The sequence below is a fragment of the Halichoerus grypus genome, chromosome 1 (genome assembly GCF_964656455.1).
Source record: "Halichoerus grypus chromosome 1, mHalGry1.hap1.1, whole genome shotgun sequence".
In the NCBI taxonomy this organism is placed as follows: Eukaryota; Metazoa; Chordata; class Mammalia; order Carnivora; family Phocidae; genus Halichoerus; species Halichoerus grypus.
In genome coordinates, this window is record NC_135712.1 from 82354560 (window position 1) to 82498738 (window position 144179).

The 144179-nt window shown below is 35.4% G+C and overlaps 1 protein-coding gene and 1 long non-coding RNA gene across 11 annotated transcripts in view; both read right to left on the bottom strand.

Moving 5' to 3' along the window:
• Positions 1-906: 906 nt before the first annotated feature.
• On the bottom strand, positions 907-120858 carry ATP11B (ATPase phospholipid transporting 11B (putative)). Of its 10 annotated transcripts, none has more exons than XM_078068619.1 (31): positions 120547-120857; positions 95868-95984; positions 90171-90260; positions 88448-88528; positions 83025-83132; positions 82705-82833; positions 81771-81874; positions 78335-78382; positions 76254-76318; positions 73341-73422; positions 65838-65988; positions 64517-64714; positions 58126-58368; positions 57362-57537; positions 56849-56917; positions 55472-55545; positions 55295-55398; positions 52802-52983; positions 51441-51644; positions 42579-42732; positions 41145-41247; positions 37566-37711; positions 36323-36382; positions 34663-34790; positions 33469-33607; positions 20693-20758; positions 20048-20151; positions 19685-19850; positions 17095-17180; positions 6155-6288; positions 907-1938 (listed from the first exon to the last, which is right to left on the bottom strand). In XM_078068619.1, the coding sequence occupies exons 1-30, from the start codon at positions 120571-120573 to the stop codon at positions 6186-6188; spliced, it is 3507 nt and encodes a 1168-aa protein (XP_077924745.1). In that variant the 5' UTR covers positions 120574-120857; the 3' UTR covers positions 907-1938; positions 6155-6185. The 10 variants fall into 10 exon arrangements, 7 of the variants coding, with proteins under 7 accessions (XP_077924745.1, XP_035951193.2, XP_077924763.1 ...); XM_078068630.1 differs by lacking the exon at positions 907-1938 and adding an exon at positions 14101-14226 and having other exon boundaries at positions 120547-120858; XM_036095300.2 differs by lacking the exon at positions 17095-17180.
• A 20450-nt stretch (positions 120859-141308) lies between these two features.
• Positions 141309-144179, bottom strand: part of LOC118537660 (uncharacterized) — an 8139-nt gene continuing 5268 nt past the window's right edge. The window contains exons 2-3 of the long non-coding RNA XR_013443373.1: positions 141821-141906; positions 141309-141412 (exon numbers count right to left, since the gene is read on the bottom strand). This is a non-coding gene — a long non-coding RNA (uncharacterized LOC118537660). The remainder of the gene's footprint in view (positions 141413-141820; positions 141907-144179) is intronic.

Sequence of the window (144179 nt, forward strand, 5' to 3'; positions counted from 1 at the left end):
TAAGTGAATATATTGTACACTGTATTATCCCTTTAATGTACTTCCAGAATCACAGTATATTCTTAAACTCAATTTTGGAATATCTAAGTTAAAGAAGGGCTATTAATGAAAATTAATATTTAAGCTGAAATTCATAATCTAATATCCTTGCATTACTGAAACAGAAAAATGTTATATTAGCAAGAAAATAAAAACTTAAATAGTTTACCAGCAAACAAGGTAAAGTCTTAATTCTTGACTCTATCATTCTTTCCCTACTAGCCCAATTCCAGAAGTCTTATATTCATGAGATGGGAAGAGGTGGAAGGTTGAAGAATATATCTACAGAAAGGAATTATATTCTCAAGAGAAAATTTTGGAAAACCTTATTTAACCATTTCCATACAATTTTAAATGTATATGTACACAATCACATACTTAGAGCTCGGTAAGTTCTTTAACCAATAATCATTTCCAAATTTTAAAATGACGTTACTTTTTATCAAAACAAATGACAACACTGATCATATGATAAACTCAGGATGGAAATTAAGTACTGAAGTACAGTGAGTCAATTACAGCAATATGTACCTGATTAATCATTCTTAGCATTTTAATTTATGCTGCCATTACCACTTAAGATTTAGCATTTTAAACTTTGTTTCACTTACATCCTATAGCCATGCCTGAAAATATACCTAGTAATGGGACACTGAACAGATTTCACTTCACTGTGGTAGTCTACTATAACTTAGATAACATATACTAACCTAAAAATAATAGGATTCTTATGTGAAATCCTTTATTCTGCACTCTAGCTTACTGAAAGGCAAGAGCAATTCTAAATTAGCCATAGAAAGAGCTCTTATCTTTTTAATTACCCTAATATTTTGATTTATATGATTAAAAATATTTGCAATATTAAAATACTGTCCAAACTTGTTTTTTATTGATATAGTTGAACTTTACAACAGTGTCATAAAATACTATAAACAGAGGCTTCAGATAGAGGAAAAAAAAAAGGCAAATTTAAATATATTAACCAGATTAAAGCATGCAAAAGATCCAATGATAAACACATTAAATAATAATATGCTAATGGTATATAATTTACCCACTATAGGTTCTTTGTATTCTGTCACAAAAATATTAAACATCAACTTGAAATTTGGTGAATGGACTTGATTCCTGATTTATATATATAATATACCCTTTGCATGTATATGCTTAACTTTACTGGTTGTGTTACAGTATTTAGAGAAGTTTGGTATTGGTATATATTTACTATCCACAATGCAGTAAATAATGGTGGGAATGCAGCAAATTCTCCTAATTTGCTCTGTGAACTTAGAAAGCACTAAAGAATTAACAACATGGGTCACTGAGGGACCAAAATTCCTTTCTATTCACATTAACTTTTCGCATGAAAATCTTTAAATATAACTCTAATAAAAAAATAGAGTTTTCAGGCCAAACTTTTCAGCATAATTTACAGAAGCAGATTTGAATAGAAGACTCAATAACCAAGTTAATACTAAAAAATACAATTAATTAGGAATTACTTCCCTTTTCTACCTGGATATTAAAATATAGTGGCCTTAGCAAGAGGATGAAATGCCATTTGGAGTCCCATAAGCACAAGGGACAACCCAAAGAGATGGAAAATGTCTCTTTCACAAATTCTAACATGTTCAGATTTAAATTAAAGGGGTTGAAAGGGGTTTATGTCAATGCTTTTTATTTGTTTGCCATTGGTATGAAATACTCGAGAAATTTCAAAAAGTAATTCTGCAGAACTAGTGTGGCCATTACCAGGATGATCACACTGAATTTTAGGAAAGGAGTTGAAATGGTTCCCACAAAGTACTACTGCCCCTTTAACAAGTAGATGAGTCCATTGTGGAGAGAGTCAAGATGCTCCTGTCGTTGGTATAGAAAGGATCCGATGCACTCCAAGATCTAAAGTAACAATAAGAGAAAAGTTTGGCTCACCAGGACCTATGTTTTAAGTGAGACAAAAATTTACTCTAAAACTTAGGATCAAAATGAAATTTGAATATTAAAATAATCACTTATTGATTCATTTTTAAATGCTAAGAGAAGTTCTTCATACTAGCCTTGAATGACCAGTCTATTTATATAATACAAGAACTTGGAAAAAAAATAATGCTCTAGTCATTATATAAAATATTAGCCAAAATTCAGACATTCATTAGCATTAAAACAATTTCTGTAAGTAGTAAAGCATGAGATGCTCTTAAAATTTTAACAATACAATAAGAAATAAGTATGTTACTAAGAGTTATGCACAATCAGTTTTACTGAAAAGCAACTAGGCTATATTTTGACATTACAGAAGCAAACAAACATCCCACTTACCAAAAGCTTTGGAATGAAATAGTAATATGTTCATATTATATTATACTATTTCTTTTCAGCTATAAATTCTATTCTAAAGATTTTAGCATAATTAGCTTGAATGCAGTAAATGGTTTATTCAATAGGTATCAAAGACAGCTGTGACTCATTAGGGTTTTCACTTAACTGAGAACAAATAAACCTTTAATGGTCTGGAAAATTTACTGTCTGAATAATAAGGCCTATAAGCAATTAATTACATAATGCTTTATTTGTAGCTCTATTAATTTAAGCTAAAATAACCCAAGACCAGAAATAGCCTTCCATGCTTAAAACAGCCTAACCCATTTCAAGGACAGTATCAGGATTACCAAGTCAAAGGTGGCTTTTCTTAGAGAAGACTAAAAGTACTAAACAATAAATACATTTTATGTAACTTTTTCCAGGGTTCCTACTTTTCTAAACAAAGATGTTGGAGGAAGAGACTAGCATTTAAAATGGCTTTTAAATTCACTCATCAAATACCCACTGTTTCCTTGAGATTCTGTACGTAGTTTAAGTTTAAATCAATTAAGCAAGCACAGTGATAATGAAGTTTGGAACCTAGAAATTTTACAAAGTTGGCAAAGAGGAACACAAATAAGCTACAACCATACTGGTAGTTTACAAATTCTCTAATTTTAAACACCTTAGTTTAAGGAAGGGCCTGTTCACTACTGTCTCTCTCTAGTACCTAGAACTGCACCTGATACATAGCAGGCAGTATTTGTAAAATAAATAAATGAATGAAGTGAGTCTATGAACATTTCTTAAAAGTATTTATCCAAGAAGAAGTATGCTTAGATACATATGACAAAACATAGCTCCCAACACCCTAATTATCGGGAGTCACTCAGTTTCTATTCCCAAATTGCCAATATTTTATATTAGTTTTTCCTCTTTTCCAACCATTGCTTACATAGAAGAATTTTATTAGGTAAGGTTTCTTTTGTTTTTGATCTTTCCAAAGCACACATGTGCATTCATATGTTAAATATCATATTTGACAGAACATTAAATACTGGAACTACATATTAACTATTAAGTCCTTTCTATTTAGAAAATAGGTTTGATTAGGATAAAGTAACTGTTGGTAAAATGCAAAAAGAAAATCATTTATTGCTGAAGTACAGCCTTTAGTGTACAACATGGCATATTCTTCATATAGCACCATGATGCTACATTTGAAACTGAGCCTGCAATATGGCATATTCCTTTGAAAACATCAATTAATAAAATGTAAGAATTTTTGTGCCTGGACGGTAAAAGTTTTTAATCAGTAGAATGTGCATATGAAAGCACTAGTTGTATTTCTCAAGTGATGCTCATTACCTCTTATGCTTAATAGGTTAATAGAACAAATATCCAAGGGCTTCTACATCTTGTAACAGAAGTAGTAGTCTTGTTTCACCGTTTAAGTTAGACATGAAATAGAAATGTAGAATAAAGGCTGTTTCACAACACAGAGTACTAACCACTATACGATCACGGCAATAAAGGCTGTTTCAATATCAAAACAGAAATGCCAAACGTCTTTCTCTAATACAATTATATGGAAAAAAACAAAAACAAAACTCTACATATCAAAATGACTTTCAAAGTTTAAATATAATAATGGATATATGGCAATTTCCATATAGCCCTTTGAAAAGCGCCAAGTGGTTTTTCATATTGTATGATTTTTATCCACTAGAAAAAAACTGAATAGATCTTAAAGGACTTTTTAGATTATTCATTTGAAAAAAAAAAGGGAGGATACAGTACTAACCAATAACATAACCTGAGATGTTGGACAAAAATGGTAAGATATTTATAGTCTGTCAAACAAGATATTACCATTAAACATTTTATTAGGAAAATAAAAAAAATCTTACAAAAGAAAATATTATGATACAATTTTAAGTGAAAAAAAGTACAGATGATAAGAGCCACCTTCAGGATGTGCTGAAATAAATCCCCAATTTCCAGGGGCAGGTTCAAAGGGATAATAATACAGTGTAAAAATGGCTATGTAAAGAAAAATGGGGGTCTATTACCTGAGTAATGGATATCAAACAATGAGAATATATATATAAACCAAAAAATATTTTTGGCTTATTTAAAATTAATTACAGTTTTTTTAATAGTGAAGATGTATACTGTCATTAAAATTAAATTAAAATTAAAATCCCTGTTGAAGCAGAAATTTAAAAAATTCTGTGGAAGTTCTATAGTAGTCTCTTAGTCTAACTCCACCTTAGTTCTATACAGTAAAGCTGTTTTAATAAGTAAAATAATACTATAAAGTAGGTCCTTCTGGAACTTCTTTTGGAAAACTTGGTGGCCTGGGTACATGACAGAGCTCCTTTCTAATAATGCATTTTATAATACATTTGTGTAAGTCAAAATACATAAGTCCCAATAAATTTAACTGTTCATAGTAATTCTTTTATGTAGAATAAAATTACTACAAAATGATACCACAGCATTATGGAAATATTTTTGATCACAAGTTATAATCAATAAATGGAGACTGAAAACACAGATGTTTTAAGAATGCTATTTATAAATGCAACTGTACCACAAAGACATGGCCATAACTAAAGGCAAAGTGGGAACTAATAAGTTCGCCAGTAAATGTTACCTGAATTTTATGATACATATGAATGATAATTACTCATCATTTTTAAAACAAAAAGCTAAACAAATATTAAAAATTATTTTATCAGCAGATAATAGTGCCTCCTCCACCCCCTCTATTCCCTGCCCCTGGGGTATATTCCAAACTTTTCTAGGCCATGGCACACTTAGAAAGTGATTATTCATGTGGTACACGGTGGGCAATGGAAATCACCATCTATCTATCCCTGCCCATCTATAACTCTTCCTGCACACCAGTGCACTGCTGCTCTCATTCTAGGAATATGATATAATTCACCTTAAGGACACCAAAGCATGAAAAAAGTTATTTCCACTTCCTAATGTCCCCTGAATAATATGTCCCTTGGGGAAATAATGAAGAAATGAATCCATTTCACTTTTAAATAAATTTAAGTGGCATTTACCAAAACACGGCATTTTTTGTTATGATCCACAAAAGCAAGCACTGATATATCTAATTCAAGAAATAGATTTGGGAGGGGACAGAAATGCTAAGATTCTTCTAAACCATAATTTAATGTGCCTATTCTAACTTAAAAACTTTTAATTAGACCATGAATACCAAGTAAAAAATATCACAACTCATTTTAAAAACCTCATTACAGAGATAAAATGGTGTAGGAGAGCAGAAATACAGCCTTTTGTGTTTATAAATACCTCAAAGTCTCAAATGACTGAACAGAAAATATACATGAAGAGTAAGAGAAGCGAAATCCTTTGATTTTACTATTATGTGTAGACTATTTTGTAATACAAAAAGCAAACAAACAAAAAATAAATACAGGAAATAAAACAGTAATATAAGGTATAATCAAAAAAAGAAAGCTATAAAAACCAAATAAGTATCATATACACACTCCTATTCACCATATTTTAGAAAGACTGTAAAGAAAATTTTTTGTTCATTAGATGAAGTCTCTTCAAAGGTGCTTTCTCTTCCTTTGTTAGTGAAAGAGCCCCCTACCCCAAAGCCACAAAATGAAATCTACCATCAAAGAGTGCTAATAAATAGCACACCTCCCGCTTCAGTTGGTAAAACCAGCTGCTGATTTATTAGGTATCTAGAGATGCAGGTTCATCCTGTTCCAGTTTATAGGACACTCATCTGCAGCAAAGGCTACTTAGAGAAATTTCACACCTGCTGACATGGGTTGGACTACATCTTCCTACTACTCGTTCCAGCATTCTTCCAACAGATGCGCACGCTGTTTCTCCTTCTGGGAAACAGCACATGGAGTCCAAGCACTTGATACCTGAATTTGTTTCAGTAAGCTGGAGGAGTTGAAACAGAAAAAAATTAGTTATTTATAGATCTGGATTTCTAAAAAGCATTAAAAAAAAAAAACTACAACAAGCACTTTAAAATCAAAAGTAATGTATATAAATATACATGTTTTCTATAATATGAAAATGTATGGAAGGCTTTAAGCCTAATATACAAAAATATTTAAAAGGCACTGTGTCCTAAATTAGAAAATGGATAAAATAATTATATAAAAATAAGTAGCTGGTTATTATTTAAATCTGCAAAGATTCTGGATTTTAATGTCTCACTTTAACAATTTATTATAGCCAAAATGATTTACATCAACCACTCAAATTGAATTCTAATTCTTCTTTGAGTTTTTGTTTAGGTGAAATGCTCCTGCAATTTCAAGAAAAATGTCTAGCAATTGAGAAAAACAGAGTGTGAACCATTCTGAAGACTGGGAAATAATAACCAGGCAGGACCTAACCCCAATCTTCAACAACGACAACAACAACAACAACAACAACAACAGTAGCAAATACTTTATGTAATGTTTTCTATGTGCCGGGTTCTAAGCACTCTACATATATCCACTGAAACAATCCTTGAAAATTTATTATAATTTTATAATTCTCCTCGAAAAAAAGCATCATTTACCTTAAATTTGCTAAGCAACTATTAAGTGCCAATTATGGCCATAATCAGCTTATCTTGCTTTTAAAAAAATTACTGATTAATTTAAGCTACTGTATTAAAATCCACTAAACAAATGGCTTACTACTATTTTTATTAATTTCTGAAGGTATGCAAGATTTGTACTGATTCAGGCATAAATAATCCAGCAAAATAACTTAAAGCCATTACTACTAATAATTTTAATCCTGTTAAAATGAGGGGAAGAAATGGTATGATCACATAGCCCAATGAATCCCAACCCTGGTTTTGACATGATCAAGTGTACTCCTTAATTTCTCAGGGGGTATCATTTTAAACAAACTGTTTTTCGTTCACTTTCCTTTACATATATAACATACTGTATTAACAAATCTTTGGAAAGTATAGAGGAAGGAGAACAAAAATAGATTCATTAGAGGGTTGCAATTCACAAAGGTTGGGAGTCACAAAGGCATGGCAACAGGGGACATTTGTGGAGACGCACACAACGGACATAAGATGGATATGATGGAACATAAATAACCTGGTGCTCGGAATATAAGGAACGGGTGAGGTCCTGCAAAACCCCTGCTCAGAGTAATCCTGCCAAATACCAAGCAGTGCAAGACAACATGGTTCCTGTCTGGCAATTACCTAATTGCACCAATGTCCTAGGGTCTGCTAAGAACTGAGAAATAGCCAAATTTTACTAGTTCTTTCATTACAATACCCTTGGTTTAGGACTGTTTATGGTACTGTTTCTTAAACTGTTTTTTGAGAGATGTTTACAGATGTCTTGTGAAAAAATGTTCTGCGGCCAATTAATTAAGTTTGGGAAACACTAATTCAATGATGGTCTAAACAGACTTTTTGAGTAAAGGACTGTCAATAAGTCAGGATGCATGGTCAGTCTCCAGGGGGAGAGCTGGACATAGTGCATTCTCAAACTGCTTTTTTTTTTCCCCCAGTAAAATCTTCCATCCCACCCCCGCTGCCCCTGGGAATCAATCAACACTAGGAAGAACATTAATATCCAGAGGAACAGTTTAAAAAATGCTGGTTTAAGAATTAAACCAGGTTTAAGGATTTTATCATCTCCCAGTTTCCTCCTTGGGTCCTTAGGCTCCAATTTCCTCCAACTCAAAATAACCCTCCACAGGAAGCAGGACTTGAAAGCTCCCACATACTCAAAGGTGAAAGTACAATACTGCAAGGAGGCCTTAAGGCCCTTTATAACCTGACCTCAGGCTGCCTTTCTTGCTCAGCTTCCCAATGCTCCTGTACAGTCTTCACACAGCCAACCAGTGCAGTGTTCCTTGCCTTCGGGCAGATGTCAGGGCCTGTCACCAATTATGGTCAGAATGCTGACCCCTACACCTAGTTCAGTTTAAATACCATCATCTCCATGAAACTTCCCTCACCTCTCCAACTACCAGTAATCTCTCTCTGGATTCTATTGTACTGCTTGTTTGCATAACTTAAATGGTACGAGCACTTAAATTCAACTTGTATTTATTGAGCAAGGCACTGTGCTGATTCCCAGAGGGGATGGCAATCTAGTAAGTTAATAAGGGTAAAGAAAGGATGGGAGATAAGTCAGAACAAATAATGGTAGTTATATTAATGGAATGCTTACTATGTATGTGCCAGTTCCTATGTAAGATGCTTCTCATGGATTATTCTCATTTAAAACTTAAACTTTTGGGGTAAGTACCATATTCAGAAACATTTTACAGATGAGGAAAGAGAGAAGTTGAGAATTTGTTCAAGATCACCCTGCTGAGGCTTGAGTCTTGGTTTCTTTAATTCCAGAGCTCAAACCTCTTTATCATGCCATTATACTGCCTTCTTATAATTATGGTAATGAGGCTGACTACAAATATTAACAAAGAGGAGGGAAAGCTCAAACCCAGCTGTTGTTGTTGGTATTGGTGGGAGGGCATGAAAGAGTTGATGAAAAAGATAGCATCTGAAACACATTTTAAAGACTGGGTGGGATTTCAGTAGTTGGAGATGGGAGAGAAAGAGCATTCTAGGCTAAGCAAAGAGAATGAGTAATTATATGTGGGTAGAAAAGTATGATGTGTATTCAGCACATGTTTAGCCTACGTATAAGAAAGTAGTTGTTACACCTGCCCCCTTGCAAAAAGACTAGTGCGACTTAAAGTGTGATCCATGCATCAGTGTTGGTCCAAAAACATTTGTTACTGGTCTATGAGGAGATTAAGTGTTTCTGGTCTGTACGAATAAGAGGTTAGAAAATTTTATGGCAATTTGACAGAATACTTTTATAACTATTAAATCTAATAGTAATTTAAAAATCAGAGCTTATTTTATATGTCTTTTAAATTTCATTTCCTAGTACACATTTTGACCCTTAAACAAGATGGGTTTGGACTGCACAGGTCCACTTATAAATTTTTTTCAATAAATACACATACAGTACTATAAATATATTCTCTTTTGATTTTTTCTCTAGCTTACTTTATTGTGAGAACAGAGCATATAATACCTATAAGATACAAAATACGTGTTAATTGGCACTTTTATGTTATCGATAAGTGTTCCGGTCAACAGTAGGCAATTAGTTAGGTTTTTGAGGAGTCAAAAGTTATACCTGGATTTTTTTACTGCATGACGTGTCAGCGCCCCTAACCCCCACATTGTTCAAGGGTAACTGTAACTCATTTTTATTGTATTTTACCAAAGTATTGGTCCGTGATGGACTGGAAATTAAAAACAACAAAACAAAACAAGAGAACAAACTGGTCTTTCACATTTGGCTGGAGAACACTAAACTAGACCAGAAACTATAGAGAGCAAGGAGTTTGCCTGGTACTTCTTAATTTAACAACTTGTGCTTTGCTTATATAGCTGGTGCTCAACTTTCAAGGATTCACTGAAGATGAAGTCCATAAGGTCAGCAGCATTTGAGTGACCACGTATGAGCACAACACCGCTTAGGTCTGGATCTGACTTTAGGTAATTATGTTGCTTTGCACTTATTACCTCTCACTTTAAAATCTAAGGACAGGTATTACTACATGGATAACCCCAAAGAGAGTAAACATCTCGAAATATCAAAAATATTATAAAGAAATGACTTCCTTAAGATCACCTTTTGAATTAGCAAAAATATATTTCCTTTTTTTCTCTAAAGAGAAAAAAAAAAACCCAGCTGTTTTAAAAATGCTGAATGCTGGTTAACTGTGCTTCTGTAAAGCTGCTATTTATATAAAAAACTACACTGTTCTCCAGCAAACGTCCAAGCTCTACCACTTTCCCATATACATATCTTTGATCTCATATTCAGGAACTGGGAGACCAGCCAGATACATGTAGCCACAGCTGCCAATTAAGTGGGAGTAGGAAAAGGGTAGAACATTTAAATCTCATTTCATTCAAAGTAAGGAGAGGGAATTATTCCTTTTGTGTGTGTTTCTTTTTTTTTTTTTTTGAACTGCTTATAAATACTAGACAAGGAAAAAAAAAAGCAAAGTAATGGGAGTGAGACCCTCCTTGGTGGCACTTTAATTTACCAGAAATTTTGAATCATTGGTAAGACCCTCTGCCACATCTGCTTCCCAGGAATGACCATATACCTTAGAGCTGAAAGGGCTGCCAAGCAAAACAACTACGGAGATTCAACATAATTATGTATGGCTAATAAAAATTTTCATCTTTATAAAAGAACTTGCCTTCTGAAATAAATTCTGACTCACTGCTCTTGTTTCTATTATTTTCATATCAATGAGAGTAAACATTTAAAAGTTTCTCCTAGTGCTTCTACTTCTATCTTCTATTTTTCTTGAATCTTCTAGATGTTAGAACATCGTCATACATCTTTAAATTATTTAGTCTTTCTTATGACATCTTACCTATCAAATCAAGTAAGTCTTTTTAAGTTTAGATAAGAATTATTGAACTATTAACCATATTGGTTCTTTAGTCTTTAAAACAGTTTTATAACAAATATATAATCAAAGTGAGAATCTTGTATAGCCTTAAAGGAGATATTTGGAAACTGTAATTATGAAAAACAACAACAACAACAAAAACAACGCTGTGTTTAAGGAAATGTTTTTCTTTTTAATGTGAAATCAAAAGCCATCAAATAGTACTGATTTCCAAATTTGGTTAAGAATAATAAAACCCTTAAAACAAGTAATGGCTTCAATTCATTATTCAGAATTGCAAGAGGTAGCTTTTTAGCAATGGCATTTAGAAGACTGCTGTCTCTTACTCAAGGCCCATTTCTTCAAAACATGCCTCAAAAGCTCACATTCACTCCTCTACATTCTCTTTCCTCTTTCCTTTTCCTCAAGGAAAATAAACAACTTTGGAAGATAGTTATAAATATAAATACCTCCATACTGTCTTTTAGGGATCTCCAGAGAGGAGATTTCTGTACGTGTTGCCTAAATTTAACTATGAAAATAAGCATACAATAAGAATTACATTTATCAGGTATGGTTATTTTAATAATTTGGTTTATTCTAGTTTAAGAACTGAGACCCCTTTATTTTAATGATGTAGTTACATAAATAACAATATCTGACCAGGAATCTGAAGTTTAGGTTAAGAAGAGTATCAAGTATCTGTAAAAAATGATAAAATCACCTATTTTAATGGAGAGGGTAAATCAGAATAGCACTAATTAATGAACTAAACCATGGTATAGCTGATGTTAAGAATTTTTCCTTAAAAAAAAAAAAAGAATTCAGTTTTTTAAGTATGAATCGTTCAAAGAATGTCAGAGGGTAATTGTTTCATAGAAATAATGTCAACACTAATATTTTTCTTCATTTTGACCTCCAGATGGAAAAGCTGCTCAAATAACTCAGCACAGATTTGAAAATAACATTCGTTTTGTAGTGTTGTATTTATCAGGTAAACATGCAGGTCTTGCTACTCACGGCAGCCTTATTATTAGTTTTTTTAAACGTTCACTTCTTTTTGCTCACAGAATTTTACTCAGGAAAGTATAGCTTTTACTGGCAAACAACTGAATCCAGGCCATTAAAGTTTTCTGTTCCTTTTGTAGTTCACCGCTTTGTTAAATGAGACAGTAGATGTAAGTATCTTTGTCACAGAAGAGGAAGGTGACTTGTAGGTGGTTGAAACTATTCAAAATGTTTTGTTTTGTTGTAGGTGGTGGCAAGTTTCAGGTCTGGGGCTTAGCATCCAGGTCCACCATGAGAAAGGTCAACAGCCCTAACATCCTGTTGATACCCCTATAGTTGCTAGGTATAGCTGAAAAGAGAGCATCCAGAGCAGGCCAGGAATCTAGGGACAGAGAAATGACAAAACAATGGAGGCCAAAGAGGCAGGTCACAGTGGAGGGAGATGACTAGAAGGCCCTAGCCCACGACAACATTTAGGGCTCAGCATCATCCCCTGCCTGATTTGGCAAGGCTCACCGCATTTCGATTAGAGAAAAACAACTGCCATGTCAAGACAGAAAAAATAGAAGAGGGATATTATATAACACTTTTTGAACTGATTTTTATTTCAAAATATATGCCAAAGGCAGGAATATATAAGAAAAGTATTCAAGGTATACTTCACTCAACCAATGAAAATTCAGTGATAATCAGCAGAAAAAATTGCAGGTCAGGGCAATAACCCCAGCAATTTTACTAAAATCATATTCATGGTTTCAGGGTTCTTCTAGCTTCTTGTTTATAGGAAGAAAGACCAACTATCGCAGGATGATGAGATATTTTCACTCATCACCCTTTTGTAAAAGTAACCATAACAAGGCCCCTGTTACTAGGAGCGTTCTAAGAAGCCATCTCTCAACAATACATTTTAATGGACATATTAAAGCAAAGCAGTACCAGATCCATGTCTTATGAAATATCCACTTGAACTTGAACCTTTAGGGAACTTTTATCACAGAGGACATAGTTTTACAGCTTTAGTCTAGTCAGGTCCCAAGTGGATTGATTATCTGCTTTGTGGATTATCCAGGGCATAATACAAATCCAGGCCAGCTCCCCCCCTTTACCCAGTGAGCTCTTCAGCTGAGTTTTCTTCACAGCTCAATCAGGGCATATTTTTAAAAACTAACAATTTTTCTATATTTATCAAAGCAAAATATAGTAAAAATAATCATACGGAGCATCCCAAAAGTTCTGAATTCTTTTGAATTTCTTTTCAATTAATAATAATACTAAGAGTTGATCTTCAACATTTTTCAACATAATCTTCAACATTTTTCATTTAGAGCAATTCACTAAAGGAATCTAATTTTAAAAATATGTCTTCCAGAATAATTCAGATTTTTCAAATTACTGTACCTGTTCTATGGTCTGATTCCACGGTAGAGTTAAGATTTATAATTTTTAAGTAGTTTTGTTTGAAAGTTTCACCACTTACGATGTTTTATCTCAAATGAGGCAATAGCACCTTACTGACCAGTAATTATAATATACAAATGACAAATAATCCAAGTAAAAATATAATTATTAGTAGTAAGAATTTTTATCCTCCATAATTACTACCAATCAAAATATTTTGCATATTCCAATAAGGTCTAGAAGTGGTTGTTAGGGTTTACTCCTCAAGAGGTGAGTGAATCAAGTCCTCATCAATTCATACTTTTTTTTAATTACAAAGATATAACTATGAAAGTTTATGAAAAGTAAGAAGTGAGAGTCTGATGAATCTGATGAATATCAGTCAACAGAAAATTATTCAGTACCACGCCTAAGCACTCATTCATTGGATCATTCAACTCAAGAGCTAAACTTGGATAAGTAATTTGGTGTCTAACTACATTAAGATGTATAAAATGATACACAACTACCTCTTCAAATGGGAAAACTGACTTCAGAAATAACAGAAGTAGCATGACATATTTTCAAAAGAAGGGAAAAGGAGTAATTTCTTGAATATAAAATAGGTTGTGAGAATACCTTACTAGGTTAGAATTTGAGGTGAAGTATGATTTAACACTGTAACTCTAAAGGAAGACTAAAAAAATATTCAGGGATGGACATATAAAAAATGTAAAGATCACAAAAAAAGGAAGACAAGTAAACAAAAACAGTAAACATATGAGGAACAGTGAAGGATTAGGAAAGTAAAAACTGAAGGTCAGGCCAGTTCTCCCATAGCATGCCCCAAGCATGAGAACTTAGCGGATATGTCCCCAGGAAGGTCCAGCGCAGTACTACCTAGTGCACGCAAGAACTGTCCTGCTGGCTGCAAGCCTCAGCTAGCAGGTGCCTACTGTCCTCCCCTCTGTGCTTGCTTTCAGCAAATTCATATGCTGAGCTGACTGAACCCTTATCTTCTTCCATCTGGAAGGACAGAAAAGCAGTAAGTCTCACATTAAAGAACAATACTATCACTGTAAAATAGGTTTAGAATCAAAACAGCAAGTTGGGGTCCACAATCTGCGAGGGAAAATGAATGTTCATACAACACCACATTCATTTACTGTCACGAAAGAGAGCTAACAGCAGCTTCTTAAGGGGAATACAACAAAGCACACAAAATTAAGCCATGATTTTCCAGTGCACAAAGTTAGATTAAAACCAGATTGCCTTCAAAAAAATTCAATTTCTTCTATTATATTCCTTGCCACCGAGATTTAGGGTTCTTATTGCAAAGGTATGTATGCCCTTTTTCACAACTCTTATGCTCCCTTCTCAAAAGACTTCTCTACTCGAAGTGAACTTTAGCAGAGTAGAAGGGTCACTCACATGGCCTTTCAAATGCTAGACATGTGGGTAAGGGGGGGGGGGCTTGACTTATTTAACAAAATTAATTTAATCCTTAATTTGAAATGTATCTTTTTAGTGAGTGCTAATTTACATAAATTTTTATTCTTTGCTTTTTTTTTCTTCTAGGGAGTATGTTCCCATAGCCATGTTAATTTGAACCTTTTTTAAATTGTAAGAAAATGTCCTCAATGAATAAAAAACCAATTTTTCCTCATTTTGTGTTTTCTCAGTCTTAGGACTGACCAACAATTATTTCTATCAAAAAAAATGCTATGGTGAATGTCTTACATGTATAAAAAATAAAGTAGAAGTCCTTGGTTTCAAGAGTACAATAAGCTTATGTGAAGATAGATTATTATTATTATTATTATTATAGCTTTGCCTATAATACAGGGGATGGGAAAATACCCAAAATGAGTTTTCTTTCATTAAAAAAGTTAATACTTTTGTATTAATGGTTCTTAAGAAGTACTAACCTGATTAAAGATTTGAAAACTCTTAAAGATATTTTATATCCGCATAATTTTCCTCTTTGTCACAACAGTAAACAATTAAGCTACCATGGATCACACCCAGGAATACTGTTTAATGCAATTAAAAAGAAAGATGTATTCAAAATTCACAGGATGCATAGTAGACAGATGTATGTGAGCACTTGTTCTTCATGCAGCTATAAGCAAATGCCCACCCAGTGGTCACTCACTGCTTATTTAAACAACTGGTATTTCTGCCTGGCCTTTGGTTGAGCATAGTATTTTTTCTTTTTGTTCTCTGATGCTGACAGTAAGTAAATAGACCACAGTATGTAAAATGATTACCTGATAGGTGAAGAACCTGGAGGCTCAGAGAGGTGAACTGATTTGGTTAGGACACACAAGCTGTAGTACCAAGGGTATCACTAACACCCAGGCCTGCTGTCTCCCCAACAGGGCTCTTCTCCCTTTGCTATACTACCTGATTGGAGAGTGGCTTGCAGCAAAGGCCACCTGACCGGTATATCCTGTTCTCATTGTGTTTTTTCACAGATGAATGTTAAACTTACCACCTTATCACATTGTTACAGAAACTGGGATCTCTCTAATTTATGATAACTGTACCTCATTTTTTTTAGTCTATTATTGCTCAAAAAAACCCCCCCAAAAAGCCAATATGGTATGTGAAAATATGATTTCATAAAAACAGGAAGACTATTCACAATGCAAAAATTATCTTCACTTGACCAAAGAGTTTGCCAGGTGTTCTTTTAAATAACAAGCTCTCCTACTGTCTTAGAGTTAAATAATTAGATGTTCAAAGGCACATATGGATAAAATGTGTTATACCTATTTGACTCAAACAAAGGTGAAGGAAAATCCTCAAGTTTGTTTTCATTTTAGTTCTTGTTTTAAACATAAAATTTAGTTGACTACCACTTAAACATCCATTTTTATATTCATGTACAATTATTATACCTTTGTAATTCAAAGTAGAATATTTCAAAAATCTGGAAGATAGTAAGAATAAAATCGAAAGGTTTGATAAAACTTTAGAACAGCTCAAAATTGTGAACTCACAGAGTTCCATAGGACATTATTTAAGCAATGTTTCGTCAAGGCCATTTGCTTGATCAAATGAACACAGAAACTTGGAGAATAAAAAAAAATTTTAAAAATATAATTAAGAATACACAGGATACTGAGAGGGTGAAAAACTGAAGAGTGTCAAAAGTTAAAAAAATTTTTTTTAGTTATATTACTTTTCCTCTTCAAATAAGACTGGAGTTAAAGTTAATAAATAGCTCTGGTATCTTAATATGAAATGTTTCAGGATTTAAGCTTTCATTCTCTTCCATCAAAAGACATCTCTATACTATTATTTTTGTGGAAACGGACAGAATGGATCTGTCTATGGAGATAAAGATATATATTTAAGAGGTACAAAATATATTGTGCAATTTATAAATGCACTAAACAGTAGCAAGGATATGAAATGCTTCAGCAGCCATTACAGTGTACAAAGACAAATATACACATGTATTTACAGCACAGATTAAGGCAAGATAAAAAATGGGCAACTCTCACTTCTAAGTAACTGAAACTTAAAGCTTTAAACTTTATGATGAATTTCTGTAGCTTAAGTTACTCAACATGCAGGAGCATCCTTAGTTATGAAAATAATATGACAAGCAGAAGCATTAGAATTGTACTATAAAAGGTAGTAAAGGTGTAAAATATATAATAAGATACAGATCTCTGTCCTGTTATGCTGAATTTTCATCTCAAAGAAGAAATGGATATATTTTTAAGTTTTAATATACATATTAATAAAGGTCAAATTAGAGACAGAGCTGTGCTGACAAAAATGCCCCACTCTTAATTCATGCCTCTGCCCATCTTTTGAATATTGTTTCATTGACCTTTAGCATGCAGAAGAGTTAACAAGGTTCTACTCCTCCTACTCTACCTAAGTTTGCTCAGCTGATTCCTTGCCCTCGACAATGGCTGCAGTGCGATGAACTCGTCACTTAAAGCAACTGTGTTGGAGTACATCTATAAGTGGACAGAAAAGGGATGGTACATACAACAAGTCAGTGAGCTGTATTCATCACCTAAGAGACAGACACAGGACAAACTTTGTAAAGACATCTGTTCCTCCAAGAATAGGAAATATCATACATAGTACACATACATGACTGACATTTGTAGGGCTGTTGGCTTTGCTATCAAAATAATTTATTCTTCACTCTTAATACCACATGGTTATTCTGGAGAAAAACAAAGCTCAAAATAAATGCTGACAACTCTTTTTTTGATGTTTTTTCTTGCTACTTTTGGTAAACAATGAAGTACCTGATAACTTTCTAACCACTTCTTCATCATTTGCAATCAGTGGTAATAGTATAAATCTGAAATAATAAAGATTACTGCATGTAGCAAAGGAATAATGTCACATGTAGGATGTGAATAGACCATATACTGTTTTAGCAAAAAAGAAAAAACCCCAAAAAACCCTTCTAGCAGGCTAGAAGATCTCTGAGTGGAAGTAGAGATTTCCTCCTTGGATTAGACCACAACAGAACATCTGGGTCAAGTTATTTAAAAGTGAGTTTAGTGGGACAAAAGGGAGATTAGCTTTCACACCCAGATAAAATGATTAGTTTACCACACGTTTCATTTTTAATCAGTTTTAACCTATGGTAAAAGAACCAAAATATATATAAAGTACTTTCAACTTTTTCTTGTCTAAGGGTCCACTCTAAGGTAACAAATATTTCCTATGTAATCCTTTAAGATTAAGTAATCCTATATAACCCTTTATAGAAAAGGTAGCAAGAACTAATATCACTTTTTCTTATCATTAAGAAAGCTCTATAAATACACATAAGTTTGCAAATGCTCTAATGTAGATTTCTAAAGATAAATGTAAATAAATCTGATTATTTACTTTTATAAAGAATTAAGTTTTAAACGTGATGTTGTTAATGTATTTTGGTGAAATATAACTTTATATAGGCCAAGAGGAGGAGAAAAGTGTGTTATCCCTAAAGATCTAGAAAAAGTATAAGAGACAATGTATTAAAAATAGTATTCTCTTACTGTAAATATTTATGTCTAAAGATTAGAAAAAAGGCAAAACTTTCTGATATATATTTAAGCAATATATTGCAAAGTAGAAAAGTTAGTAGCATACTGATATAAATATATGCATAGGCAGACAGAGTAATCAATTATGCAAATTTATCCAGCCCCATTTGGAGATCAGTATCATAGAGCAACATCCTCATTGTCCTTATAGTTATGATGCTTCTGCTGAGAACTCACTACATACAGGCCCAGGGTTGGGTGCTTTATATTCATTATCTCAACGATCATGTATGGTAGTAATTACTATTCTGATTTTACAGAAAAGGAAACTGAGGCCGAGGGATGTGACCTGATTAGGGACATACATTTTACAAATTGTTGAAATAGTACTTGAATTAAGATTTTCAGGCTTCAGGAGACCTACGCTGCTTTGGTGGTGTTAAAATGTATATTGGCTAGTATTGAGTTACCAAGACAAATAAATGCTAAAGACGTGTTGACATGATCAATTGAAATTAAAGCTAATACATCGTTTAGGAAGCCTAACTCAGGTCATTAAGTACTTAGGGAACAGTTATTCTATTTTTGAATATGCAACTAAATTTTCAAAATTTAAAGAAAATTTGCTTGGCCTGTAGCAAACATGCAGAAAAAAATCTCAATCTAGTACAAGTCAAAAAATCTGAACCACGTACAAGTCATATACACAAAATGGCACATTCGACTAAATAGTTACCATTTCTTGAGCATCTACTTTGTTACTGAACATTTCATTTAATCCTCATTACAAAGGTAATAAAACAGATATTTCTATCATAATTTTACTACTCATGAGGAAATTGAGACTTAAAGTTACAGAGCTACCAAGTGTTAGAACTGGGTTTTGAACTGAGAATTATCAGGCCCTAAAGCCTGTATTCTTACACACTATGTAACATACTGTTAATATTTGCTGTAGCTTAATATTTATTGATAAATGTTTAGTAAGAAAATATATTTTACAAAAATCCATTCTGTAAAAATTATTTAGGTTAAAGAACTTATTTCATACTCTTGTTGAAAACAATGTAACCTGAAAAAGTATTACTAGAATTCTAATGTTTCTAAAGACATGTATATATATCTCAATTATATACCTCTGATAGAATGCTGTGATAATGTTACTTAAAACATATTTACCATTATTATCTGGACATAACTTGGTAGTCTTTTTTTTTCCTTTTACTTGATAGTCTTATATTTAAAAGTCTGAAGTTCCATTAATAACAATATAATTAAATTTTTTTTTGTCAGGAGTCAAAATAGAATTAACTTAAAAATATCATATTTAACAATATTTGTTTTACAAAATACTTGATACAAGAATGGATAATTTCCTATTCTGTGATATAAGCAAATTATAATGACAGCTGTTCATTGTTACAGAACAATTCTAATTTAAAAAGGTATTGTATATAAAGAGTGCTTACCTGTGCCTTTTCAGTATTTGTAGGATGGAGCTGTCGGTCAAATACTTTCTTCACAATATCAAGAAATAGACACATAACAACCATGAGTATTATGGCAAACCAAGCAGAACCACTTGATAGGAGCTGAATAAATACAAAGTACATATTCTGGGAGCCCAAAAATGGCCTGCAAAGAAAGAAGGTAGAACATAGTAGATATTCAGTAATTGTTAATTTTTCTTCTCCATATCAGTAAGATCAACTGAAAGAAGTAAATTTATTATAGATAGGGTCTCAAAATTATTGAGGGGAATTTGTTCATAATATAATCTATCACAATAAACAGCTGAATCAATATAATTAAAATCTAATATAGTCACTCACCAGAGAATCCCTCCATAAAACAAAGAAAATATAAAATAGAATATAATAGATCCCCAGGTAACAAGATGGTTGATCCAGGTCCAAAAATGAGTTTCCAAAGCCATCTAAAAAAAATTTTTTAAAAATCCTTAATACAAGGTAATATTTACTTAAATTAAACCTCTCAGATAAAATTCAAGAATAAAATGTAGTAATTGTAAGTGCCTAACGTTCCTATGGCAAAGTCCCTCAGAACATAAATATTAATGAAACAGTCCAGTATGGAATTGAATAATTTCAAGTTTATAATGTTTTTCTTCTATGGGGAAGCAGCATTGAAATTTTCAGGAGTACTTTATTTTCTACTACATCAGCCTAAAACAACCCATGTTGTCTAGCATTATATACAGAGAAGTAAAATTTCAGAGATGAATATTGTGGGCTTAATCTTTATTTGGCCATAAAAATCAGCTGAAGCTTTCCAAAATAATTAACTTAAAGTTGTGTTTTTTTATAAAAATTAAAATTAATTAAAATATTAATCAGTGAAATTATTCATGAAAAAAGGGAAAAATATCTACCTACAGTTAAAGAAACAAAGAAAGTTAACTATGCATTACACAGATGCAAAATGTGTCGTCCATGTTTCTAATTTCTGCACCATACCTTTACTGTGACTGTAATAACCATGACTGTGAAAACCAAGGTGCCAAATGTCCAGTTTCCAAACATCTAAACAGAAAAAAAAACCAAACAAACCAAATCCATCACTGTATTATGTGTTAACATGATGCTAAATCAGATGTAAGGCAAAAAGTACTAAAAATCACTTGCATTATTTAAGCCAGTTATATTTGAAATCTGTGACATTAGTAAAGTTAAAGCAGTATGAAAAAAAATCATAAAGCATATTATTATGCTTATTTTATCATGTAAAATGATCCTTTGGATAACATTATCAGATTGGAAGCCCAAAAAGAAGGCTTTGAGACTGCGTGACACAGAATGTTTTTAGTTTTTAGTTAGAATGTTAGTGACTGCTTTATTCCTGTCATACAATAAAAATAACTCTTCATTCACAATTATTTTCTGAAACCATTCCAACCAGAAGTTACGACAGATCACTTGACACTGTATTTCTGGACACAGTGTAGGCAGAGCAGGAGAAAAGAAATTTACACACAAAACCAATACCTGAAAGGAAAGATAATGGCCAATGGAATTTTTCCTCAAAGGATTCTATGTAAAAATGAAGTTAATGCCAGTCAAAGTATTTTTCTGGGATTTATAGCCAAAACTTAATAAGGTTTATTAAAAATGCTGAATCCCCAAAGACTGTCAGGATTTAATTTCCACTTATAAATAAGAACAGAACCAGAAGTTTATGTTAAGTTTACCAAGTAGTCAGTTTTTACCACTGGTTTAAAAAAGTATTTAAAAGGCTCTGTTTCTTTTTATTACTGGTGTTTAACAATTAGCATTTACTTGAAAAATTACTTAACCTCTCTGTATCTGACTTGTTTCACTTGTAAAATGGGGGAAGAAATTTACAGGTTTCCTTAAGAATTGGGAGATGTAAAAATGACAGGGTGCCTGGTATATAATAAGCAATCAATAAATAGTAGTTACTATCATCAACAATGAAACATCAATGAATAATCCTTCATTTGAGGGTATATTGGGAGTTGATTTTCAAAAGTAAAGGAATGGAAAAGTCATACTAAACTCATTTTCCTCTTTTATCATCTCTAGAAATGACCTGGAAATACTAAAAATCCATCAGTGTCACTCAACTCTGCTCTTTTTTTTTTTTTTTTTAAAGATTTTATTTATTTGAGAGAGAGAGAATGAGAGAGAGAGAACACCTGAGAGGGGATAGGGTCAGAGGACGAAGCAGACTCCCTGCCGAGCAGGAAGCCCGATGCGGGACCCGATCCAGGGACTCCAGGATCATGACCTGAGCCGAAGGCAGTCGCTTAACCAACTGAGCCACCCAGGCGCCCTCAACTCTGCTCTTGGAGGAATGCCTGCCACCTCTTTCAGGGCTTTGGAGAGATTTGATACAGCCAAGGAGCCTGTGCCTGGAAGTGGTAACAACCATATGTGTCTATCCCTCAGTATTCTGGTTTGACTGGGCCTAGATTTAGGGCTAATGGTATCTTCCTTAGAAACAGGATTTAGGGCTCCCTCTTGCATTCAAGGCCCCAGAGAGGGCTGTAGAAACACATTCACGTGGTCTTTTTTGTTGTTTTATAAAATTAGCGAAACTAATATATTTCAAACCAATCAGTTAAGACTCCTGTCTCTTTCCATTCTGACTTCCACTTGAGCCAGTTGATGATAAAGTGAACGGCAGAGGGCATTTTGAGATCAGGCTACAGAGAAGTCGAGCTGGGCACATTACATTGGCTTTGGTTAAGTGGGATGGAACCATTTATGTCACTCAGTTACATTCATGTACACTTATGTTTGTATTTATAGTTCTATTTTTTCCCCTTAAAGAGGGCCTGCCAAAATGTGTAATGTTTAGACTTTCCTAAACCTGGGTCTACCCCTGTTCAGAAGAGAAAGATGCTCAAAACCCTTTCTATCACAATCTGCTTTTCTTCTAGATCACTTCTTCAGCTGAATTTGTTACCTAATTATTTAATAAAGCCAAATTTATATTCCAATTTAAAAAGGATCATTCATTATTTATTTGTATACTCAACAAACAGTAATTGAGCATCTTTTAAAAAATTTTTTATTGTTATGTTAATCACCATACATTACATTAGTTTTTTTTTTTTTTAAAGATTTTATTTATTTATTTGACAGAGAGAGACACAGCGAGAGGGAACATAAGCAGGGGGAGTGGGAGAGGGAGAAGCAGGCTTCCCGCGGAGCAGGGAGCCCGATGTGGGGCTCGATCCCAGGACCCTGGGATCATGACCTGAGCCGAAGGCAGAGGCTTAACCGAATGAGCCACCCAGGCGCCCCACATCATTAGTTTTTGATGTAGTGTTCCATGATTCATTGTTTGTGTATAACACCCAGTGCTCCATGCAGTACGTGCCCTCTTTAATATCCATCACCAGGCTCACCCATCCCCCCACCCCCTCCCCTCTAGAACCCTCAGTTTGTTTCTCAGAGTCCATAGTCTCTCATGGTTCGTCTCCCCCTCCGATTTCCCCCCTTTCAATTTTTCCCTTCCTAATTGAACATCTTTTATAAGCCAAATACCATTCCAGGCCTTGGGAATAAAGCAGTGTTAAGAAAAAGTTCCTGACCTCATGAAGCTTACATAGTGGAGGAGACATATTAATAAACAAATGTAAAAATATACTTTTAGGTAGAGATTAATGCTATGAAGAAAAGTAAATGTAGGGGAGGTGGGTGTCAAGAAGTGATGGAAGGTGAGGGAGGTAACATTTTACTGGAGTGGGCAGAGAGGCCTACTCAACCCAGTAATGTTTCAGCAGACCTAAATGAGTAAGGGAGTCAGTCACATGCCCACAGGTGAGAAAAGCATCCAGGCAGAAAAACAGCAGGTGAAGAGGTCCTAAGTCAGGAACAAATTGATCTAGTCAAGGAACAACACAACTAGTACAGCTAGAGTAGAGTGAACAAAAAGAACAGTGGTAGGAAATACAGTCCAATAGGCAGATGGAGTCAGGATGGATGAGATTTTTTTTTATACTGTAATTAGTCACTGGATGATTTTGTGCAGGTCATTAGATATTCGATCAAATTTTCATTCTCAAGAGACCACCTGGGCTGCTGTGTGGAGAGGAGACAGGAGAAAAGGGAGTAATAAAAGCAGGAGCAGGAAGAGGCGGTACTACAGTGCGGGAAAGAGATGGTGAGATCTGGACTGTGTGGAGAGAAGTGGAAACAGTCAAGATATATGTGACACTAGAACCAATACGCCTGCATATCAGCTGTAAGAGAAGGGAAATAAAAAATGATCCCTGGACTTGCCTGAGCAGTTGGGTAAAAAGTGGTTCTATTTGTTAATATAGGGAAAACTGGAAGGGAAATGGGTTTGCAGAAGCTATAAAATTCTATTTAGCTGCGTAAAGTCTGAGATTCCTATGTGATTTGTTAAGTGGAGAAGGTAGTTATTTGAATCTGAGGAGAGACTGGCAGAGATATAAATTTAGGAGTTCTCAGCATATAAGCAGTATTTAAATGATGGGAAAAATGAGTTTACCCGATGTATGGATAAAGAAGAAAAAATGTCGTAGCACTGAGCCCTGGGCCGCTGCTCCATCTAGAACAGTGGTTCTCCAGTGGGGGTGATTTCTCCTCCCAAGGGACATTCGGCTGGGTCTGGAGACATTTTTGATTGTCATACCTGGGGAGGGCATGCGTGTACGATACTGGTATCTAGTGGGCAGAGGCTAAGCATGCTGCTTAACATCCTACAATTCATAGGATGAACCCCAACAATAAAAAATTATTTGGCTCAAAATACCATTAGTGCAGAGGGTGGGAAACTCTGATTCTGGGGGCAGGAAGAGAAGACTGAAAAGGAATAGTCAGAAAGCCAAAGTAACAGAAGCTGAGAGAAGATAATGTGGCAGGTAGGAAGGCTTTGTAAATTGTGCCAGGTGGTTGAGTTCATAAGGGTTGAGACATGCTCTTGGATTTAACAATGTGGGGTTGGCTGGTGACCATAAAAAACATGGTTTTGATGGAGTACTGGCAGTGAAAGCCCCATAGGAGTATGTTCAAGGGAGAAGAGAAGGCAGAAAGTAGAAATAGCAAAAAACGGTAACTTCTTCAAATTTTGCTCTAAAGATACACAAAAAAATACAGCAGAAGCTGTGCAGCAAAGCGGGAGGTCAAGCAACTATGGTTTTTATTAGAAGATAGGAGATACTGGAACAGTATGTGACTGGTTGGATCTAATAGAGGACAACAGATTAATGATGAAGAAAAGAGAAAAGATAATTGCAGAAGTAAAGTCCTAGGTTAGGCAAGAAGGAGTTTAAGAATAAACAAAAGATGAAAACTTTTTCTGTATTAAGTTCAACTGAACTATACAGTGATCTATAAGTGAATTACCTTCAATCAGTTGTTCAGTTCTCCAGTACAAACATTCTTTATTACAGATTTTAAAAATTTGACCAATTGCTGGGTGATACCATAAGAAGCAAGGTATATTTTTCTGTTCTCCTCTAATGTATACTACATTTCATTTTCTATCAGTTGCTGGGAATATTACTAGTTCTTTAAATATCTGTCTCATGAATAAATGAACATACAGGGAAACTCTATAATGAACTAGATAATCAAAGCTATATTAATCATATAACCTTTTATTCAAAGAAATCTGTATTTACTTACAGGAATTAAATTGCATATGTGTTCTTGAATGACCTGGCTGGTAATAACAGTGGTTAAATCATTTACACTGAAATAAAAGATACTGTATTCTCTGGAGAATACAGATACAAAATGGTATATTTCCAGTCTTAACACAGAGCTCTTACCATTTGATGGTTAGGTTTCAACAGCTGATGACATGTATAGCACAAAAAAGAAATTAATTAAGGACACGAAATAAGGGGAAAATCATTATAATTTCAAGAAAAAAATAGTATAAAAGATTTATTTTTCTCTTTCTCTCAAAATTACAACCTGAAATTTCATCTGCTCATTCTACCTTGTATTGCTAATTAATCTGGCAAATGGTCCACACCTAGAAGGGCTGATGAAGGGGTGAATTATTTTTTCTTCCTTAATCCTTTCTATCTCATTAAATATTTAATGTGGTGGAATAGTATACAATATATATTTTAGAAGGGTACTAAGGCTCTAACAATTCCAACATCTCCACTGGAGAAGTCTAATTGGAATTAGAATACTCTAATAGCTTTTCTCCCAATCCTGTATTTTTGGAATGTCAATTATTTTAGTTTTTGGGTATAATTGGGTATAATTTCATAAAGAGCAAAAATCATTTATGGTAGACATTTTCCTTTGAGTTCCTGTACACTTCAGTAGAACAAAAACGAAATGAACAAGCAAATTAAAAAAACCCTTATTTGGGCCAGATATCATTTTAAATAGTAGTTACCTAAGTTTGTAATTTTCACATCAGACCACTGAGAATGAGTGGAGTAGATATTAGCATTTGAGCTCCTGAGGTAACAGGAACTGTTTTTCTTTAATCCTTCTCCTTGTGAAGCCTGGGCTGAAACCACCAGAGCAGCAGAATGTCATGTAGGGTTGGGATGGGAACTCAGCTACCTCTGAAACTCTTCTGATATTTTCCTCCCTATATCATAGTTTTCTACTTTCACCATGCCTACAATTCCCTCCTTTCTGTTTCCTTCATTATAGTGTTTTAGTTTTCTAATATACTCTTAAGCAAGCCAGCATGCTTTGCCTTTGCATCCTGTAGAAGTCTGCTTTAACTGGAGGTGAACTCTTTGAATCTGAATTGTTCCTCCACCTTCTTTCCTATCTTAATCTTAAGTAGCATCTTCCCCATCTGTAATTTTAAATAGCTTTTTCCCTGAGAGTTACCTTGCTGAGATCACAGAAAGACAATAGAAGCTATTTCCAAAAACACTCTGAACAGCAACATTGTCAGAGGAAGTGTGTCCCAAGATGAGATGACTTACTCTGCACAGATCAACAGAGGAAGAGATAAATTCTTCTTTAAAAAAAAAACAAAAACCACAGTCATTTGTTTTAGTACCTCTTAATTTACTTAAATAAACATTCTTCATTGGTGTTTACCTCCCAATTATTTAGCTTTTTTATAAAAGTGATTTCATAGATAGTCAAATTCATAGAAACAGAAAGTAGAATGGTGATTTCCAGGGGCTGGGAAGAGGGGGAAATGGGTGGTTGTTTATAGAGTTTCAGTTTTTCAAGATGAAAAAGTTCTGAAGATCTGTTGCACAACAATATGAATATAGTTAATACTACTGAACTGTATTCTTAAAAATGTTTAGTTAAAAAAAGTATCAGATTCTTCTACAAAGCAGGAAAGAATATACAATAGGAAAAAGACTATCTCTTCAACAAATGGTGTTGGGAAAACTTGGACAGCAACATGCAACATAAACAAACTGGACCACTTTCTTATATCACAAACATAAATTCAAAATGGATGAAAGACCTAAATATGAGACCTGAAACCATAAAAATCCTAGAAGAGAACATAGGCAGTAACTTCTTTGACATTAGCCTTAGCAGCTTTTTTCTACATGTCTCCTGAGGCAAGGGAAACAAAAGCAAAAATAAATTATGGGGACTTCGTCAAAATAAAAAGCTTCTACACAGCGAAGGAAACAATCAGCAAAACGAAAAGGCAACCTATGGAATGGGAGAAAATATTCGCAAATGACAAAGCCAATAAAGGGTTAGCATCCAAAATATATAAAGAACTTATAAGACTCAACACCCAAAAAACAAATAACCCAGTTAAAAATGGGCAGAAGATATGGACAGGTATTTCTTCAAAGAAGACATCCGAAGGGCCAAGAAGACACATGGAAAAAAAAAAAAAGACACATGAAAAGATGCTCATCATCACTTACCATCAGGGAAGTACAAATCAAAACTACAATGAGGTATCACCTCACACCTATCAGAATGGCTAAAATCAACAACATAAGAAACAACAGGTGTTGGTGAGGATGTGGAGAAAAAGGAATCCTTGTGCACTGTTGGTGGGAATGCAAACTGGAGCAGCCACTTTGGGAAACAGTATGGAGGTTCCTCAAAAAGTTGAAAATAGAACTATCCTATGATCCAGCAATTTGCACTACTGGGTATTTACAAAGAATACAAAAAAACTAATTCAAAGAGATACATGCACCCCTATGTTTAAAGCAGCATTATTTACAATAGCCAAATTATGGAAGCAGTCTTAAGTGTCCACTGATTGATGAATGGATAAAGAGGAGGTACATATATACAATGATTATTCAGCCATAAAAAAGAATGAAATCTTGCCATTTGCAATAACATGGATGGAACTAGAGAGTATAATGCTAAGTGAAATAAGTTAGAGAAAGACAAATACCGTGTGATTTCACTCATGTGGAATTTAAGAAAACAAAACAAACAAGGGAAAAAAAGACAAAACAAGAAACACACTCTTAATCATAGAGAACAAACTGATGGTTACCAGAGAGGAGATGAGTGGGGGTGAGGGGGGTGGGGTGAAACAGGTGATGGGGATTAAGGAGTGCACTTGTTGTGATGAGCACTGAGTTTCATATGGAATTGCTGAATCACTGTATTATACACCTGAAACTAATATAACACTGTATGTTAACTGGAATTAAAAACCTTTTAAGTATCAAATTATATATATATATATTTATTTATTTAGAGAGCACATGTGTGCACATTCGAATGCGTGAGTGGGGGTAAGAGGGGCTGGGGGAGGGGGGAGAGGGAGAGAGAATCTTAGCAGGCTCCACACCCAGCATGGACCTGGACGCCGGAATCAATCTCATGACGCTGACATCATGACCTGAGCTGAAATCAAGAGCTGGATGCTTAACCAACTGAGCCACCCAGGTGTCCCTCAAATTATATATTTTTAAATATGTGCAGTTTACTATATATCAAATACAACTCAATCAAGCTGTTTTTGTTTATTTTTAAAAAAGATTTTACATATTTATTTGTCAGAGAGAGAGAGAGGGAGCACAAGCAGGGGGGTGGCAGGCAGAGGGAGAAGCAGGCTCCCCGCTGAGCAAGGAGCCCAATGCGGGACTCAATCTCAGGAACCCGCGATTATGACCTGAGCCGAAGGCAGATGCTTAACCAATTGAGCCACCCAGGTGTTCCTCAATCAAGCTGTTTTAAAAAAAATGCTTTCATGGAAGTCAGTTTTTCTATTATTTTTGAAGAACTTAAAATTAAAAAAAAAAAATATATATTTTTTAATATTTTTAAGTAATCTCTACGCCCAATGTGGGGCTTGAATTTATGACCCTGAGATTGAGAGTCACATGCTCTACCGACTGGACCAGCCATGGGCCCCTGGAGGACTTAAAAATTTTTTAAGTTATATCAAGATCTGACTGACTCATTTCACTTAGCATTATGATTTCACTCATTTGTGCAATTTAAGAAACAAAACAAACAAGCAAAGAGGAAAAAAGAGAGAGAGGGAGACAAAACAAGAAACAGACTCTTAATTATAGAGAACAAACTGATGGTTACCAGAAGGGAGAGGGGTGGGAGAATGGGTTAAGAGGTGATGGGGATTAAGGAGTGCACTTGTTGTGATGAGCCCTGGGTGAAACATGGAAGTGTTGAATCACTATATTGTACACTAGAAACTAAGATAATACTGTATGTTAACTAACTGGAATCAAAATAAAAACTTAAAAAAATAAAACTAAAGTTTTTGTCAAAAACAAAGTAACATCAAGATCTCTAACAAATATTTTATTAGTGTTACCTTTTGTCAAAATTCTTTAAATGTGATCCTGTTGGATTACAGAGATAATTTAAAGTTTTATGTTAAGCTCATTTTTAGCTTTGAAAATAAGAAGATTACAATAATACTCCCCAAATTACTAATCTGTGACTTTTGCTCAAATACTTGATATTTGTGATAAAATGACACTACTGCATTTTAAGAGAAGCCCCAGGTTTTAACTCATATTCCAAACACTATGAGTATCTTAAGCCTGCATAAGGCTAGGCAAATTCTACATGAATTTAATTCTTTTACTATTTTGAAGAAAAACAATTAAAAATTAGTCACTATGTCTTTTTTAAATGGTGCTCTGAAGGTAAAGATCTGCCCATAGGAAAGCATCTTTTTAGACACACACAAATACTCAGCCATGTCATATACATTCTTCCAGTCTTTCCAAATCTCAGAGAAAAATTTTCAGGATTCTTGTATTTTACTAAGGGAAAGGAAGACCTGCTCAAAAAGATCTGAGAATATATGAAGAATGAGTAGTTCTTTCCTAAGTTAAAGACAAATTAAGAATGAGAGAATACCTCAAAAATACTTGTTGAAAATTCACACCTATAATATTTATGATACTGCTAGACCCTCATACAAAAAAAATGGGAGTAGAACCTTAACTTCCCCTGAACTGTCCTACCCTACCTGGACTCCAAACTATTTCAACTCTTTCCTGCTCCTCTCTCAGGATCACTTATTTGCATCAACTTCATCTTTACCTTGAGCCACTACTCTCCCAGCACTTCCCCCTAATAATGTTTTCTACTTCAGGCTTTCAACTGTTTGTAAATTTCTTGGGCATACAAGAATAATTACTGGAAAACAGAAAGCATTCAACACATCCAGTGCTGAACAATGGGACATGGGCTAGATGTCTAAAAAGATTTTCAGACCAGGAAGACCTAAGAGGTAGCAAAAGGACAGAGCTCTATGGTCTCAACCCTGAAGAACTGATGGTCTTAAGAGAGACTTTGGGAAAAAGAGGTAAGACACTCTAGAGGAAATGTAACAATGGCTTGGAACTAGAAACGAGTGCAGCACATTCGGAGAGAGCCAGCAAGGACAGTTTACACATTTAAAGAGGAGAGATTCTGGAAGAAGTAGATCAGAAGGGATTGGGAAGGACGGGGTCTTCAAAATAATGACTGGATGGTAAAAATAACAACTAACAGTGCCAAGACTTACTGAGTACTTCTATATGCTAGCCACTATGCCTAATGCCCTACATATATCATTTCATCCTCATAGCAAACCTATAAGGTAAGGATTATGCTCTTATAATTTTGTGGGTGAGGAAATGGAATCTTAGAGAGGTTAACTAACTCATCTCAAATCACTCTAATAATTTCAGGTGTCAGGATGTGGATCCAATGCACCTGATTCCAATGTGGGCTTCTTTTCCACTGTACCTAGTATTGGTGGCAGGGAGTAGTAGATTAATTTCTAGTGGTATATATCAGAGTGGTAGAACTGGTAGGCTAAAAGGGAAATGAAGTTAATGATTTACAATTCGAGTTAAAAAAAAAAGGAAACCAATAATTAATACAGGTGCTAAAGAGAACTTTTGTACCAGAGGCCAAACAGTTTACCTTCATAAAGATTTTATCTTTGGGGGCACCTGGGTGGCTCAGTCGGTTAAACATCTGACTCTTGATTTTGGCTCAGGTCATGATCTCAGGGTCTTGAGATCAAGCTCAGCAATGGGCTCTGCACTGGGCATGGAGCCTGCTTGAGATTCTCTCTCTCTCTCTCTCCCCCTCAGCTCTGCCCGCCCCTCCCCCCGGCCCCCAGCTCTCTAAAATTAAAAAAAAAAATTATCTTTTGTATACAGTATGCTCAAGATTTAATTTCAGAAGAGTCACTAAACACAAGAAAAAAATTTAAGTTCTCAAATTAAGGGAATACTTAAATTATGTAATAGAATATTATGCAGCCATGAAAAAATATTTTTGAAACATTTTTAATAACTTGGAAAATCACTTAGGCTATAATAGGGGGTAATTATAAGGCTATCATTGAGAAATAGGGGGATATAAATTATGAGGTTAATGGAAAATAGCAAAAAATAAAAAAGGATGGATGAAACATGTTAAAATCATAGAGGTAATTATACTTAGGAGGACAACAAGTGATTTAATTTTCTTTATATTTTTTCCCATATATTTCAAATTTACTATAATGGACACATACTATTTTTAGAATCAGGAAAAAAGTAGTAACTAGCAACAACAAATTTAATTTCCTTTCATGGATGACATGTTCCTTCTTCCTCATTTTCCTTCTGTTCAGTTTTCAACCCAGTATTTCAGGTAGAAATGGGCATACTTACTCATATTTCTATAAGTTTGATGATCCTTGCATAGGTGGCACTATTATGCAGAAAAGCACTGGGCTAATAACTTGTTTCTCAAAGGAACTTAGGATCATGGCTAAGCACACAGGCTTTGAAGTCACACAGAACCGAGTTGGAATTCCTTTCTTGTAATTTACTTATTGTGTGACCTGAGGCAAGTTTCTTAACCTCTCTCAGGTTAATTTTCTAATATGCAAAAAGTATTTATGATATTTTCCTTACAGAGGGTTGTTATTATAATTTAATAAGCTAACACATACACATGACACAAAGAACTCAATAAAAGGTAGTTAGTATTTGAGAAGTGCCGTATTCTCTATGCTACACAAACTAGGATCATATTTTTGTCCAAAACAGGCTAAAAATATCCTCAAAAGTGAAGTGGCAGTACTATGTATGTTCCTGCACTACATCCTAAAGGGATCTGCATGGTTAAAATCTCTCTACAATTGAAATCCATTTCCTTCATTGTGCTTGCTATATTTTGTTATTATTTCATTTGCTTATTTTTTGTATCTCACACAAAACTAAGCTCCATGACTAAGTGTGTTAGTTAATCTCATATATCCAGAGCCTAGTATAATACACAGGTATGGCTGGTCCTCAATAAACATTTGTCAAACAGATAAAACTTCATATTCTCCCAATGGCAAATCCTGTACCTCTGTGTCTCAAAATATATTTTGCAATACTTAAGTACTGGAAAAAGTAAACTAAAGGTGAAAAGCATTTCCAATCTACCACAGTACCACTCTGCTACCACTTCCTTTCCTCCTTACTCATGCAGCTAAGCCTAGAAAGAGAGGCCTAATTCCATCAGGAGTCAACATGAGCTCTCCAATCAGGACACAGTAACAATGTACTGTGTGGCACTCTTTCTCAATTTCACACTTCAGAAAAGTGGCCATTCTAAATAGTAACTTATAACATTCTCAGAATTGCTAGTATGTACTGAAGAGTAAGGTACCACTTCCTAAGGATACAAAAAAAAAAAAAAATTCACATAATTAAAAGCAAAACTAAACACTAAGTCCTCATTTCTCATATGAAAAATATGGGTCATAATCTCTCTCCAACAGGATTATCGTGAGGATTAAGGGAGATGGAGCATGTAAAGCACTTAACAAAATACTAACCACTAAATAGACAGTGATTATTATTAAAACACAATCCTGAAGTGAACCTCATTCAGAGGTATATCCTCTTGTGTGAATTTTTTTTTTTTAAGATTTATTTGAGAGAGAGAGAGAGAGAGAGAGAAAGCGTGAGCGTAGGGAGAGGGGCAGAGGGAGGGAGTCTTTAAGAAGACTCCTGACTGAGCACAGAGCCTGAGGTGGGGCATGATCTCATGACCCTGAGATCATGACCTGAGCTGAAACCAAGAGTCGGATGCTTAACTGACTGAGCCACCCAGGCGTCCCTGAATTAATTTTTGAATATCAAAATTGCTTAGTAACTTGAGTCTCATATTAAGATTTCATTGTATTGCCTTCATTTTAACTTTTATTTGAAATCTTTTTATAATTGCATTTTAATATCTACAATTTTATAATTTGAATTGAATTTTCCTTTTTTTAATTAAAGTTATGAAAAATCAAACTAAATCAGGTTATTAACAAATATTCTTTAAAAAATGATATATTTTACCTGGCCATTTCCAAGCAGAGATATATCTTTTCCTATTAGAAAATAGGATCCAAAAAAGAAAATAAAGGCATGACTGAAACCCAGGATGGTCCAATAAAGAAATGTTTTAATGCTTAGTTGACGGTTTTTACTAATGTCTCTGTATATTTAAAAAAAAAAGAAGAGAAAAAAGAGCATATTAGGATTCATATTTATTACCTACTATTACAATTTGATAGTTAAAAAACAAGATGGATATTTTATTTAAAATTGCTTGAAAATATTAGCAGAAAGAATAAACCTGAATTTATAAGTCACTGTTTATAATAATATACATCTGTGGAACAGCTTACAGTTCACTTAATGTATTTAAATACCTTTTCTCATTTAAGAAAGGAACATAATATAGGCATAATAATTCAGTTTAGGTGTGAAAAGTTGATCTATTTGTATTATATTCTGTTGTAAACATTCAGTCACTCTGCTAAGACTGTCTCTTTTTAGTAGAGTCATTTGAGTTCAGCACTGAGGCTCCTAATCAATTTCATATCCATCAACAGCTATTATGGGAAGAACAGCCTGTGCTAATCTTAGGTCAAGCCCAGTCCTAGGTATCCTGGGAAATCAAGGTGAGTTATTGCCATTTCTGGATGACTGAATACCTTTATAAGAGTGGACATCTGGTTAATGAGGGAACCATAAGCTAGCTGGTCCTGAGGAATAATTCCACAACTCTGTGATTACTTGCTTGGTTCTGAAGAAGCAGGGATAACCCAGAAGATCTGGAATGGGAATTAATGTCCTCAACCTCTCATTTTTACATTGATTATGACTCATTAATTTGTCAATGCTAGAACATGAACTAATTTTTTAGAAATTCTAGAGACAACCAATTACTGAATAACTTCTTTTGTGCACGTAAGATGGAATATTACTGGTTTTCAACAGTAAATGGAAATTACACAATTGCCCAATGCATTCCTATTATGAAAGTGTTCATTCCTAAAAACACTAGAAAAGTTATTCAAATTTTTTCTTTGATGTTCAACAATTATAAGCCATAAACTAAAGTACTTGCCTTAGTAAAGTATTAATCACCAAGACACTACCTAATATATTTGCTTATTTATAAGGTGCTTTCAAAAATTGGTAACTAGGTAATACATTATTTTCAATCAAAAGTGTTTCAGACATTTAATACTGGAAAATACTTACCGATAGAGGGTGGGCTTGCTCTGCAATACATGAGGATCTATATGCTGTTCCAATAGACTATATATCAGAATAGGTAGGGAAGTAAAACAAATATTGTATAAAGTCAGGTACACGCTGTCATATAGCGTCTAGAAAGAGAAATTGGTAGGAATTTTGAGATTCTAAACTATGTATTACTGTTATGTATATGATCACAAAGAAGTATATTAAAAATAAGCATTAGAATTATATAGCTTTTTCCAATGCACACAAATATCAATTTTAATAATTCCAATTTGCTTCTTACATAGACATATAATATCCAGATTTATATTCTTGTGGGAATTGGAACATTTTGTTATGTCAAGTGATCCATATTTATAGTGACTTGGATCTACATTTCAAGATTCTTCACAATTTGGTTACTGTGATGTAATTTTACACAATTCTCCTACATGCATCCTAGTCTTTATATTATTCCTTTGATATGCTACACAAATAGTTTTGCTTTTATGTCTCTGTCTTCCTATCTAAGTCCTACATTTCCTTTAAGGCATGTTCCAATGCCCAAGCAGATATTTGGAATTTAGAGTTACAGGTTGTAAACAGAAGTGAAAACAGTGATTAAGGATAGAGACAACCCATGAAAAACCTAATATAAACTATTATTTCTTTTTTTTGTTTTTAGATTTTATTTATTTATTTGAGAGAGAGAGAGGCAGCAGGGGGAGGGGCAGAGGGAGAGGGAGAGGGAGAAGCAGACTCCCCTCTGAGCCGGGAGCCCGACATAGGGCTCGATCTCAGGACCCTGGGATCATGACTGGAGCTGAAGATAGATGCTTAACCGACTGAGCCACCCAGGTGCCCAAGCTCTTATTATTTCAATTAATTAGAACAAAAGTCTTGATCAATTAGAGATGTATAGTGTGGTATGTGAAAAGGATGCTCAATTAGCCAAAAGCTGTAAGTCCTAGTATGGTATAGTTATTAACTTAGCTATGTGATCTTGGGCAAGTTACTTAATTTCTGTGGATTTCAATTTCATTTTCTATAAAATAAGACAGAGTAGATCAGGAAAGGCAAATATGTGACACGTGTACAACCACGGCCCCACATGTGCTCATTATAGCTTACTACTAACCAATTACAGGGTTTTCTCTCTGAGCCTATAGCTTTAGAACCTTTCTGAATGTAGCATTCCTGGTGGTCTCTATCCATTATTTAGAATTAGCTTCTGAGATAAAGCTTATATGTCATTACTGGACACAGTCACTAAGCTTTCTTCCCAATCCAAAAAAATTCTATCAAAAAATAAATGAGGTAATCTCCCTAGTAGTTACCCTGACATGGCTTGATACAGAGTTTACAGAAATATTAAATGTAAGTTGAAAAAAGTTACCCAAATTATCTCATAAGCTGTTTAAGAGTTAGTATCCTTTTTTTTTTTTTTTTTAGAAAGCATCCAGAATTGAATATATTTTGGTATTAACATTCATTTCAACTTGAAAATTAGAATAAATATTGTCAATGTTATACTGATCAAATACACTAATTAGGCAAGTTTTGTCTATTTATCTGAAGGAATAGGAAAAATGTAAAAAAATCCCTCCAACTATCTATCAAAAACTGAATACACATATCTTATTCTAAAAGGATAAATCAAAAGCTTCTATTTACTTACTTGTTGAGAAAACAAACAGTAGAACTGATATAAAAATTGGGGTGTGATAAAGCACACGTTCTGAAAAACAAGATTAAATGGAAATAATGAAAATATTTGGGTCTGAAAGAGAAATGAGTTCTAAAAATGGCTATTAAAGAGCCAGAAACACAATCCCAGTTGATATGGTAAGTAGAAGATCTGCTCATAAGAACTTGTCCCATTATTTAACAATGTCTAAAAGAATTCTAAGCAGGACCACAAATGTCAGAATGAAAACACCTTGGACTCTTATTGCTAAGCAATGCCATAATTTTGAATTTACAACCTTCCAGCTATTATTCAATACTTTTCATATATAATACAATAAGTATAGTTTATTAAACTTTAGGCTACAATAGCTTTAAAATAAAAAATATTTAAAACAATAAATGGAACTAGGAAAACATCTTTCCATTTCAATATACTTACATCACAGCAAAAGCTAATAAGGTAGAGAAGAACTGCCACCATCATTTATTAGCAATATGCAATCTACCTGTGTTCTTTCATTGGCTTATAGCTATTATTTATAGAATATATGCAATATAAGATATTCTGGTGTACTAAATGTCTTGGTACTCAGGAGCTCCTAACATGGGTTCCACTGAAGTTCACCTCCCCCAAAAGGGTTAAGAGATAAAACAGTATTTCAACATAGTTTTCTTGTAATCCTATGTATTTTTACTTTATGCATTTAAAGCCCCTTTAATAAGTAGTTTATACATCTCACTAGACTACCAAAAGGTCATTCATGGAACAAAAAAGATGAAGAACCTCTGCTTGAAACCACTGTATTGGACTTAAATTAAAACTTATTACTGGTTCAGGACAAAATAACATGAAAGAAATAAAATTAATTACATCTAATTTGCATAGGATAAAATGTATCAATTTTAAGTGTGAATTTTGATGCTGACAAAGGTATATACCCATGTAACCACCCCCACAATCAAATCAGAGAACTTCTCTATCATGCAAAGTTCTCTTATATCCCTTTCCAGTTGGTGCTATCATCTGAACCCTCGGCCTCAGGCAACCACTGATTTGCTTTCTGTCAGTAAACATTAGATTTATGACAAAAATCTTGATATATTCCATAAACTTATTTTTACCTATAGAAACAATTTTTAAAAGAATAATTTGAATGGTAACCGCATATCTTAAATTGAAACCTATATTACTATGTCAGTAAACGATTGTAAAATATCTCCATGAAACTCACCTTATAAAAAAAATACTGTACAAGGGTAGCTATTCTAATATAATAAAAATGACCATGAACAAAAAGCAATTTGGAGAGGAATTTAAATCTAGCTATTGCATAGTCACTGTTTCTTGCAGCTTGTCTTCCTTCTTTACCCATGATTCCTATAATAAAGAAGACAAAACGGCAAGTTCATTGATAACTGTTAAGTGTGATTTTCATAATTTATCTGCAATATCTTAATTATCTATAGCAGCTGAACCTGGACTTAGGATCACTATATCCTAATATATAGCAAATAGTAGATTCCCAAAAAGTTGTTCGACTTAAATCAAATAGGTAATTAATACAAAGCTACAATATATATACCAGGCATGTAACATCAAGTTTCAAAGACTCAGGATATAATAAAATACAATTAATATAAAAATAATATTCAAAGTTCAGGATCTAATAACATCAAGTTTTACACTAATAGACACAAAGTACTAGTTAATAGATTTCTAATGGAGAGAAGTGCTATAAAACAGCTTTAACTTTGTTATTTCCAGTGAACATAAAAAATATCCAAATTGAATGATTTGAAGCTAGCAAAAATGAGCATGTTTAATGGTTTTAAAACTTTCACACACAAGTCAAACAAAATGTGTTCTTTATTTATTGAACTTATTTAAAAAGGAACCCATGATTTTGTTCATTATTGGATTCAACAGGCAAGAAATATTTCAATAAATATAACTGGAACAAACATTATAGAGCAAACAAAAAGACTTACAAAAATTGTATGTAAGGTTTGCTAAAAATTCTTACATCATTAATAGTGAGAAAAGCTATCACACTCATAACTTTTTATCTTTCCACAACTGTACCTAAAAAGTTACACATGAAATAGCAATTCACCATATTTAAATGTCTATGTGCACACTTTGAACAAATGCCAAGTATATATATATTTTAAATGTTTAATGTGACAATATTGCTCCCTACTTGTTTCTTATCTAATTGAGATGGGACAAAATGTGCTTTTTAAAAGTGTACAATATCACTTGAAATTAGTACATAATTTTATCTGATAAATATGACTACATTTTTAAGGTTACAGTAATCTTTTAGGTTTCAAAAGAGTTATTGCCAAGTTTGTTTTTTTCAATCTGGAAACAGCTTTGAAAAATCATTTTTCAAAATTATAATTTTTATTTCTGTCATAAAAGGATTAAAATTTTCCAAAATGTATAGATAAAGATAATTACATTTATAACACCTAGAGAAGACCACTATTTTTGGTCTGTATCATTTTAGAATTTTTCCTTCTGCACTTCTTGGTGTGTGTTTAATATATATACAAACAAGTGTACAAAATGAGATTGTTTTATAATCTGCTATTGTCATTTAATACATTATGGATATTGCTTATAACGTGTTTTTGTCAACATATTCATTTATTTTCTCAAAAAAAAAAATTCCTGGATGCATAATTGCCAGGTCAATAGGCACACATTTAAAATTCTGTTATACATAATAATGCAGGGTATACCAATTTACACTCCCACTACTACTGTATACAAGGATTTGTTAATTCTATACTTTTGCCAATTCCAGGTTTATCATTTTTTGTAATTTTTGCCAATCTCATAGGCAATTTTACTTGTGTTTTTTGATTAGTGAGACTGAACACTTTTTTCATGCATTTAGTATTCATTTTAGATATCTCCTTTTGTGACAACTGATGACTTACATCCTTCCACATATTTTACCAAAGTGTTTTTCTTATACTCCTTAACTTGTTAAGACCTCACATACTAGAAATATTAAGACTTTATCATCTATTTTGCAAATGTTCTTTATTAGTTTCATGTTTAAAATTTGCATTTGGGGGTATTTACTTCTGCCACACATACTGATCTCTTCCTTTACTTCCTTGCTTTCTTTTATATTTTTACTAAAAAGATCCTTCCATACCTCAAATTACAAGATTACTCATTAAATCTTTTCTTCTACTACTTTTTGTGGTCTTTAAATTTTTTTTTAAGATTTATTTATTTATTTGAGAGAGAAAAAGAGAGAGCACGTGAGCAGAGGAGGGGCAGAGGGAGAGAAAGAGAATCCCAGGCAGATTCCTTGCTGAGCACGAATGCAGGGCTTGGGGCTCAATCTCACAGAGCCTGAGATCATGACCTGAGCCGAAACCAAGAGTCGGATGCTCAACTGACTGAGCCACCCAGGCGCCCCTCTTTAAAGTTTTCTAAATCTTTAATCCATATAGAATTTGTTTAGCTATATGCAATGGAAAGGAATCCAACTTCTTTTTTTCCCTGAATAACCAAACCAGTTACATATATTTTTTTATCAAATAATGTCTCCCTACTTATTTGAAACATCTCCTTTGTTATGAACTAAATTTCCAGATGTTTTGAATCTATTCTGTTCACTGGTCTGTTACCATACTAGAATCAAACTGTTATACTGTAGCTTTTTATGCTTTAATGTATGGTATAGGAAATCATCATCAAATTGTTATGGAGATTTATGGGAAACGACAGTATACAAGTTAGAAAGAAAATTTAGTTATCATAATGAAGAGTTAAATTAGCCCAGAGTAAGGAATTGATCTGAGAGCTACACTGGAAATATTAGACCTGAGAACTACTTCACAGGACATTATAGAGGTGATTCCAGAACAGTGATTAGCCTCTTTTCTAACTCTAAAACTTTATCTACTTCATTAAAAAGCCTTCATACTTTTTACCTTTGCGTCTGTATTTGTATAATAAAGTTATTTAGGAAAACAGGTCAGAATATGGTTTAAATATAAAATGACTGATAAACATAATAGAATGATATTAGTAATCTAAATCCAACAAAAATTTTAGGCAAAAATTGAAAAGAAATTAGAATAAAAGTTATTAAGTTAGAAAATTATTTGAAATTTTATATTTATTATAGTTTAGTATAATTTCTTGTTTCTAAAATTGTCATTAGAATGAGTTGCAGAATCTTTAGACTGAAAAATAGAGTAAATAATAATAACACTCTAAAACAAAAAATTGAAACCATGAGGAGGACTATGTAAACCACAAATTTAGAGTTTAAAAATGATAAAGTAATGTGAGAAAGTACTTTAAAAGGTACAAAATGGCAAGTAAAAATAAAATTACTTTATTATGAAGGAGAACTGGCAAAGATAAAATTCACTAACATGGTATTTATTTCCTTGAAAATTTGTAATTAAAGTATCCTAGGGATGCCTGGGTGGCTCAGCCGGTTAAGCGTCTGCCTTTGGCTCAGGTCATGATCCCAGGGCCCTGGGATCAAGTCCCGCATCCGGCTCATTGCTCAGGGAGCCTGCTTCTCCCTCTGTGCCACTCCCCCTGTTTGTGCTCTCAATCTCTCTCTCACAAATAAATAAGTAAATAAAATATCTTAAAAAAAAAACCCTAAATATTGGGCTTAAGTATAATGGCCTTCTGAGGGGGATACACTGATATATTACTACATTGCAGTCATATATTTGATATTGCACTTTCATCCACAAAAGTAAAATTCAAAATCACTAAATAATTATACCAACTTTAAAAATTCAGGAAAAAAATTAATCACCTATGCCGACATGTGCTTCTTGTATCATGCTTACATCATTAGCACCATCACCAACAGCCAATGTTATAGGTTTCTCAGGTGAGATTTTTATCAGTCTTATTACCTGAAAGATATACAATTAGTTATTTATTATAAAATTTCAATTTTCTTATATTATATAGTCATTTATCTGAAACGACTGTTATAAGAACAGTTGAATAATGAAAAAAATTAATTTTGTATTAGACAATAATATGCACTGGGGTTCATTTTCTGAGGAGATGTTAGGACTGTCTTTCAAAAATGTCATAGCAAAAGAGAATATTATCTTTGGATTTTATGATGGGAAGCAAGACTCTTAAATACAGCTTAAATGTGTAAAAAGCTCAATAATAATTGTGTTAGAAAATAATTACACATAAACTTTGTCAGGCAAAATTTTCTCTTAGGAAATTATTCTTTTTGTTTAAAGTAGAGGAAAGATAATTATTTTCTCTTGTCATAAAATTTAAGAAATTTTAAAAAGCAACCAAGATTAAATTCAATAAAATCAAAAGAAAGGTTTCTTTGGAATTCTTGAACATACTTAAAGAACCTAGGTATTAGCTCTGTTTGGTCTCCAGTTTTAGTCTCCACAGACTGGGGTACATGAATTATAACAATATAGGCATTTTAACAAAATCCCATTAAGCCAAAAAAATGTTGATGTCTAATTTATTAGACCCATATGAGAAACAAGCAGTGTGCAGATGTGGATTTCAAAGGATATTTGTGAAAGATACAGTATAAGACCCAAATTTTAAATCAAGAGTTATAAAAAATATCTGTATAGGCTTTCACTTGAAGCACAGCTGAAATTTAAATATTTTTTGTGTATAGCTTTAAATCACAAGAACTGACTTTGCAACTTTTTACTAAAGTTTCACCACTTAATAGCCACTTTTAACAAAGAGAATGCAGGAGTAAGCAGAGAACCACCTGAAGTGGAAGAACTGAAGTCTAACAGTCTTTCTCACAGCTAAATAACTTATGAAACTACAGTTATCACAGTTCAATTTGTGTCTCAGCAAAATCACAAACATACCCATCAAAGACTTTGTAGGTCATTATGAATAGTTGAAACTAATATTCACTCTGAAAACTCCAAAGGTCTAATGCACTTGGTTAACATTCAAAATGTGAGAAGTGACTGACTTAGTAACATTCATATACTACATATTACCAAATAGGACTAGATAAGGCATTAGCCTTAAAGAATACCTTTACTTTTTTTTTTTTTAAGTAGGCTCCATACCCAGCGTGGAGCCCAATGTGGGGCTTGAACTCATGACCCTGAGATCAAGACCCGAGCAGAGATCAAGAGTCAGATGCCCAACTGACTGAGCCACCCAGGAACCCCCAAGAATACTTTTAGATCTAAATATCTTTCTGGAATGTTTTGTAACACAAACATACCTTTGCTTTTTGCAGTGGTGCCATACGACAGCACAATACAGCTGAACAATTTCTGCAAACTTCCATAAATAGTTTTTCATGCTCCCTGAGTGCAAGAGACAGGCTGGTCCCATCCACCACCAGCCCGTGCTGAATCACATGATCCTCTTTAATTCTAAGAGAAAATAATTATACCCTCTGTTAGATACATTGAAGCCACATTATTTATAGTCATTTAGTAAATAAAAAATTCTTACAAAAAGATGGACCATTTACCCATAGGCTTTATTGTTACAAAACTGATATGCCAGGGAAGAAACTAAGTTATGATTACCTGAAAGCTGAAATTAAGCAGAACTGAGAGTGACTGATATGAGTAAAACAGATGATACTCAGTTTTACAATGAATTGATACAGATATAGTAACTGTATTTTCTAAAATGTGAATTATAACACATAATCAGAGGATACTTTCCCTAATTTTAGTATGAAAAATCTTATAAAAATAAAAACACTATTAGTTATACATTTAGGAAATCCTAATTTTAAAAAATTAAATGCAATCAACAATGTTCAGGAAAATTCATGAGCTAGATTCACCATGTGAGCAGGAAGGAATGAAGGAATCAAAATTGTCTTTTGATATTAACCCCTTCTATGTAACACCAGATATTACTATGGTGGAACATGGATAACACCTCTCTGTGGGCATATGCTATATGAGTACCACTCAAAGTATGATCTGATTACTGACAGCTGGGAAAATTGTTGCCAGGAAGAGACAAAAAGTTTGCATCATCAGTATGTGAATCAACTACAATACTGGGCACACTATTTTGTTCAACTGTTTCTCCCCATTCTCCCTTAGTAATAAGACTTTCGTGATAAAAGAAGCAGTGTCTAGATTTATATTCTGCTGCAAACTCCTTTATGTAATTGAAGGCCAGCACTCAAAGTAGCACTGTGCTACATCCATAAAGTAAATACTATAGTTCACCACTGGGTTAACAGTATAGCAGACTGCTACTGAGAAATATCCCTTTTTTTTTTAACTTGGTGTCTTGTTTTTTAAATTTTCATTGAATTTCAATTTATTTAAATTGAATTTATTTAAATTTATTTACATTTTATTTAAATTCAATTTATTTAAATTCAATTAATTCATTGTATTATTAGTTTCAGAGGCAGAAGTTTGTGATTCATCAGTCTTATATAATACCCAGTGCTCATAACATTGCAAGCCCTCCTTAATGTCCATCACCCAGTTACCGCATCCCTCCACCTCCCTCCCCTCCAGCAACCCTCAGTTTGTTTCCTATGCTTAAGAGTCTCTTATAAGTTTGCCTCCTTCTCTGATTTTGTCTTGTTTTATTTTTTCCTCTCTTCCCCTATGATCCTCTGTTTTGTTTCTTAAATTCCACATATGAGTGAGATCATATGATGTATTTCTCTGATTGGCTTATTTCACTTAGCATAATACCCTCTAGTTCCATCCACGTCATTGCAAATGGCAAGATTTTATTCTTTTGATGACTGAGTAGTATTCCATTGCATATACCACATCTTTATCCATTCATCTGTTGATGGACATATCCATTTTTATTCCATTTTTCCCAGCTTTGTTGAGATACAGTTGACATTTAACATTATTTAAGGCATGCAACGTGACGATTTGTTACACATATATATTGCAAAATGATTACCACAATTAGGTTAGTTAACACCTCCATCCCCTCATGTAATTACCGTTTTTTTGGTGTGGTGATAAATTTAAGACCTACTCTATTAACAATTTTTAAATATATAATAGAGTACTGTTAATTATAGTTATCATGCTGTACATTAGAATCCCAGAACTTATTCATTTTATATATAAGCTAAAGGTTTGTACCTTTTGACCATCATCTCTCCATTTCCCCATACTCTGGCCTCAGACACCACCATTCTACTCTGTTTCTATGAGTTCAGCTTTTTTAGATTCCACCTGTATGTATTTGTCTTTCTTGGTCTAACTTATTTCACTTAGCATACTGCCCTCAAGGTCCATCCATGTTGTCACAAAAAAAATTTCCTTCTTTTACAGCTGAATAATATTCCTGTGTTTACTTACACACACACACACACACACACACACACACACACACACACACTTTTCTTTATCCATTCATTGAAAAACAGATACTTAGGTTGTTTCCATTCTTGGCTACTGTGAATACTGCTGCAATGAACATGGTGGGGGGTGCAAATATCTCTTTGAGGTAGTGACTGCATTTTCCTTGGATATATATCCAGAGGTGGGACTGCTGGAGCACACAGTTCTATATGTAGTTTTTTGAGAAACCTCCATATTGTTTACCATAGTGGCTATACCCTCCTTTTTAAAAAAAATTTTTATTGTTATGTTAATCACCATACATCAGTTTTTGATGTAGTGTTCCATGATTCATTGTTTGTGTATAACACCCAGTGCTCCATGCAGAACGTGCCCTCTTTAATATGCATCACCAGGCTAACCCATCCTCCCATCCCCCTCCCCCTCTAGAACCCTCAGTTTGTTTTTCAGAGTCCATCGTCTCTCATGGTTCGTCTCCTGCTCTGATTTCACCCCCTTCATTCTTCCCCTCCTATCTTTTTTTTTTTTTTTAACATATAATGTATTATTTGTTTCAGAGGTACAGATCTGTGATTCAATAGCCTTGCACAATTCACAGCGCTCACCATAGCACATACACTCCCCAATGTCTATCACCCAGCCACCCCATCCCTCCCACCCCCCACCACTCCAGCAACCCTCAGTTTGTTTCCTGAGATTAAGAATTCCTCATTATCAGTGAGGTCATATGATACATGTCTTTCTGACTGACTTATTTCGCTATACCCTCCATTTTTAAATCAAAAGTGAGAACACTATCAAATGAGCAACAAGCTATAAAAACTAAACATGTATCAACAGATTTTAGTCTTATAAAATATCTTTTATCAGCTAAAATGATGTCTTTCACAGTATGCCTTATCACTATTGTGTTGCACTGTAACTAATAAGTGGTCAACAATTATCTTTTACAATGTAAAATTTTAAAGAATGTATTTTTCTGTTATTAATTGCCTAGTATCTGAAAGCAACACCACATTGACTGTTTTTCCTACCTACTGGCCAATCTTTACTTAGCAACCTGTGCTCCCTCCAATGCGTTCAGTCTAAGCACTGCCTGAGCAGAAGTCTCAGAAGAAGGGGGTAGCAAGCAGCCAAGAGTGGGAGAGATCAGATCAGTTTTCCTCTGGAACCTTCCCAAGGCACTCTATTAGGTTTTCTCTGGACAGGCTTTATAAGTCACCATATTACCTCACTAACCATGAGATATTTATGAACGATGGGAAAGCATCTCACAGTTCTGGCAAATAGTAGGCAGCATCTGTTCATCTCTGTGGCTTCATGTCTCAATACTTCCCATACCCTCTTTTCCATCTCTTGTATTCTCTGGCCATACTCAACTACCATCACCTCTCTCTCAGCTCTGGAAATTTGCATATGTTGCCCCTAATGCTTTTTCGTGTTACTCTCTGACCAGTTAACATTTCTTTTTTTTTTTTTTAGTGTTATTATAGAATTTATTTCATTAATTTTCATGGTCTCTCCTTTTTTTTAAAAATTTTTTTATTGTTATGTTAATCCCCATACATTACATCATTAGTTTTAGATATAGTGTTCCATGATTCATTGTTTGTGCATAACACCCAGTGCTCCATGTAGAACGTGCCCTCCTCAATACCCATCACCAGGCTAACCCATCCTCCCACCCCCCTCCCCTCTAGAATCCTCAGTTTGTTTTTCAGAGTCCATCGTCTCTCATGGTTCGTCTACCCCTCCGATTTCCCCCCCTTCTTCTTCCCCTCCTGCTACATTCTTTTTTTTTTCTTTCTTAACAAATATTGCATTATTTGTTTCAGAGGTACAGTCTGACCAGTTAACATTTCTTTTGGGAAACAACAGTCTTGAGTTTTTCCACAGAGCTCTGTCGTCTAGGCTAAGCTTCCCTCTTCTATCCACCCACAGCTTTCTGTTCTTGCCTGTTACAATCCAGTTGTGATAGGTCTAGGACAGTATATCCACTTGTTTTTCCTATACACTGTAAGTATTCTGAGAGTAAACAATATGCCTTATATGACTCTGTATTCCAAATTCTAGATAGCAGACCATCAATACATGTTTGTGAAGGAACGGGTATATAAACTAAAACTCTCAAAGGTATGGAATTTTTTGTTCTACCCAAGATTTTTAGAACAGACGTTTCCTGGAAGCCTGTAAATCAAAATCCTATCGACTTCTCTGGTTATTTCAGGAAATATATTCTACCAAAAAGATGGTATATCTAAAAATATAATATAAACTTCATATAGCAAGCCTAAAAAAAGACTGTAGTCTTTACTTTATAATATAGCTTTTGTACAAAAAGGGGAAAAAACAGTATCCATAATCTTTTTTTTTTTTTAATTTTTTTTATTGTTATGTTAATCCCCATACATTACATCATTAGTTTTAGATATAGTGTTCCATGATTCATTGTTTGTGCATAACACCCAGTGCTCCATGCAGAACGTGCCCTCCTCAATACCCATCACCAGGCTAACCCATCCTCCCAACCCCCTCCCCTCTAGAACCCTCAGTTTGTTTTCAGAGTCCATCGTCTCTCATGGTTCTTCTCCCCCTCCGATTTCCCCCCCTTCATTCTTCCCCTCCTGCTACATTCTTCTTCTTCTTTTTTTCTTTCTTAACATAACCAATATCCATAATCTTAACAGACTCACTAAAAGCACATATATAGAAGACTTAAAACATTCTAAAATACAATAATTATCTTTAGATGGCTGTATTATTATGTTATGTTCCATCATATCTTTTTTTTTTTAATTTTACTTTATTTTATTATGTTATGTTAGTCACCATACATCATTAGTTTTTGATGTAGTGATCCACGATTCATTGTTTTCATATAACACCCAGTGCTCCATGCAGTACGTGCCCTCCTTAATACCCATCACCGGGCTAACCCATCCTCCCACCCTCCTCCCCTCTAAAACCCTTAGTTTGTTTCTCAGAGTCCATAGTCTCTCATGATTCGTCTCTCCCTCCGATTCCCACCCCCCTTCATTTTTCCCTTCCTTCTCCTAATGTCCTCCATGCTATTCCTTGTGTTCCACAAATAAGTGAAACCATATGATAACTGACTTTCTCTGCTTGACTTATTTCACTTAGCATAATCTCCTCCAGTCCCATCCATGTTGATGTAAAAGTTGGGTATTCATCCTTTCTGATGGCTGAGTAATATTTCATTGTATGGACCACATCTTCTTTATCCATTCATCTGTTGAAGGGCATCTCGGCTCTTTCCACAGTTTGGCTATTGCGGACATTGCTGCTATGAATATTGGGGTGCATATGGCCCTTCTTCTCACTACATCTGTGTCTTTGGGGTAAATACCCAGTAGTGCAATTGCTGGATCATAGGGTAGCTTTATTTTTAATTTTTTGAGGCACCTCCACACTGTTTTCCAAAGTGGCTGAACCAATTTGCATTCACACCAACACTGTAAGAGGGTTCCCCTTTCTCCACAACCTCTCCAACATTTGTTGTTTCTTGCCTTGTCAATTTTTGCCATTCTAACTGGTGTAAGGTGGTATCTCAGTGTGGTTTTGATTTGAATTTCCCTGATGGCTAATGATGATGAACATTTTTTCATGTGTCAGTTAGCCATTTGTATGTCTTCCTTGGAGAAGTTTCTGTTCATGTCTTCTGCCCATTTTTTGACTGGATTATTTGTTTTTTGGGTGTTGAGCTTGAGGAGTTCTTTATAGATCTTGGATACCAGCCCTTTATCTGTAGTGTCATTTGTAAATATCTTCTCCCATTCTGTGGGTTGCCTCTTTGTTTTGTTGACTGTCTCCTTTGCTGTGCAGAAGATTATTATCTTGATGAAGTCCCAAAAGTTCATTTTTGCTTTTGTTTCACTAGCCTTTGGAGATATTTCTTGAAAGAAGCTGCTGTGGCCGATGTCAAAGAGGTTACTGCCTATGTTCTCCTCTAGGATTTTGATGGATTCCTGTCTCACATTGAGGTCTTTCATCCATTTTGAGTTTATCTTTGTGTATGGTATTAGAGAATGGTCAAGTTTCATTCTTCTGTATATAGATGTCCAATTTTCCCAGCACCACTTTATTGAAGAGACTGTCTTTTTTCCATTGCATATTTTTTCCTGCTTTGTCGAAGATTATTTGACCATAGAGTTGAGGGTCCATATCTGGGCTCTCTATTCTGTTCCATTGGTCTATATGTCTGTTTGCACCAGTACCATGCTGTCTTGGTGATCACTGCTTTGTAATAAAGCTTGAAATTGGGTAACGTAATACCACAGCATTTTTCTCTTTCAACATTTCCTTGGCGATTCGGGGTCTTTTTTGATTCCATACAAACTTTAGGATTGTTTGTTCCAGCACTTTGAAAAATATCATTAGAATTTTGATCGGGATGGCGTTGAAGGTATAGATTGCTCTGGGCAGCATAGACATTTTAACAATGTTTATTCCTCCGATCCATGAGAATGGAATGTTTTTCCATCTTTTTGTGTCTTCTTCAATTTCTTTCATGAGTGTTCTGTAGTTCCTAGAGTATAGATCCTTTACCTCTTTGGTTAGGTTTATTCCGAGGTATCTTCTTCTTTATCATTTTCAGTATTTTTTAAATGGACACTTATTACTTTTAAAATCAGGATTAATATCTTAGAAAGCATATATAAAGTAAATGATTCTGAGCAATTAATTTCTATGTTTTAGGGAGTTCTTGTTGACATTATGGTACTTAAATGTTTAAGCAGCCACAATGGTGGTGTCACTACTCCCAAGCTGTAGTATAATTACCTAGATCAACCCCGTTTTTGAATTCAAACAAAGAACCTTCTGAGAGTTGTACTGTCTCTTTAAAACATTCCTTAAATAAGTTTTCCTTTGATGAAATTGAGTTTAGTACCACATCAGTGCCTGCATATCAAATGTGAATAAAGCTCCGAAAATACACTGATAACTGTGGCACAGTCTTTTCACATTTGTTTTTCTGTATTAGCATCACAAGACCACAAATGACAGGTACCTGTAGGAGACCTAAGATACCTACATATAAGCAACACTGATGCTTAACTGAAGCAATCCTAATTTAATGTGAAAAATCAGAATGTTGGGGTGCCTGGGTGGCTCAGTTGTTAAGCGTCTGCCTTCGGCTCAGGTCATGATCCCAGGGTCCTGGGATCGAGCCCCACATCAGGCTCCCTGCTCAGCGGGAAGCCTGCTTCTCCCTCTCCCACTCCCCCTGCTTGTGCTCTCTCTCTCTTTCGCTGTGTCTCTCTCTGTCAAATAAATAAATAAAATCTTAAAAAAAAAAAATTAAAAAAAAGTCAGAATGTTAAAGGGAGCTCCTAAATAAAGTTGATCTGACTACAAAAAACAGACTTAGAAAAAAAGAAAATGAATTTAGAATATAAATACTTGGGTAATTATCTTTGAACAATAAAATGCAGATTAATTTTCCAGTTTAGTCATATAAACTAGATCAGGATTTGGCAAGTGTTTTCTGTAAGGAGACAGAAGTAAATATTTCAATTTTTGGTTTTGTGAGCCAAGATATTAAAAGAGAGGAAACAGATTTTGACAAAAATTTTTATTGACTAAGTAAAAAAATGTAATAATACTAATTGAACACAATTTTTTAAATAACATAAATCTACCAAAGAGAAGAATGGAAATCTTTTCTTTGGGGGCAGGAGGATAATATTTGGTTAATTGGGGTTTAAAGTTAATGCTCCCTATCATCAAAATCAATTGCAAATGTCTACCTCTTAATGATGATCTATAACGAGATTTTACATTTTAACACAATAGAAATATCTTTAATGAGATTTTATATTTTTGAATATGTCTTTTCAAACAGGTAGTATATTAAAGTGTCACTATTGTGTAAGACCGCTGAATCACAGACCTGTACCTCTGAAACAAATAATACATTATATGTTAAAAAAAAGAAAAGATAGTAGGAAGGGAAAAATGAAGGGAGGGAAATCAGAGGGGGAGACGAATCATGAGAGACTATGGACTCTGAGAACAAACTGAGGGTTTTAGAGGGGAGGGGGGTTGGGGGGATGGGTTAGCCTGGTGATGGGTATTAAAGAGGGCATGTACTGAATGGAGCACTGGGTGTTATACGCAAACAATGAATCATGGAACACTACATCAAAAACTAATGATGTAATGTATGGTGATTAACATAATAAAATAAAATTAAAAAAAGTGTCACTGATTAATAAATACAATACCATCTAATTCGATAATAAAATAATCAATACTCCACTGTGCATTAAAAGTATGATATTAAAAGTCCATTTTTCTTTTGTTTGGACATGATGGATAAATACTGATAATAAAAATACAGTAAAATGTCATAGGGCAATATGGGTGGCACTCAAAACACTACTGATTTAGAATGGTGTCACTGTAAGCTGCAGTAAATCAAGCAGCAGTGAGAAATTATAAAAGTGCTTCATAAGGTCTCTGTCACAACTATCCAACCAGGCTATCGTAGTGTAAAATCTTTAACTGATGATATGTAAATGAACTAATGTGGCTGTGTTTCAATAGAACTTTACTTACAGATGTTTAAATGTGAATTTTGTAAGTTTCACATCACAAAATATTACTCTTCTTTAGATTCTTTCTCTTCCATTAAACAATGTAAAAATTATTTTGAGCTCATGGGCTATAAAAAACAGGCAATGGGCCATCTTTGACCCATGAGCCATAGTTTGCTGACCCTTGAACTCATGAGATAATTACATTCTTACCTTCTGGCAAGCTGCCTCAATTGTTCAGCACATTCGCCGTCTGATTTCTGGTTTATAAGTTCAAGGATATTCATGGTTCTGTGAAAATGTCCACATGATAAACTCACACTAACAGCTGTTTCATGTTTATCACCAGTTAGTACCCATACTTTGATACCAGCCATTCTCAATGCTTCGATAGTTTCTCGAACTCTATCTTGTAGCCTGAAAATAAAAGAAACAACATTAGCAGTAGAGAATACATCCTTGACCATTTTAAATATAAACCAGATAGTACATGTAAGGTAAATTCTAGACTCCCTGACTAAAAATGTTATAGTATAGTGATATAACTGATTTTTTCCCCATTAGGGAAGAAACAGGAATAATCAAATTAGTGATCATCTGGTTAACATAACATCTATAACTTTATATCTTAAGAATTTATCTTCAAAGTTGATTTTTATAGAATCAAACTAAATATATGGTCTTCATAAACTCCTATTTTATTTAGAAAGTCTTAAATTTGAAATTAGAAGATTTTCCTCTTTTTTCATAAGAAAAATTTTCATATCAGTAGTTTAAAAATCAAATTATGGACAATAAAGGATGATGTAATTTCAGGTGAGTCTCAGAAATCTCATGAGGCCAAATGAAAGGTAAATGAAAACCTAAATTTTAAAAAATACAAACACTCTTAGAGACAGGTGGTGGGGAACAAAGACTAAATGGACCTCAAGGAATTCACAAACTAATGAGAAGAAAGTCTTTAAAGAAATAATTATAATGCACTGCCACAAAAACAACATAGAACTATCTACAAAACATGAATACTTCACAAAGAAGAGAATTTTTAATCCTATTAGTGGTAAGGAAAGGTCTTACTGGAGTGGGGGTACTAACTGAGCTATACTTTGTAAAGACATTAACAAATGGATAAAGGAAAAATTATCCAGGCAGAAGGCACAGCCTTGCCAAAGAACAAAGGCACAAAATAGAATAGTTTTAACTATAGTTGTTCAGAGAACTACATACAGCTTGGTACTGCTGAAGCAGAAAGTGGAAGCAGGCAGTGGTGGGAAATGAGGCTGGGGAATTAAGCAGGTGTTTAAAGCCTTTGTATGGCACACAGAGGAGTATTCTAAAAATTCAAGCCTATAGGCAAAACTGTACATAGCAGAATTCTTTCATCTATTTAAGATATCTGGCTAGAGTAAAAATTGTATATACTGATTGGGAAAAATTAAGGCTTTAACTCTCTATTTTGATTTAAAATACATTATTATAGGATGTTAATAAATGGAATTTATGTCATAAATTAGAAACACTTGGCTAAGAAAATTCTTACACAAGAAGAAGGATATTGCCTGTTTGATGCTTACCTGTCTTCCACTGCTGTAGCTCCAAGTAATATCAGGTCTTTCTCTATGAACTGGAAGACAGCTGCCAATTTCTCTTCCCGTTGTTGCAACGCAGTCCTGGCTTCAAACAGACGTCTGTCTATTTCCTCATACTCTTTAGATGTCAACTGTTTATAGGCCATACACAGAGTTCTCAGCCCTTTCTAAAACAGAAAAATTAAAGACAAAAATTGAACAAAAATAACTAATGGGAAATCAAGAAGTCACTGAAATAAACTGAGGATGCCTTACCAAAAATCAATCACAAAATTTAAAAAGTACTATCATTTAGTAATAGGAAATAAATGAAGTGTCACAAAGCCCTCATGACCTGAGTTATGGGACGCATATTATCATAGCTCTTTTAATTTCTGATGCGTTCTTAAAAGTTGCTCAAAATAATTAAAGTTTTTAAATTGTAGCATATTAAAGCCTAGACAGGATCATAAAGATTATCTCACTGTGGTTTTAAAACTGTTTTACCTGGAAAGCCAGAAAGTTCTATAGGGGTAACTTCAGGACTGTCAAGAGAGAGGCAGCCCCAGGTTCTACTCTTGTTTTAACACTTACAAATCTACTTTATATACTTTGTAAGAAAATTTTTTAAGCAAAGGGGACCATAATTTCCTGAGAGTTTATGGTATGATGAATTTACAGTTCAAATAATGAAGTCAAATAAACAATACTTTCTATAGTCACCAAATGATTTTAAACTGTATCATTATATAACTTCACTGGTGAAATGGAATTACACAACACTTAGGAATATATATTTGATTATCTGATTCTCCTGGGCATAAATTTTTCTTAGGTGCTACTATTTGAAAATTGGTGTCTACATCTAAGAGCTATACAAGTTCCTTCTCTTGCTGTACATTCTCCTCAGAAAAACCCAAAATAAATATATTTTTTAAATGTTTTATTTATTTATTTGACAGAGAGAGAGACAGCGAGAGAGGGACACAAGCAGGGGTAGTGGGAGAGGGAGAAGCAGGCTTCCCGCTGAGCAAGGAGCCTGATGCGGGGCTCGATCCCAGGACCCTGGGATCATGACCTGAGCCGAAGGCAGACGCTTAACGACTGAGCCACCCAGGCATCCCCCAAAATAAATATTCTAATAACAGAACTTGGAAAGGGTACATTATAAAATACTACATGACACTATTCAGATTTCTAAATATTGATGTTCCTTGATTTACAAATGACCCATACCTATAAATAACTGTTTTCCTTAAACAACAGTTAAGGGACCATGAGAGTTATAAATATAGGAAACTAATTCATTTTACAACAAATATTTACTGAATGCCAACTATGTGCCAGTATTGTTCTGGATTAAAATGAGTGTAAGGTAGAACAATGTCTCTGTTCTCATGGATGGAACAGTGTGATAGATGAACTAGATCAGGTGGGCAGAGATGAGTATAGAGGAATCATTTATAGAAATGCAGAAATGAGAGATCATGAGTTAAGACTAAGAGCTGCCTAAAAATTTTCCTCTTCACATGAATTGTAGCACTTTGTTTTTGTAAGATTCTCCTCGTTCTTCTAGTAAGAGAGAACTAATTCACAAACCATAAAATTCACTCCTTTAAAGAGTACAATTCAGTGGTTTTTTATAAGTGTATTCACAGAGTTGTACTATTACTACTATCTAATTTCAGAACATTTTCATCACCCCCAAAGGAATCCCATATCCATTAGCAGACACTTCCCTTTTACCCCTTCCTCTAGCCCCTGGTAACCACTAAGGTGCTTTTTGTCCCTATAAATTCCATTATTCTGGATATTTCATATAAACAGAACATGTGACCTTTTGTGACTAGCTTCTTTCACTAGGCATAGGAACTTTTCAAGGTTCACCCAGGTTATAGCATATGAGTACTTCATTTCTTTTAATGGCCAAACAACATTCCATTATATGAATATGACACACTGCTTAATCCATGCATCAGCTGATGGACATTCAGATGTTTCCAACCTTTTGCCTATTTAGGAATGCTGCTAAGTTTTTGTGTGAACATATGTTTTCAGTTTCTTGGGTATATATAACTAGCAGTGAACTCCTGGGTTATATAGTAACTATATTATTCTATGTTTTATGAGGAACTGTTAAACTATTTTCTAAAGTATTTGTACCATTTATAATCCCACCAGCAATGTATAAAGGTTCCATTACCTCTACATCCTTGGGATTCCCCTATATTCTTTAAGTAAACTTCTCTTTTTAATATATTAATTTGAATGGTCTTTGCAGCCAAAAAAGCCCTAGCTGTAACAGTTTCAAAGAAAAGACTTGTATTTTAGCAGGTTAAAAGTCAATTTTTAACCAAAGAATGTAGAAGCCAACACATAATGTAACAGAACTGCAGAAATTCTATACTTTTTGATAAATTACTAATGCAAAAATGAAGCCTTAAATCTTTCATACATATATCTTTTAGAATTTTATATAACTTAGAAATTTACACTCACCAAAGCAAATTCATCTACGTGAATTCTGGTTTTTTCTATTTCTCCACCTACACATTTAGGAAGAATTGATGATTCAGCTCCTTTAGCAAATAAAAGCTTCTCACCTAAAAAGAAAAATCAGTTATCAAACTCTTAATATTAGATAAATAAAAATTCATAAAAGTTTAGATAGGTTACCTGAAGGTGCCTGAACAATTACACTCATTCTCCTACGATCTGAATCAAATTCAAGAATATGAAGCAGTTTGTACCTAAGGAAAAAAATAAGACCAAAAGCTTACTTTTTTTTGAATAATATTAAGTGAATATTTGAAAAGAACCCCTATAAAAGTAAGAATTAGAACAAGAAATTAATCTCAACTACATTTTCAAGATGGGTTATGAATCATTAATAACAACACAAGATAGAAATAGAAGGAACTGACATTTATTGAGTACTTACCAAATGCCATGTACTTTACATACCTTATGTCATTTAATACCCATGAGAACCAAAGAAGGTAGGTCTTATCTCATTTTACAGATGAGAACTATTAAACTCAGAAAGATTAAGTAATTTTCCTAAAGTCAAATAAGCTTGTGAGTGGCACAGCAAGGATTGGAATCCAGATCTGCCCAGCTTCACGTTTTTCTCACTAAAAAAGGTAATTGATTCTCAACCCTCTTTTCTGCCCAAACATACCTGAGAAATACAACACACTCACATTAGTAACAGAGGATCATTATAGCAGTGATTCTGAACCCGACACAGTGAACGTATGTATAGGTGGGGTAACAAATGCCTTGATAAGGAGTAGTAGAAGAGTATGTGTGGATAGGTCAGGTGCGGCTTGAAGTTTTCTGGATAGATTTATATAGTGATATACATACATAATGATGTGTACATCTCAAAAAAAAACACAGTGGGATGATGGTTCGTAAGTTGATGAAATGAGCTAGACAGGCTTCTACATGAAAATAGCAAAGAACGGGCTCTATTTTAGTTTGGAAAAGCACAATTTGGAAAGGGACAGCTGGAGTTGAGATATGACTGAAATTGGTTAAAACCATGAAAGGTATGAATAGAATAGGAATGGACTAATTTATCAAGCAATGTAAATATTGGAAATAGGCAGTTGTTCCTTAATGTTTGAAAAATAAAATCATAGGAAATATGAAGAAGTTTTTCTTTATTTATTGAAAACTCATGAAACTCATTATCCCAGGGGTGTATAAAAATAAACATATGAGTAAATTCAAGAAACACTAAGCTAAAATACAAATGAAAGAGTCAGAGTAGGATATTGTTATTACTGTGATGAAGTACAACATAGTATTACATCATTATAGAGCAGGGGTCAGTAAACTTTTTCTATAAAGTCCAGGTAGTAAATATTTTAGGCTTTGCAGGCCATATATGGTCTCTGTTGCATTAAAAAAAAAACAATGGAAACAACCCCTCAACAATGTAATGAAGTTTGCAGGCTATAGGTCAGATATGACTTATGGGCCATAGTTTACAGATTCCTGTTCTATATTAAATACATAGAAAACTACAGTATAGAAAAAAATTACCGTTCTAGTTTTCCAAGTGTTTTAACTTCCATAGTTTCTTCAGAATGGCCAATAAATACAATGCCAATTCTAGGGATTAAAAGATAAAGAAATATAAGATTTAAGGATGATATTTCATGTTTCATAATGTGTCATTATAACTTAGCATGAATAAAAACATTTAAAGTATACATTTAAGATGTATTTTAAAATATTTCTTTGAATATGGCATTGTTTTTAAGAACGTGAAGAATCAGAGTAGGTTCAAAACAATACATACACAAGTATTTCTCACAAATTATATTCTTTATATTTTGTAGTAACCAGATTTTTAAAGATCTCTTCAAAATATGATTCAATGCAAGCTTGACAACAACATTAATAACACATATAAAATTCTCATTTACAATTTAGAGTGCACTTCTACCTTTATGTGTTTATGAATTCTGTCTGACAATTTAAAGTAATTTTCTAGTATATGCATTTTCATTTAAAAGGTGTTTTTCTGAAGATTTGGAAATTAGATCAAACTACCTTGCAGCAGCTTCCACTAAAGCCTTTTCATCTGGTGAAGATGCATAGTATTCCAACTGGGAGGGTGCAAAGTTGGATTGCCAGGGACCATCACCAATGCCATCAGTCTGAACATTGCTAATCTGTACAGTGTGACAGAGACTGACTGCTTTAAAGAAGAGATCGTGTTCTTTAATCTGTAGAAAGATAATATTCTCAATAAAAATACCATTCCCAAGTAACATTTAGAAAACTGTAAGCAGAATTCGAAAAAAATGTCAATAAATACAGTTAATAATTTGGTTATCTTCGATCTACAACAGGAGTGCTATAATCCTGAACTGCCTGAATGCTAGCTGGTTGCTTCTGACTCCAAAGAGTAAAATTGCTTATAACCCTTCAACATAAGAGTATCTTTTTAGGAAACATAGCCAAATTGTAAGTAAAGATTAAAACTCTTTTGTGGAAAAAGTGAGATCTCAAAAAGTATTAAATACATTTAAATTCTATTTCTTAGCAAAGTCTTTTCTTCTTTACTTCAAGGCAGTAAGGGTTCTCCACTTAGTCTCATTTAAATACTCAGAGAACTAAGGCAGACACATAATTAATTTGCAAGTAAAAATGGGTTGTGTCTACAAATTCTCAGTGCTGAATCAAAGGATATACATTTCAAGTATATATTCCTTGCCCCACTGACACTTAAATTTTTTCTCCTACAATCCAGTAACTACCAAAGAGAATTATTTAAAATGAAATTCCAATTTATTAATTTAAAAGTTGCTTACCAGTTCACTTTCATTTTCAGGACTGGTTCTAAAAGAAGAACTGGTTGTAAGATGGGTTAAGTTGTTAAGATGGGATAAACTATTAAGGTAAGATAAGTTTCCTTCTGAAGAGTCTGGTGTTGGTCCTTCAGATACAAGTCTACCATTGATTTCTTGGTATTTTATGCCATTAATGGAACATTCCCGAAATTGCATCTCATTTTCTGTCAGTGTACCAGTTTTATCTGTAAACACGTACTCCACCTAGAGATGGAAGATAAAAGAAAACAAACTTTTGTGTTTATGGTCTTATGTTAAACAAAAAAACCTTGTCCTCCTCTGTCTCCTAAAGTCAAGCTTACCTATTAACATTAGTATACTGATGTTGAGATTTTTTTATAATCTAAGCACAAATAAATAAAGATGCACAGAAATAAAACAGGGTAACATAAAATATTTCAAATCTATATAAACTTTGAAGTTTGTGGCATTTTTAGGTGCGTGTTCATGTGTACAGCTGACTGATAATGTGGGATTAATACTTTTTTCCATCTCCTGGATAAGGTGTTTTGAAGTAGTAGGACCAAGAATGATCTTTGAGCAAGGGTGGAAGGGATGCTTAATAACCTAGAAATGTGAAATGGTATGTGGTCCAGAAGAAGTGGTCCAGAAAAAATGGTACAGAACTGGGATCAGGAACACAAAGTGATAGCAACACAAGAAGTCAGAGATGGAAAGTTGTCTAAAATATTAGATAGATGGAGGAAATTGAAACCAAGGGTAGAAAACAAACTCAGTGAAAAGGAAAGTGTTTAAATGAAAAAAAATATATTTTAAGATTTATTTATTTATTTGAGACAGAGAGAGAGAGCACAAGCAGGGAGGAGGGACAGAGGGAGAGGGAGAAGCAGGCTCCCTGCTAAGCAGGGAGCCTGATGCGGGACTCGATCCCAGGACCTGAGATCATGACCTGAGTGGAAGACATGCTTAACCAACTGAGCCACCCAGGTGCCCCTAAATGAAAATATTTTTAAAAGTAGGTAAGACAAATAATTTTACTACTCTTTTGAGACTAATTCTGGAAAATTAACCCTATAAGAAGGTAGGTCCCAAAAGAGAAGGATGAAATAGTCAAGTCCTGATACAACTAGGATTATGGTGAGGATTTGATTAATGGCAATAGTGATCTGAGAAAGTTGTCATTTAAAAAGGGAGGTACACATCACAAGGAAAAACAACTATAGACCAATACACCTTATGAAAATAAACACAAGCTAAATCTAGGAACATATAAAAAAGAGATACACCATGAATATGTGGGGTTTATCCCTGGAATTCAAGATAGGTTCAACATAAATCAGTCAATGAAACCTACCACAATAATACACTGGTACTTATTCTTTATTCCTTTATTAAAATGATCATCTTGACAGATGCAAGAAAAGCATTTAACAAAATCCAATACTCTTTCATGATAAAAACATTCAACAAATTAGGGATAGAAGGCTATTTCTTCAACCCGATAAAATGTATCTACAAAACCCCATAATTAGCATCCTATTTAATGAAGAAAGACTGAATGCTTTCCCCTAAACTAAGTTCAGGAATAAAGCAAAGATGTCTCTTCTTGCCACTTTTATTCAACATTGTACTGAAGATTCTAGCCTGGGTAATCAGGCAAGAAAAAAGAAATAAGAGGTATTCAGATTAGAAAAGAGGTAAAACCATTTGTAGACAACACGACCTTATATATAGAAATTCCTAAGGAATCCACTAAAAAACTACTAGAACTAATAAATGAGTTCAGCAAGACTGCAGAATAAAAAGCTCAACATACAAAAAGGGAGGCAGAGTTAAAGCTGGAAAAAATTGTTAGGACCAAGAAATAAAGTGAGAAAATATACCTTAAAGTTCATTTTCTTGCAAATAGTAAAGATAACTACAACACCTGAGATGTAGGAATTCTGCTATGTAAAGTAATAATAATAAAAGCCAATAATTGTACAGCAATCACTATATTGCCAGCACTGCTAAGTGTCCTAACTCATTTAATCCTCTCAACAACTCCATGAGGTAGGTACTATTATTATGTATATTTTAGAGAAAAAGAAACAAAGGAAGAGTTAGGTTAAATAACTTACCCAGTCACAGAGCTAGCAAATGGTGAAATCAGAAATAAAAGATGAATTATTTTATCTTTCCTATGTGGTATTAAAGACTGCCCACTACTTACAGCAAATGTTGAATTATAAAGATGGATACAGAGAGACGTCACTTACCTATACAAGTTAATAAAAAACTTTTAGATCAGGAAGAATAATAAGAATAAGGTATAAAAAAATTATGATATAAAATATATCAGCAGTCAGAGAGAAATAATATTTCAAAGATGATTAGAATAGACACAGACCTATCAGTCATGGAGGACTCTTTAGAATTTAGATGATAGAGATAAATAAAAGAAATTAACTTTGATATTTAAAAATATACAGGGGCACCTGGGTGGCTCAGTGGGTTAAGCGTCTGCCTTCGGCTCAGGTCACGATCCCAGGGTCCTGGGATTGAGCCCTACATCAGGCTCCCTGTTTAGCAGGGAGCCTGCTTCTCCCTCTCCCTCTGCCTTTTTTTGCTCCCCCCCACCCCCTCAAATAAATAAAATCTTAAAAAAAAATAAAAATATATATAAAATCAAGTTTTAACTTTTAACTTTAGTTATAGAGAGGGCACTATACACCATCATAAGAGCAGTTTCTTCTACAGTATGGAAATGAAAGGGCAAAGAATATGACAAAGTAGCTTTCATTGGTATAAAAATAGATAAAAGAATAGAGGCAATAAACATATTATGAAATACTTGCAGGGTGCCTGGGTGGCTCAGTTGGTTAAGCGACTGCCTTCAGCTCAGGTCATGATCCTGGAGTCCCGGGATTGAGTCCCACATCGGGTTCCCTGCTTAGCAGAGAGTCTGCTTCTCCCTCTGACACTACCCCCTCCTGTGCTCTCTATTTCTCTCTCTCTCTCATTAAAAAAAAAAAAAAAAGAAATACTTGCAGGCTTAAAAGTAAAAAGAGAGACTTAGATGAATTATAAATTTAAAAAAGTTATCATTTAAAGTTTCTTATAGAGAGAGCAAGTAGGAGTATATGCATAAACAGTGTGAGGTTCCAGAAAAACAATATTCTAACATGAAGAAAAGAGGAAGAGGGGAAAACTGGGATAGAAAAGGTCAAAGGAAAGAAAAAAATGGGAAAAAAAATGTGTTCAAAGAAGCAGTAAAAACAGGCTATGTTTTTAGGCCTTGAATAGGTGATACATAATTAAAGAAATGTGACATGAATTAGTATTTAGCATAAATTACTAAAGTCTCTTAAATGCTAAAAATAAATGGATCAACTTCTGGTTAAAAATGGTAGGTTGAGCAAATACAATTATCTCTGTTCCTCTTGAGACTTTACTAAAATAAGAGTAAAGGAATAAAAAAAGAACAAAAATAATGGTAGATGAGAACATGAAAAGGGAGATATGACAAGTTTGGAAGATGGAAAGGAGATGAATGAGTGGTAAGTGACTTAACAAAACTTAGAATATGAAACCTTAGCAATGGGAGAAACCCTTGTAAGGAAAACCAAAGATTAGCATTCATTTGAGGATTACTCCTTAAAAGAAAGGTAGAGTCTAAAACAAATTACAGTCAGTTCTGCTATAACACTGTCTTGAAAATATGAATCTATAACAATGTAACTCATATATGAGGGAACAATTTGAGCAAAATGTGGGCTTTGCATTTGGTTATGCACCATTTCCTCTGTGAGAAACACCAGCAAACTGCACACAAGGAACACATGAAATGTACACATCTCAAACAGCTACCAGCCACCTCAAGTCACCACAGGTGTTAGAAGCCACAGCCATCCACTTCTATTTTCAGATAACCTTCCTTTCAATAGTTCACAATGACACACAGGTTGCAACACTTCTCTGATGGTCACTTCCACAATTAACCTTCTGGTCTTTTTCAAGACAAAATGCCACATATATTATAGTATTTATGTATTTTTTTTTTTTTTTTAAGATTTATTTATTTGAGAGAGGGTGAGTGCACACAGGTGCGCACGTGAATGGGGGGGTGGGGCAGAGAGAGGGAGAGAGAGAATCCTCAAGCAGACTCACCACCAGTGTGGAGCTCCACATGGGGCCTGATCCCAGGACTCTGAGATCATTACCTGAGCAGAAATCAAGAGTCGGACAACCAACTGACCGAGCCACCCAGGTACCCCAGTATTTATGTAATTCTTAACAATTTATTTTAAATGTGTTACAAAATTTTTGTTGCACTCCTAATCCCATTAGCCCTGTGGTTTTTACTAAGTAATTTTACATAGAACAGTAATTTTTAGGATTGCTTTTTCACATTATAGCAGAACTGACTGTATTGAAAAAGGAACTAGGAGCAAACAGAAAATGCAGGGAACAGAAAACTTTAAATAACCATCATTAATATCCTCAGAGAACTAAAAGAATAGATCATACTCAAGAAAAGGAGTAAGATATAATTAAAAGAAGACTATTCAGATATAATGGAATATTAGAAACTAAAAATATGGGGTGCCTGGGTGGCTCAGTTGGTTAAGCAGCTGCCTTCAGCTCAGGTCATGATCCTGGAGTCCCGGGATCGAGCCCCACATTGGGCTCCCTGCTCAGCTTCTCCCTCTGACCCTCCCCCCTCTTGTGCTCTCTCTCTCCCTCTCATTTTCTCTCTCTCAGGTAAATGAATAAAATCTTAAAAAAAAAAGAAATTAAAAATATTATAACAGAAATAAAAGAAACCAAAAGTTAGGTAGAAAGATAAAGTTGACAAATTCTCCCAGAATTATAAAAACAAACAAGTAAATGAAAATTGAAAGTCAAAGAAAGAATTAGAGAATCAAGATAAATGGTCTCAGATATCCAAATACTAACTTAAAAAAAAAAAGACACGTTATCAAAGAAATAATATAAGAAAAATTCCTGGAATCGAAGTACACATGTTTTTAGACTGAAATCGCTCACAGAGCTCATTGTCCAATGAAAGAAAAAAAAACTCACACCAAGGTATATCAGCATGAAATTTCAGAATTATCACATAAAGAAAAGATCTTAAACACTTCCAGAGATAAAATAATAGATCACACATAAAGAACTGGGAATCAGAATGGCACTGGATTTCTCAACAGCAACACTGGAAGCTAGAAAAAAATGGAGAAATGGCTCTTAAAATTTGGAGGAAAACAATTTCCAACCTGGGATGCATTATACAGCTAAATTATTAATCAAGTACAAAAAAGGAATGAAGAAAAAAAAACGGGAATAAAGATATTTTCAGCCAGGCAAAGCCTCAAAATATTTTCCTCTCATGCATCCTTTTCCAGGAAGTTATTAGATGTGTTCTACCAAAATGAGAGAATAAGCCCTAGGTGGGCTGACACAGGATCCAGGAGATCCAAAACAGGAGAGAGGCAAAGGAATTCCTAGGGTGATAGTAAAGGGAAGTCCTTGGGTGACAGCTGAGAAGCAGGCCCAGACATAAGTCCATACTGAAGAAGACAAAAGTCTCCAAAAAAGCTGCCACCAAAAGAAGAGAAAGAGAGAAAGAGAAAGGAAATCCTAAATTACCTCATGTGTTTCAATATGTAGAGAGATGTTTCATATATTCATCAGAAACTTGTTTGTGCAATTAAGCATGAAAAAACAGAGCAATTAATTCTAGGGAAAATAATATATAAAAAAGAAAATGTAATTATAGTATCATAGGGCACACTTAAAGAACTTGAAATTAATGAGCAATACTAAAAGAGTCAAAATAATGTCAATAAATATTTATTAAATCTCTAATTGTGATATAAAAATATTAGGGGGTTATGGGGAGGCAAAATGAGTATATATCTGGGTATGTATATATAAAACAGTAGCATAAGATTATATCTTTATATCCCATAATAAATGTCTAAAATTTAAAAATCAAGAAAGAATACTATATAGTACTAACTAATGGAAGAAACGATTTCAGGTTTAAAAATGGGAAACAAGGGTGCCTGGGTGGCTCAGTCGGTTAAGCATCTGCCTTCGGCTCAGGTCACGATCTCAGGGTTCTGGGATCGAGCCCCATATCTGGTTCCTTCTCAGCGAGGAGCCTGCTTCTCCTCTCCCTCTCCCCTTCCCCCCTGCTTGCTCTCTCTCTCTCTCTCAAATAAATAAATAAAATCTTTAAAAAAAAATAAAAATGGGAAACAAGAGTTAGGTGTGGAGGAAAGTAGGGCTATTTTTTGGTATAAGCCTCATAACATTTTTCTTTGTACATAATATTAGTCTTTGTACATGGACTGTTTCAAGAAAAATAACAAATTAGAAAAACACAATAAAAAGATCCTTTTACCTGTCCAAGCTCTTCATTCAGATCAGAAGTATTGACTTGAGCTTTCTGACCTGATTCTTCATGATAGAGATCAAGATCCCAGCCAATAAAAAATGACCCAAGAAATTTCTGCATTTCGACTGTCACATATAATGAAATTGGAATGATGAAATTGTAGAGTACCAAAAAAGCAAGGAAGTCTGAAATGAATCTCAGAATCTAGGGAGAAAAATGATTGTTTGATAAGAGAAAACATATGAGAATTTCCTTAGTAATACTGAAGAACATTAGCAGAAAGTTTCATGTCTAAACAGACCATCAACTATATTCTGAAGCAGAAGTTTCATGAATTGAAATTCATTTTTTAAATTGTTTCTTTAATACATTTCTTTTGTTCGTTTTATTGTTCATTAGAATCTTGAACAAAGTAAAAGAAGAAAAGGTTAAATTTGAACTACTTGTTACTTTTCAGAAGCTACCAAAAAGCCTGGTGTGACTGAAACAACCTTAAGCAAAAAAAAAAAAAAAAAAAATTATAATTGTAACCCCTGGAGTATACTTACCATCCCATTTCCACCCTTCGAAATCACAGATAACTAAAAATTTACTGCAACTTAAAAAAACTATTTTAAGAACTGCTAGACCAGAACTGCTGGCAATGAAAACACAGATTATATAGTAATAGCTTACTTCAATAGCATAGCAGTATCACATTTTAACGTGTATTCTGTGAAAGGTAAAATACCTAATTATGAATGATATGGAAAATATGTTCTGTGATCTGCTTTGTGGTTTCTTGAGATCCACATCTGTCTTCCAATACTTATATTTTAATCTAATGTGAAATCTGGGGAATAATTATTTACCAAAATTGCAGGTTAAATTTTCCTGGTAGTCCATTTATTCAGTTTAAAACTTAATTATGACATATTTTGTGTTATTACTTCATACCATCAATAGACTGACAGACTCCTTGAATTATTCTGACAGAACTGAAAATCAACTTTTTTCATTCACTTTATAACACACAGTAAATGGAATAAAAAACTGAATTTGTAGTTTTGAAGGGGAATGCCATTATAGATGATTTAAATTTTTGTGATCTCTTGTAACTATTCAAGTCATGCCATAGGGAATACAATTGCTTATGCCCTAAAATGCAAAAAGCATACCAGTATAAACATGCTGGCCACTCTTCACTTACAGTGTCTTTTTGTCACCTTTCAGTAATAATGGTTTTAGGAGATTATAGTGGTCACTCCTATCAGAAGTCACTATCGAATCAGTAACTGCCAAAGAATAAAGTTTCCTTTCCAGCAGAGTCAAGAACACCATAAAATACCTTACTACTATTTCTTTGATGTTCTGTTTTTTGGTTATACCAAGGTTCATCCCATTTTTCTTCAGCTTGCCATGTATACTTCAAGATAGTACTGATGATGGCTTCAGAAATAAGGATTATTAGATAAATTATCAAAAATGTATTCATTGACCTGAAATGAGGGGAAAAAAAAGAATATAAAACATGTCAATTTTGTGTTATTATATTCATCTGCCTGGAAATTTTATACGGGTATTAAGTAAGAGATAAAAATATATAAGATGTCATGGTAGCTATTTAAAGGAAACAGTCTTATCCAAATGGCCAACAGACACATGAAAAAGTGCTCAACATCGCTCGGCATCAGGGAAATCCAAATCAAAACCTCAATGAGATACCACTTCACACCAGTCAGAATGGCTAAAATTAACAAGTCAGGAAACGACAGATGTTGGCAGGGATGCGGAGAAAGGGGAACCCTCCTACACTGTTGGTGGGAATGCAAGCTGGTGCAGCCACTCTGGAAACAGTATGGAGGTTCCTCAAAAAGTTGAAAATAGAGCTACCATATGACCCAGCAATTGCACTACTGGGTATTTACTCCAAAGATACAAATGTAGTGGTCCGAAGGGGTATGTGCACCCTGATGTTTATAGCAGCAATGTCCACAATAGCCAAACTATGGAAAGAGCCAAGATGTCCATCGACAGATGAATGGATAAAAAAGATGTGGTATATATACACAATGGAATATTATGCAGCCATAAAAAGGAATGAAATCTTGCCATTTGCAATGATGTGGATGGAACTGTAGAGTATTATGCTGAGCGAAATAAGTCAATCAGAGAAAGACATGTATCATATGATCTCACTGATATGAGGAATTCTTAATCTCAGGAAACAAACTGAGGGTTGCTGGAGTGGTGGGGGTGGGAGGGATGGGTGGCTGGGTGATAGACATTGCGGAGGGTACGTGCTATGGTGAGCGCTGTGAATTGTGTAAGACTGCTGAATCACAGACCTGTACCTCTGAAACAAATAATACATTATATGTTAAAAAAAAGATAGTAGGAAAGGTAAAATGAAGGGGGGGAAATCAGAGGGGGAGACGAACCATGAGAGACTATGGACTCTGAGAAACAAACTGAGGGTTCTAGAGGGAAGGGGGTGGGGGGATGGGTTAGCCTGGTGATGGGTATTAAAGAGGGCACGTTCTACATGGAGCACTGGGTGTTATGCACAAACAATGAATCATGGAACACTACATCTAAAACTAATGATGTAATGTATGGTGATTAACATAACAATAAAAAATAAAAATAAATAAAAATAAAAAAATAAAGAGGGCACGTACTGAATGGAGCACTGGGTGTTATACACAAACAGTGAATCATGGAACACTACAATAAAACTAATGATGTAATGTATGATGATTAACGTAACATAATACAATTAAAAAAAAAATAAACAGTCTTCGTATTTTAAGAAATGACCATTCAACAGAATCTATTTACCAGTGATAAAATAACCAATACATAGGATTATAAGCCTATTTGAATTAGTTATATTACTGTTCAAAATGCTTCCAGTAAATGACAGCTTTGACCAGTTATTCTCGCCATAATTATTCTAAAATTTTTTTTACATTTTCAGGTAATTTTAAGTGTAAATATAACTAACATTTGTGTAGTATTAAGATTTTACAAAACTTTGTTACATCCACTAAGTTGTCTAATCTTTGTAAAACCTCTGTGAGATCACATCCTTTTTAATAATGAAGATCAAAGCCCAAAAATCATTCTATAAATTTACCAAAATCACACAAGTCAGGAATTAACTTTAGAATCCCTGTTCTTTTCACCAGGCAAGCTTGGTATTGTAGCATTTCGCTAGGCAAGCTTAACATTACATCTCTGATTCTTTCATCAGCATTTTGTAATTTTCAGCACACAGATCCTGTATGTATTTTGTTAGATGTACAACTAGGTATTTCCTTTTTTGAGAATGATTGCAAATGGTATTGTTTTTAATCTCAGTTTCTGTCCTTGGTGTTTCATTTTTTTTTTAAGACTTATTTATTTATTTTAGAGAGACAGCAAGCGGGAGCAGCAGGAGGGGCAAAGGGAGAGAATCCTCAAGCAGACTCCCCGCTGACTGCAGAGCCTGCCGTGGGGCTCGATCCCAGAACCCTGAGATCATGACCTGAGCTGAAATCAAGAGTCAGATGCTTAACCAACTGAGCCATCCAGACACCCCTGGTGTTTCTAATGTAAATATTTAGTTCTGTGATAGTTAATCTTATGTGTCAAGTTGACCGGGTTAAGCATGCCCATACAGCTGGTAAAATATTATTTTTGGGTGTGTCTATGAGGGTGTTTCTGAAAGAGAATAGTATTTGATTCAACAGACTTAGTAGAGAGACATGCCCTCACCAATGTAGGTGGGTATCATCATTGAGGACCCAAATGAAATAAAAAAGACAATTTTTTTCTCTTTTCTTGAGCTGGGACATCAGAGCTCCAGGTTTTTTATCAGTGGCCAGCTCCCTGGTTCTCAGGCCTTTGGATGCTGACTGCATTACGCCATCAGCTTTCCTCGTTCTCTAGCTTGTAGATGGCAGACTGTGGGACTTTGTGGTCTCTACAACCACGTGAGCGAACTCCTATAATAAATCTCCTCTTACATATGCCCATATATATCCTACTGGTTCTGTTTCTCTGGAAAACCCTAACACAAGTGCTATAAATTTCCTTCTCAGTAGTGCTTTAGCTTCATCCTATAAAATTTGATACTGTATTTTCATTAACTTCTGGATATTTAAAAAAAATGTTCTTTGAGATTTCCTCTTTGACCCATTGATTATTTAGAATTAAGAGTTCCAGCTGCTCCATATCCTTGCCAATACTTGGAACTTTTAAGCTTTTTAATTTTTGCCATTCCACTAAGTATATATTGGTATGTATCTCTTTGTAGTTTTAATTTGTATCTCTCTCATGACTAATGATGTTGTACACTTTTTTGTATGTTTATTTGCCATCTGTGTATTTTCTATGTGAAAATTTCTCTGCTCCAGTCTTATATCCATGTTTTTCATTGCATTGTTTTTTTTATTATAGACATATTATAGACATAGGAGCTCATTATATATTCTGGATACAAGTTCTTTGTCAGATACATGTTTTATGAACATAGTCTCTCAGTTTGTGGCTTCCCTGTTCATTTCCTTAATTGTGTAGCGTGAGAAGTTTTGAATTTTGAGGAAGTATAGTTAACCAATTTTTTCTTTTGTGGTTATTGGATTTGTGTCCTAGGAAATATTTACCTATCCCCAGGTTGTGAAGATTTCTTCCTAAGTTTTCTTCTAAAAGTTTTATAGTTTTAGCCTTTACACTTAGGTATATGACCCATCTTCAAAAACTTTTTAGTGTATGATATGAGGTAGGAATTGAGGTTTATTATTTTTTTTCCCATATGGATATCCAATTATTGTTACATCATTTATTGAAAAGACTATCATTTTCTTCATTGAATTTACTTAATGCTTTGGCTGAAAACCAACTGACCATATATAAATGGATCTATTTCTCAACTCCACTGAAAAATCTTTTTTGCTAATACCATACTACATTTACTGCAGCTTTATATTAAGTCTTAAAGTCAGATAATATAAATTCTCCAGCTTTTTTAAGAGACTGTTTTCTTTATTCATTCTACATATGCATTTGGGCTACTACATTTCAATATGCATTTTATCTATTTATTTATTTATTTAAAGATTTTATTTATTTTAGAGAGAGGGAGAGAGACAGCACAAGCGGGAGAGGGAGAATCTCAAGCACACTCTGTGCCAACCATGGAGCCTGAGGCAGGACTTGATCCCATGACCCCGAGACCATGACCCAAGCCAAAAATCAAGAGTCAGATGTCTAACTGACTGAGCCACCCAGGCACCCCGGATATGTATTTTGGAATCATCTTGTCAATTACTACAAAAAAGCTTGCTGGGATTTTAATTAGTATTGAAAGAATCTTCACATCAACTACAGCTTAACAGTGCTGAGCCTGCCAATCTATTAATGTGATTTCTCCATTAAATAAACATCTCTCACCATGTTTTGTAGTTTTGACCTTGCTAAAACTCACTTATTAATCTTAATAGTTTTGTTGTTGAATGTGTACAACTGTCTACGTGAAAAATCATGTGTCCTCTGGTAAGGACAATTTTCCAGTACTTATGCCTTTTATTTCTTTGTCTTGTGGCACTGAAAAAGGCTTCTAGGATAATGTTTAAAAGAAGTGGTGAAAATGCATGCATGTTCTGGAGATGAGTCCTTACAAAATAGGTGCTTTGTAAATATTTTTCCTAATCTGTGGCTTCTCTTCATTTTCTTTTTTTAGCAGTGTCTTTTGGAAATGTAGAAGTTTTATTATTTTTTTAAACAGTGACATAGTGTTATATTAGCTTCAGGTGTGCTGAAGTTTTAATTTTGATGAAGTTTAATTTATCAAATTTTGGTTTTGTTTTTGATTCCTTTTTTGCATGTTTCTTATCTAAGAAATCTTTCCTTAACCCAAGGTCACAAATATTTTCTCCCACGTTTTATAGATTAAGTTTTTATGTTTAGGTCTTACATTTTGAGCTAGTTTTTTGTTTGTTTTTAAAGATTTATTTATCTATTTGAGAGAGAATGAGAGAGACAGAGAGAGCAGTGGGGAGAGGGAGAGAGTCTCAAGGGGGCTCCGCACTCAGCATGCGGTGCTCCATCTCACAACTCTGACATCATGACTTGAGCTGAAACCAAGACTTGAACACTTAACTGACTGAGCCACCCAGGTGCCCCTGAGTTGGTTTTTGTATATGGTGGGAGGTAAGGGTTAAAGTTTGGTTTCTGGCATATGGACATCCAATTGTTCCAGCACTGTGTGTTGAAAAGACTATCCTTTGGTGTGGACCATTTTTTTAAAAAATAAATCTCTGATAGATAATAGGGCTATCTAGACTTTCTGTTTCATCCTGTATCAACTGTTGTAAGTTGATAAATACAACTGTTGTAAGTTGTATTTTCAAAGAATTTATCCATTTCATCTAAGTTGAAAAACGTAGTTACATAAAGTTGTTCACAATATTTCTTTACCTGTGGATAAAGTGACCACAGTAGATAGGATCTGTACTGATACCCTCTCTTTCATCCCTGATGTTGGTAATTTTGTAGTTTTCTCTCCTACTACTTCTTTTTTCCCCTTAATCCCTTAATCTAGGTAGAGATTTACCAATTTTGTTAATATTTCCAAAGAACCAAGTTTTGGCTTTGTTAATTTTGTCTATTATTTGTTTTCTATTCTATTGGTTTCAGCTCACATCTTTAATATTTGTTCTCTCTCTTCTCTGATTGGGTCAAATCGCTCCTCTTTCTTTAGCTTCATAAGGCAGAAACTTAGATGACTGATTTGAAGCTTTTCTTCCTTTTATATATATAATTTATAGCTAGAAATTTCTCTCCAACTTAGGCTTTGCCTTGAGTCCACAAATTTTGATTTGTTGGATTTAAATTACCACTCTGTTTTTTCTCAAATTTTAGAGATTTTCAATTATTATTTTTTCAAATAGTTTTATTCTGCCCCTTTTACTCTCTCCTCTTTTGGACTCAATTAGATAGATAGCTTAGCATTGTCTCACATGGCTCTGAAACTCTGTTCATTTTTCTTCAATCATTTTTCTCCCTGGTCTTCAGACTGAATAATTTCTATTGCTTTTTTAAATTCACTGACAATTTCTTCTGCCTTCTTCCATCTGGTGTTGGGCCCATCTAATGGCACTTACATTTCAGCAATTATATTTTCAGTGCAAAAATATCCACTGAATTTTTTTTTATAGTTCCATTTCTTCCCCCAAGTTTTTTATTTAAATTCTAGTTAGTTAACATACAGTGCAACACTAGCTTCAGGTATAGAATTTAGTGATTCATCACCCACATATAACACCCAGTGCTCACCACAAGTGCCCTTCTTAATTGCCATCACCTATTTAACCCATCCCCTGCCCACCTCCCCTCTGGTAACCATCAGTTTGTTCTCTATACTCAAGAGTCTGTTTCTTGCTTTGCCTCTTGCCCACCCCCCCGCCCCACCCCCCGTGTTCATTTGTTTTGTTTCTTAAATTCCACATATGAGTGAAATCATATGGTATTTGTCTTTCTCTTATTTCGCTTAGCATATTACTCTCTAGCTCCATCCCCATCGTTGCAAATGGCAAGATTTCATTCTTTTTTATGGCTGAGTAATATTCAATTGTGTATATATACCACTTCTTCTTTATCCATCCATCAGTTGATGGACATTTGGGCTCTTCCCATAATTTGGCCTATTGTTGATAATGCTGCTATAAACATCAGGGTGTATGTATCCCTTCAAATCAGTAATTTTGTATCCTTTGGGTAAATACCTAGTAGTGCAATTGCTGGATCATAGGGCAGTTCTATTTTTAACTTTTTGAGGAAACTCCATACTGTTTTCTGTAGTTTCCATTTCTTTGCTGATATTTTACATGTTTATTCACATCTTCCTTTAGTCCCTTGAAAATACTTACAGTATCTGCTCTATAGACCTTGCCTGCCAACTGCAAGATACAGAACATTATGGTGACAGTTTCTATTGAATGCTTTTTCTCTTAAAAACAAGTTACATTTTCTTTACAGGTCTACTTATTTTTGATTACATTATTGGATTTTATAAATAATTGGTCGTACAGATTCTGTACTCTTTTACGTTCCTCAGAAGAGTGCTGATTTTCATTTTAGCAGAAGTTAACTTGGCTAGGCTCAAATATCAAAGTCTATCTCCACTGCAACAGGCAACAGCAAAATTCTCTGTTCTGTTCTTTCAGCTTTCTGATACTGTTTTTCTGTCAAGCCCACTGGGGTCTCTTATGCACATGTATAGTTCTAACAGTCAGCCAAAGATTTGGGCATAATTTATGTGCAGGTTTTGGAGTTCATCCCCTTCTGTGGCTCCCTCCCTTACCTGGTTTTCCTCTGTCTAGCTGTTCTTCCAGCTTTAAACCTCCTCTAGCACTTAAATCTTGTAAAGATCAGGCTCTCTGATGCCCTATGCAGCACATGAATTGGGGAATGCCTTCAGGCAAAAATCTGCACTCTTAAATCTTTCCCCTTGCTCCTGCCACCTTTCAGGAGTAGACTCTGCCATTTTCTGTCTCCTTTGTGTCACTCTCTTGTATTTTCAAATACTTGTTTATGCAAAAAAAATTTTGTCCAGGTTTTATAATTGCTATCTGCAGGAGGGTTAGTCTTACCAAGGGATTCCGGTATTATCCAATAGTATTTATTTTAAAGTCATAATGTAACACCTACTAGAGGCCAAAGATTGTGCAAAATGCTACATGTATACATCTCTATTCTCAAGGATACCATCTTTTGTTGACTGATATATATTTTTATAAATATAGTATTTTAAACATATATGAATAATACATATTCATGTGTAAGTAAATGAAAATAGTTTTCTTACTTTTCTACTGCAGATCGTTTCTGTGACTTGCTCTTATAATTTAATGCCATCTTAGTTTCCATTCCAGTGTAGATAGCAACTCCTGCAAAACAAAACAGTTCTTTAAAATAATCCACTGGCATATTTCAAAAGAGAGGTTTACTCACTAGCATGAAAGGAAATGTATTATTGTTACAATTTGCCTTTAAATCTTTTTGGAGTTTTTAAAAGACTTTCCAAGTCCAATTTTGGGGAACTCCAGTCACTCAACCTGCTGGATGGGAAAGGCATGAGGGTTCTGTTTCTGAGTTATAATTAATATATCTGAATGAAAGAGATATTATTAGAGTTGAAAGTGATGGAGGAAAAGGATTTGGAAAGGTAAAGATAGCAGGGAAGGCTATTATAAGTAAACACTGTTAACGAAGACAGAAATGGAAAAGCACTTTGAACAATGGAATGCAGTCAGAATTTGAAAGGCTCTGAATGCCAGAAACTGGGGTCAAGACATAATTTTCTACCACTGGAGAGATAATATGGAAATCTGTCAGAGTAAATGAAGTAAACAAAAGTAAAGTACTATTTTAAAAATGTGTGCCTATATGAATGACTGAGATAAGCAAGAATGACAGTAATAACGGTCTAAAATTGGGGAGTGAATGAAATTAGTTAAGACCAGCTTTATAAAAAACTTTGGAGTTAGACCTTAGTTTGAGTGCTACCTCTGCCACTTACTAGTTCTGGGTCCTTGGGCAAGTTATTTAATCTAAGTCTCAATTTCCCCATCTTTAAATAGGAAAAAATCCCTCAGAATTGTTGTGAGATTTGTATGACAAAATAGCAAAATGCCTAGAAACAGAGAGATGATCAGTAAGTATTCACACCCATCTTTAAAGAGTGAAGTCTGAGAAGCAGTGTAGGATTCATCATGCTCTCTTTCTAAAGATTTGTCCTAGAATTTTCACCAGTATTCTTTAGAGGCAGGGATTATAACTCAGATGACAAAGCACACTGAAATTACAGAAATGGGAGCAATCAGCCAGAATGATATGCAACAGACAGGTGGGGTTGAGGTGACAACAGCAGAACCCAGCTAAAGGCATTCAAATATACGTTTTATTTTAAGAATGTGAAAGGTGTTCCTGCTAGAGAGATGTGTTCAAATACAGCATTGCATGAGAGGGTCTAAAAGCCCTGGAGATGTTTTCTGGCTTTGGCCATCAGAACATGATGGTTTTCTTTTTTTTTTTTTTTTTTAACTATAATATACATTACATACAGTTTATCATTTTATTCATCTTAAAGTGCACAATTTGGTGGCCCTTAGTACAATCTCAATGTTGTACAACCCTCACTAACTTGACATTTTTATCACCCTCAAAGAAAAGCCTGTTCCCATTAAGCAATCATTCCCCATTCCCCTCCACTCCCCAGCCCCTGGGAACCACAAATCTACTTTCTGTCTCTATAAACTTGCCTATTCTGGGTATTCCAAGTAAATGGAATCATACAATATGTAGCTTTTTATGTCTGGCTTCTTTTACTCAGCATGTTTTCAATGTTTATCCATGTCATAGCATGCACTAACTAGTACTTCATTTTTTATGGGTGAATAATATTTCATTATATAGGCATCTTACACTTTGTTTATCCATTCATTAGTTGATGGATATTTGGGCAGTTTCTACCCTTTGGCTATTGAAGAGTGCTACTATGAACACCCTGTACAAGTCTTTGAACACTTACTTTCAATTCTTTTGGTTATATACCTAGGAGTAGAACTGCTGGATCATACGTAGAATTGCTAGGTCATACAACAATTCTAGGTTTAACTTATTGAGGAACTGCCACACTATTGTTCATAGCGGCTGTGATATTTTATACTCCCACAGCACTGTATGAGGATTCCAAATTCTCTACAACCTCACCAATACTTGCTGTTTTCTGCTTTTTAAAGGATATACATATCTTTATCAGAGAGCCTCATACTGAGAAATAAAATATAGCACAGTTAATAGGAAAGAAGAGAATGAAGAAGAGAACCTCAAAAGCTGTAAACATTCAGTGAATAACAGGCTGGGCAGTATATGAAAGGCCATTCCTAAAATGGGAGGAGCTAGCTGACAGCTAAAGGTTATCAGGACTTCACAATTTGCCTAGAGTTGACTCAGAACATGTGAATTAATTTAGATCTCCAACACTAGAACACTATTTATTCATCCTTTTGATCCAGTCAGTATACATTCCAATAATACCTGCCATTAAATACCACCATTAAAATCAGAATTATCTTCTTAGCAGTGCTTCACAAGTATCCACAAAAGAGCAAGGTTCTAGTCTACTATTAAAAAATAGGGATTAACAACAAAAAAATACAATACAAAATTTTATTAACACAGTCTTTGCAAGAAAATTATTACAGACATTTGACTAAGTAAATTATCCAACCAAAAGACCACAAATGCTATGCTTTAAAAAATACTTTATATAGGGGCACCCAGGTGGCTCAGTCAGTTGAGTGTCCAACTCTTGTTTTCAGCTCAGGTCATGATTTCAGGGTTGTGAGATCGAGCCCGGTGTCAGGCTCTGTGTTGGGCATGGAGCCTGCTTAAGATTCTCTCTCCCTCTCCCTCTGCCCACCCACCCCAACTTGTGTGCATTCTCTTTCAAAAAGAAATACTTTATATAAAGCATCAACATGAATCTATAATTAAAAATTTTCAATATAGGGAGCCTGGGTGGCTCAGTCGGTTAAGCATCTGCCTTTGGCTCAGGTCATGATCCCAGGGCCCTGGGATTGAGTCCCACATTGGGCTCCCTGCCCAGTGGGGAGTCTGCTTCTTCCTCTCCTCTGCTCCTCCCCCTGCAAGTGCTCACTCTCTCTCTCAAATAAATAAAATCTTAAAAAAAAATTTTTTTTCAATATATACAAACCAAAAATTTCTTTTGTGTTTTTTAACCTGGCTCCACGAAGCAAGAGACTCTCCGGCCCCAGAGGTCTAGGGAGGAAAAAAAAAAAAAAAGCATTGAATATATTAAAAATTAAATTCTAAAATGGCATCTTCAGCAGAAAATCCCTAAGCTAGTTACAACACTGCTTCCATACAAAACCAAAATCTTGGGTTACTATAAAGCTGTTTAGGTCAATTATGATGTTAGTGACCATAACAACAATTATCTGCTTTAGCATTTCAGGCACTTTAAGATCAGTGGCTCAGAAATAAGACTACACCGATAAATAAACTTACAAAGCCATCAGTTGCAAGATTTTTAAACATAAAACACAAAAGATTAACCAATGATTTAAAAATGTTTAACATAATGAAATTTAAAAATTTTGTGCAAAATTAAAGTTTTTAAATGGAAAATAAAGAATTAAAACGCAATGTAAACATGAATTATAGTATGATTTGTATATAAATGCATCAATTCTTCATAATTAAAATTACACTGGATAATAAAACATAATGTAGTAAGTGAGTTAATACTTTCTCTAGGCAAGATCGACACTACAACTTGACTACTTGCATTGCATACTCCTTGGAGCACAAGTCTTCTTGCTGTTTGAATTTCTCTCCATAAAGGAGATACAAAACGAGAAGGAATAACTAGAAAGGAAATTGTATTTTCTTAGTGATAGCAAAATGATAACTGTTATGGATAAGTAAAAAAGCCTTAGTTTTGTTGATATTCCTTATGTTTTTCTGAAACATACATATACAGTTACCAAAATCAAACAGAATCTGAACTAATTCTGAAGACATCTACAAATCCAAATGAACCAAGGAGGATCAGGTATTTGGGACATGGTTAACAAGTATGGTTTTATTAGATAGTTATATTTAGAGCACACTCCATGGATATTCCAAAATCAATTATTCAGGAGGCATAAAATAGCTTTTTCACTTGGTGTTGGTTCCAACAATGAACAGAAAAACTTTGAGCTCACATTGATATATAAAATTGGGATATAATGATAGAAAGCTTTCAAATTAAAAGATAATTCATCAGTTCACTCAGGTTGCTTTAGCAAAGAACATGGCTAATCTTTTTAACCATTTCAGGTGCTGGGTAACATAATTGATCTTTTGCTTTACCAGCCACAATATCTTAATGAAATTCAGATTAGTATCCACATATATATTCCACTATGTCACTCTAGAAATCAAAATAAAACCTAGTCATAGTTATTCAGCAGGGGGTCCTACACTTACAAAGACTTTGTTAAGGAGTTTACTGAATGTGCTCCTATGTTAATGTTTATTAAAAATGTGAATTGTGCTGAAGTATCACGATATTTTTGGTGACTTGTTTTGAGAACTTCATTTCAAAAATGCTCAACTCTTCATGTTAGTGACTTATTTCGTGCAGCCTGTATTAACTGAACACATCTCCAGAAAAGCGGTGGAATGCTAATTGGACTAGAAGTTCAAGGGCTGATTCCAAGATTTATTCTTGATTTGGCTTTGTGGTCATGAGTAACAATATAATCTCATCATATCAACACATTTCTGAAATAACTCAAAGCCTTTCATGCAGGAGCCAGAAATTAACCTGAATATTGAGGGCAAACACACCAAAACAACCAACTAAGCAAAAACCAATCAGAAGAGTAAATAAGAGGTTCTAAATTGGCCACTAAATATGACATTTATACTGGTCACACATTATATAAAACGTTTTTTGTATTCTAGACTTTAAGTGTGGTGGTTTAAATGTGTAAGAACTTCAATAAGAATGGCTGTTTCCTTTTATGTTACTATCTAATACTACCAGAAAAAGAAATAAAAGTACACAAATAATCTTACTGAACTATTTTGATATCATTTCATGGGATTTTTTTGTCCTTACTCATTCCTGCTACAAATTATTAGAAGATGAAATGTAAATGCTTTTAAATTAACCCTTTTCCATAATGTGCTGCTTACTTACCTAATCTCCCTTTAACTTGATTTTAGTCCCTCCCCAATACAATTCTCACATAATAGTATTTGGACAATGCAAATTATTCTTACCTTACAATTTCTTCCATTTGTTGAGTTATTATCATTCGTCCCATGAATCTATCAAAGAATTCACCATGTTACAAAAAAACCAGAAGTACTTAGGACATCAATGGGTGAAAAATTTTTAACAGTTTTGGCACTATTCTTGTACATGAAACAAAACTTAACCTTTTGTTTTTGGAATGGTCCATTTTTAATGTTAGAAGTTACGTAAGTAAATACTTATCATTCATTAAGCTTTAAAAAACTGATATTCTTGCCATCTCCAATCTAGCTATGAATGAGGTAAAAAATAAAAAAAATGTTTTCAAAATGGCAATGAAGGGGCGCCTGGGTGGCTCAGATGGTTGAGCGTTTGCCTTCAGCTCAGGTCATGATCCCGGGGTCCTGGGATCAAGCCCCACATCGGGCTCCTGGCTCAGCGGGGAGCCTGCTTCTTCCTCTCCCTCTCTCCCTGCTCATGCTCTATCTCTGTGTCTCGAATGAATAAATAAAAAAATCTTAAAAAAAAAAAACAACCCCAAAAATGGCAATGAAAATGTCTTATCTTATTATTAGTTTAGTGATCTAATTTGTAATTTCTACACAAAGATGCATATACTATTTAGCCAACAACGAATGCTCACACATACCACAGTTTATTAAGTAAAGTCTCCTGACTAGAATCATTCATTCACTCACCAACTGATTCTATGCATGCATTCATAAATATTCACTGAATGACGACCACGTGTGAGTTAAGTGGTGGGGATTGAGTAGTTAAGCAAAAACCTATCAGTGAACTCCAGACCTTCTTTAACTTTTGGTTGCCTGAAATCTAGAGTAAGTGGCCTGTTATCATAATGGATTTTCACAGCCTGGCCTTTCAGTTCCAACTTCCACAACCAGAACAGCTTCATAGCACAGAGTCAATTCAAGTGTACAATCACTTTCTACTATGGTGAGGTAAATTCTAAGCTGAAGCAAACTCTAGACAGAACTTTCATGTTAATCATTTCCCTAAGCAAAGAAATAAGCATTCCTTCCAAATGTCCCTATTACCCCCCTGTTTCCAGGTCACAGATGCTTATAGACTTCGGCTTCATTGTTTCTTGCTAATCTCCTACTTCTACTTCCTTCAGCTCCCTGTATCAGGGAGCAGCACTGAGGTTTTTTTATTATCTCCACATAAAGGAATTTTATGTAGTCCTGATTCCAGCCTCAACTTTGGATTTAGATTCAAAGAACCAATTCAGCTGCTATTTCCCTCGGTAACTTTTGGAGATGATGTGTGATCACTCTTGATTTCCCTGAGCTAAATTCCAAAAAGAGACCTATTTGCCTTCATTTCATCTGTCCTGTTATCCTTGATTCTAAGGTACTCCTATCTATTTATGCTGGTTCCATACTGGATTAACTCATCTTGCACTTTCCCTAGCCATTTCTCCAAACCCACACTTTAATTTGATTCAAAATGGAAATTGTTTCATTATTCTCTTTTCTGATTATAAAGACTACCTACACTGAAACACACACATTTTATAAAATGATTTAATTTAGAGAGTTTGAAAAGACATCAAGAGGGAAATAAGAATCACTGGTAATCCCACTACTCAAATATAAACACTGTTAATATTTTGGAGTATCTTTTCCAGACTTTTTTTTCATGCATATATCTTAAAAACAAAATGGAATCATGCCATAAATACTGTTGGTAACATTTTCCCTCACTTAACATGTCCTGTCAAAAACATAGATCTACATCATTATTTTTAATGGCCACATACAGCACTGCATTTTGGGGGTTACTGCATAATATAAATAATTCACTGCTGAGGGAAGTGTAGGTTTTTTTCCACCTTACAGATAGTTTAAACAATGTAGCCTTGAACAACCTTGTGTATATATCTTTTCATATTTTCATTAAGATACATTCCTAGGAGAATTCCATTATTTCATTAGAAAAAATTCTTAGAAGTGCAGGTGCTGAATCAGAGTTTAAAAAATTAAGAGTTGTAAAAATAGAAAGAACTAAAGGAGCAAAGGAGCCCATCCCCCTCCCAACTCACCTCTGACAACCACCAGTTTGTTCTCTGGACCTAAGAATCTGGTTTTGTTTTGTTATATTCCACATATAAGTAAAATCATATGGTAGTTGTCTTTCTCCGGCTTATTTCATTTGGTATAATGCCTCTAGAGGTCCATCCATGTTGTTGTAAATGGAAAGATCTCATTCTTTTTTATGGCCGAGTGATACTCCACTGTATACATACACCACATCTTTATCTATTCATCTATCATTAGATACTTGGGTTGCTATAAATGATACTTTATCCATTCATCTATCAATAGATACTTGGGTTGCTATAAATATTTTATCTACTCATCTATCAATAGATCTTGGCTACTGTAAATAATGTCATAAGCATAGGGGTGCATATATCTTTCAATTTAGTGTTTTCATTTTCTTTAAATACCCAGGAGTAGAATTACTGGATCATACAGTATTTCTATTTTTAATTTTTTGAGGAATTTCCATACTGTTTTCCACAGTGGTTGCACCAATTTACATTCCTATCAACAGTGCACGAGGGGGTTCCCCTTCTCCTTATATCCTTGCCAACACTTGTTATGTCTTGCCTTTTTGATACCAGCCATTCTGCCTGGTTTTGATCTGCATTTCACTCATGATTAGTGATGTTGAGTATTTTTTCATGTGCCTGTTGTCCATCTGCATGTCTTCTTTGGAAAAATGTCTACTCAGGTCCTCTACTCGTTTTATTTATTTTTTGAAGACTTATTTGAGAGAGAGAGTGCACTCAAATGGAGGGAGGGGGAGGGGGGAGAGAGAATCTCAGATGATAGCCACCCCCCCACCCCCAGCATGGATGGGGCTCAATCCCACAACCCATGAGATCATGACCTGAGCTGAAATCAGGAGTCAGATGCCACCCAGGCACCCCTCTTCTACCTGTTTTTTAATTGAAAAAAAATTTCTTTTGGTGTTGAGATGAATTAAGTTTTTTATATATTTGGATATTAACCACTTATCAGGTACATCATTTGCAAATATCTTCTCCCATTCACTAGGCTCCCTTTCTGTTTTGTTGATGGTTTCCTTCGTTGTGCAAAAGCTCTTTACTTTGGTGTAGTCTCAACAGTTTATTTTTGCTTTTGTTTCCCTTGCCTGAGGAGACATATCTATAAATATGTTGATAGAGGTGATGTCCACGAGATTACTGCTTATGTTTTCTTTTAGGAGTTTTATGGTCTCAGGTCTCACATTTAGGTCTTTAATCCATTTGTGTGTGGTGTAAAGAGTGGTCCCGTCCTAAACTTATACTTTGCTCATGGCAATAAAAATTAGTCCAATGTTTTTGTAAAGGCCATAGATTAATTTTAATCCAACAATTCTACTTTTGCAGCTCTGTCTTTTCTTAGGAAATAATCCACTACTATACCATACCTGTACAAGTCTGCTTCTGGTTGCTGACATTCTATCACAGCTATGAGTGTGTCCAAACTGGCAACTGTTTGTAATACTGCTGTTTCTGGAACTGCCACGTGTGTCTGGGAAAATTAAAAAAAAAAAAAAAGGATTACACTGCAGTTTCAAGAGCCAAATGGGACCTTAGGTATCATCTATTTCAAATCTCTTTTCAGATGAAATCATAGTATACTGTACTTGAGATCACTTAGCTAGATAGCAGAGGAGAAAGATTACAAAATAACGAATAGCAAAAGGAGCTACAATGATTACCTGCCTAGACAGACCATTTGCATATAAAAAAAAATAAGTCTGTATTTTTTTTTTTTTAAGATTTTATTTATTTTTTGACAGAGAGAGACACAGCAAGAGAGGGAACGCAAGCAGGGGGAATGGGAGAGGGAGAAGCAGGCTTCCCGCGGAGCTGGGAGCCCAATGTGGGGCTTGATCCCAGGACCCTGGGATCATGACCTGAGCCGAAGGCAGAAGCTTAATGACTGAGCCACCCAGGTGCCCAAAATTAAGTCTGTATTAACAGTCACTATTTGCTCAAAGTTTATTATAAAGCAATTTAATAGGAAAAAATACGAATTTTCACTTTCATATTCTGAAAACTAAGAACAACTTAAAGGTGTCCCTTATCTAAAAAAGCACCAAAATATTAAAGGATAACATTTTTTCCTAAAAACACTTTCCATTTTTCTTTAACTTGATTAAACCACGAGGCTACCCTTGAAATACATACATAGCATTATTTCTTTTAAAAAACTTATAATTTTTAAAAGCTTCAGTGATTTAAAAAATTTCTTCCTTAGCAAGTCAAACAAAGGAAAATATTACCATAACCCAAAAACATTTTGTTCACCCAGAGCAACACTTATACATATTCATGTACAAACATACATGTACAAACCTTCAGATTAGTTTCTCCATCCAAACTAGCAGTTGTAACATGACAAGAACCATCAAGTCGATCTGACGACAGAAGCACCAAATCTGCAGGGAAAATTTCATCTTTGGCTATTCGAACAATATCACCCACCTATAAGGAATTATGGGAGAAAAGTAAATATACAGATTTTATGAGGCAGAGACTTATTTTTATTGAGTTCTAAACAGATGGCCTATCACAATATTTTAATGTAGGAAAGTAGGCTTTTAACTAAAATATAATCAGATTAGAATTTGTGATACCAAAATATAATTGATTTACATTATTTACTAAATGCATACCCGAATGTTTTTTGATCTAGTTTTTACAAGGCCACCACTTCGAACAACATAAACAGGAGCTCCATTTACTTCATTATCTGAGTTATGTCGTAACCAATCTTCATATCCCTGTAAATATCAAAAGAACAAAAAAATACCCTTTTTAATGTAATTAGAAGATACTTTTATTGCATGAGAAAAAGAAACATAAACACTTCCTCAAAACATTTATTTCATTTACCAGAATTATATTAGGCTAGTTTGATACACACAACTCACGGTATCTGACATTCATTCCTACTAGAAACACTCTTCTCTTGGTGTCCTTACACACATGTTCCTGGTTTTCATAGTACCTCTCTAGTTACTCCTCAATTTCCTTACAGGAGACTCCTTCCATGTCAGCTTTATGGGCCCCTTTTTCACCCTTCACTTTCTCACTACAAGATTTCTTCTATACCCATGTCTTCAAAAAGTCCTGAAATTTGTATCTCTAGCCCGTATCTCTCTTTTGGACTCAAACTTTAATATCTAACTGCATCCTTAATATCTCCATTTGGATGTGTCATAGTAAACATTTCAAAACCAAATTGATGATATTATCCCTCCAAATCTATTGCATTTTCAATGTTCCCCATCTTGACAAATGACATCAACATCTACTGAATTGCTCTTAGCAGAAATCTGGGGAGTCATTCTTGATTCTTACCTTTTCCTACACTTATTCAATCTGTAAGTTCTATTGCTTCTATGTAAAAATGATATTTTAATCATAAAATATAAATTCACAGAGCATTACTACAGACAACAGCAAAGAAAATGAACAGATTTTTAAACTGAGGTTGAGTTCTTTCATTTTCTTAAACAATAGGCCAACAGAACTAATGATATTATGTACTTAAAAAATATGGTAGGCTAAATGCATTGTCATTTATTTTTTTTATTTATTTATTTATTTATTTTTTAAAGATTTTATTTATTTATTTGAGACAGACAGAATGAGAGAGAGAGAGCACATGAGAGGGGGGAGGGTCAGAGGGAGAAGCAGGCTCCCCGCTGAGCAGGGAGCCCAATGCGGGACTCGATCCAGGGACTCCAGGATCATGACCTGAGCCGAAGGCAGTCGCTTAACCAACTGAGCCACCCAGGCGCCCTAAATGCATTGTCATTTAAAAAGGGGCACAGACATAAGCATTTCAGAAAGAAACCTCTGATTAAATGTTTAAGGAGTGGCAATTTTTTTTAAAGTGGAAACGGCTTTCTGTGCCATTTTATTTTTTTAAAAGATCTTATTTATTTATTTGACAGAGAGAGGGAGAAAGAGCACAAGCAAGGGGAGGAAGGGCAGAGGGAGAGGGAGAAGCAGGCTCTCCGCTGAGCAGGGAGCCTGATGTGGGGCTTGATTCCAGGACCCTGGGATCATGACCTGAGCAGAAGGCAGATGCTTAACCGACTGAGATTTACCAGGCACCCCTTCTCATGCTATTTTAGAGAACATTCAAGAACTCAGGGGTGTAGCATAAATACAGATAATGGAATGATATCCAAGAGATAGCATTCAGTGATAAAATGAGGTACAGAATGTATTGTGTTCTATGCTATCATATATGAAAATAAAAGTATGCCTGCCTATGTGAACATTCTGCCTAGATATCAGGACTAATGTACAAATATATCAGGAGAGGAAAACAGGGAACTGGGGGTTTAGGAATATAAAAAACTTTTACTATATGCTATTTTGTACTGTTTCTGTTTTTGAAAAATATGTGCATCTATTACCTAAAAATATAACACTTCAAAATATAAAGCAAATATTAAGGATTACTTTGACGGTCTTTTTTTTTTTTTTTTTTCCCCAGGGAGAAACCTTTGGGAAAGCATTCTTAAGATACTTAAATTTACTTAAATTACATTGATCTCATTTAAGATGTAGTATGTCGATTTTAGAGAAATTTAACTGAGAGTCAAAACATCTTTTCTGAAACTGTCAAAAAGCACAATTCCTTTTATAGTCAGATGGCATTAATAGCTGAGCAACAATGATAAAAACATTATCTTTTAAAACACAAATTCACAAAATCTAATCTACCCTACATATTACTGCCAGATTAATGTTTCCAAAACATTGTTTTAAGTCACTATCTTGTTCAAAACCCCCTCAATAACTCTCAATGCTTACAGCAAAGAATCTTCCAACCTCTTTTAGTATCAACCTATGTTTCCAGTATTATCTTTTAATACTTCCCTCTACAGGGTCAAACATTTAGTCAGACATGTCATTCCCCAAAATAGGTCTTGGCTTTTCCTGCATTTAGCCCTTGCCTAAGTTGTTTGTTTCTGTCTCACCTTCTTCACCAACTGTCATTTTACCAATATTCCAAGTTTCATTTCTATTATTTATTCCACAAAACCTCCCTGATTATCAGATGAAGAGTTCCATCCTTTCTCTGAATACCTAACACCTCATTGGCTCTTACTAGTACCTTATTAAACTGTAATTATTATTGTATTTGGTCTTATCTTCCCTACTTCATAGGTTTTAAGTTCACAGAAGGCAAAGACTTTGATACTTACCAGAGCACTATATCTTGCATTATACAACTAGAGAGAAGACTTAATATGTAAGTATGACTGGAAGAAGTTAAAAAACAAAATAATAACTTCATTCAAATTAAAGTGTAAATAACTGATAATAAAGCTTTTCTTATTTTGATAAAAATACAAAGGCAGACTAAAAGGGGAGAAGACAAGGAAGGAAGATTGGAACATGGCAACTTCCACTTTTATAATTTTTCCAAAATTGTGTTCCACTAATCTATAGTGATGGATATATAAACCTGAACAGTACACACTCTGGTATGAGTGTGTTTCTTGAATGAATGAAACTTAGGAACAGTTACTGCACAAGAGAAAATTCTGAGTTCTGAAATCGTTCCTGAAAAAGGGTGAAAATCCTTATAGATCAAATGTTCTCTTTGAAAATTATGACCTTTCGTATTTCTTCTTTTGCCTTAGTTGTCAAAAAGCTCTCAAGTAAATTTAGTACTCAACTGCAATAACCATGCTAACACAGGTTTGAGGTATAATCTTCCCACTTCCTATCTTTAGATTTTATGTGTTTTACTTAACTCATTTTGGAGGAAGACAGGTTGTCAATTGTCATTATCATATTAAACTCTCTCATTTTGCAGATATAAATTCACCACTGTTTCTCAACTCAGTTAATGGCACCGCATTTCAATTAAACCCAGTCTATATTTGGCCAAGACATTGGGAAATCAGGGTAAGAAGTTTCATAACATGTTGCATTGCTTTAAAATATATTCAATAGGTTTATTCATTCATTTATTCATCTATCAAACAAATGTTTATTGAAGGCCCAATATGTGCATGACTTTGTTCTGGTCACTGGAAATAATCTGGTATATAAAACAAAGTCTCTGCGCTCATAGAGCTAAACATTCAAATGAAGGTAAGAGATAAACTAATAAACATTTATTCAAGAGAACAACAGGAAGTGACAAATGATATGAAGAAAAAAGACCAGATCAGGAAATGAGAGAGTAACATGGTGGTCAGGAAAAGCCTAAGATATCCATGTGGAAATGTTGCACAAACATTTGTATATATGTGTCTGGAGTTCAGGGAATAGTTTTAGAATACACGTTGATTTGAGAACCATCAACATATAAATGGTACTATAAACCACTAGACTAAATGAAATCACCTAAGAAGTAAAGTATATATAGAAAAAAGGTCCAAGGGACAAATATATGTTACTTCGATGAAATAAATGACATCTACAAAACCAAGTAAATATGTAACTGTATGAAGTGATTTGGATGCTTTTAAGCCTCCAATAAAGCAGTAAAAGGAAATCAAACTTAGTGAAAGCAGTAGCATGGTATTCTGACACACCAGATTTATAATGTAACTGTTAATCCATAGATTCCTCTTATCCTTCTATGTAAGTAATAAAGAATATACTACACCCCAGAATTAAAGAATGTTTGTCAATTTTATTTCCATGTCAATTTATTTTTTTATTTTTTTATTAACATATAATGTATTATTTGTTTCAGGGGTACAGGTCTGTGATTCATCAGTCTTACACAATTCACAGCACTCACCAAAGCACATACCCTCCCCAATGTCCATCACCCAGCCACCCCACCCCTCCAGCAACCCTCAGTTTGTTTCCTGCGATTAAGAGTGTCTTACGGTTTGTCTCCCTCTCTGGTTTTGTCTTGTTTCATTTTTCCCTCCCTTCCCCTATGATCCTCTGTCTTGTTTCTCAAATTCCTCGTATCAGTGAGATCATATGAAAATTGTCTTTCTCTGATTGACTTATTTTGCTTAGCATAATACCCTCTAGTTCCATCCACGTCATTGCAAATGGCAAGATGACCTCTTTTTTGATGGCTGCTTAATATTCCATTGTGTGTGTGTGTGTGTGTGTGTGTGTGTGTATGCACCCCAATTGTCAATGACAATTGACACACAGCTGCTCAGAATCTCATTTTACATTGCACACACACACACATATACATATACCACATTTTCTTTATCCATTCATCTGTTGATGGACATCTAAGCTTTTTCCATAGTTTGGCTATTATGGATATTGCTGCTATAAACATTGGGGTGCACGTGCCCCTTTGGATCATTACATTTGTATCTTTGGGGTAAATACCCAGTAGTGAAATTGTCCATGTCAATTTAAATCTTATCCCTAAATCTTATAAAATGGAAATTTATCATATTTACAATTATAATTCAATTAACTCCCTTTCAGGTGGAAGGGTCATCTATTTAACTGGGCCCCTGACAAGATTTTTTGAGAAGTGATAGCTATTTAGACATGACATTTCTATGAATTTCTTTATTTCTTACTCAGCATGTGTATCTAATAATCTTGATTTTCTATATCTACATTTTAATATCAATTCAAGATTTGGTTGAAGCTATTTCCCCTAGGGTATTACTTTATATAAAAATGAACATCACCAGGGAAAGTTGTAGAAAGTAGGAAAACACTATACAATTTTTATTCAAAATGGTCTTGCCAAAAGTACACGCTTCACTCCCTAGAAATATATCCCTTTTGAATTGTACTTCCTTTAAATATTGCCAAACCTACAAAGATGATTATAATAATTAATCTGTTTCATATATAAATTGGTTTGTACATATAAAATGCTTGTTTTTGGATGCTTCCGAGGTGTGTCAAGGGAACAACATATTTTAACAATGGTAATCATTCCATGAGTCCTTAGTACTTGAAATATAAAAGTGGCTTAACTCAGTTTAACTTTACCATATGCAATATCAAATTTGTTGCTTTCCTATGGAAATTATTTTCACAACAATAAATGTTAGTTTGAAGTGGAAATATTTAGCAACTTCTAAATGATTTCGGGGGGGAATAAAAAGTATTTTCATACCTGCTTTATGGCGGTTACTGTTATCACAAAGAATAACGGAAGTCCACTGGTAATTGGACTGGTAGGTGTATCAATCATAAGCTAGATTTACAACAACAAAAAAAGAATGCAGAATATTAATATTTTTATATTGTATACATCACACTATTAACATCTAAAATCTCAAACTTATTGGGAATTCTGAGAACACTATATAAAATGTGTATCATGGTCCAGAGTAAAAAATAGGACAGAGATATCATGCACACAGTTTAGTTCACAGTTTCACCAAGTTTATTTTGTTGGTTATTATATGAAGTTAGTAATCTAAATCTACTGCATACCCACAAATATTGCTAGAATGGACTCAGTCACCTCTGCCTTTTTAAGAGTACTTAAGGTCTTTCTCCTCAGTATTTGCCTAGAAGCAGAGCTACAGCTGCTCAGAATCTCATTTTACATTTCTTTGCCCATCCTGGTAAATGCTGAAAAGTCTGTCAGCAATTTTTACGCTGGAATTCAGAATAAATTCACCACTTAAGAAGAGAGAACAAGGAATGGGACTAGGAAAAGGATTTTTTTTTTTCTACAGTGATTTTGTCACATCTACAGAGCCAGAGGGGTAGAGCTCAGAAAATGATGCCGTAATTATGATCTAAATCAAACAACTGAGGTTTCAATAAATTGCTGGAGAAGTAATTTTTGCAGTAATTATGTTTGGTTAGTTAAAAAATGGATCTAATGGTTTATTAATGTTCCTTTACCCAGAATAGGCCAATTATATTTGTTCTATTCCACAGACAAGCTGAATTCCTGATCTTAGCTAGTAATTTCACAAATACATGTGTTAATGTGGACACAGTTAATATAAATTCTCACTTTTCAAAAAAAACCAAGCTGATGTTCTACTGACAGAAAATCAGAAGTTCGTTCTCTGTTCATGAAGGAAAGCAAATTTTTAAAAAAGTAAATGTTTCCTCAAGCTTTAAAGTAATCACTTGACAATTTTTTTTTTTCTGAAATTCCAGGTTCTATGAGAGAAAAGTTCAGTTTATACAAAAATTCAATGCCACACTGAAAGAGATTGCTAATGTATCATCAGAAAAGAATAACCCCTTTAAAAGAAAATGGCAATCACTATTTTTAAATTTTGACTTATACTCAAGTTTTATAAGCTGTTCTCTTGACACTTTGATATTAGAGAAAAAAGGAACAATATGAAAATTAAGAAACTGTAAAAGAGTTTATAATGAATACAGATTTAAGAAAATGGTCCCCAGAATAAAAATCTATACTCATGGGGATACTTAAAAATTAAAATTAAAAAAAAAAATCTTAAAATAAAACTAAAATTTAAACTGAAAACAAAGGGAAAGCCAAAAAAATATTTTCATGGACAAAGATGGTTCCGTAAGCAGAAATGTGCCAAAAACATGTGCTATATATTAAAAGCCAAAATATTTATGTTCTGAGGCAGAGCAACTGAAATGTAAAATTGGCTTTGATTATGGTTATCAACACCACAGCGTATCAGTGATGAAACAAAATAAAATTAATCTTAAAATTCATAGGCTATTTTTTAGAAATCTGCATGTGGTTTAAATCACGATATTCCCTGATTACAATGGGGAAGCTCTGCAGAAAAGAAAAAAAGATCCCATAGTCAAATAATTTAGAATGCAATGCAACTTTTCCCTGAAGATATAATTTTAGAAATCATTCTATATTGAGTGATAAAGCTTACCTGAACCAAAAATATAATAAGAAAATAAAAGTTTGCCACTCTTCTGAATTGTTCAAATAAATTTTTTGGAACAAAATTCCACACAGTATACTAAAAAAAAGAGAGAGATGGATAAATTAATATTTAAAATAATATACACTATATCAATGTAATAATAAGAAAAGTAAAATCAGATTTACTAAGTCCTTACACAAATGATGTAAATCTTGATGCTACTAAAACTATCTGGCTTTTAAGAGTTTCAGAACTTTTATTCTATACTTTTTTCTTTCTTATACTATTTATTAGCAATTTTAGTGTAATTTAAAAAGATGAGATAAACTGGAACCTACCAATTTTGCTATTAAATTCTTGATTTTTTAGGAGTTGGAGATGACAGATCTAAAACAACATTTAATAATTTATTTTGGACTCTGGTTACACAAAATTGAACTAATGTTAAAAATAAATAAGAGCTGATAAAAATGCTGACACTAGATACAATTTATTTTCTATTTTATGTAGCTCAATGTCAGAAATAAAGGAAATGGTATAATTATTTGATTATTCTTTGTTAAGTACAGAATATGGAAAAATAACCTAGAATGTGAAAAAGATTAAAAATACTTTACATAAGTGATCACTAGCATAACCACCAAGAATATCTCATAAAGGCATAAAAATCTGTCACAATGTCAATTTTTAAAGTAAGACAGTCACTTAAATGACCTTGGATTAATCTCTCTGCACCCCACTTTGTGCCTCTATAACATGAGGAAAATGATAACCATAGTGTATAGGGTTGTTATAAGGTTTACATGAGCTAATATATCTATGAAGCACTTAGGACAGAAACTGGCTCATATTAACCTCTATGTGTTTGTTGTTATATTACTAATAAGCATATAAGCCTATAATGCTATATTATAGGGGTAGGGTAAAATAGTACAAATTCTACTTGTGTCACTAACTGCTCACAACACTTCATATATGAAACAGGAAAACACTTTGTAGTATTGTTACTCTATCCTATATACATTCTCTCAGTAGCATGTAAGATTCTTGAGGCTAGGGACATTGTTTTATTTACTGCTCTATCTCCAGCACTTACCACTACTACTCAGCACATAGTTGAAGATCAAAACTTTAGCAGAACAGATGAATACACACACAAACACACACACACATACATAAGGTTGAAATGAATTTTTTTTCAGATAACTATCCTATGTCAGGCAATGAAGCCTTAATGGTTATTGACGATTTTGAGATTTGTAAGGAGGCAGTTTTCCTACTTTTCTCTGGTGCAATTTAAGATGGTTCTAATTTCTGAATTTTCTTATTTGAAAAATTCACTTCATCAGTTGTTTGAGACCTGAAATGTCCTTTCCCATATGAATAATTTTATAAATAGAGTTAGGTTCCCAGAAGAGCCCACAAAAGCCTGTTTGACCCAAGGATATATAAGCAGTACAATACCTAACAACATTTCTCTCAGGTGAAATTATATTTTCAGTTCTACTAAAATATCTGAAACATATTTTCCTATGGTAGTGGTACCACCAGTGGCTCCAGAATCTGGGAGTGGGGATTATGTTCAGGGTTCTAGAGAGAAGAGATGTAGGTAGATGCTTTCTATTCACTGCTCAATATGAACATATAAGATGGTAACTTTGGGTCATATCATCTCCAGCTGATCTTAACTGGAATAAAAAGACAGTTGTCCCTATAGGGCTCAGAGTATTCCAGGTAACACCCTTAGTCACCAAATCAAATATATAAAATTTCATAGGAATCAAGTTGGCAACGTCCTAAGTTTACATCAATCTATTTAAATCATAACAGTGACAATATATTTTGTCTTCCAGAATCTCAAAAAGAACAAGTACAAAAATTGGAAGTAGGGTAATTGATCTCAGGATATTTTCTTTGGCTAGTTCAATAACACATGGAAAAACTCAGAATAAATAATAATTTCTTATGAAAACTAGCTTACAAATATTAGGAATTGTTGTTTCCAGGTTTTCTAAAATACAAATATATTAATAGACTGAACAAGGCTAAATTCTGTGCTTATCCTATCATATGTAGAGGAGGAACTATAGAATAAATATTAAACAATATAAAAATATTATAAGAAAAATAATGATTTATTACACTTTAAATTTTAGTTATTATGTAATAATGGTCAATAAAAATAAATTAGTATAACTTCTTTAGAGCTATATATATGACTATACAATTGACCTTTTTTCTCAAATTCTGACATTAGTAAGAAAAACAAAACATAGTTATGAAATTAAATCTTTTCCAAAGAAGTTAAAATTTAAGATAAGGTAGTTACTATGGTAAATTAAACAGAGATATCATGTACCTACAATGTGCAAGACACTTGCACTATGAGAGAAACCAAGAAGTTTTTTTTTTGTTTTGTTTTTTGTTTTTTTTTAAAGATTTTATTTATTTATTTGACAGAGACAGTGAGAGCAGGAACACAAGCAGGGGGAGTGGGAGAGGGAGAAGCAGGCTTCCCGCCGAGCAGGGAGCCCGATGTGGGACTCGATCCCAGGACTCTGGGATCATGACCTGAGCTGAAGGCAGCCGCTTAACGACTGAGCCACCCAGGCACCCAAGAATTTAATATTAGAGGAAATTAAGAACAAAATATCAATAGCTATATTCAAAGATTAAGTGATGGAATATATAGAGAATTAAAATGAAAAGCAGTCAGTGAGAGAAAAATTTAATGAAGAAGGTCATATTTGACATGGGCTTTAAGAGGTAAATATTCAATAGGCTGAAAATAGGGGGCAATTATTATTATTATTATTTTTTTAAGGTTTTATTTATTTATTGACAGAGAGAGACACAGCGAAAGAGGGAACACCAGCAGGGGGAGTGGGAGAGGGAGAAGCAGGCTTCCCGCCGAGCAGGGAGCCTAATGCGGGGCTCGATCCCAGGACCCTGGGATCATGACCTGAGCCGAAGGCAGACGCCCAACGCCTGAGCCACCCAGGCGCAATAGGGGGCAATTAGAGGGAGACCATTTCAGGAAAAAAAGACAGCATGAACACAGGCAGAGAGGAGGAAAGTTCATCATGACTTTGTGGGATAGAAAATAATACAGTATAGAAGAGTTTATGGGAATAATAAGGGAGTAGAAAGGTAGTTAAAAGAGAATTTAGAAAAAGTCAGCCCCATTTATGGTCAGGAAAAAATGGACACTGTCTATATAAATACCTATATTCCTGAATCTGTGGTCAAAAACATGAATTTTGTATTTCCATAAAAACATGAAATCTACAATCTCTGCAGAAACATAAAATCTACATTTAAAAAATGTAGTTATCAACATGACATCACAGCAAATCACAGTAGTAGGGAAGTTCAACACGGGCTTATGGAATAGCAGGTAATCTAGTTTGGAAGGAGTATGAGAAAGAATTAGTGGAATAATAAGGTAGTAATGAGAGAGAGAGTCCTCATATGCTAAAAAAAAAAAAAGGAATGTTTATTTAAATATCTGCATTTTTGAAACTGTGGTCAAAAACAATAAACCTAATACTGCTGCATTGAATACAATCATATAAAGATATTTAATCCCAAAAGTTTTCCAGGACACTCAGCTTTCAATACTGGCAGAGGACTAAAGTGGTCCTGTAACTCCCAGCAGATAAGAATTACAAAAACTAGATTTTATTTATTTATTTATTTTTTTTTTAAAGATTTTATTTATTTATTTGACAGAGAGAGACACAGCGAGAGAAGGAACACAAGCAGGGGGAGTGGGAGAGGGAGAAGCAGGCTTCCCGCGGAGCAGGGAGCCCGACGTGGGGCTCGATCCCAGGACGCTGGGATCATGACCTGAGCCGAAGGCAGACGCTTAACGACTGAGCCACCCAGGCGCCCCCAAAAACTAGATTTTAAAAATGGATCCTGGAAAGTATCCAAAATATAGATAGAAACTGGAAGAGAGTTTAATTTTAAAAAATGTAAATGGAGGGAATATGAATTGTGAACTATGGCTTCTTACCCTACAGATACTATCCAACTCTCAAACCTATGGCAGCAAACAGTAGGGAAACACTACACCCTTATTACAAAATATGACAGAGATTTGAGTTTAGGACTGGAAAGGTAGATGGACATTTAAGGGGAAAATACTGGTAGTGAAAGAACCATGCAAGGAAAATGACCCAAATTCAGAATGTAAATTGTCCAAACCTAGGCTGACAGCTGAACTCTGCACCAAAAACGAATGAACTGCTGATATACGCAACAACAAAGATGAATCTCAGGATTATTGCTACATCAAAAGAAGCCAAACACAGAAGACTCACGCTATATGACTGAATTTATATGAAATTCAGACAAAACTATAGTTATAGAAAACAGATCAGTGGTTGCTAGTGCTAGAGGTGAAGAGGAGGAGGACTGGCTGTTAATTTTTTAGTGATGGATATATTCTATATCTTGATTTGTGATGGTCACATGTTATATATACATTTGTCAAAACTCATCAAATTGTACACTTAAAATTGGTGAATTTTAGTGTATTTAAATTAGACCCAAATTAAAAAAAAAACTTAAAATTTTTAAGAAGGACCTTTTTTTTTTTAAAGATTCTACTTATTTTTATTATTTGAGAGAGTATGTGTGCACTACAAAGATGCTTCTGAAGGTGGTCTATTAAGCAACAGCAATGATCTAAGGAGAACTTTACCCTTAGTCTCTTTAATTCACATCCTCTCTAACTGCACTGTCCAATAGGTAACCACTAGTTGCATATGGCTGACATTTAATTTAAAATAAATTAAAATTTAAAAAGTAGCTTCTTCAGTGGCATTAGCCACATTTCAAGGCCTAACTAGCTCTATATAGCTACTGGCTATCATAGCAGACAGCACAGAAAACATTTCCTCCATCATGAGAGAAAAGTCTATTGGGACAGCATGACCCTGTAATCTTCAGTTTCAAGATAAACTAAGACATCTTAAAAATGTCATAGAAAGGGGCGCCTGGGTGGCTCAGTCAGTTAAGCAGCTGCCTTCGGCTCAGGTCATGATCTCGGGGTCCTGGGATCGAGCCCTGCATCAGGCTCTCTGCTCAGCGGTGAGTCTGCTTCTCCCTCTCCCTCTCTGATCTCTCTCTTTTGCTCTCTTTCAAATAAAATCTTTCAAAAAAAAAAGTCATAGAAAAAAAAATGAAACGAGGAAGAATATGTGAGTGAAGCAGTACCTTGGTACTATTAAATGTTTACAGAAGAATGGTAAAATTGGACGAAGTCAGGCTTTAATGTCACATAGAACTGAGTGCAAACTCCAATCTTGTCACTTACTAGTGCGCAACCCTAGGTAAATTATTTCCTAACGCTTTAATTGAAGAAACAAATATAAAATGAGCATAACGCTTGGCAAAAGCTACCTCAAAGTTGTAAGAATTAAATGATATGAGATGTACCTAACATAGTGACTGGCACATAGTATAAATATTAGTTCCTCAGTTTAATTGCAACTAAGGATAATTTTTGGTGTGTTAGTTAACTGGTATTAACAACTGGCAACTCCTTTTACTTTACAGTTCACAATTTTGGTTATAAATCTGCCACAACCATGTCCTTGAATTTTTAAGGATATAAATGTATACTAGAATATACAAATCACTTTTCAAACAAAATGGAACATATCTATAGTTTTAATATTAAGTGTTAATGCTTACCTTAGATGAAATGATCCGGTTATCTATAAATTTCTGAGGTGTGTAAAGGCCATTCTGAGGAAACCTGTTGGCTATGTAAATGGTTCTTGTGTCACTTTGATGTGGTGGGTCAAAACCCTAAGACCAAGCAAAAGAAAAATAATGATCAGTAAGGTTAGTTGTTATGATTCTTTACTGTTGGTTTTATTTAACTAATCAGATTACACATATTATTACTAGACTTGAATTGCATATAGGCTCAATCTATCTAATTATTAGCAAAGTTAAACCATATATTTTTTTCTTTCTCAGGTAAACTAGTATATTATCCTCAAGTATAAATTAACAAGGTAATACACCTGGTAATGAAAAATGATCCATACTCTTAGAAATGCTACCATAAGGGGAAAAAAAGTCATATAGAAGATTTACAGAAGCATCTGAGGATAAGACTTCTTTCCTTCCCTTTCATTCCTGTGGGTTCCTTGCCTTGCTTCTTAATACGGATTCCTACTCAGTGATGTGGAAATCCTGTGTAGTGATGGCCTAGCCAGCACCTATCACATCTGATGACAAAGGTTTATTATTTTATTTCTTCCACACCCAGATCAACTTGGTTTCAAAGAGCTTTGATCCCACAGGCCTCACAATGCACTGGGTAGGGTCTTGCCCAGATTCATTCCACATAATCATCTCTTTGTGCTAGTTATATTATCAATCAAATCCCTGAAATATGGATATATAATTCTGGCCTGAAAATTAGGAAACCATCTCTCAAGGTACATTTAGTAATGATCTCCAATGTAAAAGTTTTCACTGGAACAAGAATACTGACACTTTATTGCCACAGTATTTTACTATTTTCCTAGGTGACAAGTGAATCTTCAATAATCCTTTGGCAGATCTTGGGGATCCTTTGACAGGCTGAAAGCAACGAACAAAAGCAAGGCCTTTTTGGGGGGTTCTATCTGGCAATGATTTGAAATTTCTCAGATTTTCATTTTTTTCATGGTGGTCAATGGCTATTTACTACTGCTACTAACTTACTAAAAAGTTAACTAAAGTTGGTATTCTGGATCCACTTGTAGATATTAAGGACTCTAATTTAGTAATCTACTAAGTGATGTGGCTGCCATTCAACGCTTCGCATCCCTGTAAAATTTCCATTAAGCACATACATACACAGACAGTGGAAATTCCCATATTACCTAGAGGTATATTTTTGTTTAGTACATCAGAATATCAACAGTGCTATCTATAGGTTTCAACTTCTGTTATTCTTAGTTTAAAAAAATTTATTCTGTGATCTTAGAAATAGCTAGTACAAGACTGTGAAAATTAAATGCATTTGTATGCTCCATAAAAAAACCATGAAGTTTCATTTTATTTGTTCATGCTATTTATAGTGATGACCACATTTTGTGGATGTGAATGTGCCACTATGTGTCTGATTTCAAAATCAGTTTCTTCAAAGATAAAATGTGGCATGCATATTTATCTTCCTCATAAATTTTCCTTTAAACATTTCATAATTGTTCCCTATAATAACTCATGGGAAAAAGGCAGGTCTCAAAACTGGAGTTGGAACTCATTGCTCTATCTAGAATATTGCAATCATCTTATAGATATATGCCATTATCCATTCAACAAATATTTATTGAGTTTAAGTACCATGTTAATCCATGTAGGATTCTGTGATTTGTTAATTACTCAAGCAAATCACAATATGCTCCAACTCAATAAATAAAAATGAATGAACAAAGAGTTTACATGCTACTGCTGTAATCTGTGGCTGTATTTCTCAAAGGAGGTTCAGATGAAGTTTTCCAGTAAAGTTCATAAAGTTACAAGAGGGACAGACACACAGGTAACTGGAACATTAGACCACATGAGGCATATTTATTCCACATCCACTCTGTAACCATGTGAAAATAATAGTAAGTTACATACCATGTATGTAAGCTTTTGGGATAAATTAAATTAAAAAAAGTAAATTTGTGGTTCTGAAAGAATATATAAATCTTTTTTTTTTTTTTTTTAAGACAGCGAGCAAGTGCATGTGCATGTGTGTTCACGTGAGGGTGGCACAGAGGGAGAGGGAGAAAGAATCTTAAGCAGGCTCCCGTGCTCTGTGTGGAGCCTGATGTAAGGCTCGATCTCATGACCCTGAGATCATGACCTGAAATGAAATTGATAGTCAGATGACTAACTGACTGAGCCACCCAGGTGCTCAAGAATATATAAATCTTTAAGAAGATGTCAAGACAAGTGAGACTGAGAACAACTGATGAATTTTATTTTTCGCTAAATTCCACCATGACTGGAATGTATTACTATGTACATCTAAAGTGACGAAACAAAAAGCCAAAGACTCCCCCAAATTACATATGTTATTTATATATTGCAACACCTCATTCATGACTTTCTAGGAAGCAAATACTCATCCTTCTCCATTCATCTCTACTGGCTGTACCAGTAATCACATACTAAAGTTTTGAAACTCCTTAGATTTCTACAATTATTTCAAGGGGATATATTGAAATGTTTTAAAAATAAAATCAATTTTAAATTAAAATGAATTTTAAATGCAGAATCACTATATTCCAAAATATCATAATTTAACATAATTCCAAAAGGAGAATGATGAGTTTTTCCTTATTCTATAACATCCACTTATACATTTTCAGTTTTTTCAGTTGTAATTAATACACATGATCTCAATCATTTTATAATCAATGGTATGCCTATAGGTGTGGGTATTTTTTTTTTTCCACACAAAACAGTTAAATTTTATATTTATGACGGTATAAATTTTATATTTGGGACAACTAGATATCCCTTATGGAAAAACCCTCTAACTTTAGTTCATTAGCATCACCTTCTCTGCTACAAATTAAGTCAGCCACAAGAAATAAAAATAAAAGAATAAAATTGTCCAAAAATTAAAAAAATGACTTAGAGCAGGATCCATAAATGAGCTTCAGGTCTGTGAATCTCTGAAACTGTATGCAAATCTGCATAACATGTACATTTTTCTGATGAGAGTGAGCACAGGTTTCATTGATTTTTCATGACATAAAGAAGCTTAAAACCACTTACCTACTTTACTTGCTTTATAGTCAGTACTCCATCTCAATATTGCAGATTTTAAAAGAGAATCTATGTTTCAATAACACCTCTACTCTTTTTAAAAGGAGTCTAAACAAACATTGTATCAAAAGTAACTGTACAGCTATACTGTTAGTGTGAGGTTCAAGTATTCCATGCTTTTCTAGCAAGGATTAACTGCAAGTCATGGCACTGAGAAAGAAATACAGTCTGAACTTCCTAATCACTAGGTCAAGGCTACATGCCAGGGTTGGCACACATTACATTTTCTCTTGTCATCTCAGACTACCCATTCACACCTTTAACTCCTTGGTGCTAGCCTGCTTCGTTCTCCTCTGATTTCATCTTGCCCTGGGCAAAGAAACCAAGATAGATTAATGCTATTCTAGTCACCCTGATTCTATTTTAATTCCTGCTAAAAAGTAGCGTCTATGCTTTGGAAGCACACAAATTTAAACTATTTAAAAATAAAAAACTCTCATATTCTTTGAAAGTATGAAATTCAAAACCTCTTTTCAGTCTGAATTTGTGAGCATATGTTAAAGTCACAGGTATTAAAAAAAAAGTGAGTAAGGTAGCAAAAAATCTCAGGATGGCTTCTTGGGGAAGAACTGACAACAAACAGGATTGGTTTGAAAAGAGACTCCTTTTGTAACCACAAACTGATGAGACCTAGGGAAACCAAACTAGTAAACAGCTTTGTAATTTTTAGAAGTTAGTCTTTGGCACACAGCAGTACCTAGAAATGAATCATAACATTTTACATTTTCATACCAACTATACCAGCTTCTCCATAATCTTAAAAGCTCAAAGATTTTATGAAAAATACAAACATTACAAATAAAAGCACTAACAAGAGACTAAAACCATAGTCCTATAATTAAAATTGTTACACTTCTTTAACATAACTAAGAAAACATCATCTTTAGGGTTCAGTGATCAAAGTGAATTTGTGCTTCTTATTCTTATGTGATTTATTTACTCTAAAATATAAAGAAAAAAGCTTCAAAACAAATCACACACCAAAAAACCCACCAAAACTAAAAAACAAAAAAAGAAGCTTCAGAGTCAAAACTTCAATACCATTTTTATTAAAATATATGAACAAAAGCTTTATGTCACACACTTTATTATATGACAGAAAGTAATTTTTGTTGGCTGTATGCTCCAATGTACAAAGGCACATGAAAATGGCCTAGCAAAAATTTAATGATACTGGGAAAGAATGATTTAGTGTATTTTACCAAATCTATAAACTTAATTGTGAATTACTGTTTACTGGACATAGACTTTAAATAAAATACACCTATATGAAGGTACGGTAAGAGCAAGATAATTTTACACTGTTAACAGAAAGGAAGGTGACAGAGAATAACTTAAAATGCCCGTGATATAAACAAACACAATAATTAAACATTTTTATTTCATGTTATATAATTTTCATTTTAGGACTTAAGGTTGTTTGCCATCTATCAAACCAGTCTGGGCTTCTAGGAACTTTGGCTTACTGCAATGGTGGGTTAGGACTGGCTTTCTAACTATATGATATAAAATTTAGAGTGATCTTTGACTCAAATTCTTAAATCATCTGTCAATGCTTTACTACAGGAAGCTCATCTCTGATGGGTTATATTACTTCCCAAACTTGATTTCCTATACACCTCCAGCAAAAGCCTCTTCATCCTTCAAGTTTCAGCTTAAGAGTTTCCTTCTCAGTGGAGTTTTACCTGACACTCCTTTTTCCCCAGAAACAAAGGAAGGCACCTGTTATTTATTATGCTCACCAAACCTTTTGCACACTTTCATTATGGATTTTATTAAACGGAATAGTAATTGCTTGTCTGTATATCCATCTCCCCCTCCAGACTGAAGATTCTTAAAGGCAGCATGTACCAATTAATTACTTAATGAATATTTATTGAATGGGCTAAATTCTCTAGTTTTGAGGTTCCAGGTTTAGTTTTTAAATATCTTTAACAACTTTCCTACCAAATTAAATTTAAATTCAATGATATTTAAATGAAAACGGAAAAACTTTAAGAGTGATTCTGCAAAGTGAAATCTACTATTACTAGTAAAAGAAAGGCTCATAAGAAGCTTTTCATTTTGCTGTTCCTAGATTTATCTTATTCTCATCAAAGCCATTTGTTAAAGCTTTACAGTTGATTGGGGTTCATTTCTGGATGTCAAAGAAACCAAATTCTATTAGGGAAATGCAAATCAAAACCACAATGAGATACCACCTACCACCCATCAGGATGGCTATTATCAGAAAAAAAACCACACCAAAACAGAAAACAATTAGCACTGGCAAGAACGTGGAGAAATTGGAATACTTGTGCATTGCCAGCAGTAATGTAAAAGTGGTATAGCCTCAGTGGAAATATGGAAACTCTTCAAAAAAAGTAAATACAGAATAATCATATATGATCCATCAATTCCACTTCTGGGTACATACTCAAAAGACATGAAACCAGAGCCTTGAACAGATATTTGTATACCCATGTTCAAGGCAGTATTATTCACAATATCCAAAAGGTGGAAGCAACACAAGTGTTCATCAACAGATGAATGGATAAACAACATATGGCACATATACCCATTGAGCTATTATTCAGCCTTAAAAAAGGAAATTCTGACACATGCTACAGCATGGATATACCTGAAAGACATTATGCTAAGTGAAATAAGCCTGTCACAAAAGAAAAATACTGTATGATTCCTCTTTTTTTAAAAGATTTATTTATTTGAGAGAGCACGCACGCATATTCACACACAAGCAGGGGGAGGGACAAAGGGAGAGGAAGAGAGAATCTCCGGCAGACTCCCTGTTTAGTAGGGAGCCCAACATAGTGCTCGATCCCACAACCCTGAGATCATGACCTGAGCTGAAACCAAGAGTCACTTAACCGACTGAGCCACCCAGGTGCCCCCGTATGATTCCTCTTATACAAGAAATAGCCAAATTCAGTCAGCCAGCTGTTTAGTGAATGGGAGCATAGGGAGTTTGTGTTTAAAGGTTACAGAGTTTCAGTTTGGGAAGATAAAAAAGTTCAGGACATGGATGGTGGTGATGGCTGCACAACAATGTGAATGTACTTAATGCTACAGAACTGTAGACTTAAAAATGGTTAAAATGATAAATTTTGTTATATATCTATTACCACAATTAAAATATCAATTAAAAAAATCAATTTCATCCATTTGAAATTTTCTGATGGATTAGAAGAGTCCTATTTGGTCATAATTCAACCATTATAATAATGAATGTCTTCTGTTAGACTGGTGATTTCCATGTATGGCAACAGAGACATTTATAATAAAAATAAATGTGTGAGGCTGTTTTAGTTTAGATCAAATTTAAAAATCATAGACTAAAAACCCTAAATTTGATTTTTTTTGTTGCTGTTCTGCCTATCAGGTTGAACACTGACTAGACAAGAAGCGAAACTGGTAAATCTTCTAACTGTGGTATCCAAATTAGAGACAGATGGGTAAAAAGAAATTTCTTTTTTTAGTGCACGCATGTGCACGCGCACGGGAGAGAAAGAGAGCGAGAGAGCGCGCACACACGTGTGAGCAAGGGGAAGGGCAAAGAGAGGAAAGATTCTTTTTTTTTTTTTTTTTTAAGATTTTATTTATTTGACAGAGACACAGCGAGAGAGGGAACACAAGCAGGGGGAGTGGGAGAGGGAGAAGCAGGCTTCCTGCGGAGCAGGGAACCCGATGCGGGGCTCGATCCCAGGACCCTGGGATCACGACCTGAGCCGAAGGCAGACGCTTAACGACTGAGCCACCCAGGCGCCCCGAGAGGAAAGATTCTTAAGCAGGCTCCACATGGAGCCTGACATGGGGCTCTATCTCAATACCCTGAGATCATGACCTGAGCCGAGATCAAGAGTCCAATGCTTAACCGACTGAGCCACCCAGGTGCCCCTAAAAAGAAATTTCTACACAGGTTTCTCAAATACTTCCGAGCCTTCTCCTTCTCCCCTCACAATCATACACAGCAGTAGCAATGAAGATGGCTTATAGGTCCTCCTTAGAATATCAGAAGCAATGAGTTATAACTGAGACAGGCTGGAGACATGTTGTCAATCAAAAAACAGATCTTTTACACAGTATATCCAAAGTTTAATATTTAAAAATATCAAGCACAAAGACACAACCACAAAATTCTAAACAACAACATGAAAAAGCATATTGAAGTCAAAGAACAGAGACACAGGGTGAATCCTATTTAGTTATTCAGGAAAGAACTGGCACAGCCACCCCAACTTCTAGCAACCATCACCCTCATCAGTCAGCAGCCATCAACATCCAGGCAAGACCCTTCACCAGCAAAAAGATTACGACTTGCTGAAAGCTGAGACTATTGTTAGCATTTTTTAGCAATAAAGTATTTTTAAACAGAGGTATGTACATAGCTTTTTTAGACATATACTGCTGCAAACTTAATATAGTATAAACATAAATTTTATATGCACTAGGAAACCAAAAAATTCATTCGACTTGCTTTATTGTGATACTCCCTTTATTATGTGCAGTGCTCTGGAACTGAACCCACAACATCTCCAAGGTATGCCTGTGCACTACACTTTCATAGCAGTCTGCATTAGTGGCCATGGATTCACAATGATGATACCATTTGATTATTATGTATACTGACATCATGACTGCACATTTACATACTGAAATAGGTATATTTAATAAGTGTATTTCTTTATTTTTCCTTCATATAACAACTTCAGTTTTGATGTTGATTTTTTAAAGAAGCTATTAAGTAGTCAGTCAGGTTATGTATTTAAACTTTAACACAGGATAAGAAGGGATGAAGCATTTATAAAATATTTGTTAGGGTCTGATAGGGTGGAAAAGCAACTAGGTACTTGGGAGACCAAAATATAAGTTATAAGACTGTTTTGGGTCTATAACAGAATCCCTTAAGTTAGAAGCTGCTGCTTTTACCATGAGCAATACAGTATAGCCAGTATTCATACCAGGAAACCACAACAAATATTTCCAAGTACAGATTTAAACAGGGTAATGTATTAGGTAAAAAATTATAAACAATAACAACATAAAAATATATTGAAGTTAAAGAACAGAGATGCTAAGTGAATCCTACTTAGCTGTTTAGACAAGAAATGAAACAAAGAGTAGAAAACAGCAGGGTAGAAAAATGATAATTACCTTATTAATTTTATATTGCTGGGAACCTGAGAAACATGAAGAAAATAAAACATGTCCATACAAGGTAAAACAAACAGGACCCAGCAAATCTTGAAACTATTGTTACAAAAATTTGAAAATTAAACTTTAAGCAGAGAAATTATTATTTAGCAACACTGGGTCCAACTGACATAATTCTAAAAATTTATTTTTAAAAACACACAAGAGTATTTTAGCTTATTTGCAGTTCTTCCAGGGAGCAAGCAGTTCATTTACCTTGCATAATGACTATTAAAACTGTACTGCTGATCTGCAATTCTTGACTTCTACATGTAATGAAAAGAATTTACTTTAGCATGCAAAGAGTATTTGAGTACTTTCTATGTGCTCTGTAGTAAGCTAAGGACCACAGGTGATAAAAATAGATGACTTGGTCCCTGCCCACGTGGAGTTGATAAAACCTTAGTGATTTGGCCTTATTTACCTCAGATATCACCTAACTTCCTATTTCTACTCATGTATTTAAGATCAGACTAGAATTATTTTCTGATTTCAACATGGGACTCCCTGCATAGTTATCTAGAAAGCAACTGGATATTTTTGTTTAGATGTTAAGGAAAGAGGGCTGGACTTGAGATTGGAACCCAGCAAGCATAATGATGATAGTTAAAATTAAAAAAAAAAAACATGTATGAGACTGCCTATTATGAGTGTACAGAGGAAGAAGAGAATAAGAGCAAGAGATGGAATTCTCAAGGCTATCATTTAAGATACACATGGGAGAGAAGGAATAAGCAAAGGAGAAAGATCACCAGACAGGAAGGAAAACAGAGAAGTAGTATGGCAGAAACACAGGAAGAAGTTGCAAGAAGGAATTATTTCATATACCGTAAAGAGAAATGAGAACTGAAAAAAAGAGTGCTGAATTTAATAATTAGGAAATCACTGGTGGCTTTTGTCAACACAGTTTGAGTAAAGTTAAAAGGGCTACAGTGTATTGATTAAATGGGGATGAAGAGGAGAGTGGGGAAGTGGGGAGAGTGATTAACTACAGCTGGATCAAATGAAAGATTTTTTTTTTTTTAGTGTAAACGAATCATATATTCAGGTTTGAAATGAAAAATCTGATAAAGACAGAGAAAAACAAAGCTATGAGAAAGAAAAAATTATTGAAGACCAGGGAATTACTAAATGTAATATGTTATCCCAGATGGGATTTTGAAGAAGAATTTTCTTGAAAAAATAACAATGTCTGAATAAAGTATGGAGCTTAACTAATAATAACGCATTAGTATTGGTTCATTAGTGTAACAAGTGTAGCCTAGTAATATAAGATGTTAACAATAAGAGAAAGTGGGTGTGGGGCGTCTGGGTGGCTCAGTCAGTTGAGCATCCCACTCTTGATTTCAGCTCAAGTCATGATCTCAGGAGCCTGAGATGGAGCCCTGAGAGCCCAGCATCTGTCATCAGCAGGGAGTCTGCTTCTGTCCCTCCCCCTCTGCCCCTGCTCCAGCTCACAGGCTCTCACAGGCACTCTGTCTCTCTCTCTCTAAAATAAATAAATAAAATCTTATTTAAAAGAGAGCTAGAGGGGCACCTGGGTGGCTCAGTCGTTAGGCGTCTGCCTTCAGCTCGGGTCATGATCTCAGATCAAGCCCCACGTCGGCTCCCTGCTCAGCGGGAAGCCTGCTTCTCCCTCTCCCACTCCTCCTGCTTATGTTCCCTCTCTCGCTGTGTCTCTGTCAAATAAATAAATAAAATCTAAAAAAATAAAATAAAAATAAAAAATAAATAAAAGAGAGAGAAACTGGGTGAAGGGAATCTACAGGAATTCTCAGTATTCTTTTGCAACTTTTCTATAAATCTGAAAGTATTCTAAGATAAAAAAGTTTATTTTTTAAAAGTTAAAAAAATAGGGGCGCCTGGGTGGCTCAGTCGTTAAGCATCTGCCTTCGGCTCAGGTCATGATCCCAGGGTCCTGGGATCGAGCCCCACATCGGGCTCCCTGCTCGGCGGGAAGCCTGCTTCTCCCTCTCTCACTCCCCCCTGCTTGTGTTCCCTCTCTCGCTGTGTCTCTCTCTGTCAAATAAACAAAATAAAATCTTTAAAAAAATAAAAATAAAAAAATAAAAGTTAAAAAAATACAGTTCTCAAAAACAAGTACATCTACGAATGTAAGCAAATACACACACACACACACACACACACACACACACACACACACACACACGGCCATAGGTGCATTACACTAACCTAGTTTTTCTCATTTTGCATAGATCACTGACAACTTGATCTCAAGCTATAGGAAACATCATCATTAGGGAACTCATGGTCTAGGAGATATTATAAAAACTGTTAAAAGCAGCTCTGATTACTTAAGAATTTTGACTTTTACTGTCTCCTAATAAATTCCTAAGTTTCTTTTTTTTTCAAATTCTGCAAATATGTGCTGGAAAAAGGGCTGATCAACACTGAGTAGGCACTGCACCAGTTTCCTTTAAATTTGCATAAAGAGTTGGAGCCATAAAGTCAGGGGGTCTGCTGAATATCTAGATAGAGGCCAGTGTCTTTACTTTTAAATTTCAATAGGAAAACACACGTTAGAGAACCACTTACCTTTCAATAGTAAAGAATCAAGTCCATCTTCACCTCTTTGTTAGCATTTTTCAAATTTGTATATTAAAGAGTACAGTGGAGAACTGAGATAAGCAAGAATATCTATATTCCCTTTGTAGTTCAGGAGATGCAAGAGTAAAGAAACAATTTCCTAGGTAACAGATGATTAAGACCTGAACCGACTATATACTACTTAAGCTTTGTCTACCAATTGCACTCAAGGCAAAGGACTCTTCAAAGCAAAATCTTACAATACCAATATGTAACACAAGTATTTACTGGGAAAAATGTGCTTGATACTATATGAGGCACTGTACCAAATTTCAGTAAAAATATCTGAACATTCTGAAATATCAAGCTACTTAGTATGTCATTTATTAAACTATCCTATAATTTAATTTTTAAAAATTCAATTTATAAATATTATGAGCATTGACTATATATTAGGTATTATGCTCAGTACGGTGGAAATACCAAAATAGAAGTTAGGGCCTCTGTTCTGGATAAAACTTCATTTAGAAAAAATAAGGCCTCTTAATAAGCACAAAAAAGAAACAAAATATCAAGTAAAATTTTGACTGAAATAGTAGTAACTCATTAGATGACTCGTTTTTTTTAAGATTTTATTTATTTGACAGAGAGAGAGACAGCGAGAGAGGGAACACAAGCAGAGGGAGTGGGAGAGGGAGAAGCAGGCTTCCCGCTGAGCAGGGAGCCTGATGCGGAACTCGATCCCAGGATCCTGGGATCCTAACCTGAGCCGAAGGCAGACGCTTAACAGCTGAGCCACCCAGCTGGCCCTGATGACTCACTTTTTTCCCTATAGAAAATTATCAAATACACCTTTCTGAACAGAGTTAAATGTATGACATAATTTCATTACAGATATAATAAAAGTTATTAACAAAAATGGAGTATATTTTTTCAGCATTTCCAATTTCTATTTCAATACCACAAACTTGTCAAACTTCAAAATAAAATTTTGAGTCCCTAAGGTTCAGAACAGACAAAAAGGAAATTAAAAACTTGAAAAAATTCCAAAAAATTTGCCATGCTATTCAAATCCAATTTATATGTACTGCATTTTATGGTAGATAACATTTTCAAGAGGAGATACACATTAAGGTACAAGCAAGTCCTAACTTTTTCTGGTACCTAAAATATTACGTCAACTTGAGAATGGCCATTGCTGAGTAACTAAAAGAACTCTTGATCATTTCTCTCCTTTTCGTCTATAAACCTGTCACTCCAGAGTACCGCTGCCACCTAGAAATTTCTCCTAACTCATTTTCTAGCCTTGCCTCACTCTTGAACAGACTTAAGATGGCAGGAATGGGAATGAGAGATACAGGGAAAACTGCTGCTGTTGCTAATTCTCTTCCACACTGCTAAACTCCCTGGAAAAACTCTCTGGGTTCAAGTCTTGCCACTGGTATTCATTAGCTACTGACCTTGGAAAAGTCCACACTTTGAGCCCTTCCCTTTTCTTCACAAAAGCAAACATGGATAAAATATCTTTTTTTCTTTAATTAAGAAGACTTAGCTAGCCTTAAAATAAGATAACCATTTCTGTAATCAGGGGCTGAGCCTTTGGGACTCTGTGTCTGGAAAGAAGCAGTTTGAAGTTCAGTTCCTATGGCATGATAAGGATTAACAGCACCCCTTTGTACCTGGGCCCTAGGGTCAGGTTCAACCGAAAAGGAAGCTGAAAAAAGCTGCATACCTTTAAATATGTATAAAACCTCCAAAGAGATAATAATATCTACTTTTTTTAAAAAGGAAATATTCTGAGAAAAACCAAGCAGATATGCATCAAGAAAAGATGGAATTGAGAGATCCAATAAATTCTGGAAATAAAAAACAGTCATTTAAATTAAAAATTCGGAGGACAGGATGAACTCTAGACTGGACACAGGTGAGAGAATTAGTGAACTGGAAGCTAGAACTAAGGAATTCACAGTGAAAGCAGCACAGAGAGAAAATAGATGAAAAATATGAAAAAGAAGTTAAAAGCCATAGAAGACAGATTAGTATCAAGCAAGAGTTCTAGACTGAGAAAATTAAAGGCTGAGAAGCAATATTTAAAGAAAAAAAATGGCTGAAAAATTTTCTGAACCATAGCAATAAAGCCTTCAGATTGAAAGCAGACACAAGTGCAGAGCAGGAAAAACATGAAAAAATATGACAGATACAGCAAAATAAAATTGCAAAATATCAAGGACAAAGAGATAATCTTAAAATCAATGGGACACAGATTACCAACAGTAATGGCAATTAGATTAAAAACATATTTTATACCAGCAATTATAAATGTCAGAAAGCAGTTGAATAAGAAGTACCTTCAATATGTTGAAAGTAAATGTTAATCTAGAATTGTGTATCTACCTAAATTAGTGTTCAATAATAATTATGAAATAAAGACATAAAAACTAAAACAGATCATCCCTCCAAACCCTTGCTTAAAAATTACTAAAGGATGTATTTTATTAAAAAAGTGAACCCAGAGAGATGAGGTGGTACACAAGAAACAATGGTGAGTTAGATTAGTGATTGATTAGGGCTGGGGGCTAGAGGTTTGGGGGGATGGAAAGTGGAAGTTAATTGGCAGGGAGTTTCTTTTAGGGGGTATAAAAATGTTCTAGCATTGGACTGTGGTGATGGCTGCACAATTCTATGGATATACTAAAAAAACTGAATATTTTAAATGGGTAAACTGTACAGTATGTGAGATAAGTCTTAATAAAGCTGATAAAAGGAAAAAAGCAGAACCAAACTATTACATAATAGTAATGTGGAAGGTGAAAGAAGAAATACTGGAGTTAAAACTTAAATCCCTATATTATTTGTATGTGGATAGAGATACTCAACAGTTATAGGTAGAAAATCATGAAATACAATCCATAGCTTCTACCTCATCAAAGAAAAAAATATGAAAAGGAACTTACCAAATTCAATACAAAGCCAATCAAAATCCTAGAAAGATTCTCCACAGAATTAGACAAACTGATTATAAACAGCATATGGAATAGTAAAGTTCAATGCAATTCTGAAAGAAAAAAAAGGACTGGGGTCTGCTCAGCCAGATATCAAGACTTATAAAAATACTATAATTAAGACAGTGCATAACACTCCACTTAACATCAATGGATAGATGATCCAAGCAGAAAATCAACAAGGAAATTTGTTGGCTTCGAATGACACATTGGATCAGATGGATCTAACAGATATATTCAGAACATTCCATCCTAAAACAGCAGAATACACATTCTTTTCAAGTGCACATGGAACATTCTCCAGAACAGATCACATAGTAGGCCACAAAACAAGTCTCAACAAATTCAAAAAGATCAAAGTAATACCATGCATCTTTTCTGACCATAATGCTATTAAACCAAAAATCAACCACAAGGAAAAAACCTAGAAAGCACACAAATACATGGAGGTTAAATAACATGCTACTAAACAATGAATGGGTCAACCAAGGAATCATAGAGAAAATAAAAAAATACATGGAGACAAATGAAAATGACAACACAATTGTCCAAAATCCTTGGGATGCAGCAAAAGCTTTTTTTTTTTTTTTTTTTAAGATTTTATTTATTTATCTGACAGAGAGAGAGAGTACAAGCAAGGGGTGTAGCAGAGGGAGAGGGAGAAGCAGGCTCTCTGCTGAGCAGGGAGCCCGATGTGGGGCTCAATCCCAGGATCCCAGGATCATGACCTGAGGCGAAGATAGACGCCCAACTGAGGTGCCCCAGCAAAAGCTTTCTAAGAGGGAAGTTTATAGCAATACAGGCCTATCTAAAGAAGAAAGAAAAATCCCAAATAAACGACCTATCCTTATACCTAAATGATCCAAAAAAAGAAAAACAAACAAAACCCAAAATTAGTAGAAGGAAGGAAATTATAATAAAGATTAGAGCAAAAATAAATGAAATAGAAACTAAAAAAAAAAAAAGAACAGATCAATGAAACCAGGAACTAGTTCTTTGAAAAGATCAAAAAAATTGATAAACCTTTAGCCAGACTCATAAAAAAAGAGAGAGAGAGAGAGAACACACAAATAAATAAAATCAGAAAGGAAAGGGGAGAAATAAAAACCAGCACCACAGAAATACAAAAGATTGTAACAGAACATTATGAAAAATTATATGCCAACAAATTGGACAACCTAGAAGACATGGATAAATCCCTAGAAACACATAGCCTCCCAGAAATGAATCAGGAAGAGATAGAAAATTTGAACAGACCAATTACCAGTAGTGAAATTGAATTAATAATCAAAAAACTCCCAACAAACAAAAAGTCCAGGACCAGATGGCTTCACAGGTAAATTCTACCAAACATTTAAGGAAGAGATAATACCTATTCTTCTCAAACTTGTCCAAAAAATAGAAAAGGAAGGAAAACTTTTTAATTCATTCTATGAAGCCAGTATTACCCTGATACCAAAACCAGATAAAGACACTACAGAAAAAGAGAACTACAGGCCAATATCTCTGATCAACATAGATGCAAAAATCCTCAACAAACTACTAGCAAACCAAATCCAATGATACATTAAAAAAATGATTCATCACAATCAGTGGGACTTATCTCTGGGATGCAAGGGTGGTTCAATATTCACAAGTCAATCAATGTGATACATCACACCAATAAAAGAAGGGATAAAAACCATATGATCATTTCAATAGATGCAGAAAAAGCACCTGACAAAGTAGGACATCCATTCATCCCACAACAAAGTAGGATTCAAGGGAACATACCTTAACATAATAAAGTCCAATATAAAACCCCACAGCTAACATCATACTCAATGGGGAAAAACTGATAACGTTTCTCCCAGGATCAGGAACAAGACAGGGATGTCCACTCTCAGCACTGTTATTTAACAAAGTACTGGATTTAACATAGTACTGGAAGTCCTAGCCACAGCAATCAGACAAGAGGAAGGAATAAAAGGCATCCAAATCGGTAAGGAAAATAAAACTTTCACTATTTGCAGAAGACATGTTATTATATATAGAAAACCCTAAAGACTCCACCAAAAAAGTACTAGAACTCATAAATGAATTCAGTAAGGTCGTAGGATGCAAAATCAATGTACAGAAATTCATGCATTTTTAAACAGTAACAATGAAGCAACAGAAAGAGAAATTAAGAAAGTAATCCCATTTACAATTGCACCAAAGATAATAAAATACCTAGGAATAAACTTAATCAAAGAGGTGAAAGCCTACTTTGAAAACTATATAACACTGATGAAAGATATTGAAGACAACACAAACAAGTGGAAAAATATTCCATGCTCATGGATTGAAAGCACAAATACTGTTAAAATATCCATAGTACCCAAAACAATCTACAGATTTAATGTACTCCCACCAGAATAACAACAACATTTTTCACAGAACTGGAACAAATAATCCTAAAATTTGCATGGAACCAGAGAAGACTCCGAACAGCCAAAACAATCTTGAAAAAGAAAAACAAAGCTGGAGGTATCACAGTTCCAGATTTCAAGTTATACTACAAAGCCGTAGTAATCAAAACAGTATTGTACTGGCACAAAAATAGGTCCATGGATCAATGGAATAGAAAGTTGTTTATATGGTCAATTAAGCTCTGACAAAGGAGGAAAGAATAAGCAATGGAGAAAAGACAGCATCTTCAACAAATAGTGTTGGGAGAACTGGATGGCTACATGCAAAAGAATGAAACTGGACCACTGGCTTATACCATACACCAAGATAAAATCAGAATGGATTAAGGACCTAAATGTGACACCTGAAACTATAAACATCCTAGAAGAGAGAAAAGGCAGTAATTTTTCCAACACTGGAGGCAGCAAATTTTTCTAGGTATGTCTCCAAAGGCAAGGGAAATAAAAGCAAAAATAAACTATTGGGACTACATCAAAATAAAAAGCTTCTGCACAGCAAAGGAAACAATCGACAAAACTAAAAGACAACCTACTGAATGGGAGAACATATTTGCAAATGACATATCCATTAAAGGTTTAGTATCCACAGTATATAAAGAACTTATACAACACCCATAAAGCAAATGATCCAATTAAAAAATGGGCAGAAGACATGAATAGATTTTCTCCAAAGAAGAAATACAGATGGTCAAAAGACACATGAAAAGATGCTTAACATCACTTGTCATCAGAGAACTGCAAATCAAAACTACAATGTGATATCACCTCACACCTATCAGAATGGCTAAAATAAAAAACACAAGAAACAATTGGTGTTGCAGAGGATGTGGAGAAATAGGAACCCTTGTGCACTATTGGTAGGAGTGCAAACTGGTGCATCCACTATGGAAAACAGTATGGAGAGTCCTCAAAAAGTTAAAAATGGAACTATCCTATGAACCAGTAATTATACTACTGGGTATTTATCCCCCAAATACAAAAACTCTAATTGAAAGGGATACATGCACCCTTATGTTTATAGCAGCATTACTTACAATAGCCAAATTATGGAAGCAGCCCAAGTGTCCATCAATAGATAAATGGATAAAGATGTGTTATACTGATGTGAGGAATTTGAGAAACAAGACAGAAGATCATAGGGAAAGGGAGGGAAAAATGAAACAAGATGAAACCAGAGAGGGAGACAAACCGTAAGACACTCTTAATCTCAGGAAACAAACTGAGGGTTGCTGGAGTGGAGGGGGGTGGGAGGGATGGGGTGGCTGGGTGATGGACATTGGGGAGGGTCTATACTATGGTGAGCGCTATGAATTGTGTAAGACTGATGAATCACAGATCTGTACCCCTGAAACAAATAACACATTATATGTTAATTTAAAAAATTAAAAATAAATAAAAATAAAAATAAAAAAGATGTTTTACATATATACACACACACATACAATGGAATATCACTCAGTCATAAAAAAGAATGAAATCTTACCATGTGCAACAAGTATAATGCAAGTATAATATTAGCAAGTATAATGCTAAGCGAAATAAGCCAGTCGTAGAAAGACAAATACATATGATCTTGCTTAAGAAACAAAACAAATGAGGGGCGCCTGGGTGGCTCAGTCGTCAAGCGTCTGCCTTTGGCTCAGGTCATGATCCCAGGGTCCTGGGATCGAGCCCCGCATCAGGCTCCCCGCTCCGTGGGAAGCCTGCTTCTCCCTCTCCCACTCCCCCTGCTTGTGCTCCCTCTCTCACTGTGTCTCTCTCTGTCAAATAAACAAATAAAATCTTAAATAAAAAAAAAAGAAACAAAACAAATGAGCAAAGGGAAGAGAAAGAGCCTAACTAAGAAACAGACTCTTAACTATAGAGAACAAACTGATGGTTACTGGAGGGGGATGGGTGGGAGGATGGGTGAAATAGGTGAAGGGGATTAAGAGTGCACTTACCATGATGAGCACAGAGTAATGTATAGAATTGCTGAATTGCTATATTGTACACCTGCAACTACTATAACACTGTATGTTAATTACACTGGAATTAAAATTAAAAACTTAATAAAAAAGACAGTGCATTATTGGTACGCCAGATCAATAGGTGAATGAAACTAAATAGAGAATCTAGGAAGAGAACATGATATGTGAAAGAGAATGCTGGTATATAACAGAGAAAGCAAACAACATTCATTAGTGGGGAAAGCATGGCTCATTCAATAAAAAGTACTGGGACAAATAACTTTCCATATGGGAGAAAGTAAAGCAAATTCTCTATTCCATACATAAAAATCAACTCCAGATATACTAGAGACCTAAATGTTGAAAAACTAAATTTTAAGACAATTTGAAGAAAACACTAGAAAAATAGCTCTATGATCCTGGTATAGGAAAAGACTATCTAAACAACTAATAAAGACCAAAATCATTAGTCCTAATAAATTTACCTACAAATAAATTTAAAATTTCTCTATCAAAAAAAGACACCATCAACAAAGTTAAACACATACAAGGGACGAACTGGAAGAAAAGATTTACAACCACAACAAAGAATAAGAATACAGACTACAGAAAGAACTAACAGGGAAAAGACAAACTATCCAATAGAAAAATGAGAAATCTATTCATATGAGTGAAATACAGGACACTTGAATCTCACTAGCAATCAGGAAAATGCAAACAAGAACAAAATAAAATACAATTCACACCCATCCATATCGGTAAATTTCTTCAAGTCCGACAGTACAAAGTGTTGACCAAGAGGTAGGGAAAGGGGAACTCTCACATTTTAGAAAATAATTTGGCAATACATGTAACAGTTATAATGTACACACCCCATTACAGCAATTCCACTTCTAAGTATTTCAATAAAAAACAAACAAACACAAAACATAAACATAAATAAGAATGGCCACTGCAACATTTTTTGTAATAGAAAAAAATGACAACAATCCAAATATCCATTTGGGAAGAAGAGACTCTTAGAAGACTGAGTAGGACGAGGTTGCTTTATTTTGTAGTTTGAGAGCCTAGCAACATGCTATCACAGATTAGGTGTTCAGAAAATGTTCGAGTGAATGAGTAAATAAATGAAAAAGAAATAAATGAGAAAGTTTTTGTTATATGGAGAACTAAAACTAGACAAAAATCCTTGCCTTCATGAGATAAAGGAGACAAGTAATTATAGAGTATGTTAAATAGTGTTAAGTACTTAGAGAAATAAAAAGCAGGTAAGGGGGATAGGGAAGTACTGGGGAGGGTTACAGTTTTATATCGAATGTCCAGAAAGGCCTCATTGATAAGTAACAACTGAATAAAGACTTGAAGGGAGTAAAGGAACCAGCAGATAAGGGGATGGGGGGAGTTGGGAAGGGTGGCATTCCAGGCAGAGGTAACAGCCAGGGCAAAGATCCTGAGATTGAAGTATGCCTGACACTTCTGATGAACTGCAAGGCAGCAGTGTGGATAAAGCAAAGTGAGGGAAGAGTGATGGGAGATGAGAAGTGGTTTGGGGGGGGGTCAAGGTGGGGGGGAGGGTGCACAGAGAGATACAGATCAAGAACAGACTTTACTCTGAGCAAGAAAGCAAATCCTTAGAAGGTTTTAAGCGCAGGAATTACATGATCCAACTTGTGTTTTTAATAAGATCACTGTGCTGCTATGTTGAAAACAGACTGCAGGGATTGAAGGGATATTTAATGACAATAATAGCAATCATAAGGTTCTTTTGGAGGATCTAAGCAAAGTCCCTACTTCAGTGCTGCTGGGATACTTGGGATTCCTCTAATGCTTGACCTCCCTATTAAATGAAAAAGTGGGTATCTAAGAATATGTGTCTAAAGATAGAGATAAAAGGAGCAAATATTCAAAGATCTGGGTTCTTAAACATTAAATTCCTGAGGTTAAAACTTAATTAGCTACACCAAAATAATACTACCATAGGCCTGTGTGCCTCCTTTTCCTACTCTTGAGAGAAAGGCAAACTGATCTGAACTAAACTAATCATCTAAACTGATGCTGAAATAAATGATACTGATTCATTAATTCAACCCACATTTGGTGGGTGGGTACGTACAATGAAATGGGCCAGCTGCTGTCTTGAGTACAAGGGATATAAAGATGAATAAGGTTATGTCCCTGCCCTAAGATATTTACAGTCTAGTGAGTGAGATACCTAGACTTATATTGTGTGCTATATAGAAACAGGAACACACTTTTAATGTTACCCAGCAGCACTAACAGAAATATAACATGTGTCACAAACGCAAGCCACATATACAATTTTAAAATTTCTAGTAACCACATTAGAAAAATAAATAAAAAGAAACAGGAAAAATTAATTGAAATATTTTACTTTACCCAATATAGCCTAAATACTAACATGTAACCAACATAAAAATTGAGATATTTTACATTATTTTTTGTACTGTTTTTTAAATCTTGTGTGTATTTTACACTTAAGAATGTCTTGATTCAAACTAGCCACATTTCAAGTATACTGGACAGCACAATTATACAGGACTGATCTATTTTCTAGAAAACTGAAAAGAATTTGAGAGTTACGAGTATAGGACAAAGTAAAATAGAGTGAGGCTTGCACATATTCACATGTTGAAGGAAAAGACTAGGGTAAACATACTATATAGATAATTGATAGGGAGTGTGGAGAGCAGGATGAAAGAACAAAATTAAGAGCACAAGTGGACTGGTTAGTTTGGAAAAGAGGACAGTCACACCTTTCTTTGTGACAGGTGGAAAGGGAAGAATTAAATACAAATATAAACAAGTTTGGTAAGTGTGAGAAAACAAAGTTGAAAGAGTTTAGGTTAAGAGCTTGCCATCTTTCTCAGCGAATTAGAAGACAATCTCACCAGCCCTTTCGCTATTGCCAATACAAATCTGAAGGCACTACTTTACAGAACAATTTAAGAAACAGTATCCGGGTATGACAAGATTAAGTTTTATTTTTGTAAAATTACAGTACTTTTCTAACTTTCTTCTGGAGTGGTCAATCTTGAATTTTGTCATTTTATCTCTAAACACAGAAGCAATACTATGGATTCATTCTTTCTTTCCTTACCTATTCATTTATTCAGCATACATGTACCCAATGTCTACTCTATGTCAAGTACAGTGAGACACTGAACATACAGCAATTAATAAGGCCTACATTTGTATCTCCAGTATTTAGCATTATAATGTCTGCACACAGTAAGTGCTTTAAAAGCACAGCATTACACTGTCCTGTAAAGAAATATTACACGTCAACTAAAATACACATTAGCAAAGGCTTTCATTTAAAAGTCTAAAGAAGTGAGGTGCCTGGGTAGCTTAGCTGGTCAAGCATCCGACTCCTGATCTCAGCTCAGGTCTTGATCTCAGGGTTGTTAGTTCAAGCCCATGCCTAGCATGGAGCCTACCTTAAAAAAAAAGTCTAAAGGAGTGCTGTCCAACAGAATTTTCTGTGATAATGAAAATGTTCTACTCTGAACTGTCCAATATGGTAGCTAATAAGCACATGAATTTTTAATTTAATTAATTGAATTAAATTTTAATTTTAATGTGGTTAATGGCTACCATACAAATCCAAATATTAGCATACAGTGAGTAGCTAATAGAATTACCACTATTATAATCAAGGTGCTATCATCCTAAGGGATTAATACACATAATATGCTGTCAGAATAATGCGTACACTATGAATACTAGTTGTACCAGAAAAACATCATAAGAAATTTTGCTTAGAATTTTCTTAGTGTAAACTAACTTTAGCACTGTGAGCCAAAAAAAGAACAAAAGAAAAAGAGAAAAGATATGCCAATCTTTTTTTTTTTTAAGATTTTTAAAATTTATTTATTTGACAGAGAGAGAGAGACAGCGAGAGAGGGAACACAAGCAGGGGGAGTGGGAGAGGGAGAAGCAGGCTTCCCAACCAGCACGGAGCCCAATACCGGCCTAATCCCAGGACCCTGGGATCATGACTTGAGCTGAAGGCAGCCGCTTAACCAACTGAGCCACCCAGGTGCCCCGAGCCAATCTTTTCTTTTCACTCTACTTCCCCAAGTTGGAAAACATCAACCTTTTGAGTTTTCTCATTGTGTCAAGAAATGAAAATACTTTGTGGAAATAAGGAGTCAAAATTTTCTTAAATTATAAAGTACTAGAGCGTAGGAATTACTTTTGTAATAAAATGACAGGAAACTTTTTTTTGGCAAGACAACCTAAGTTGTTGAAAATCAGGATTCATATAATGAATAAAGTGTTTATAATTAAAAAAAAACAACTGTCCCTGCAATTTAATTTCCCCAAGTTTGTCCCACTTAGCTGAATTTTTAAAATGAACCTATTGTTAAAAAGACATGGTGACAAAATCCACTGAGCAAATGGAAGCATAATCTAAACTACACTGAGCTGAATAATTCCTGGTGTAGTAACTAAAATAGCTGTCCGAGATAGCAAAATATACTTTCATTACTCTGTGTATCCACTATCCATAATGTATAATTTAAGTGACTGTACAAACTTAATCAGAGATACAAAGTCCTACACTGGCACAGATCTGATTACATACTTAGAAGATCTGATAACTTAAAAGTAAAACCAGTGAGGTGAGCAACTAAAAGTCAGAGATAGCATTTTTTATGCACAGCAACTTGTTCAACTTGTTAATCACCCAGTAAGGCAGGTGTCTTGTAAATTAACCATACAACTTCCTGCCCTTCCTTTTAGTTGTGTTCATTTGAAGCCATTTTAAAAAACATTACCAGATTGCCTGTCTTGAAGATGAGAGTGGTTATACAACTGAGATTTTATTCAGGTTAACAGAAATACCTAACACTTAGAAGCGATGTCTTAATCTACTAGGAAAAGCTTTAAGAAAACCACTTTTGAATCATCTTCCTACCACACAAAAACAGTACTAGGTAAATAAACCTTCTATACATGAAGACTGGCAAATCAAAAGCATGAGATCAGACCTGTAATAATTAACTTTCAGAGTCAAGTTGTGCTATGGCTTATTGCAACAAGGCCAAGGTATTACAATATAGTATTATAATGACATCATTAGCTTAGTTTCCTAATAAGGCATATATATGGAATACCTGAATTTACAATTAGCTAAAAATAGGAAGACAACATTTGTTTGAACGGCAGGCAGTTCCAGTTTTATTTATAAGATATTTTTCTGAGCGATGCCCTTTGCAAAATGAATTAACAGAAGGCTGGCTCTGAAACAGATTTAACATTAAAATGCTGTTCTAGAGCAGGGAAAAAGAGGTATAAATGTTTCAGTCCCACAAAATCTTTACAGTGCCACAAAAGTCGTTTTTGGGGCGTTGCCTTTTGAATCAGTAAATGAGAACACTGAACTGTAGAAGCATTAATTAATGCAACTTAAAAATTAAGCAGCAATCAGCAAAAGACCTCATCAAAGAGCTAAGGTTAGGCTTCTTCAGGCAGGAACAATTTCTGTCCTCATTGTCACTGTCACCTTAGTGCTGTATTTTCTGGGCTATAGTTGCCAGGAGGCAGGAAAGATTTTTCTCTCTGAATTAATTCTGAGAAAGGTGGCGCTTTTTATATGCCTTAAATCACTCTTTTTTTCTCCAAATGTTCCAGTAAAACTGAGAAGTTAACCACTGGTCCCGAACCTGTGTCGTTCAAACTACCTTGAGAGAACGGGAAAAAGTAAGGTTCACAATCCAAAAGTTTGACTTGGGGTGGGGTGAGGACAAGGTAAGAGGGAAAAACAGTCCTTCAAAACTTCCGTACCCCTCTTTTCCGAAAGCAGACGGGGTGTTAGAATATTTTCTTTCCCTCACCTCGGGCTTGAGTAAAATTTCTTCCGAGGCGAGTGGTTACATTAGATAAGGTACCCTCCTCCTTGACAACTAACCAACACTGAATCGTGACACCCTAACTGAAAACAGTGACAAGGAGGAGCTGAAGATAAGTCCTCCCCTTCCTTCAAACGTGTCCCAAATTGTTAGGGGCAGGAAGCAGAAGCCTCTCGTCTCCCCCCAACACCTACTCTCTTTCCGTTCCCTCGCCCTGTTTCCTCAGCGGGGACGCCGAGCCCGCTCGGGACCCCCGCTTGCGGCCGCGGCGCCCAGGAGCGGCGAGAACCAAGGAAACCAGAAGCGCGGGCAGGAAGCAGCCGCCTCCCGCCCGCCTCGGCGTCCCGGACTCGGAGGCGAGATTCGTGCGGGAGCTGTGCGGGGCTTTCCGGCTCGGGCCCCGCGCCCGCCTCCGCCGCGGCCTAGCCCGGCGCCCGCGCCCCGGCCTCGCGGCTCCGCGCCGCCGGCCCTTCCCCGCCGGCCGGGCCCGAGAGGCCGCGCGGCGGCAGACGTCCGGGAGGAGAGGAGGCACTTACCAGCTGCTGCCGGACCCAGCGCCACATGCCCCCGCCGTCGCCGTCCCGGTCCCGCGGGACGCGGGGGCCGAGGGGCTGCAGGTGGAAGCTGACGAGCCAGAGGGGGAAGCGGGAGTGCCCCTCTGGCTGAAGTTCCGCTCGCCACCGCCGCCACCTCACTCCCCGCGCCGGGTCCCCATTTCGCCGCGCCGGCCCCGAGGTCCTACAGGCGCGGCCCCGGCGCCGCCCCCGCCCGGCGCAGCTGAGCCTGCCGCCGCGCCGCAGCCACCTTCATTATTGACCGTTGTCACCCGAAGCACCACCACAACCCCACCCCCGCCCAGCCCGGTCCCTCAGCCCCACCCGGGCCCGCCCCCGGCGCCCCGGCCCGCCCCCGGACGTGACGAAAAGGGCTGTGCAGACCGAGGGGCCCGGCTCGCCGAGCAGCCGTCAGGAGCTGGGGGTCAGCGGGGTGGGCGGGACCGGCAGCGGGCCTGGCCAGGCGCGGCTTCTCCAACGCGGCTTCTTCCTTCTGTTCCACGCCCCCCACCCCCCCTTCTCCCAATCCAGGGGTAGGATTAAATCGCGTCTGTCTCCGGAGTCTGCAGCCTCTTGCCGACTCCTCTGTTTCTACCTCCTGTTGCAGGTCTGTGGCTGTCTGCCTTCTTTGGTCCCCCCGGTCCCCCAATACGCATACGCACACGCACATTCTCGAGTGTAGTGACTGAAAGTTAATTCCCAGACGTCTCCAGTTTGGGTTCAATTAAATTGTCGAAGTCTTTTTCTCATTGCATAACGCAGCCCTCTTCTTAAGCAAATGACTGAGCTGGAGCAAGGGGAATCTTGATCACTGCCTCTAATTTTGAGAAGGGTTGAAACTGCCCGTGTGCCTGATTCAGTCTGGACCATCGTTTCCCGGAGAATGGACGAGATACTTTGTTTTTCTGTGCTAAATTGAACAGGTGGGGGGGGGCAATATTTTGTATGGAAAGGTAGTTGTTTACTGTTAACTGTCAAACTCCTGCAATCCAAAACACTCTAGAAGTAGCAAGACCTAGGTAAGATAAGGGTGTGTATAAATAAAGGTAAGGAGGAATGAATGTAAAAGCAACTAGAACAAGGCTTTGACTTGGAAGGTTGAAACGAAGCGCTAGATCTCCGTCTAGTTCAAAAGTAGCCCCATGTACATCTTGAGTGTTATATATGTATCGTGTGCAGTATTTTTGCTGAATTAACACTTCAACATACAGGTGTTTGTGGTTAAAACAATTTTTTTAATTAAGAGAAAACAGAAATGAGAGTAAATGACCAGGCAAGTTATTGCATATATACATAATCTTTTAGTTTCAATAAATATACCATATTATATAATGATTATCCAGTGCCACAAATAGAGCCTTTCCTTAGGGATATTTATGATCTATAAAACTAGCAGTGGAATTTTATATTATAAATAATCCAAGTACAGAAATTAGCTAGATATTAAGAGAAAAAAGTAGTCTCACTTTTGTTCTCATGACTGAACCTTGCTTTATGACCCTAAAAGGAAGTTTGAGATATATTTACTTATTGTTATAGTAATAAAATATTACTACCATTCATGAAGCACTTGTGTGTCCCAGGCCCTGTGCTAAGCTCTTTACTTGCATGGTCTAATTTAAGCCCCCTCAACTCTTTCAAGATGAAATTATTATTTCCAATGTATGGATACAGAAATGGAGGCTCAGGTTAAATAACTTGCTCGGCTTAAATAATTTGGCAAAGCTGGGATTCAGATCCTGGATGGTCAAGCAACAAAGCTCATGTTCTTAAGATATGTAAAGAAACAAAAATATCACCATACCTACTTAGTGTAACTACTTTTCATCTGCAAGTGGTCTGATTAAAATTAGGCCTGGAAATTTTTATTTACATGCCACTAACATTTATCAAGACAACATAAGAAGTAGAAATCTAAAGGATACTTTGTGCATTATTATTTAGCTGTGTCCTAAATTCCAAAAGATAGAAGTGGGAAGACTTGATTTTAAATTCTACAGAGGGATGTGGTAAGAAGTGATCTCAAGATAACTGTAAAGATCCTAATTGTAGTTCAGACTGTCAAGAACAGAACACTCAAAGCACTGTTTTGCTCTCAAAGCACTTGTCAAGAGCAATATTATATACCTCATATTAATCCAAGGAGCATAGAGTATTTTTATACTATAGATTATAACCCATTAGTTGTAATGAAATCAATTTAGTGTGTCATAATCGGTATTTTAAAAATAGAACAGAAAACATCAGAATATATTGCAGTGTAATATGTATTGTTTTCTGAAACTTTTGTACAGACATACACACACATGCATACCAGGTCACAATATAAAAAGAATTTCTTCCTATTGGTTGCAGTTGGAAAGATTTAAAAAGCACTGACATGAGAATAACAGGACTTAAGGCAGGCACCAGCTATAAAAGGAAGAAAGAAAATGTGTTTGGAGTCAGTGGCAATTTATTCATTTCAGTTATTTCTTAAGTATTGAGCACCAAATGTATGCATAACAACTGCCTCAAATTAGGAGAAGACACAAATGGAAATTTAAGGTGACCCTTTCTCTCTGGATGAAGTTTACAACCTAGTTGAAAAGAGAAGTTACAGAAAGCATTCAGTTAAATAACTGTAGGAGCAAATACTTAGAGAGTGGAGAAAGCTCAAGGTGTTTGAGGTACCACTAATAAGAGTAATAGGTAGTAACTAAGAGGTGGGGTTGGGTGAGTAAGGATAGGCATAGCATGGGGAGAGTTTCCGATTAGTCACAAGAGTTTACAGGAGGTGGGCAATTCCTGGAATTTTCTGAACAAGGAAATGATAGGATGAAATTATCATGCTATTCCATAGATACTATACGTGATAGGAGAGAGAAGAAAGGTCAGATACAAAATTATTGCTAGAGTGAAGCATTGAATTCAAAAGTGCTGGACTGGCAAAGAGCCAGAAGTAAATAAAGCATGTTGTAGGAAGTTGTGCTCTGGTGACAGACAAGGAAATCTGAAACTTCAGCCATTCCAAGTGAGGTGACAGACCTTCCAAGAGAGTAAGTTTACCAGCATCAAACAGTCATTGAATTAATGGTAAATATAGTTATTTTCCTTGAGTCAACCTGTTAATATGATTCTGTGCTAGTTACACTTGTGAGGTATGTTTAATCCCAGGGCAAAAAATATATCTCCTGGTTTGGTGTAATAGGTATAACAGGGACAAAACAAAGGAGGATATTTTTCTTGATTAGAACATCTTGGACTATCAAGAGAATCTCAAGCAGACTCCCCGCTGAGCATGGAGCTGGATCCCAGGACCCTGAGATCGTGACCTGAGTCAAAATCAAGAGTCAGCTGCTTAACTGACTGAGCCAGCCAGGTGCCCTCTTTCTTCCTTAATTGTAAGTTGCCCTTTCATAACTCAATACTACTTTTGTGTGAACTAGATGCAGCGTTCTGTCACTTCTCTTGTAAAAAAAAAAATAGAAGAATGAACTTGTGTAACTTTTGGACTTAGTTTTACTTGTTATAAGAGGGGAGGCACTCAGATAGACAAGTGCCTGTGATTGACTTACCGACAGAAAGAGTGATGGCCTCAGATCAGCTGCAGCAACACCAAAGCTGCTGTTGTTAATTGACAGTCTCCGGACCTAACCGACTTTTGGTTACTTTTGCCACATAATAGATCAAATTATTTAGATATCTAGAAGTATTAGTTAGTTTTAACTTATGGACATCATGAGGAAGTTTCACTGCTTGATGTTAGATATTTTATGAGTGTTTTTCTTTCTGATTAAAATGACTGCATTAGGGATGCCTGGGTGGCTCAGTCGTTAAGCATCTGACTTCAGCTCAGGTCATGATCCCAGGGTCCTGGGATCGAGCCCCACATCGAGCTCCCTGCTCAGCGGGAGGCCTGCTTCTCCCTCTCTCACTCCCCCTGCTTGTGTTCCCTCTCTCGCTGTGTCTCTCTCTGTCAAATAAATAAATAAAATCTTTTAAAAAAGTAAAATACAATGACTGCATTAGGTCAAACTCAGAGAAGGTAGAATGGTGGTTACCAGCAGCTGGGAGAGGGAGGAAAGGGGAAGTCTTGTTTAATGGGTACAGAGTTTTAGTTTTATAAGATAAAAAGAGTAAAAAAATTTTTTTTGAAAATGAAAAGGGTTACGAAGATGGATGTTGGTGATGGTTGTACAACGTTATGAATATATTTAATACCACTGAACTATACACTTGAAATGGTTAGGATGATACATTTTATATGTCTATTTTACCACAATAAAAAAATGGGGAACACTGACTGCAGAGGTCGGTGTTTGCTAGCAGCCGCTTCATAGACTTTGTAGGCTAAACCATCACAGTTGTGTTCAATGGCAGAATCTTGGCATTTGCCCTTTTATCTGTATTAGAATAGACTCACAGTTGTTTTCTGAGGAAAATCTTGGCTTAGTCCACAAATATTTCCTCAGTTCTCCTCTCTTTCCTTACACTTTTGAAAAACAATGTTAGTCCTCTCCCCAGTTCTGCTGAGTACTAATGGAAGTGAATATGCCCTAAATTGCCAATGCGTCTGTCTGCTTTGCAGAGATGATCAAAAATGCTCAGTTGGCAGAGGTAGTGTTAATGGAGGATTTCCTGAAGACCATTCACTCTTTTTGGGTGATCTAAATTTTGTCTTGAAAAGAGAAGTGATGATAAATCTGTCTTTGGAAAATGTGGTTTTGGCTCCTCCGGTGATTACTTTTACTGAACTGCAGTTTCCGGCCATATGAACAGCTGGAGTCTAGGGACCACAGAGCTGCAGCCTGAGCAATCCCACAACTGTTTTTACCGTGGAGGTGCAGGTGAGAATGCTTGCTGCTCATCATGTTCTCTTAACAAGAGCCTGCAGAAATTCGTTACCACAAATGACTGTGCATGTCTCTTGAGCAACGAGTTTGTTTTATAATGTGAGCATTCTGAATTATGTAATAGAATGTGCTTCCTTCTATCATGTGCTGGTACTTTAAAATTTTGGAGGCTTGCTTATGGCAAGTGCCCAGACTCTACACTGTACGTTTTGGGAATTACTTTTACCCTGAGTTCTTACTTGTCTACTCTTAGTTTCCCTTTGGTTTAGTTACTCCACTTACTTAACATCTTATTGTACTGTATGTATTTCATAAGACATCTTCAATCTTCTCTGAATAAAAGGGATAAAGGAAAATATGACATAACCATTCATTATTATAAGTCATAAAAGATTAGTTTTTTCGTTTTTTGGTTTGTTTTTATTTTATTTGTTTATTTTAGAGGGGGGAGGGGCAGAGGGAGAGTCCTAAGCAGATTCCGCGCAGAGCACAGAGCCCAGCCTGTGGCGGGCTTGATCTCAGGACTTTGAGATCATGACCTGAGCTGAAACCAAGACTTGGTCCCTCAACTGACTGCGCTGCCCAGGCACCCCTGTTTGTTTGTTTGTTTTTCCATAAAGTTTTAAGATGAGACAATGAATCCCAAATAATTTAATCTGAAGATTATGTGATTTCCTTTACCTCCACAGCAATTACATATGTATTTTCACTACCTTATAGTGACCGTAAATGCTAATTTGTATGAGTAGCAGATTGACTGGAAGCAATGAGTAAACATTCAATGAGCAAAAACTGAAGCTAGGTAAGGCAATGAATGAAAGGAGAAAAAAAATGTGAGCAAGAAGAAAACATGCTGAGTCAAAGTGAAATCAAGAATGATGTTCACTAAGATTGTAACTAGTAGAATGGTTTGGAAGTTGAGCATTGAGAAATGCTAGTTCAAAGAGACTTCTGTATGGGAGACAGGATGAAGGTGGCTACTTGTCAAAAGGGCTAGCTTGAATATCTGATTTTGGGAATAGCCTACCATTAAGGAAGGGTGTAAGAAATTCACATAAAGGCAACAAGCCTGTTGTTTCCTTAGTGCTCAGGTTGGCTGAGCAGAAGGGCTCTGGGATGGACTGAAGACAGGTTGGTTTGGGATTATGGGAGATAGGATCCTGGGGCAGAAACAAAATGTAACCAGGAGAAGCCACACTTCTCAGGGAATCACGTGAGAGGAAGATCTGAGCTGGAGAGAGCTGAGATCCAGCAATAGATCCACAACAACCTAGAGCCAGAAATCCTTGGGTATCTCCAGCGCTTAACCTAAGGCCTGGCATATAGTATGTATTCAATTTTTTTTTGTCATATAAATAAAACTGGACCAAATTGAATCCTGTATCTATGTTATTGTGATTGCCCATTTGCCTGTAGTTAATATCCCAACATGGCTCCAATGGCCAGAAGGCCTTCCCTTGTGCATATATGACAGCATCTGGATGAGTCTGCCTTAAGAAATGACTCCCTAGAGAGGAGAGGGAATAGATGAATGGGGTCAAGACTATGGTCTCAGCCACCTTGGGTCATTTCACATGCTGCATGTACCATCTGGAAATCCCTTCTGATATCCTCTACCTTCTTCTTACTCAGCTAATTCTTCATCATTTAAATCTTAATGTAAAAGTTACCCTTCAGAGGTTAGGTCCCCTTGCAGAGTTGGGAATATTTATATAAACCCTAAGCACTTAAAAGATTTTGTTGGCTCCCCCCACACACCTAAATATGAATTCAAACACAAAATAAAAGTGTGAAACATTTACTTTTTTTTGAAATGACATACAATGATGTATACATATTCAGAACTTCTTTCTAGACTTTCTTCTCATTCAAATTATCTCCCTCTTTCTCTCTCTCACAAATACTGCCCTACATGTGCTCAGACTCTGCCTCTTTCTCTCTCCCCCTCTCTTTCACTCTTTCTTGAGCCTTTGCTGGTGGTGCCTCAAACAGGTGCTGAGTCAGCTGTCCAGGTAATTCTGCACACTCCCCATTAAGTATTCCCACAGTGTCCCATACCTCTCCACGTACTTTGCACACTGGTAATCATGTAATTTTTTGCTGCAATCTGCTTAATGTCTATCTTCCCTATGACACTATTCTTCTGTAGGGCAGGGACTCAGTTTGTGAAGTTTAAAAATTCAAATATTAATTTGCTTGACCACTTAGTTGGTAAAATGTTAACAACTTTTAAGTGATTAGTGAAGAAATCAGGGAATCTTCTGGAACTGTAAATTGGACTTTTATGAGTTGAAGGGGAATAAAATAAGAAGACTTACCAGGTGAGAAGGACAAATGAAATAAGAGGTAGTCTCCTGCACAATATTGATATAATCAAAGACTTCACAGACTATTGTTGCTATTCTAGTGAAGTAAACTGATTTCCTCTAGATAATTCCTAGACAAATATATCATAAAACTGTCATTATAATCAGTCTGTTGTTGACAGTTTTATAAGACCCATTCACAAAATCATACTAAGGGCTTTCTTATTCTGATCCAGATGCTAGATCCTGGCTGTCTTCCTCCACCCTCACCTCTTCTGTCATCACTCAGTTATTCAATCAACAAATATTTGTTGAGTGTTCAGCGAATGCTCGTCATCATGCCAGGTGCTGGGCTAACAGTTCCACAGACTTTGCCCTCAAGGAGTTCATAGTGTAAGACCTGGGATACTGTCTTAGAATTAAGTTATTTATAGCAGCATAATTTTATGTTTGTATCTTGAATATAATGAAAATATATGTGAAAGTATTGAGAAATGTACTAACTATACTGATGCAGGACATTACAGGTACATAAAGAAGGTCCATAGGAAGATAGAGTTTAGAAATTTCTTAGATCTGTCACCTCCAGCTGAAGACCTGCTTGTTCACCGACCAGATAGATCCTCAATAATTCAACTGAGACGTGGTAACTTTTCTAGATGGGGCAATATTTCTTGCCAATCAGCATATGCACACTCAGTGACCTTGCATGAGGAAACATCCTGTCTGTAGAAAAGGAGATTGCACCTCATCTACACAAAGCAGGAGTGATGGTGTTGTCAGTGTGTGTGTGTGTGTGTGTATTTATGCACGTATATGAAGACATGGAGAGGTGATGTGTGTATGCTTTATTAGCTCACTTGATTTTTATCCAGAATGATTAATGAATGTAAAATTGTAGTCTCAACCCTCAGGGGCAGTCGTTAGCTTTACACAGAGGAAAACTTGTCCCATACCATAGCTTGCACTTCCACTCCCAAAATAGGACAAGAGAGAGCAGGTAACTCAGTGGAATCATGACCATGACATGACCAGAAATTCAGTTCAAACATATAATGGTGGATCAATATTATCATTGTAAATAAAGAGGAGGAGATTACTGTTAGATGCATCCCTCTGTGACTTTCCGCTGTCCTGTGGAGAAAAAAGAGGAAGAAACTCTCATAATCACAATAGGAAAAGTAAACAACTTTTCAAGCACACATATATGTGCATATTTCACTCAGTATTATTTTGTATATGTACCTGTACAGAAAGATGCAAATATAATTTAACCTTGAAAAATATGAGTGTGAATTCTAATTAATAGGCCTTAGTCCAACTCAGTAATTAATGATAACATCAGTGAATGCAAGAGCTCCACAAGTTTGCATTAGAATTCTGAATGGCATCTTGTTTTTACTTCATTGAATTGTTTTGGTATGTCAGACAAGAAAATGCAACTTTTCTTTGTGTTAATTAATTAAATAGTATATCGGGAAAGATGCCAGTTTAGGTTGCATCCATCAGTTTAGCTCCATCTGCTGTGTTTCATCAAGTCGCTATTTAAATCTGATACAGTACTTAGTTTGTAGTTTTAATATTGTCCCATAGCTTCCCTAAGATGATTACTCCATTACTAACCCCTAATCATGCTCTTGTGCTTCTCAGCATCAGGGTGGGTGTGCTGGTCCAGTACCAGAAAGAACCTATTCTTATTTGAGGCCAGATCAGAGACACACAAGTGTCTCAGAGTCTTAACCGTTCTCACTGGGGCTCTTTGTAGAACATATAGAAGGAATTTGTCTCCACTCGAAACCTGGAGTTCTCTTTTTTCTGGATTTCCTTTCTTCCTCTTGCCCCTTCAGCCCTTTCTCAGAATCCTAGTTCCCAGCTGCTCCCTGGCCCTTGAGTCAGAGTCTGAGGAGACATATCCCTGAGTCCAATGTGGGAGAACAACAGAAAGTACTTGCATTCTTCAAAGTGGGGCATTTGCTGCTATTAATCACCTGTTTTAATAGAACTTTGATGATTTTTAAGTATTAATATTTTATTAAATATTATTAGTAATAATTATCAGAGGTGAGCAAATGTAGCCTGCTCTTTAATTCCTCTTTATTCACCTGGCTTGAATTTCTATTGATTGAATGTTAGACTGAAAGTAAAAGAATATTTAATTAAATTACATTTGGCTACTTACAGAAATATGCAATTTAACTGTGATGCAATAATCACACTATTAAATGCTATACATTCTTGTAAATAATACACAAGTTTTCTTCATAACCAATTTAATTATTAATAAATAGGGGGATCGCTCCAATTAGGTGCTCAGAGAAAATAATTGTGGAATGAAAGATATCTTTTGTGGATATACAGTGCAGCGGTGTTCAAAGTCAGTGTTACTTCTCTATACTTTTCTCTCCAACGATATCATCTCTGTGGGTAATAGCAGATCTTCGGTATCTTGCTCTTACCTATCTTTTTTTCCCTGTATCCCCAATTGGTTTCAGCATCCTTCTCTGCAAGCAATTGTCTTTATTTCATCATTCAGATGGAATGAGCCTTTTGAAAACTAGTGAATCAACAGAAGCCCGAAAATTATATATGCACACTGTATGTTTAATAATGGTGTGCAATCTGATTACTGTGGGTACAATTTAAAAAAAAATTGTCTGTTTAAACAGAGTTTATGTGATGGCAACCTCTGTTCTCTCAGGATTACTCGAGTGGAAAAATCCCTTTAAGGCTAGAGCAGAACTTGTGGGATGATTTTGAGTAATCAGTAATGTGAATTAGCTTTGAGCTTACCATCAAAATGTGAAAAAAATAAATTTGAATCAAAATTGAGAGTATGACCCTCAGTTGTGGCTCTGGGTTTCTTTATGTGGTTGACATTCTCAGACAAACCTCTTTGAGAACAACGATGAAAATTGTTACGTTATGGAGTTAAAAAATAATTCGTCGACCTTTGTATCCTACTGAAATAAAGTCACTGAGAAGAAAATACTGTTCATTTTAGTTGTAGGTAAGCTCAGTAGAGTTTCACTTTCTCTCACCCAGTTTCCAAACCGCTAGACCACTAACTGTTCACTGGAGTCTTTAAGGTCATCGTAAAATGAGATAGCAATTTGGCAATTAATTGATTTAATATTGAGTGCCAAGACATGATTGAGGCTCAAAACCCACAAACCCCAAATCTATTAAATTATCCTGTTTTGAATGTCTATTTTAGGAAGAATAAGCAGATGATTTTAAAGTAGCTATTTCATTCTGCATAACCACAGTCTGAGGAACTGGTAAATTATAGTCTGAGAAAGCTTTCAGAAGGCTCTCAAGATTTGAGCTGATGTATTTCATTAAGGAAAAATCATTACCTGCTTCCTAATTTAGCCAGAAATATGATTTATCTCTAATATAAACTTCCAGAAATGAAAACAATATACGATTGAATTTTAAATTCTCGATAGCAATCAAGATTCAAGTTCCTTCAAGTATGCTAGAATTGATTTGGTCATTTTGTCACTTCCTTTATATGGTGCCCTCTCTGGGTTTATGGTCAATAATTTGTCAGATGCAATTATGTTTATGAATTTAATTTTCCCTTGCCCTATTTGACAAACTAGGCATATTCTCATATTTTGTAGGAGTTACTCTTTTTTTTTCCTTAAAATTATTCACCAGTTTTTCATATTGTTTCCCACAATCTTAACAACATGAGTGCAGTCATCTATTTACTAGCTAGAAAAGTTTTGATATGTGCAATATTTAACCTACTGCATCCAATTTAATCCCCACACCAGGCATTACATAATAATAATAATAGTAATAACAACAATAATAATGCCTACTATGTGTTAAGCACTTACTAGGAGCCAAGACTTGAACTAAATGACACATTTTCTTATTTAATCCTCACTGTGATCCTGAGTTTGGTATTATTTTATTCCTATTATGACTCTATTATTGTTATTGTTACTGTTATTATTATTATTATAGCTGCCATTTATTGAACTTAATATGTGCTGAGTACTTTACCTGTATTATATGATTTAATCCTCACATTAACTCTGCATAATGAAGTTACACAGCTGTATGGCCAAACACTGTTGTTAAAACACTGAAATACTTTCATAGTGGGCAGTGAAGAGTTGCTGCCCTCAGTTCCCCAAGTGCCCTCTCAACCCTGTTTCTCTGGTTGCCCAGCTCTTCTGGGGTCACTCAACCTTGTCCTTCTCAAATCTCTAGATACTGAAGAGGTAACACTGGGCACAGGCGCCCTTCCGGACTTATGCTCCAGTCTATTCTGACTGGTTGCTGCCCAAGCTGTACAAGTTGTTAAGTATTGTGACTGTTAGCAGGGATGTATGTATTATCATTTCCATTTTGCAGGTTGGAAAATTCACGTAAGTCCATAAAAGTTAAGCAGCTGGCCCAAGATCACCCACCTAGGGAGTGTCAGAATCAGGATTCAAACCCAGGTCTTCCACAAGATACAAGCCCTGTTCTTAATTACTACAGTGTACTAAAAGATGGAGAAATTCAGCTGACTTTTGATACGGACTTTCCGGTGTGAATAGCTTTGGAACTCTGTACCGTGTCTGACGACTGGTATAGTGAATTTTAAATTTCAAAGTATTTTTAGTATTTACCTTGAAGCTGTGAGAATACTGTTCTCCTCATTCCCAGCCATAATAATGAGCATGGAAGTACCAAGATGATGGATATTACTTTGCATCATTCTGCCAACAAGCCCATATTCACTGATTTAGCCAATGTTGTATTTGCAATAATCTCTCTGTAGGTAGAAATTATTTTATTCATTTTATTACTGGGTCCCCAATATAGCAACGTTGGCATTCAGCCTAACCAAGAATTAAAAGTTACAAAAATGTCATTTTTATATACTTTTAAACTATATACTTTACTTTTATATTATTTTAGTGCCCAAAGGCTGAAATCGTTGGCATTATACTTTGCTTCTCTACTTCTGTGTCTTGTCTATCATGGCTTTCTCCATTTCTAATGAAAAGTTAGCCTCCAATTTAGCATACATAAATGTCCACATTGCTCATACAACCCCATTGCTAGTATTAAAGGAAATTTGAATGCTCTTATTACACAGCTATGTATCTTTTAAAGGCAGTTACTCAGCACCGGCGCACAAATCAACAAATTTGCCAACTACGAAGTTTACTTTTATTTAACAAAACACGATAATCCTTCCAGAATTGGGTATGCCACATCCACACACCAAAACAAAAATCTGACTCGCAGAAAGCGGAAATACTCTGGATGTGGTGGGAGAAGTACTATATTTTATCCATAGGTAGCATTTGGAGAGGGATAAGCAGGAAAAACTTTTGGCAGGTATGTTTGGCATTAGGGGCAGGGCCAAGAAGTTTTCTTAATGGAGGCCCCAGTCTGGCTTTTTTTCTGAGACAGTAGTCTGTGCCTATCCCTCCTTTCCCATTCAAGTTCACAGTGGGGCTTTGAGCTCTATTTGAAACCCCTGGGACCAATGGAGAAGTAGCTGGCAGCAACAACAAGCAACCTCACCCCAAAGCAGCGGCAGGAATGAGATATCCATCTGTTACCTCTCCTGGGCCCTGAGCAACACCCGGGGCCCTAAGGCTGTGGCCACACTGCTCTCTGGTGATGGTTAACTCTGGGACTTTTGGTAGCATTTAGGTTGGGAATGCAGCCTGCCACATGGTTACCTTTTCACAGGTTCAAGGTGGGCTGCAGCCAGGATCTGAGCTTAGAGAGCTGTAGGATCACACCTGAAGCTGGAGTTATTCTTCACCACTCAGGGAGATTGGGATTGGTGGGGAGCAGCCAAGGGAGGAGCTATTGTGATGGTGGAGGACCGGAGCAAGGAGGGCGTGAGAATCCCCTGGGACCCCGATGGAAGACAGAAGGGACCTGAAAGGGGAGGGCCGAATCTCTAGCGAGTACCCTGGAGAGGGCCTGAACTGGTGATGATGCTGTTTTCATTTCTTTCAATTGTTTTTTTTCCCCTGGGACCTAAGGAGTGTCTATAAAAACAAAAACAAAAACAAAACAAAAAAACAAAACAACAACAACAAAAAACACCCAAGTTGTGGGCACATCTATTGTCTTTAGGGCCGCACTCTGAGACTAAATGTTCCATTCACACATAGTCGTGGAAACGCTCCAAGAATGGCAAGCTTCCTCTTATCTTTTGTGAGAGGATTCACCATGGACAAGGGCAGCCATCATTTCAATGCGTGTTATTGAGGCCCTACTATGTGCTAGGAGCTATATTTGCCACTATATCGTTCAAAGGAGATGGGGCAATTGAAGTCTGTTTCACCTGAAGGAAATAGAAGAATTAACTTCTGGATGTCGTCCCTGTGCATCCACCATTATGTTTACGTTCTGTGGCTGAAGTGTGGCCTGGCGTGCACCATGCTCACTGGTAGGCGTGTAGACATTTTGGAATAGAAAAGTTTTCCTTGATATTCATCGATGTGGAGGGGATTACCTGGGGAAGACTTGGAGACCTAACTGTTCCATAGAGTCTGTTCCAAATATCACAGATTAGAAAATGTTTCATCAATATTTTGAAATTGATCAAACTGGGAATGTTCAGTTTTGCAAACCTCCCAAAGGACCAACATATGAAACCAGAAAGGTATTTTATTAATTTACAATGAGAAATAAAACCTTTAGGGATCAGGGAGCCTACTCTTCCGTTTTGCTTCCACTCACTGTCTGAACTGAAACCCCAGAAGAATCTAAACTATTAGCTGATACCTTGAGGAGTGTAGGCTTAGAAGAGGAGGTACTTAAGAGAGACTTACATTTAATGGCATTACGTTAAGAGAGCCCAAACATGAATTTCTGCTCTAAGGAAATACCTACTAGGCAGAGCAGGTACTGAGTAGAAGCTGGCTTGGTTCCCTTTCCTTAAGACACAAATTAACTGGGCTCTGCAAATGTTACACTGTGAATCTCATTTTCCTATATTTTGTGGCAGATCACGTCTCTCTACTTTTCTCACCTTCACTATACTAATTAGGTGGCAGGCTGTTTTGTTTCTGTAAGGTGCATCTCAGTGTTGATTTTTGGTTTAACATCCAGAGGGCAATCTTACTTCCTATTCTTCGGGAATATCTCCTTACCCATGTGCTACTTATAGGGGTGATTACGGAACATCTAGCTATTATTTATTTTGACATCATTTCCAGTTTCACATTGGTTTCAAAAATGGAAGAAATAAAAAGCATGGAGATAGAGTGCATCATTAACAAGCTAGGTTTAAACTTAGGATTTCCTAATGCTGAACCCTTTGATAAATTCACTAGTTTTTGAAAGTTGATTATATGTTATTATTGCTATTCTAATTAGTATGCTTATTTAATTGGGCACTAAGGTGCCAATTAAAAGAAGAAGAGTCTATCGTAAAGTAGGGAAAACAACTGATGTAAATTTCCTAGAAGTAAAATCCATGGGAGATATAAAATATTCTGTAAAATCACAGTCACCTGTGCATTCTCTCACTGTGTGTCTCGGTACAAAAGATTGCTACACCATTCAGAATAGATAAGCAAAAATCCCTGTCAGTTTTAAATCAACTCTAGTCAATTTGATTGCTTAAAACTGAGAACCCCAATGAGTACACAAGGTCTAGCCTACAGCCAGGTCCCGCCAGCTACTCTCTGAATGCTTTCTTCAGAGCCTCCTCCTCTTCTTGCTCTTCTGGACTAGGCCAGAACCACGGTTCAGCTTGGAAAGTTAGTTTCTCAGGAAAGCAGGCCTTACACTGACTTGTTTCTGGATGTCCACACGACTGGTTGTTAAATCCTCTGGGTTTTCTGATGGAAACAAAAACAGAAACAAAACCGGGGGGGGGGGGGGCGGGGGGGCGGAATGTCATCATATATTCAAACCCTCAGGGAAGCTTCTTTCTCAAAACAGTACTCCTTGCTCCCATCCTCAAGAAACCCAGTGTACTAATTACTGTTGGCTAACTAAATAGATTTTTTCAGAAGAACTGGTTTTTAAAGAACTTTTAACTTATATCCACACTATTTTTTTTTCCTAAATAGGAATGTATAAAGGCAAATAGTTTTGTTATTCAAAGCAAATTCCTGACCCCAAGTTGAGTGATATAATTGAGTGTACTAAGATTCAGGATTGTTCCTGGATTAACATTTCTTTTTGTAGTGTTAAATTCATATTTTAAAGTCATACGTTTTTAAAATACTAAAAATAATGATTGGATACTTCTTTTATCATAAGATTTAAGGTATGTAAACTCACTGAATTTTCTGAACAACCTTCTGTTGTGGTTAAAGTATAATCAGTCCAACTTTACAAAGAAGTAAATTAAAATCAGAAATATTTATATCTACTCCTAGGAAGCCAGTGAGAAGTGAGAATTCACCGGATTCTGAAATTGCCTGCTCCTGTTGTATAGTTATATTGTTCAGATATGCCTTTTTTTTTTTAAAGATTTTATTTATTTATTCATTAGAGACAGAGAGAGAGAGGCAGAGGGAGAAGCAGGCTCCCAAGGAGCAGGGAGCCCGATGCGGGACTCGATCCCAGGACCCTGAGATCATGACCTGAGCCGAAGGCAGACGCTTAACCATCTAAGCCACCCAGGCGCCCCAGACATGCCTTTTAATAGTTCGAGAAAAATATCTCTTCAACCCAAGAGGAACTACAGTTAGTAAACAAATACATGGGAAATAATGTTCATCCTTGATAGTAATTAAAAAAATGCCAGTGAAAGCAACTTTAAAATAGTATTTTACATCTATTAAAATAGCAAAAAAGTATAGCTTTTTATTATAACAACTGTTAACGTTGAAGTGAAATTATGTACTCATTCTTGATGGCCCTGTAAGTTACCACAGTCCTTTTAGAAAGGAGTATGGCAATAAAGAACGACTGACATAAATAAAATTAAGCCCTTTGTTCCATTGAGGAATTTATTCCAAGAAAATAATTCAAAAGAAATAAAAAGATGAGTACATTCATTATCTCTTTATTCACAACAAGACATTGTTACAAAGTAAATAATCAATATTAGTGGTATAGATTAAAATTTTGGTGGATTGTCTTTAAAAACTAGGGACTACATTTTTTTCATCAACCTTAATTGAAAATAAGCATCTATTTCATGATATAAATGTGTAGCACACAGACTCCAGACAATCCAGCAGCTGACAGTGGTGAGAGATGATTGATTCTGCAATAATGTCAAACTTATAAAATTTAATTATTAAAATTTTAATGAAAGTATAGTTTCAAAAATTGATGGTCCTATTGTGACCTGTATACCTCAGAATGACCAATAGTAATGAGGGAAGTTTTCTCGTTTACAATATGATAGCCAATAAATTAGGAAGAAATAGTAGAATTAGAATATCACTATATAGGCTTTGCTCAGTAATGGCTGCCTGCATTCCAGGGAGACAACTGGATACATACTTTCTGATGGTACCATACAAATACCTATGGGGTAGTTTTGTCCTCCACCAACAATAAATCAATAAATCAATAAATAAAGATAAAAAAATCTAAAAAATGATCATCTTAGATTTTAATTTATAGAAAATACACAGGCTAGAGGAATGTGTTCAATGAGTTCATGGATATTCAATCAGCAAAATCTAGGCAGTGAGGCCATTTGTGGGACCGTGACTTTTCTTCAACATTAAATGCAAGGAAAAAAAAAAGATCCAGGAGGAAATTTATAGATTAAAGAAAAAAGCCCTCAAGATACATATATATCAGTTAATAACAATATAGGGACCTTGTTTGTATCTGGATTTGAACAAACTGTTTTTAAAAAAGGCTTTAGGGGCACCTGGGTGGCTCAGTCAATTAAGCAGCTGCCTTCAGCTCAGGTCATGATCTCAGGGTCCTGGGATCCAGCCCCGCGTCCAGCCCCGCCTCGGGCTCCCTGCTGGGCAGGGAGTCTGCTTCTCCCTCTCCCTCTGCTCCTCCCCCCCTGCTCACTCTCTCTCTCTCTAAATAAATAAATTAAAAAAAAAAAAAAGGCATTTAAAAAGGAAAATATAAGCACCAGGTATTAATAGTATTAAGGAATTTTTTTCTGATTTGGGAGGGACTTATAATACCGAGGCTATTTTAAAAGGGAAGTCCTTTTTTTTTTAAAGATGCATATTGAAGTATATGTAGAAGAAATGGTATGATATCTTGGATTTACTTCAAATAATCCAGAGTTTCTTCAAATAGAACTCACATCAATTTAGTTATGTGCCTGAAGCCTGTGGAATGGTGCACATGTGCTCCAAACCTTTCCATTTATAAATATATTTATTCCTTTGAAGAACCTTATCTTTTTTCACCAGAGCTTATTGAGAGCTTATTTCTGCTTCATGGATTTCATCTAGCTTCCCCTACTACTTCAATAACACATGAACTATTTCCCACATTTGTTTCTTAAAAAAAAAAAAAAAAAACCTGAGCAGAAATTCTGTTATTAAAATGTAGTCCTGCCCTGGCATCCTCAACATAAAAGGCAAATCATAGAATCTGAGACCAATTAAACCCATTAATACTTATCAGATGTATATGACGGATTAAGCATGGAGTGTGATTGAGAGAGATTAAAAATAAATTCTCTGTTTTGAGAAATTGGTCATTCACTTGGGGGAGAACATCATGTGGAAATCACTGTAACAATAATGAACATATATTGACCTCTTACTCTGTGCCCAGTACTGAGCTAAGTGCTTTACATGCATTTAATGTTAATCCTTATAATGACTTCATGAAGTAGGTACTATTATTATTATTATTATTATTATTATTATTATTCTTTCTTTTTTATTTCTAAAATACAAGTGTACAATCTCAAGATAACATACTCAGCGTCACCCAGAGAGATTAGCCTAAAAGGGCCTGAACCCCAGGTCTCTGTGAAACAGAAGCCGATGCTATGCACAGTTACACAAAACTAGTAGTAGTCTATTCAGTGAGATTTACTCTGAACCTTCACTGTGCAAAGAATGTATAGTGAACAGTGTCTATATAGATACTGCCACATTCATGGTATGATGGTTAATCTTATGTGTCAACTTGACTGGGCCATGGGATGACCAGGTATTTGGCCAAACATTATTCTGGGTGTTTCTGAAGGGTGTTTTTGGATGAGATTAACATTTTTCATCGGTAAAGAAGATTGTTCTCCAGGATGTGAGTGGGCCTCATCTAATCTGTTGAAGGCCTGATTAGAGCAAAGACTGATCCTTCCCCAGATAGGAGGGAATTCTTCAACAGACTACCTTTGGACTTCATCTGCACAATCAGCTCTCATGGGTCTCTGCCTGTCAGCCCACACTGTAGATTTGGACTCACCAGTCTTCATAATCACATGAGCCAATTTCTTATAAGTCTCTTTCTCTCTGGAGAATCCTAATACAAATATATTTCAAAAAACCCAAATAGAAGCAGTGTTTAAATTACCACCAGATTTGGTAACACTGACCCCAGGATTTTATATGAAAGTAGTCTTGTCTTCCAGTGAATTATGTTCCTGAAAATGTGCTTCTAAAAGTCATGAACAGATTCCTACTTGTGATATTTGATTCTTTCTTAGAGAAAAGACTAGAGGAAACAAGTTTTAGTCTTGTCATCACCATTTCCCCCCCCCAAAAATTATTCCATTGGTAGAAATATTGACCTTATATTGGTCTTGTACTTCTAATTTATGGAATAAGGTTATTAGTAATTCAATACATATTGGCAGCTCCCATGCCAGGCACTGAAAATCCACAGATAAAATAGTTCCTGATCCCCAGGGGTTTATAATCTTAGTAAGGAGCCAGATAAGCTAAAACCATTACACTGTGATGATATCTACTGTATTGGAGGTGTGTCCCAACAGAAATGGCTGTGAAGAAGTAGTGCCTAAATGTTCAAGAGACTCAAGAAAACATCGCAGAATAATAGTTTTAAAAATTAAAAATGTATTTTGTTAGGTCATCACAGACTGATTCGCCTTTCAGATCTTTATTTAAGGCAAGATCTACATTACATCAACATAAAAGGACTCCTGATCCTACTTTTTTTCTTGCTGAATGTCCTTCCGAACCTAGTTCTACAGTTATTAAGGAGTTTAACTTAATACCTGCAGGGGAGTCATGTTTTCCTATTCAATTTCATTTTTTTCTCTTTCTGTCTTCTAGAAAATCCTGGAAGATGGGTTTCAGAGCAGCATTATGCTAAATGAAATTATGCATGTCCAAAATGGAGTTGCAACCCTTTTTCTCTCATATACTCCAGCTCAATAATGTCACTCTCTGACTTCACTAGCAGAAAGAATGATTCATTTCCCCATTGGTTTTCTACCCTCAAATGCAATTAAGGATTTTGAAATTGTTTAAAATAATTAACAATAAACTCTCCTACTTTCCTTCCTTTGCAGGATTAGTTTTCCTCGTGAGCCATCCCTGGGAATTCATACTTAAAAGCTAGATCTTCGTTGACATTAATGAGACAAATATTAGTTTACAAGCAGCCCTTTATGTCTATTTGTTCAATCAAAAACAAATTTAATTATGGCATTGCATGCTGCAACTTAGACAATGCTCTCAAATTAGACCCTTTGCCAACTTGTGTCTCCTAGTACCTTTCTTGATCTAATTAGAATTTTTATATTAGAATACATTTTCGCATCTATTGACAAGAGAGTAGAAAATAATGGTCAGATTTTAGGCATACTTCTATGATTTAAAACTGACCTTATTTTATATATTTATACATAGATAAGATCTAGAGAGTTTAGGTTAGGTGTATGTCATTATCATAGAAGGGTTTCTGGCCCTTGCTCCCTCCCCTTCCCTCACAGAATGGCATTCTGAATGATAACACTAAGAAAGGAGGAAACATTTTGAGCTGAGACAGATTTGTAACTTCCTCGCCAGGAATATACCAACTAGGAAGCATATCTGTGGAAGGCATGATGGCATAGGTATATCTTGTTGAGGGTGGAGTGGTGGCATGAAGCCAAGTTCAGTTTGTTTCATGCAGGCATCAGTGGCCAAAGGGGATCTGATTTGAAGGGGGAAGAGCAGGAAGCACTAGTTCTAGATGTTCTGGGGCCGAAGATTGTAAAGCCAAGAGGTGCATTTGTGATGAGGTGAGGCATACCATGGGTCAGCCCTGGAAACAGAGCGTGCAGCAGCCAGGAGATAGTGAACTCCCCAGCCAGTTTGCTGAGGTCCGGGGCTGGGCTCTGATCCACAGAGGTTCAGGAGGGAGGTGTGATCAGGCACCAAGGACCAGCTGTGAACCTTGGTTGGTTTTGGTGAAACTAGATAGGAATAGAGGATCCTTGGTGCTCACGTGGTGTCCAGGATTCACTTTCATCACGGGGAGCTCAGAGGAGCAGATGAGCATTATCACCAGGGGAAGAACAGGTAGGAATTAAGCTGGGGCTGGGGAAGGATAAAGGTTTCAGCTAGTTGTGAGGGAGTTCACAGCTGGAGTCCAGTCCTACTGGAAGTGGCCTGACAACTAAGAACCAGGGACTCGCAAGGGAGGCCAATGAGTCAGGATGACCACACTGGAGAGATGCCTATCAATATTTCCCAAAGTCCCATGTAACATTTCCACTTACCTCTCGTTGTCCAGAATTTAGGCACCTGCCCGCAATTAGCTTCAAAAGGTTGGGAAACAGTCTTTTAGTCCAAGTAACAGTGCTCCCAGATAAAAATTGAGATTCTGTTAAGGAAGAAGAGAATTGATATAGGGAGGCAATCACCACTTTCTACCACAATCCCCATATCCTCTGTAAGAGCATTGTCTTTTTCTTTTAAATCTGGACTCTGCCACTTGCCAGTAGTATGACCAAGAGCAAGTTAATGAATTTATCTAAATCTCTTTTTATTTTATTTCATTTTTTTGAGTTTATCTAAATCTCAGTCTTAGTATCTACCAAATGGTCATATCACCACTTTGTTCACGGGTTTGTGAAGATGAAATAAAATTAACATATGTAGATGTTACTAAATACATGTCGGTTTCCCTTGTCATAAAGCTGGTTCTGCTTTTCTCTTGACCATTTCCCTTTACCATTTTCCTGGTATTATTTTGATTCCTTGATCAAGATTGGCCTGGGGGTCATCTTACCCAGATCTTATCCATGAAGACAAGGAAGCAGACTCATCCAATGCAATTCCTCTCAGGTCCTATACCCTCAGGGGATGGAGTTGGTACTATAATAAAACACATCACTTGAATTATTGCTATTTAACAATTATAGGTTTCATGAAAATTTTAAAGAAATTGACCAATTTGGGTCTATTTGGGTTAGAGTTTATCAAAAATAGTTCTTTTTTTTTGTTTCTGTACTAAGTGAGGTCCACAGTTTATACTTCAATACTTGCTGCCTTACAATAAGACATTTATGGCGGTGTGTTTTTCTTGTCATATGACTGTCAGCTGTTAGACCTCATTATAATTATAGACTTGTTCTTTGGCTCCAGCTCTTGTTTGCTAGGGCAATGTGAACTTTAGATTAGATATGAACTCTTTGCTAAACTCGGTGGTTGAAAAGGTCCCTTCAGAAAGGTAGTACTTGATTTTCCTCCTTTTGACCTCTTTGCATTTTCTTTCTTGTCTTGGTAACCATAGAAATAACTAGGAGAGGGGAAGTTGGTCCAGATCCATGCCTGTACTGCATGGAAGGCAATAGTTGCACTAGTGCTTTGTCAATGATGATTTGACAGAAAAGGTGAAGGGCTGAATCTTGATCAGCAGCTCTTCTGGCTTTTGAAGGAGTATGGGAGACAGAGGGAAAGTGAAGGGCTTACTGTACCTGCCCTCTTCTCTCTGCTCTCACCATTAAATGCACTCCCAAATCCCAGGGGATTCACTTTTCCCTTATAGGTCACTGATGCCCACCCCCGTTTGGGTGGACTCATGTGTCCTTACCTCCTTCTGTTGATCTGTCTGATCTTCTTTCCTCTTTCAAGGTATATACAAGTCAGTGTAAGCTTTGGGATTACAAAATCTCTTATGAACCAGTATACCTGATCCTCATTTTCCTGTTCTGTCAAATGGTAATAAAACCTGCTTCTCAGAGTTATTTTGAGGATTAAAGAAAAAGATGTATCTACTGTACATTTCTAAGCATAAAGTAGGAATTTTGTAAATGTTCATTTATTTCCCTACATATTAACATTTCTCCTTTGACCATGTCCATGTTCTTTTTACCTCTAAAACTTTACTTCTCAAAATGTGGTCCCAGGACCAGCAATATTGGAAATGCCAAATCTTAAGCCCCACCTCAGACCTACCTACTGAATCAGACTGCATTTTCACAACATCCTTAGATGTTTCATATACATGTTAAAGTTTGAGAAGCACTGCTGTAAAACAAAGACTCCTCTTTTTATCCTTTTCCCAAGAGGGAAAGAATAATGGGCACCCCTGGTTTCATGCCTACCCCGTGTCAGCTGCTGTTTTTTGTTTTTTTTAAAGATTTTATTTATTTGACAGAGAGAGACACAGTGAGAGAGGGAACACAAGCAGGGAGGAGTGGGAGAGGGAGAAGCAGGCTTCCCGCGGAGCAGGGAGCCTGACGCGGGGCTCGATCCCAGGACCCTGGGATCATGACCTGAGCCGAAGGCAGACACTTAATGACTGAGCCACCCAGGCGCCCCAAGGTGCTGGTTTTTTGAGTGCTGTTTCCCTTATCGTCACTTTGTGAGGCTGGCACTGTCGTCTCCCCTGACTTGTGAGGAAATAGAGATGAAGGGAAGGTAACTGCCCAGCCCAAGAGCAATGAGGAATGGACAGGCGAGACTCAAACTCACGTCTTTTTGCCCATTTTGCACTACTTCAAAACCACACAAGCCTACTGGCTGTTATTGCTGGAGGGGAAGACAAAAGTGGGGAAAAATGAAAACAAAACAAAACAAGAGACATGAAAATATTAAAGATAACCTTGAGTTTGATGACATCGGTAGAGAACTGCTTCCTTGATGACCTGTTCCAGCTGTCCTCAATTCTTTTCCAGGTTCCTTGCCCTTGATTTGATATTGACATACATTTTGGCACCTGATAAAAGCTGATAAATATCCCATAAATGTGAAGTGGTTATTTATTTTTCAGCCTATAATGTATCAGCTGATCGCGGCATCAAACCCAGCATGTGATTGTATTCATGAGTTTTATTTTCAGATGTGTTTTTCTCTCTCAACTAGATTATGAGATTTTTAGGGTAAGACAGCCTGCCCCTTCCTTCCTTTTTCTCTGCTTCCCTTCCTCCCTCTCTTCCTTCCATGTTTCCTTCTTTCTTCCTTCTTAATGGTAAAAATATCATAGTATTTATGTTTCTGGAATGAGAGATAAAATTTAATTTCAGGTGATTTAATAGTTTTAGTTTATCTGCAATTAACAGATTATGTGTTATTATTAATGCTTCTCTTGATTTGAGCAAGGGATCCATGCTGATCAATATAATTTTAGATCAAGAGACAGTATC

Excerpts from the sequence above, each read along its gene's own strand:
- ATP11B (XM_036095300.2), bottom strand. The coding sequence starts at position 120,573 with ATGTGGCGCTGGGTCCGGCAGCAGCTG. Across the intron at positions 73,423-76,253 it reads AAACACAAAAGAAATTTTTG|GAGTTGCTATCTACACTGGA; the intron begins GTTTGTATATAT and ends TTTGTTTTGCAG. Across the intron at positions 65,989-73,340 it reads AAACGATCTGCAGTAGAAAA|GTCAATGAATACATTTTTGA; the intron begins GTAAGAAAACTA and ends CCCTCATTTCAG.